The following is a 121,896-nucleotide window of genomic DNA, read 5'->3' on the forward strand; positions in this document are numbered from 1 at the left end:
ACTCTTGCTTGTATTGGGGTATTATTTTCTAACTGGTCGCCTCTGGTGGCTCCCTCCCCCTTTTGTTTATCTTCCGATATCAGTCCTCCGTTCCCACCCCGCTTTACCTGCGCCCTGGCGTCTTGTGCCCTTGTAGAGATCCAGACGTGTATAATTCTCATCTCAGGCTGATTTCATGGGTGATCGGAGTTCTTTGGTAGGTAATCAGCTCACTCTGGGGTACCGGCTGAAAAGGCGCCTCCTCCTACTTCCCCGCCATCTTGTCCCTATTCCTAGTATTTCAATTATTATCTCGAATCATATCTTTTTTTAATTTTTTTTATTTATTTTCTTTCTCCACATCCCCTCCTTTCTCCCCATCCTTTCTCCACATCCCCTCCAACACATGTTTCCATTCTTGTTAATTTTGGACATTCTAACTGGTGTAAGGTGGTATCTCAATGTGATTTTAATTTGAATCTCCCTAAGGGCTAGTGATGATGAACAGTTTTTCATGTGTCTGATAGCCCTTTGTATGTCTTCATTGGAGAAGTGTCTGTTCATATATACCGCCCATTTTTTGATATGACTGTCTGTTTTGTGTGTGTTGAGTTTGAGGAGTTCATTATAGATCCTGGATATCAACCTTTTGTCTGTACTGTCATTTGCAAATATCTTCTCCCATTCCGTGGGTTGCCTCTTTGTTTTCTTGACTGTTTCCTTTGCTGTGCAGAAGCTTTTGATTTTGATGAAGTCCCAAAAGTTTATTTTCTCTTTTGTTTCCTTTGGCTTTGGAGACATATCTTAAAAGAAGTTGCTGTGACTGATATCGAAGAGATTACTGCCTATGTTCTCCTCTAGGATTCTGATGGATTCCTGTCTCACGTTGAGGTCTTTTATCCTCAAATCATATCTGGAGCCCAAACAGCTGTGTTCCCATTTATTTTTTTTGTTCCCTTATTGGGATATATATTGCATTTATATGTATATATCCAACAATACAATTATGTATGTATTTTATACAATTGCTTTTTAAATTTGTTCAGATAGGAAAGATGAATAAATGTGCATTATCTTGTCTCTTATAATTACAAATTTATCTTTACTGATACTCCTTTTTTTTTATGTGCTTTCAAATTTCTGTCTTATGTCATTTACTTACAAACTGAACAAGTTCCTTTAGGATATAAGGTGACCAGCAACACAGAACAGTGTTTTAGCAAGAAAGTGTTTATTTTGCACTTGTTTTTCAGGTAGTTTGCTGGCAAAGGGCACTCTATTAAACTTTTCTGAAAGTGATAAACAAAAAAAAAAAAAAAAAAAAAGTTGAAGAAGAAAGTGAAAAGCTTCCAAGATAACAAACAATTCCAGATCCAAAATATCCACCTATGAGCCACAATATCCTAGTGTTGTAGATGATAAGAGATTAGACTGGAATACAGATGACAGGAATAAATTTAATATTAAACTGTAGAGGCGCCTCAGTGGCTCAGTGGGTTAAGCTTCTGCCTTTGGCTTGGGTCATGGTCTCAGGGTCCTGGGATCAAGCCCCGCATCGGGCTCTCTACTCAGTGGGGAGCCTGCTTCCTTCTATCTCTGTCTTCCTCTCTGCCTACTTGTGATTTCTCTCTCTGTCACATAAATAAATAAAATATTTTTAAAAATACTGTAAAAGTCCAGGTGGTGGGTATTAAGAGGGCACAGATTGCATGGAGAACTGGGTGTGGTGCAAAAACAATGAATACTGTTACACTGAAAATAAATTTTTTTAAAATGTGCTAAAAAAAAGACAAAAAAATACTGTAAAAGTCTGTGGAATAGGTGTTCCTTTCTGAGTACAAATGGAAAACTGGTTTGTTAGAGATTCATATATGACACATTAGAAGTCTGCAAGACTGAACCCAAACAGGCTGACAGTTGATGCTCTTGTTAACATTTGTAAGTTTTAATGGAGTAAAAAATGACCACTTTGGGACGCCTGGGTGGCTCAGTTGGTTAAGCAGCTGCCTTCGGCTCAGGTCATGATCCCAGCGTCCTGGGATCGAGTCCCATATCAGGCTCCTTGCTCAGCGGGGAGCCTGCTTCTCCCTCTGCCTCTGCCTGCCGTTCTGTCTGCCTGTGCTCGCTCTCTCCCTCTCTCTCTCTGATAAATAAATAAAATCTTAAAAAAAAATGACCACTTTAATAACAAATGTTGTTAGATTAATAAAGAGAACCACAAATATGGCAGTCGTAGTTAAGGTTATGGCTAAGACTGGGATATGTACAACAAAGATGGAGGTACTGGCTGTCACAGAAAAAATAAAGACAGTTTCTAAGAAGCAGATGCCCCAAGAAAGTGTGTGTGTGTGACATAAAAACATCCCTTTGACTACAAGCAACAGAGGGAACTGAGAGACATTGGAGGCAGAACACGCCCAGCACAGAAGACTGACACTTCAAAGTAAAATATATTAGGAAAGTCATTTCATAATAAAAAGTCAGTGCTTTTTGGGAAAGAGGTGTCCTTTCCACCCCCAGTGAATGCAACTGAAAAAGTTCATGGAGTAGTGAAAGACACCCTGCATTCTCCTCTCAATGATAGATGCCCCTCTGTGTCCTCTGGAGGACAAGCTATTCCCCTACATAGTTCAGACTGAAAGGGTGTTTTCCTAATTCCCACAAAGGAGCTTCTAGTCTTGTTATGAACCTGAAAATAAAGACTAGTGTGAAAGACATGTGAAGACTGAGAATCATATGTATCACGTGGGGTACACTGGGGAATATGACATGGTGTTCTACTTCTTCAACTTAGGGTGATATTCCAGCATCTTTTTTGTTAACAAGAATAGAGACAATACATCCTTCCAGGACAAGGCAACTTAGGAAAATGAGGTCACACATGGAAAAGTTTGGAACCCAGCTGCTCCTTGTCTTTTGTTTTCCAGGAGTCAGGTAAGTTAAGTTTTCCCATTGGTGGTTTCATGTCTAGCAATCCCAAGGCCAGGGATATTCCAGCTTCTGCAGGTGACATGACAATTATGGACCTGGAGGGAGATGACTCATGGCATCCCTTCTTTATAACAATATCTTGGGTGCTTTAAGCACAGAAACTCATTCCAAAGACTCATTTTGGTGAGTGTCTATTTTTTAGTTTCATTAACCAAGACAGCTCTAGAATCTGGTGAGTGGTAGGATGAGACAGAATTTACTTAAAGAAGTGTTAGAATTTTCAAATGAACCATCAGTATATACAGTACATGTGTCCAGATAAAAGAATCAATTTCATTAATCTTACGTGGCCATGCATTTATAGATTTTTTTAATTTATTTTTTTATTTTCAGCATAACAGTATTCATTATTTTTGCACCACACCCAGTGCTCTATGCAATCTGTGCCCTCCATAATACCCACCACCTGGTACCCCAACCTCCCACCCCACCCCCACTCCTTCAAAACCCTCAGATTGTTTTTCAGAGTCCATAGTCTCTCATGGTTCACCTCCGCTTCCAATTTCCCCCAACTCCCTTCTCCTCTCTAACTCCCCATGTCCTCCATGCTATTTGTTATGCACCACAAATAAGTGAAACATAGATTTTTGATGGAGGTCTTATAACTTTGTGATACACAAACTGGAATTGTGTTTGACTTTTCTGTTAGCAATTTTTCTCAATTTATTTTGGTATATGTGTTTAGGGAGAAATTTTATCTTTTAAAATATATGAAATCTTAAGTTCAAAATGACATAATTATACTTCTCTGATGTTTTAAGTGACACAGTAATAGTATTTTATGTTCTAGGACTGTTAAGATTAATGTGCCAAATTATGAAATATTTTCAAAATTTTTATATTTTTAGATACCAGCATATAAACATAAAGATCATTTTGTTTTACTTATTTATAGTATTTGCTAATATAGCAATGTTTCTGGTTACAAAAATCTGTCTGAAAAATCTGTTTCTGTCATTAATCAAATCTTTATAAAATTAATTAATAGCATGTAATATCATAATTATTCATACATATTATAAGAATGCTTATAATATCCTGCATGATATCAAGTTCAAACAAAGCCTTTCTAAAAATAAATTTGGCTTAGTTATTTCATCTTTTTTTTATTTAAACTAAAAAATAAAATTTCATGTATATTAGTTTGGGCAAGATAGTTTAGTGAGAACAGAGTAATAATTTGCCAAATTTGAAAGACATCACATCACCTTGTAATAAAAAAGATTCTCTAAATATTGTGTCCTCACCCTTTCTTCTGAAAGTTCAAAATTATCATATGGTTTCACTTATTTGTGGAGCATAACAAATAGCATGGAGGACATGGGGAGTTAGAGAGGAGAAGGGAGTTGGGGGAAATTGGAAGGGGAGGTGAATCATGAGAGACTATGGACTCTGAAAAACAATCTGAGGGGTTTGAAGTGGCGGGAGGGTGGGAGGTTGGGGTACCAGGTGGTGGGTATTAAAGAGGACATGGATTGCATGGAGCACTGGGTGTGGTGCAAAAATAATGAATACTGTTATGCTGAAAATACAAAAATTAATATAAACAAAAAAACAGTTACCTGGGTTTTTTTTTTCAGTGTTACCTGTTTATTAAGTCATGTAGTCACAAATGTGACAAGTAAATTGCAATTTTATCATTGAAATTCATAACAACATTATATGAATACATTTGGGATAACTTCTTCTACATGGTGTGTGTGCTCTTTAAAACAGAAGATAGAATGGAATCAGAATAGCTTGAACATAGAAAAGAAAATAAAATGGTGACAAGGATGATTTTCCATTCATGATCCATGAGAGCATCATTACTTTTGAAGTTGAAAAGTGGAAAACCATTAGAAACTTTTTAAATTTGAAAAATGAATTTATCTAAAATAAAATTTGATTTTCACACAGGATTATGGATTATGTCAGAAAAGAGGAACTTTGATTATGATAAGCATTTAAAAGAAGAGAGGCTGTTTCTCCAAATTCCACTGTTCAAATTTATAATATCCATCCATGTTAATATTTTACACAGTTGATGTGACTCCTGTTATTACTGTGATGAAGAGGGTCACAATCTTAAAATACTCCACATGACTTTAGAATAAAATGCTGTTATACTTTGCTGGCATCCTCTTAGTAGGGATGGTCAAAAACACACAGCACCAAAGGATTTTTAGGGTTTTTTCTAAAATTTTTTCTATGTGATTTTTGATCAAGCTTCTCCTATATTTTTTCTCTTACTTCTGCAGTGATTATTTTCCTTCTCACACTGTTTCCCATGAAAACTGAGAATTACATGTCTTAAAAGTATAGATATCAAGCATTGGCTTCTGCCTTCACTCAATCCTAAGATCAATTGCCAAAGAATACCAGATGCATTTAACTTACTCAATAATGACATGCTTATCATGTGTTTTTTGTTAGGAGTTTGTATTTCAGAAAGTGTTTTTCATGGAACTAGTATCAATGGAACAAGTATTTTCCTTTTCTGAGATTGCCAGATGTATTTCTCTTGTTGCCACCTATTGTCCCTGAACCACTTATCACTTTCTTGTCTCTTCACCTGCAATTCTCATAGTCACTTAATGTTGTTGATGTTTGATCATAGGCCTTATAGTGCTGTTCATATAATATGATGAGATTAATGAGAAAAGTGACACTTTTGATTGATATATTAATAAAACAATAAGCAGGACAATTTGTTACAGAAATAGTATACTCAAAACTACAGCAGGCAGTGTGCAAAGATTCTTACACAAATGATTTGTTCATAAAATAATACAAATCTAAAAGTCGGTATGTTTTAAAAGATGAGGATGTATATTTTTCAAACTCTATTATATCAAAAGAGAATATTCAACTTATACAAAAGACCACGTGACTTTTATATATGTGCATATATAATATTAATATATTCAGTTCTGCTGCATACATTTAATTTTTTATTAGATTAAAATTAGTTAACATACAATGTAATATTATTTCAGGTGTATAACATAATGATTCAGTACTTCTGTACAACATCCAATGTTCATCAAAAGTGCACTCCTTAATCCCCATCACCTGTTAAACCCAACCCACCACCTACCTCCCCTCTGGTTACCATCAGTGTGTTCTCTGTAGTTCAGATTCTGCTTCTTGCATAAATACCTTTAAGTGATGTTATGTCCATCACTGTTATGAATGCTACGTATAAGTGAGTAAATGTAGAATAGTAATAAATGCTTTCTGAAGAAGTGAGCCCAGGTGCAACAGGAGCATTGATAAAGGCATCTTATTCAGACAGGACTGTGGACGTGTTGGTGTTGCATGTACACATAACATACCTGTTTTACCAAATAATGCTGAGACAGCACTTGCAAAAAGTATGCGACATAGTGTTAATCAAAATGTATACAATAAAATAAAAATGATGATGGGTGATGATTCTGACTACTGAAGGAAGAATATCAATGCTGATGATGTCACATTTATTGTTTCATTTTTTCCCAGATATGCAAAATTTGTCTTCTCCATTCCATGAAGACCATCACTTATGTTATCATTAAAAACGGCCTTTCTTTTTCAAACCATCACTGGAATCTCAGCCAACTCCTTTCTCATTTTGTCCCACATCTTCACAATATTTTTGGAACATAGGCTTAAGCTCACTGACCTGATCACTTGCCACTTGGCCCTCAACCACATAGTGATGCTCCTCACTGTACTGCTGTTGTTGTCTCCACACCTGTTTGAGTCACTGGACTTTCAGAATGACTTCAGGTGCAAGGCATTTTTCTACCTCAACAGGGTCATGAGGGGTCTCTCTATCAGTACAACTTGCCTACTGAATGTGCTCCAGGCTGTCACCATCAGTCCCAGCACCTCCTGGTTGGCCAGGTTCAAACAGAAACTCACAAGTTACAGTATCCACATTTTGGTCTCCTCATGGTCCCTCAGCTTGTGCTCCAATACTTACCTGATCATCTATGCTGTGGCTTCTTCCAGCGTGAACCAGACCCAACTACTGGTTCTCACTGAACACTGTTCACTTTCCCCCATGAACTCCATCATCAGAGGAATGTTTCTCACTCTGATATTTTCCAGTGATGTCTTCTTCGTAGGAGTCATGCTGCTCTCAAGTGCATACATGGTGATTCTCTTGTGCAGGCATCAGAGGCTATGCCAGTACCTTCACAGCACCAGCCTTTCCTCAAGACTCTCCCCAGAGAGAAGGGCCATCCAGACCCTCCTGCTGCTGGTGAGTCTCTTTGTGGTCATGTACTGGATGAACCTTGCCATCTTGTCTTTCTCAGCCCTGTCATGGATCAACAACTTTGTCATCCTGGGAGTCCAGAAGCTTTTGGTCAATGTCTATGCCACTTTCAGTCCTTTGGTGTTAATCAGTTCTCATAAAAAGATCAGAAATATTCTGCAATATATGCAATGGAAATGCCATCAATTTTTTAATAGTTAATAATGAAAAAATCTGAACAAAATGAATTATTCTTCCATCCCTTAAAAAATATGTGGGAAAACATTTTTAATTGTATCTAAATACCCAGAAGCATGCTGCCAATAACAATGTGACTCCTTTAGCTTAGAATCCACTATGGTGTTTTATTTCAGTATCATAGATCTTACTCTTTTCGTTTTGATTCTCTTTGATTTTGGTGCAAAAAAATTGTCTATCTCCTTGAAGTATACTGTTAAGAAGCTTCTATTGTAATAAAAGTTCTCAGTGTTTTTACTTGAAAATCTATGATTATGATTATTTATCAAGTAATTTTAGTGGAGTATCCAATTTTACATTGAATAATTTCTCTGAGTACCCTTTCTATCCATGTCTCTTTTTTCAGGCACTAAGCTGGGTGAGCAGATTTTGCTCACATTTGTAGGTATTCTTCATACTCTCTTACTGCTTTTCCTCAATTTTTCACTTGAATTCCAATTTGTTAACACACAATGTAATATAAGGTACAGTTTCAGCTGTACAATATAAAGATTCAGCACTTCCATAAAATACCTAGTGGTCATCATGACAAGTGCATTCCTAAATCCCCATCATCTATTCCATCCATCTCCCCAGCCACCTCTGCTCCACTAACCATTAGTCTGTTCTCTAGACTTAAGTGTCTATTTCTTGGTTTGCCTCTCTCTTTTTTCCTCTCTGGTCATCTGTTTTGTTTCTTAAACTAAACATATGAGTGAAATCATAAGGTATTTGTCTTTCTCTGACTTATTTTGCTTAACATAATACCCTCTAATTCCATCCACACCATGGCAAATGTCAAAATTTCTTTCCTTTTTATAGCTGAGTAATATTCCATTGTATATTTGTACCACAGCTTCTTTATCTTCTTTATTCTTGTTGATGGGCATTTGGGCTCTCTCCATAGTTTGGCTATGGTTGATAATGTTGCTATAAAAATCTGGGTGCATGTACTCCTTGAATCTGTATTTCTAAATCCTTTGATTAAATGCCTAGGAGTGCAATTGCTGGGTTGTCGGGTAGTTTTATTTTTAACTTTTGAGGAAACCCCACTGTTTTCCAGAGTGGCTGTACCAATATGCATTCTCACCAATGCTGTGAGAGTGTTCCCTTTCTCCACATCCTCACCAGTACCTATTATTTGTTGTTGATTTTACCCATTCTGATGGCTGTGATGTGATATCTCCTTGCATTTGAGATTTGTATTTCCAAGATGATGAGTGATGTTAAGCATCTTTTCATTTCTCTGTTGGCCATCGTTATCTCTTCTGTGGAAAAATGTCTATTCCTGTCTTCTGCCCATCTTTAACTGGACTGTTTGTTTTGGGGTGTTGATTTGTATAAGTTCTTTATATATTTTGAATACTAAACCTTCATCAGGTATGCCAATTGCAAATATCTTCTCCCATTTTGAAGGTTTCCTTTTAGCTTTGTTGATTGTTTTCACTGTTGTGCAGAAGGTTTTGTCTTGATGAAGTCCCAATAGTTAATTTTTACTTTTGCTTCCCTTGCTTCAGGAGATATATCTAATAAGAATTTGCTATGGCCTATGTCAAAGAAGTTACTCTCTGTGTTGTCCTCTGGGATTTTCATGGTTTCCTGCCTCACATTTAGGCTTTTCATCCATTTTGTATTTATCTTTGCATATGGTATAAGAAAGTGGTCAAGTTTCATTCTTCAGCATGTTGCCTTCCAACTTTCCCAACAGCATTTGTTGCAGAGACCTTTTTCCATTGGATATTCTTTCCTGTTTTGTCGAAGATTAAATGACCATATAGTTGTGGGTCCATCTCTGGGTTTTCCATTCTGTTCCATTGATCTGCTTGTCTATTTTTATGTCAGTACCATACTGTTCTATTTATTTTATTTTATTTTATTATTTTTTCAGTGTTCCAAGATTCATTGTTTATGCAACACACTCAGTGCTCCATGCAATATGTGCCTTCCTTAATACCCACCAATAAGTTCACCTAAACCACTACCCCCCTCCTCTCCAAAACTCTCAGTTTGATTCTCAGAGTCCACAGTCTCTCATGGTTCATCTCCCCATCCAATTTCCCCCAATTCACTTTTCCTTTCCTTTTCCTAGTGTCCTCCATGTTATTCATTATGCTCCACAAGTAAGTGATACTATATGATAATTGACTTTCTCTGCTTGACTTATTTCACTCAGCATAATGTGTTCTTTTAAAAGATTTATTTATTTTAGAGAAAGAGCATGCACAAATTAGGGGAGGGGTTGTGGGAGAAAATCTCCAAGCAGACTCCCCACTAAGCATAGAGTCTGACTTGGGGTTCAATCTCATTACCCTTAAAATCAGGACCTGAGCTAAAACCAAGAGTCAGGCTCTCAACCTCTGAGCCACCAAGTGCCCCAGTACCATATGTTCTGATCACTACAACTTTGTAATATAACATGAAGTCCAGAATTGTGATGCACCTGGGTTGTTCCCTTTTTCAAGGTATCTTTGGTTACTCTGGGTCTTTTACCATTCCATACAAATTTTAGAATTGTTTGTTCTAGCTCTGTGAAAAATGTTGTTGGTGGGCTTTGGTTTTTGTTTTTGTTTTTGTTTTTGTTTTTGTTTTTGTTTTTTAGACAGAAAGAGAGAGAGCATGAGCAGAAAGTAGGGCAGAGGCGAAGGAGAGAGAGACTCTCAAGCAGGCTCCATGCTCGTGAAAAGCCCAATGTGGGACTCAATCTCATGATCTTGAGATCACAATCTGAGCTGAAATCAAGAGTCAGATGCGTAACTGGCTGAATCACCCAGATGCCCTTGTTGGTATCTTGACAGGAATTTCATTAAATGTATAGATTGCTTTGGATAGTATAGACATTTTAATGATATTTGTTTTTCCAACTCATGACCATAGAATGTATTTCCATTTCATTTTTTCATCTTCAATTTCTTTCATCTGTGTTTCATAGCTCTCAGAGTTCAGGACTTTCTCCTCTGGTTAGGTTTATTCCTATTCTTATTGTTTTTCATGCAGTGATAGGTTTATTCCTATTCTTATTGTTTTTTATGCAGTGATTGATTTTTTAATTTCTCTTTCTGCTGCTTAATTATTGGTGTACAGAAATGAAACAGATTTTTGTACATTGATTTTGCATGCTGCAACTTTACTGAATTCATGTGTCACATTTTTTTTTAGTGGAATCTTTCAGGTTCTCTGTATAGAGTATCACGTCATTTGGAAAAAGTGAAAGTTTGACTTCTTCCTTGCTGATTTGAATACCTTTTATTTCTTTCTGTTGTCTGATTGCTGTATCTAGGACTTCCAGTACTTTGTTGAACAACAGTGGTCAGAATAGACATCCTGTCATGTTTCCCTCAAGGGAAACATTTCCCCATTGAGGATGAGATTAGCTGTGGATTTTTCATATATGTCCTTTATTATGTAAGAGATGTTTCCTCTAAACTTACTTCATTGAGGGTTTTTATAATGAATGGATGTTGTCCTTTGTCAAATGTTTTTTCTACATCTATTGAAATGATCATATGACTCTTATCCTTTCTTTTATTAATGTGTATTTCACGTTGATTGATTTGCAAATATTGAAGCACACTTTCAACCCAGGAATAAATCCTGCTTGATCTCTCCTACTGCAATTAATTGTTTTTTCCACTCTAGATGTTATGAACTTTGGCTTTTATCGATTTTAATTTTTTAAAAATTATCTCTTCTTGACATATTGTATTGGAATTTATGAATTTAACAATTTATTTCTGTAGTCACCTGGGTCGCTTAGTCAGTTAGGCATCTGACTCTTAATTTCAGCTCAGGTCATGATCTCAGGGTTCTGAGATCAAACTCAATGTCATGCCCTGTGTCAGGTTCCATGCTGGGTGTGGAGCCTACTTAAGATTGTCCCTTTCCCTCCTCTTGCTCTTAAAAAGAATGAAAGAAGGAAAGAAAAAAGAAGAAAGAAAGAAAGAAAGAAAGAAAGAAAGAAAGAAAGAAAGAAAAAGAAAGAAATGAAAAGAAAAAAATAATTTATGTCTGGTTTTCCAATTTAGAAATTTATAAATTATAGTTTACTCTTTTACTTTCTTTCATTCTTTTTATTTATTCTAATGAAATATTTAGATGTCTTTTTTCCTCTCATTCTACTACTTGCGTATGTGTAACTACATTTATATATCACATCCCTTTGACCTTCTGTTGTGTTTTGCCATGTTCATTGTGCTTGATGTTCCAGTTCACTAGTCCTCTCATCAGCTCAGTGTAATGTAGTTTTTTCTTTAATTATAAATTATAATACCTTGAAAACTCAAAAGGTGAAGTATAACAGGTTTTTTTTATTTTTTTTGTTTCAGTTGTTTATTTAGTTTCTAGTTAATACATAGTATAATATTGGTTTCAGGAGCAGAATTTAGTGATTGACCACTTACATGTAACACGAGTGCTCATACCTCAGTCTAATTTAAAGTATAACATATATGTTAAGTATTAAGTTTATTTTCAGTTTTTTATTTTCCATTTTGCTCTTATCAAGCTTACATTCTAAATTGCCACTTCTGCCTCATTTTGATTTTCTATTTTTCCCACTGCATTAACCTAATATGTTAAATATTATTCCAATACATGAAGATTATGTGGCATCTAATTTCTTCTGACACATCGTCCTGGTAGTGCATTTCCTCGTGTGCTTTATAATTTTTCATTTGGAACTCATTCTTGGAGATTTCACATTGGGATGTTTGAAGTCATTTGATTTACTTTTTTATTTAATTCTCTGGGAACAAGGTGGACAATCAACATGGATTTAAAGTCCTTACAGTGGCCCATTATCTGAAGGGAGCCCTGGCTTATTTTGAGTCCTCTGATAATTTCCCTTGATGTGCTTCTCCTCCTGGAAAGTCCTTATATTTTTCTTTTAATTCTATTCATCATTTTAAGAACTATAGTAACTTCTCATGGATCTTTTAGTCATCCGTGGGTATTAGACAGGGCACGGATTGCATGGAGCACTGGGTGTGGTGCAAAAACAAGGAATTCTCTTATGCTGAAAATAAAATTTTTTTTTTTAAAAGGGAAAAAAATTTGCAATAAATAGTACTTTCCTTAAAAATACAAATATCCATTATGTGTATGAATACAATATTTCATATAAATTATTTTTCATATAGACAATATCTCATAAGAAATCTCAAATCTGTTTATTTGGAACAGTCTTCATCAATAAGCTTTATGGTAGTAATAATTTGAAGAATATAACTAATTATTTCATACTTGAAATTTTATATGTGTACACAAATTTCTGAAATAATATATTCCACTGTATAGTACTTGTATAAAGTTCAGAATTTGTAGTGCGGGGTTCTATAATAAAAAGTATTTATCAGTGGAGGACATGTATTGCATGGAGCACTGGGCGTGGTGCATAAACAATGAATTTTGGAATGTTGAAAAAAATAAAATAATTTTTAAAATAAATAAATAAAATACAAAAACCTTTTTTAAAAAAAAGTATTTATCAGGAAAATTATTTACCTGAATTTATGTCTTTTAGCTCTAATTGTCATGCTTCCTCCCAGCACTTCTTTGAGTCCTTAAAAATAATCTCAGTGTAGGTTTTTATTTAATCCACAATTTACCTAAGATGACCTTAAATGAAATGTGTGTGTTTTTAGATAGTAATTACTGGTTACATGACAATTGACCGTTCCTACTTCTATTTTACAGTGTCAAGACTAGGTAGTCTTTTGGTTTCTACTTTCATGAAGTTAGTTATAAGAGATAGACCTAAAAACTTTGCCCTCTGAAAAAAAAAATATTTTGAATTTGAAAATATTATGTATCCTCTCTTTACTGGTGTAAAATGCTCTCTTGTATCTTTTCCCAATAAACATTCTTTTTTTTTCCAGCATAACAGTATTCATTGTTTTTGCACCACCATTGTTTTGCACCCAGTGCTCCATGCAATCCGTGCCCTCCATAATACCCACCACCTGGTTCCCCCAACCTCCCCCCACCCCGCCCCTTCAAAACCCTCAAATTGTTTTTCAGAGTCCATAGTCTCTCATGGTTCACCTCCCCTTCCAATTTACCCCAACCCCCCTTCTCCTCTCTAATTCCCCTTGTCCTCCATGCTATTTGTTATGCTCCACAAATAAGTGAAACAATATGATAACTGCCTCTCTCTGCTTGACTTATTTCACTCAGCATAAACACTCTTTTTAATAAAGCTATCTGACATTCTTTATTTTCATTTATTTTTTGTATACCCGAACAATGTATTATCTCTGATTTTTTTTAAATGACCATACAATGATGCAAGTTATTTGCATCATATTTATATCATAAAGATTTATAAGATATTTATTTATATCATAAAGATTTATAAGATATTTACATCTTTACAATATCTTATATGATAATGCAAGTTAACTTTATATTTTCCATGAATCTTTTGTTGTATATTTTTTAAATGAATTTATTTATTTTCAGAAAAACAGTATTCATTATTTTTTCACCACACCCAGTGCTCCATGCAATCCGTGTCCTCTATAATACCCACCACCTGGTACCCCAACCTCCCACCCCACTGCCACTTCAAACTTGTTATACATTTTAAACTCAAGTATTAAGTCTATATGCATAAATGGCTGTGAATAGTGTCTCATACATTGTATTTGCTAAATTAGTATTATCCATTGATTCATCAAATTTTCTTTTGTTCATTCCATTTGTGACTTATTAGGTTATTTTACATTTTCTTTTACTGAAAAATTAGTTTTAGATCCTATCTAAACATGGATTTAAAAGGAGACAGCTGGAGTCAGCTGTTTTGATAAAACCCAAATTCAAACGGCATCTTTTTACAAATTCACTTTGTGTTCAGTATTTCATTTGTCCACACAATAGATATGAGTATTATTTTTTTATTTTATTTATTTTTTCAACCATATTACCATTTTATTTTATTATGTTATGTTAGTCACCATACAGTACATCATTATTTTTTGATGTAGTGTTCCATGATTCAGTGTTTGTATATAATACCCAGTGCTCCATGCAATACATGCCCTCCTTAATACCCATAACTGGGCTCACCCATCTCCCCACGCTTCTTCCTTCTAAAACCCTCAGTTTATTTCCCATAGTCCACAGTCTCTCATGGTTCATCTCCCCCTCCAATTTCTCCCCTTTCATTTTTCCCTTCCTTCTCCTAATGTACCTCCGTGTTATTCCTTATGTTCCACAAATAAGTGAAACCATATGGCAATTGACTCTCACTGTTTGACATTTCTCTCAGCATAATCTCCTCCAATCCCATCCATGTTGATCAAAAGTTTCATATTCATCCTTTCTGATGGCTGGATAATATTCTATTGTGTATAGTAAGTATTATTTATAACAGTATAATCATAATCTCTATTCTACAACAGAAGAATTAGTGGGTCTTTCATCTACTCTTCAAAAGTCTTATTTTCATGCATTATTTGCCCCAATTGTTCCATTTCAAATGACAGCTTGAAAATTTTCAAAACTCAAAATACCATACATTGGAAATAAATAACTTAATGTTAGTGTATAAATTATTGAGACAAAACTCAAGAATAAATAAAATATAGGATTAGACCTCTATAGAAAGAAATGTATAAAAATACAGATATATATATATATATATATACATAGGGAGAGAGAGACTTATAATAAAGAAATGTATTTATTGATATCTCCCCATGAATATAAACTGAGAGCCAAATGGTTTAATTGGGAATTTCTGCCAAACATGTAATGAAGAATTAATGCAAAGTTTTCACAAATATTTTCAAAAAATAGTGTAAGGAGGAATATTTTTCCAACCATTGTGAGGGTAACATTATCCTTATTTCAAATTCAGAGAAAGATAATAAGAAAAGAAAATGACACATCATTATTTTTCATGAATATATGTACACAGCCTCAAAAACAAATTGCCAACTTAATTCAGCACCAAATATAAAAACTATTATATTGCATTACTGAGATTGTCTCATAAATACAGTGTTGACCTAGCATCCAAAAATGAATCAATGCTCCAGACTGGAAAATAAGAACTAGAACTGTCTTTTTTCCACAGAGAATATTACCATATGTACTTTTTAAATTGTAAGTAGGTTATATTTATTCTTTTAAATATTTTTTAAAGTTTTATTTATTTATTTGACACACATTGAGAGAGATCACAAGTAGGCAGGCAGAGAGAGAGGAGGATGCAGGCTCAGAGAGCCTGATGTGGGGCTTGATCCCAGGATCCTGAGATCATGACCTGAGCAGAAGGCAGAGGTTTAACCCACTGAGTCACCCAGGCACCCCTCTTTTAAATATTTTTATTAAACCATTTGACACAAGTATTTCTATTCAAGCTCCCTTAATTAATTAATTAAAAGAGCAGATAGATAACATAGTTGACACACAATGTTACATTATTTCCACATGTATGATACTGTGATTCAGCTAAGTTAAACTACATTTAACACAAGCATACCTACCATCTATCATCTTACAACATTAATACAATATCATTGATTATATTCCTTATGACGTAACTTATATTCCTGTAGCTTAATCATTTTATATCTCAAGCCTGTACTTCCCACTCCAATCTACTTATTTTTCCATTCTTCCCACTCACTTCCCTTCTGAAAAACACTGGTTTTTTTCTTTGTTTGTCCATTTGAGTTTTTTTTTTGTTGTTAGATTCCACATATAAGTGAACTCATATTTGTCTTTCTTTGACTTCAGTCACTTAATGTAATACCCTCTAGGTATACCCATGGTAGTAAATAACAAGATCTAATTATTTTTAATGGCTGAGTAACATTCCATTATATAGATGATAGATAGATAATAGAAAGAGAAGAAAGAAAGAAAGAAAGAAAGAAAGAAAGAAAGAAAGAAAGAAAGAAAGAAAGAGAAAGAAAAGGGAGAGAAATCAGAGAAGAAGGTGAACCTATGACACACTGTGGACTATGAAAAAAATCTGCGGGTTTCATAGGGAAAGGGGGTGGGGGGAGGGGATAACATGGTGATGGGTGTTGAGGAGGGCCCATACTGTGATGAACCCTGGGTGTTATACTTAACTAGTGAATCACTGAAACTGTATCAAGAACACTATACAGTGGCTAAGTGAACATAATAAATACATACATACATAAATACATAATACATAAATAAATAAAAAGAGAAAGAAAGATGATAGATAAAGACATAGATGACATACATATAGAGATACAAATATGTTACATCTTTTTTTTTTTTTTTTTTTTTTTTTTTTTTTTTTTTTTTTTTTTTTATAAACATATATTTTTTATATACATATATTTTTATCCCCAGGTCTGTGAATCACCAGGTTTACACACTTCACAGCACTCACCAAATCACATACCCTCCCCAATGTCCATAATCCCACCCCCTTCTCCCCAACCCCCTCCCCCCGGCAACCCTCAGTTTGTTTTGTGAGATTAAGAGTCACTTATGGTTTGTCTCCCTCCCAATCCCATCTTGTTTCATTTATTCTTCTACCCACTTAAGCCTCCATGTTGCATCACCACTTCCTCATATCAGGGAGATCATATGATAGTTGTCTTTCTCTGCTTGACTTATTTCGCTAAGCATGATACGCTCTAGTTCCATCCATGTTGTTGCAAATGGCAAGATTTCATTTCTTTTGATGGCTGCATAGTATTCCATTGTGTATATATACCACATCTTCTTGATCCATTCATCTGTTGATGGACATCTAGGTTCTTTCCATAGTTTGGCTATTGTGGACATTGCTGCTATAAACATTCGGGTGCATGTGTCCCTTTGGATCACTACATTTGTATCTTTAGGGTAAATACCCAATAGTGCAATTGCTGGGTCATAGGGCAGTTCTATTTTCAACATTTTGAGGAACCTCCATGCTGTTTTCCAGAGTGGCTGCACCAGCTTGCATTCCCACCAACAGTGTAGGAGGGTTCCCCTTTCTCCGCATCCTCGCCAGCATCTGTCATTTCCTGACTTGTTGATTTTAGCCATTCTGACTGGTGTGAGGTGATATCTCATTGTGGTTTTGATTTGTATTTCCCTGATGCCAAGTGATATGGAGCACTTTTTCATGTGTCTGTTGGCCATCTGGATGTCTTCTTTGCAGAAATGTCTGTTCATGTCTTCTGCCCATTTCTTGATTGGATTATTTGTTCTTTGGGTGTTGAGTTTGCTAAGTTCTTTATAGATTCTGGACACTAGTCCTTTATCTGATATGTCGTTTGCAAATATCTTCTCCCATTCTGTCAGTTGTCTTTTGATTTTGTTAACTGTTTCCTTTGCTGTGCAAAAGCTTTTGATCTTGATGAAATCCCAGTAGTTCATTTTTTCCCTTGCTTCCCTTGCCTTTTGCGTTGTTCCTAGGAAGATGTTGCTGCGGCAGAGGTCGAAGAGGTTGCTGCCCGTGTTCTCCTCAAGGATTTTGATGGATTCCTTTCGTACATTGAGGTCCTTCATCCATTTTGAGTCTATTTTTGTGTGTGGTGTAAGGAAATGGTCCAATTTCATTTTTCTGCATGTGGCTGTCCAATTTTCCCAGCACCATTTATTGAAAAGGCTGTCTTTTTTCCATTGGACATTCTTTCCTGCTTTGTCGAAGATTAGTTGACCATAGAGTTGAGGGTCTATTTCTGGGCTCTCTATTCTGTTCCATTGATCTATGTGTCTGTTTTTGTGCCAGTACCATGCTGTCTTGATGATGACAGCTTTGTAATAGAGCTTGAAGTCCGGAATTGTGATGCCACCAACGTTGGCTTTCTTTTTCAATATCCCTTTGGCTATTCGAGGTCTTTTCTGGTTCCATATAAATTTTAGAATTATTTGTTCCATTTCTTTGAAAAAGATGGATGGTACTTTGATAGGAATTGCATTAAATGTGTAGATTGCTTTAGGTAGCATAGACATTTTCACAATATTTATTCTTCCAATCCAGGAGCATGGAACATTTTTCCATTTCTTTGTGTCTTCCTCAATTTCTTTCATGAGTACTTTATAGTTTTCTGAGTATAGATTCTGTGTCTCTTTGGTTAGGTTTATTCCTAGGTATCTTATGGTTTTGGATGCAATTGTAAATGGGATTGACTCCTTAATATCTCTTTCTTCTGTCTTGCTGTTGGTGTAGAGAAATGCAACTGATTTCTGTGCATTGATTTTATATCCTGACACTTTACTGAATTCCTGTATAAGTTCTAGCAGTTTTGGAGTGGAGTCTTTTGGGTTTTCCACATATAGTATCATATCATCTGCGAAGAGTGATAATTTGACTTCTTCTTTGCCGATTTGGATGCCTTTAATTTCCTTTTGTTGTCTGATTGCTGAGGCTAGGACCTCTAGTACGATGTTGAATAGCAGTGGTGATAATGGACATCCCTGCCGTGTTCCTGACCTTAGCGGAAAAGCTTTCAGTTTTTCTCCATTGAGAATGATATTTGCGGTGGGTTTTTCATAGATGGCTTTGATGATATTGAGGTATGTGCCCTCTATCCCTACACTTTGAAGAGTTTTGATCAGGAAGGGATGTTGTACTTTGTCAAATGCTTTTTCAGCATCTATTGAGAGTATCATATGGTTCTTGTTCTTACTTTTATTGATGTGTTGTATCACATTGACTGATTTGCGGATGTTGAACCAACCTTGCAGCCCTGGAATAAATCCCACTTGGTCGTGGTGAATAATCTTTTTAATGTACTGTTGAATCCGATTGGCTAGTATTTTGTTGAGTATTTTCGCATCTGTGTTCATCAAGGATATCGGTCTATAGCTCTCTTTTTTGGTGGGATCCTTGTCTGGTTTTGGGATCAAGGTGATGCTGGCCTCATAAAATGAGTTTGGAAGTTTTCCTTCCATTTCTATTTTTTGGAACAGTTTCAGGAGAATAGGAATTAGTTCTTCTTTAAATGTTTGGTAGAATTCCCCCGGGAAGCCGTCTGGCCCTGGGCTTTTGTTTGTTTGGAGATTTTTAATGACTGTTTCAATCTCCTTACTGGTTATGGGTCTGTTCAGGCTTTCTATTTCTTCATGGTTCAGTTGTGGTAGTTTATATGTTTCTAGGAATGCATCCATTTCTTCCAGATTGTCAAATTTATTGCCGTAGAGTTGCTCATAGTATGTTCTTATAATAGTTTGTATTTCCTTGGTGTTAGTTGTGATCTCTCCTCTTTCATTCATGATTTTATTTATTTGGGTCCTTTCTCTTTTCTTTTTGATAAGTCGGGCCAGGGGTTTATCAATTTTATTAATTCTTTCAAAGAACCAGCTCCTAGTTTCGTTGATTTGTTCTATTGTTTTTTTGGTTTCTATTTCATTGATTTCTGCTCTGATCTTTATGATTTCTCTTCTCCTGCTGGGCTTAGGGTTTCTTTCTTGTTCCTTCTCCAGCTCCTTTAGGTGTAGGGTTAGGTTGTGTACCTGAGACCTTTCTTGTTTCTTGAGAAAGGCTTGTACCGCTATATATTTTCCTCTCAGGACTGCCTTTGTTGTGTCCCACAGATTTTGAACCGTTGTATTTTCATTATCATTTGTTTCCATGATTTTTTTCAATTCTTCTTTAATTTCCCGGTTGACCCATTCATTCTTTAGAAGGATACTCTTTAGTCTCCATGTATTTGGGTTCTTTCCAAACTTCCTTTTGTGGTTGAGTTCTAGCTTTAGAGCATTGTGGTCTGAAAATATGCAGGGAATGATCCCAATCTTTTGATACCGGTTGAGTCCTGATTTAGGACCGAGGATGTGATCTATTCTGGAGAATGTACCATGTGCACTAGAGAAGAATGTGTATTCTGTTGCTTTGGGATGAAATATTCTGAATATATCTGTGATGTCCATCTGGTCCAGTGTGTCATTTAAGGCCTTTATTTCCTTGCTGATCTTTTGCTTGGATGACCTGTCCATTTCAGTGAGGGGAATATTAAAGTCCCCTACTATTATTGTATTGTTGTTTATGTGTTTCTTTGATTTTGTTATTAATTGGTTTATATAGTTGGCTGCTCCCACGTTGGGGGCATAGATATTTAAAATTGTTAAATCTTCTTGTTGGACAGACCCTTTGAGTATGATATAGTGTCCTTCCTCATCTCTTATTACAGTCTTTGGCTTAAAATCTAATTGATCTGATATAAGGATTGCCACTCCTGCTTTCTTCTGATGTCCATTAGCATGGTAAATTCTTTTCCACCCCCTCACTTTAAATCTGGAGGTGTCTTCGGGCTTAAAATGTGTTTCTTGGAGGCAACATATAGATGGGTTTTGTTTTTTTATCCATTCTGATACCCTGTGTCTTTTGACAGGGGCATTTAGCCCATTCACATTCAGGGTAACTATTGAGAGATATGAATTTAGTGCCATTGTATTGCCTGTAAGGTGACTGTTACTGTATATGGTCTCTGTTCCTTTCTGATCTACCACTTGTAGGCTCTCTCTTTGCTTAGAGGACCCCTTTCAATATTTCCTGTAGAGCTGGTTTGGTATTTGCAAATTCTTTCAGTTGTTGTTTGTCCTGGAAGCTTTTAATCTCTCCTTCTATTTTCAATGATAGCCTAGCTGGATATAGTATTCTTGGCTGCATGTTTTTCTCGTTTAGTGCTCTGAAAATATCATGCCAGCTCTTTCTGGCCTGCCAGGTCTCTGTGGATAAGTCAGCTGCCAATCTAATATTTTTACCATTGTATGTTACAGACTTCTTTTCCCGGGCTGCTTTCAGGATTTTCTCTTTGTCATTGAGACTTGTAAATTTTACTATTATGTGACGGGGTGTGGGCCTATTCTTATTTATTTTGAGGGGCATTCTCTGAACCTCCTGAATTTTGATGCTTGTTCCCTTTGCCATATTGGGGAAATTCTCCCCAATAATTCTCTCCAGTATACCTTCTGCTCCCCTCTCACTTTCTTCTTCTTCTGGAATCCCAATTATTCTAATGTTGTTTCGTCTTATGGTGTCACTTATTTCTCGAATTCTCCCCTCGTGGTCCAGTAGCTGTTTGTCCCTCTTTTGATCAGCTTCTTTATTCTCTGTCATTTGGTCTTCTATATCACTAATTCTTTCTTCTGCCTCATTTATCCTAGCAGTGAGAGCCTCCATTTTTGATTGCACCTCATTAATAGCTTTTTTGATTTCAACTTGGTTAGATTTTAGTTCTTTTATTTCTCCAGAAAGGGCTTTTATATCTCTCGAGAGGGTTTCTCTAATATCTTCCATGCCTTTTTCGAGCCCGGCTAGAACCTTGAGAATTGTCATTCTGAACTCTAGATCTGACATATTACCGATGTCTGTATTGATTAGGTCCCTAGCCTTCGGTACTGCCTCTTGTTCTTTTTTTTGTGGTGAATTTTTACGTCTTGTCATTTTGTCCAGATAAGAGTAAATGAAGGGGCAAGTAAAATACTAAAAGGGTGGCAACAACCCCAGGAAAATATGCTTTAGCCAAATTAGAAGAGATCCAAAATCGTGAGTGGGGAGAAAGGGGATAAAAAGAGGTTCAAAAAGGAAGAAAGAAAAAAGAAAAAAAAAAAAAAAAAAAAAAAAAAAAAAAGAATTTTTTTTAAAAAAAGAAAACACCTAAGAAAAATGTAAAAAAATATATATATATATTAGATAAACTAGTAAAAAATCGTTAAAAAAGAAAAAGGTAACAGTTAAAAAAAAAAAAAATTTACCCGAAGGCGAGAAAAAAAAAAAAAATGAAAAAGAAAAAATTAAATTAACTGCAAGACTAAAAAAAATCACAGGAAAAAAGCCATGAGTTCCGTGCTTGGCTTTCTCCTCCTCTGGAATTCTGCTGCTCTCCTTGGTATTGAAACCGCACTCCTTGGTAGGTGAGCTTGGTCTCGGCTGGATTTCTTGTTGATCTTCTGGGGGAGGGGCCTGTTGTAGTGATTTTCAAGTGTCTTTGCCCCAGGCGGAATTACACCGCCCTTACCCGGGGCCGGGGTGAGTAATCCGCTCGGGTTTGCTTTCAGGAGCTTTTGTTCCCTGAGCGCTTTCCGTAGAGTTCCAGAGGACGGGAATACAAATGGCGGCCTCCTGGTCTCCGGCCCGGAGGAGCCGAGAGCCCAGGGCCCCACTCCTCAGTGCGCCCTCAGAGAACAGCGCCCAGTTACTCCCGTCTGCCTGACCTCCGGCCGCGCTCCGAGCTCACCGAGCCTGCGACCGGTTCAAGGTAACACGGAGCTGCGAGCTTACTGTCGGCTCTGTCTCTGTAGCCGGCTTTCCCGTTCCAATACCCGCAAGCTCTGCGACACTCAGACACCCCCGATCCTTCTGTGACCCTGCGGGACCTGAGGCCACGCTGACCCCGCGTGGGCTTCGCTCCGGTTTAGCCTCTGGAGCGATGTCCCTCCGCGGAACAGACTTTTAAAAGTCCTGATTTTGTGCGCGGTTGCTCCGCCGCTTGCCGGGAGCCGGCCCCTCCCCCCGGGGTCTATCTTCCCGTCGCTTTGGATTCACTTCTCCGCCGGTCCTACCTTTCAGAAAGTGGTTGTTTTTCTGTTTCCAGAATTGCTGTTCTTCTTCTCTTCGATCTGCCGATGGATTTTCAGGTGTTTGCAATCTTTAGATAAGCTATCTAGCTGATCTCCGGCTAGCTGAAGCAGTCTCAGCTTGCTACTTCTCCGCCATCTTGACTCCTCCCCTCAATATGTTACATCTTTATCCATTCATCTATGGGTAGATATTTGGGTTTCTGCTATATCTTGGCTATTGTAAATAATGCTGCAATGAATGTAGGGATGAGTTTATCTTTTCAAATTATCTTTTCAAATTTGGATAAATACCCAGTAGTGTGATTACTGGATTGTATGGTACTTCTATTTTAATTTTTTAAGGAACATCCATATGGTCCTTCATGGTGGTTATACGAGTTTACATTCCAACCAACAGTGCATAAGGTTTCTTTTTTCTCCACATCCTTACCAGCACTCATTGTTTCTTGTCTTCTTAATTTTAGCCATTCTGACCAGTGTGAGGTGATATCTCCTTCTGGTTTTCATTTGCCTTTCTCTGGTGATTAATGTTGTTGAGGATCTTTTCATGTATCTGGTGGTCATCTGTATGTTTTCATTGGCAAAGTGCATTTTCAGGTCTTGCTCCCATTTATTTTTTTCCCAAATTTTTTTATAAGATTCTAGTAACATGTATGCATTTTACAACCAGCATGTCCACTCTCAGCAACCCCTGACCAGATGCAGTTCCACAGATCAGGAGTTTCATGACAACCAAGGAATTTATTATAGTCCACATCCATCTTCATTTTTTGTTTCCAGACAAACATTACTGGGAAAAGCAGACCCAGATATTATTGTCCCAGGTAGTTCTAGGTTGAGCCAAACTTGATGTCATTCTTTGAGTCTCAGATGTTATTTTCTCCAGATTTCAATTTTTCTTTGTAACCCTGCTATGGTGATGACATTGTTGTCATTTCCATGTAAATTTTGGTATGGAGTCCATCTTTCTGTTTCTTGTTCTAATTCATGGCTGCAGTATCCCCTTAAATCATGTTGAAAGCACACTTTTTTGCTAATAATTGTCCTTTTCCTTGTAAAAAAGAAAAAAATTTTAAGGACTTCTTTGCATTCATCCAAGTGATCACCCATTTTAAGTGGGTTTCTTTAATTTTTTGTTTTTTTAACATCTCAAATGTATATAGTTAATGGAAATGTAATTTCCATTTGAGCTTCAATTTAGCTTGCATTTTCATAAAACCTAACCTAATTTTGTAGACTTTGAATAAAACTCTCTTTCATATTTTTTTAATTATCTTAGGTTGGTCACCATACAGTACATCATTAGATTTTGATATAGTGTTCCTTGATTCATTGCCTGTGTGTAACACCAAGGGCTCCATGTAATCCGTGCCCTCTTTAATACCCAAACCAGGCAAAACCACGACCCCCACCCTCTCCTCTAAAACCCTACTGTTCCCAGAGTCCACAGTCTCTCATGGTTTGTCTTCCCCTATGATGCACCCCACCTTCATTTTTCCCTTCCTTCTCCTAATGTTCTCCATGCTCTACTTTATGTTCCACAAATAAGTGAAACCATATAATAATTGACTTTCCCTGCTTGACTTATTTCACTCAGCATAATCTCCCCCAGTCCCACTCATGTTGATGCAAAAGCTGGGTATTCATCATTTCTGATGGCTGAGTAATGTTCCATTGTATATATGGACCACATCCTCTTTATCCATTCATCTTTTGAAGGGCATTTCTGCTCTTTCCACAGTTTGGCTACTGTGACCATTGCTGCTATGAACATTGGGTGCATATGGTCCTTCTTTTCACTACTTCTGTATCTTTGGTGTAAATGCCCAGTACTTCCATTGCCAGCACATAGGGTAACTCTACTTTTAATATTTTGAGGAGTCTATGCAATGTTTTCCAAAGTGGCTGTACCAACTTCCATTCACACCAATAGTAAGAGGGTTCTCCCTTCTCCACAGCCTCTCTAACATTTGTTGTTTTTGTCTTATTAATTTTGGCCATTCTAACTGGTGGAAAGTGGTATCTCAATGAGGTTTTGATTTGAATTTCCCTGATGGGTAATGATGATGAACACTTTTTCGTGTGTCTGATAGCCATTTCTATGTCTTTGGAGAAGTATCTTCTGCCCATTTTCTGACGTGATTATTTGTTTTGGGGGTGTTGAGTTTGAGAAGTTCTTTATAGATCTTGGTATCAGCCCTTTGTCTATAGTGTCATTTGTGAATAACTTCTCCCATTCCGTGGGTTGCCTCTTTGTTTTGTTGACTGTTTCCTTTGCTGTGCAGAAGATTTTGATCTTAATGAGGTCCCAAAAGTTCATTTTTCTTTTGTTTCCTTTGCCTTTGGAGACATACCTTGAAAGAAGGTGCTGTGGCCAATGTCAAAAAGATTACTGCCTATATTTTCCTCTAGGATTTTTTTTATTAAAACTTTTTTTTTTTTTTTTTAGTGGTGGTGGATATTAAGGAGGGTACGTATTGCATGGAGCACTGGGTGTGATGCATAAACAATGAATCTCCTCTAGGATTTTAATGAATTCCTGTCTCACATTGAGATCTTTTATGCATTTTGAGTTTATCTTGTGCACGGTGTATGGGAATGGTCATTTCATCCTTCTGTATATAGCTGTCCAATTTTTCCAGCACCATTAATTGAAGAGACAGTCTTTTTTCCACTGGATATTTTTTCCTGCTTTGTCAAAGATTATTTGACCATAGAGTTGAGGGTCCATATCTGGGCCCTCTACTCTATTCCATTGATCTATGTGTCCATTTTTGTGCCAGAACCATGTTGTCCTGCTGATCACAGCTTTGTAATGTAGTGGAAATCAGTCAACATGATCGTCCCAACTTTTTTTTATTATTATTATTTCAGCATTTCCTTGGTGATCAAGGGCCTTTTCTGGTTCCATACAAATTTTAGGATTGTTTGTTCCAGCTATTGCACAATGTCAATGATATTTTGATTGGGATGGCATTGAAAGTGTAGATTGCTCTGGGCTGCATAGATATTTTAACAATGTTTATTCTTCCAAATCATGAGCATGGAATGTTTTTCCATCTTTTTGTATATTCTTTGATTTCTTTTATAAGTGTTCTGTAGTTTCTAGAGTATAGATCTTTTACCTCTTTGGTTAGGTTTATTCCAAGGTATCTTATGGCTTTTGGTACTATTGTAAATGGAATCAAGACTCTAATTCCTTTTTCTACAGTTTCAATGTTAGTGTATAGTAATGTAACTGATTTCTGTGCACTGATTTTGTATCCTGCCACATTACTGAATTGCTATGTGAGTTCTAATAGTTTGTGAGTGGAGTATTTTGGGTTTCCCACATAAAGTATCATGCCATCTGTTAAGAGGGAAAGAGCTTGACTTCTTCTTTGCCAATTTAAATACCTTTTTTTTTTCTTGTCTGATTGCTGTTGCTAGGACTTCTAGTACTATGTTGAGCAATAGTGAAGAAAGTAGACATCCTTGTCCTGGTCCTGATATTAAGGGAGGGCTCTCAACTTTTCCCCATTGAGAATGATATTCTCATCACTTCTTGGCCTGTTAGCTAAGATCAAGTGGAGAATGATATTTGTTGTGTGTTTTTCATAGACGGATTTATGAAGCTGGGGTATGTTCCATCTGTCCCTACCCTCTGAAGAGTTGTCATCAGGAAAGATGCTGTACTTTGTCAAATGTCTTTTCTGCAAGAATTTAGAGGACCATATTGTTCTCTCTCTCTTATTAATGTGTTCTATCACATTGACTGACTTGTAAATGTTGAACCACCCTTGCATCTCAGGGATATGTCCCAACTGGTAGTGGGAGATAACCTTATTCAGGTACTGTTGGATGCTATTAGCTAGGATCCTATTAGCAAGAGCTGAGAAATTTGGAATCCATATTCATCATATACTTATTCATATGGAATATTGACATCCATATTCATCCATATTCATCAGGGATATTGGTCTGAAATTCTCTTTTTTGATGAGGTCTTTTCCTGCTTTGGACATAAAGGTAATCCTGGCCTCATAGAATGATTCTGGAAGTTTTCCTTTGCTTCTATTTCTTGATACAGCTTTAAGAGAATAAGTCTTACTTCTTCTTTGAATATTTGGTAGAATTCCCAGGGAATCCCTGGGCTCTTGTTTTTGGGGGAGGTTTTTGATCACTGCTTCAATCTTGCTACTGGGTATTGGTCTATTCAGGTTGTTATTCAGTTTGTCAATTTTTTCCTGTTTCAGCTTGGCTGTTTACATATTTCCAGGAATACATCCATTTCTTCCAGGTTGCTAAATTTATTGACACATACTTATTGATAATAATTTCTGATAATTATTTCTATTTTCTTGGTGTTGGTCATGATCTCTCCCTTTTCATTCATAATTTTATTAATCTTTGTCCTTTTTGCTTGCTTTTGGTTAAGTCTGGCCAGTGGTTTATCGACCTTGTTAATTCTTTCAAAGAACCAGCTTCTAGATTTGTTGATGTGTTCTATTGTTCCTCTGGTTTCTAATTCTTTGACTTCAGCTCTAATCTTAATAATTTCCCTTCTTGTGTGTGCGGTTAGTTTAATTTGTTGTTGATTCTCCAGTTCCTTAAGGTGTAAAGATAGTTTGTGAATTCTGGATTTTCCTAGTTATTTTGGGTGAGGCTTGGATGCCTATGTAGTTCCCCTTAAGACCACCTTTGCTGTATCCCATAGATTTTGGACTGATGTGTCTTAATTCTCATTGGTGTCCATGAATTTAAGCTCTTCTTAAGAATGTGTTTGTTTAAGCTTGTTTAACTTCTTTGTTTAAGTCCTTCTTTGATTTCCTGTTGACCCAAACGTTTTTGAGCAGGATGGTCTTTAGCTTCAAAGTGTTTGAATTCCTTCCCACTTTTTCTTCTGGTTGAGTTTGTTTCAAAGCATTGTAGTCTGATTCTATGCAGGGATTATTATTATATTATAATATTATTATTATCAATATGTCTCCTTACTTTGATTAACAGTTGGCTTATGTAGTTGGTTGCTCCCATGTTGGGGGCATAGAGATTTACAGTTGTTAGATCCTTTTGTTGGATATACCCTTAAAGAATGATGTAGTGTTGCTTAGAGAAATAAGTCAAGCAGAGAAAGACAACTCTCATATGATCTCCCTGATATGAGGAAGTGGTGATGCAACATGGAGGCTTAAGTGGGTAGAAGAAGAATAAATGAAACAAGATGGGATTGGGAGGGAGACAAACCATAAGTGACTCTTAATCTCACAAAACAAACTGAGGGTTGCCGGGGGGAGGGGGTTTGGGAGAAGGGGGTGGGATTATGGACATTGGGGAGGGTATGTGATTTGGTGAGTGCTGTGAAGTGTGTAAACCTGGTGATTCACAGACCTGTACCCCTGGGGATAAAAATATATGTTTATAAAAATAAAAAATTAAAAAAAAAAGAATGATGTAGTGTCCTTCTGTATCTTTAACTACAGACTTTAGCTTAAAATCTAATTTGTCTGATATGAGAATTGCTACCCCAGCTTTCTTTTTCAGTCTATTGGCATGAAAGATGGTTCTTCATTCCCTCATGTTCAGTCTGGAAGTATCTTTAGCATCAAAATGAGTCTCTTGTTGACAGTATATGGATGAGTCCCGTCTTTGTATCTAAACTGCAACCCTTTGACATTTCATGGGAGCATTTAGGTCACTCACATTGAAAGCTATTACTGAAAGATACATGTTTATTTCCATCCTATTGTCTGTACACTACTTGTTTCTTTGGACTACAGAAGCCAGCTGTTAGCCAAACTAAAGGATCAGATCAACAATAACTCATTAATAATAGGAGATTTCAACACTCCACTCCCAGCATTGGACAGATCATCTAAATAGAAGATGAACAAAGAAAAAGAGCATTGAATGACACATTGGACCAGATGGGCTTCATAGATATATACAGAACATTTCACTCTAAAACAACAAAATATTCATTCTTCTCAAGCACACATGGAACTTTCTCCAGAATAGACCATATACTGGGTCACAAATCAGGTCGCAGTTGATACCAAAAGATTGAGATTACTCTATGTATATTCTCAGACCACAAGGCTTTAAAACTGGAGCTTAATCACAAGAAAAAATTGGGAAGGGCAAGAGAAGCCCAGAGCTTGGGGCCCCACACCTCAGTGCACCCTCAGAGAAAAGCAGTCAGTCCCTTCCTCCTCCCTGGTCTCCAGCCACACTCCATGCCCTCCCAGACTGTAACTGGGCATTTCTATCTCTGCTGCACATCCCCATTTGGAGTGTCCAAACCCAGAGATTCCCGCAGTGCTCTCCAGCACCACTACCCTGGGGGAGGAAGGTTTTTATTGAAGGTTTGGACATTATCCATTGTACAGCACTTGTAGTGACTTTCAATTGCTCAGAAGCATTCCAGGGTACACCTTGTCTGAATTGCTGTTGATATATTCAGCTATATATCCCCTCAAAATGTCTCAACAAAATGACTAGGAGGAGGAAAACCAAACAGGAAAAATTCAGAGACTGTGCCCTCTCCATCAGAACTATTGGATATGGACATAAACAGAATGTCTGAAAGGGAATTCAGGGTAACAATTATCCAGACAATGTCTAGGATGGAGAAAACCATTAGTGACAACATCGAATCTCTAAGGGAAAGAAGTAAAAGCCACCCAGGAAGAGTTGAAAATGCTATCATGAACTCCAATATAATCTAAATATTCTAACAACTAGGGTAACTGAGGCAGAAGATAGAATAAGTGATCTAGAGGACAAACTGATAGAGAAAAAGGATCAGGAGGAGGCATGGAAGAAATAACTTAGAATCCATGAAAACAGAGTTAGGGAAATAAGTAAAGCCATGAAACATTTCAACATCAGAATTACTGAAGTACCTGAGGGGGGTGGAGAAAGAGACAAGACTAGATGATATAGGGGAACAGATTTCTGGATGAAAATTTTCCCAATTTGGGGAATGGAACCAGGATTTGTTTCCTAGAGGTAGAAAGAACCTTCCCCCCAAGATCAATGAATCTAGAAAGACCTCAAGAACTTAATTATGAGACTGACAAATCATAATTTTAGACAAGAACTTCTGAGGGCAGCTGGGGGAAGAGATTCCTTACATACAGAGGAAGGTCCATCAGAACATCACACCTGTCCACAGAAACCTGGCAAGATGGAAAGGGCTGGCAAGACATATTCAGGGTACTAAATGAGAAGAACATACAGTCAAGAATACTTTATCCATCAAGGTTAACATTCAAAATGGATAGGAGATTAAAAAAAGAGCTTCAAAGACCAACAGGTTTAAAAGAGTATGTGATCACCAAACCGGCACTACAAGATATATCAAGGTGGTTCTATAAAAGAAGAAAGAACTTCACAGGCAACATGATGTCAATAAAAATGATTATTCAATAATCACTCTAAACATGAATAGCCTAAATGCTCTCATAAAAGAGCACAGGGTTGCAGATTGTATAAAACGACAGGACCCATCCATATGTTGTCTACAAGAGGCCCATTTGGTTCCATTTGGAACCAAAGGATATATACAAATTGAAATTGATGAGCTGGAGAAGTATCTTTCATGCCAATGGGCTTCAAAATAAAGCTAGGGTAATAATTTTCATATCAGATAAATTAGATTTTTTAAAAAAGATTTTATTTATTTATTTGACAGACAGATAGCACAAGTAGGCAGAGAGGTAGGCAGAGAGAGAAGAAGGAAAGCAGGCTCCCCGCCGAGCAGAGATCCCAATGCGGGGCTTGATCCCAGGACCCCGGGATCATGACCTGAGCTGAAGGCAGAGGCTTTAACCCACTGAGCCATCCAGGCGCCCCTAAATTAGATTTTTAAAACTAAAAACTGTAGTCAGAGATACAGAAGGACACTACTTCATTCATTTTTTAATTTATTTTCAGCATAGTAGAATTCATTGTTTTTGCACCACACTCAGTGCTCCATGCAATACGAGCCCTCCTTAATACCCACCACCTGCCCCCCCCCCAACCTCCCACTCCCTGCCTCTTCAAAACCCTCAGATTGTTTTTCACAGTCCATAGTCTCTCATGGTTCACCTCCCCTTCCAATTTCCCCCAAATCCCTTCTGCTCTCTATCTCCCCATGTCCTCCATGCTATTTGTTATGCTCCACAAATAAGTGAAACCATATGATAATTGACTCTCTCTGCTTGACTTATTTCACTCAGCATAATCTCTTCCAGTCCCATCCATGTTGCTACAAAAGTTGGGTATTCATCCTTTCTGATGGAGGCATAATACTCCATCCATATACATAAGGAAGATGTATATGGATCACATCTTCCTTATCCATTCATCCGTTGAAGGGCATCTTGGTTCTTTCCACAGTTTGGCGACCATGGCCATTGCTGCTATAAACATTGGGGTACAGATGGCCCTTCTTTTTACTACATCTGTATCTTTGGGGTAAATACCCAGGAGTGTAATTGCAGGGTCATAGGGAAGCTCTATTTTTAATGTCTTGAGGAATCTCCACACTGTTCTCTGAAGTGACTGCACCAAATTGCATTCCCACCAACAGGATAAGAGGGTTCCTCTTTCTCCACAGCCCCTCCAACACATGTAAGCAGTGACTTTTTAACTTCGAGGATTCCAGTTATATTTTCTTATATCTCAGGCTGAATTTTTGGGTGTTCAGAATGTTTTCATAGTTAGCCAGCTAAATTCAAGGGACCAGATGAAATGAGGTCCCTCTACTCTTCCACCAACTTGCCTTTTTCACTTATTTTCAGTTTTATTTCTACTTTTCTTTTAGTCACTGTTTTCCACTCTTATTTTTCCTATATTGATTTTTTAGCCCTTGCTCTTTTTCTTCCACTTTCCTTTTTTTCTGTTTGTTTGTTTGTTGTTGCTCTTGTTGTTGTTGTCTTTTCCAACTGGAGTGAAATTCACATACATAAAGTCAACCACATAAAAGTGAATGACTCAGTGACACAACACATTCACAACCCTATGCAGCAACCACCTCTGTCTCCTGCCAAATGAAACCCCAACCACTACACAGTTATCTTCCATTTCCCCCATCCTCACTGCCTGAACTCCACAAATCTGCTATCTATCTTTCTGGATTTACCTCCTCTGCACATTTCATGGCAATGGGATCCTAGTATGTGAACCCCTATCTCCGGCCTTCCACACTGTCTTCCCTTTGCACCTTGGGAGTTTGTCCCCAATCAAGTCTCCACCCTGCCATTCATGAATTTGGAAAATGTCCCCTGTAGTTCTCGCTACTTTGATAAAAGACTGTGGGCCATGGGGCGCCTGGGTGGCTCAGTGGGTTAAGCCGCTGCCTTCGGCTCAGGTCATGATCTCAGGGTCCTGGGATCGAGTCCCGCATAGGGCTCTCTGCTCAGCGGGGAGCCTGCTTCCCTCTCTCTCTCTCCTTGCCTCTCTGCCTACTTGTGATCTCTCTCTGTCAAATAAATAAATAAAATCTTAAAAAAAAAAAAAAAAAAAAAGACTGTGGGCCATGCATGAGCTCATGCCCAGGAAAGAACCTTCTCCAGGTGAGCCCACCTTCCAGATTCATTCTGTGAAACAGGCATCACCTGTTTCCACTGTGGTTGGTGAATCCTGTGTCCCCTTCCAGATGTTACATCCCCAGTCCTCCATCCTGACTTCGAAGTAAATAGGAGTTGGGTTTTAGTCAAGGACGTTATCTGCTTAAAGCAATGCACAGGGAGATGAAAAAGTGGCAGGCATAATTCTGAATGTTTATATAGAAGAGGGAAACAGAATCAGCCCTTGTGTGGGCACTGACTTTGGGAAGGGAGGCACAAATCTCCTTCCATAACCTTCTGCCAAATGAAATTAAACACCCCACCACCAAGAAGGCCATGCAGCTTTCCTTCTACGTCTGTTCCCACCAAAACTCTCCCAAAACATGTCTAGATTTGTGAGCCAAGAAGAGGGAAGAATGGGAAGGGTTTAGTCAAGTGTCTCACTCAGACTAAAGGTACACAAGGTGAGTGTTCCGAACCTGGCCAAAGGGGGCCCCCCAATGAGAACAGACTTCCATGGCCACAGAGATGAGGGGAAGGTTGCCTCAGTTCCCACACAGGAGTCTCCAGTGGCAATGCCAGAAACTGGCCAACTTCAACCTGATCGAGAAAATTTACCAAAGAAAACAGCCCAGCCTGTTGAGGACTGGAGGTCTTTTGATAATGGAGCAACTTTATCTGAATCCTCCAGTTTCTGCCCTTGGCCCAGATCCTACCACTCAAGAGACATGTCTCCTCTTTGAGGCTCTTGGCTTTGGACTGACAACCATCCTTCCATGGACTGCCTTGTGTAGTCTCCTCTCCCCTTATCTCCTGAGACAGGGCCTTGTTACTCCCAGTTAGTGTGTTCAGTTCTGTTGACCACACCCTGTAGGAAGCACTTGGCCTATATTTTTATTCCTGTTGCAACTGCTAAATAAGTGTGTTGCTATTTTGACAAAGAGCAATAGGAGAACTCCAGAAACTGGAAAACTCAGCTGCTCCTCTCTCCAAACACCACCAGAAGACTTTTTCTATGCCTCACTTGGGACTTACAGAGAATTAAATTGATTCCTAGGAAACCTAGAGCCAAACTTGGCCAGGTGAGTGTCTTCTATTTTAAGGGCTTTCATGTATATCTCTACTTTCTACACACTGTGCCTACTTGTCAGTGACAGGGAGACTCCAGGGACTTTCACCAAAGAAAGACAAGCATCCAATAGGATTAGAGTATCAACTAACACACCTCCCCATGCTTTACATAAATGCCAAATCTTCAAAGCTCTGCTGGATGAAACCCCCAGAGCGGCAGATGAGTCTCAGATTATGGGCACTTGAAATTTAATTCACCATAAAAAAGTTTTGGTATGTCTTTGGCTCAGGCTATCAGTCAAGGCACCCTGAGGCTCATCTCCCCCACTTCATCTGCAAAGGTTTCTTTGGGAACAATAGGGACAAGGGGCTTGAAGGGGTGGACATTTATAGTTCTGACCATGGATTCACTGACTCAAAGGTGTGGTTCCTTTCCCAGCATGCCTCATGTTAATGTTTGAACAGAGAGAAATCGGGAAATACTCGTACACCATTCAGTGGGGAGACAGAGCCCATTCACTGGAGGATGTGTCTGAGTCACTCTGTGGACAGATGAGGATAAGAGAAATTATATCTGAGAATAGATTCTAAACAGGGCAGGTGGAGGCCGCTGTCTCTCCATCAGTAGGATGAATACCTTATGTGTGGGTGACAGGGGCCAAGAGAGTTAAAAGTGAGACCTTTCCCTCCCCCAGCCAAGTTTCTTTAACTTCCATTAGCCTGCTGGTGCTGCCTGTCCTCCCACCAAGACAAACAGACAAACAGAGAACTAGAAAGACAGATAGAGAGACGGGCAGAGACAGAAATTACCTCAGCCTCTGATGTGTAGGGCTCAGGCCTCTCTTTTCCCACAGGCATGGCAAACACACACGGTCGAGTCATCTTTCCACCCAGCTGCTCCATCATCATAATCGTCCTGCAGCTCCTGTCCTGCAGCATCCCTGCAAACGGTAGGAGAGCTCCCCTCACCCCATGCTAGGAGGATGACCCCTTATGGAAAAGAATGCCAGAGGGAGCTGGCTGGCACCTACCCACAACAGCTGTCAGCCAGGGATCCAAGCAGTCCTTCCCAGAGAACCCTAAGTCTGGGTGGGAGGGCCCTTGTCTCCTCAGACCCAGCCTAACTAGGGCTCTCTGATCTAATCTCATAAGGGAAAGCTGATTTCTCCATCATTGGACCTAAAATACCTGTTCTGGCAGTGCTGGGCGAAAATGTGGAGCTACCATGTCGTCTGTCCCTCAATATCAGTGCCGAGGACATGGAGCTTCGGTGGTACAGGAATCAGCCATCCCAAGTCGTGCACCTGCACAAGAATGGGACAGACATGAAGGAAGAACAGATGAGAGAGTACCAGGGAAGGACCACTTTCCTGAGTGCTGGGCTGGACCAGGGAAAAGCCACAGTGAAGATCCACAACGTGACAGTTTTTGATAATGGAACATTCCACTGCAACTTCAAAGATGGCAACATGTCTGCAGAGACCAGGCTGTGGCTGATGGTGGCAGGTAAGGGTGAGCTACTGGGATTTATTGTCTCCCCAAGTCCCCTCCCCCAAACCTGATGCCCAATGCAGATCATCCCACTGTAGCTCAAGCCTGAGCACATCCCACAAAAGTACTAATATGTTTGCACCAGGGGCAGTGATTCCTGGGAAGTCCAGTTCAGGACACCCTTTTCTCTCCCTTTTCTAAGCCAATCCAGAAAGAGGGAAGCAGAGGTAGAGAGGGAAGGACAGAGGCAGAAGGAGGGACAGAGACACAGGGAGGAAAAGACACTAATTTTGCTGTATAGAAGGGTTTTTGACATTCTTGGTCCTTTTTTGTTTTGTCCTGTGCATTCTGGGAGCAAGGGTAACATACTGCATATAAATATTACACAGAGTAAGTAGTCTGTGAAAAAATCCCAATCTCTGCTGGAATTCTCAATATCTGTACTTTTCTGATGAAAGCACTGGTGGTTGTGTAGACTGCAAGAGGCATCTCTTCCCACAGGTCTGGGCGGGATGCCCAGAATCCAAGTGCAAGCTGTCCAAGGTGAAATTGTCTGGGCACAGTGTACCTCAGAAGGCTGGTTCCCAGAGCCCCAGGCAGAATGGAGAAATTTCAGAGGACAGCCCCTACCTTCCATGACCCACCTCTCAGCCTCGCCAACAACAGGTCTCTTCACGGTGGTGTCCAATGTGACCATCCAGGATGGGGATGTTCAGAACTTCTCCTGCTGCATCTCCAGTCCCCTCCTCCAGAAGAAGATGGTCAACTACCACTTGCTCCGTGAGTGTTCTGTTCTGTTCAGGCCTCAAAAGCTCTGAGCAGCCCAGACAATAAGTACTTAATATTGAAATCCTTGCACAGTAATGGGACATTTTTCTTATGAGGAGAACGTTTATGATCTACTGTCTTACAGTTTCCAAGTATACAACAATACAGTGCTATTAACTATAGTTTCCATGCTGTTCATCACCTCCCCAGAACTCATTCATCTCATAACTAGGAGTTCATATCCTTTGCCCCTCTTCATCTATTACACCCAGTCCCATCTCCATCCTCTGGAAACCACCAATCTGCTCTCTGCATCTATGAGCTGGGCTTTCTGGTTTTCTGGGGGTTTGTGGGTTTTTTTTCTTGTTTTGTTTCATTTTAGATTTCATATATACATGAGATCATACAGCATTTTTCCCTGATTACCTTCACTTACCAACATGTCCACAAGGTATCCATCCATCCATGTTTTTGAAAATAGTCTGATTTCCTTCTTGCTTATAGAAAATACTATCCATTGTATAAATATATTTTTTCTTTACCATTCATCCATCAATGGACACTTGAGCTGTTTCCATATCTTGGCTACTGTAAATAACATTGCAGTGACCATAAGGGGACATGTTATTTTTTGGAGCTAATATTTTTATATCTTACTTTTTGTATAAGTACCCAGAAGCTGGGATTGATGCATTGTGTGGTAGTTCTACTTTTAATTTTCTGAAGAACATTCACCCTACTCTTCACAGTGGCTGCACCAATAGCTCCTTTCTCATTAGTGCTAAATGGTATTCCATTGTCTGGATGGATCACAGACTATTTATGCCTTCATCTTCTGACAGACAGCTTGGAGGTTTTTAAGTTTCACTCTGCATATAATTTTCATTTCTAAACAACCTCAAGATTACAGAAAATTTACAAGAATGACATGCAGAATTTTGTACAGACCACCCAGTGTTTAACATTCTGCCATTTGTCCATCATCTCTCTCCTGTTCATCTGTCCTGATTTGTCTGTATAAACACCCACGTATGTTTTCTGAGTCATTTCAGGTTAGTTCCAAGGATCATGTCCCTGACCTACAAACCCTTTCATGTGTGTGTCCTCAGAACACAGGTGCTCTCTTTCCCTGATATTCTTGCCTCTCTGTACTCTCTTTCAGCTCAATTGTCCAGAAGTTCCCTGTCAAAGGAATGGAAGATAGTGCTGCCTCTGATCTTCACTCTGGCAGGGCTTATCACAGCTGGAGCCACCTGTCTCTACCAGAAATGTCAGAAAGACAGGAATGTGGGGCAACTGGAAGAAGAGAGACTGCATAGAGCAGAAGAGCAGCACTCTCAAGGTAAGCAGGTCCTGGTAGGACGGACATGTCCCTTTCCCCCAGGGCACAGGTGTGGAGCTCTGCATGAACTCTCCTGTGTGCACCCTCATGGTCAGGATAAATGGGAGAGACCAGCCCAGGACACACCTCAGGGACTCCCCACTTACCAAATGCTCAGTGAAATTCTCTGTCTCTGAGAGGTGTTCAGCTGCTCATCACTGGAGGACTTCTGGAAGGCTGGAGGATTTCCAACACAAAGACAGATCTGAGCTTGAACCTGGGAGTGTCTGTCAGTTGGGGATGAAGAGAGCATTCTGAGAAGTGCTCAAGTGACAAATGCAGCAGGGTACCTGGCACCTGCCAGGGTCTCATTGTGGGTGCAGGGACTATCATCAATAAGCATTGTTGCACTCACGAATCCACTCCCCTCCCTGCCCCCTGTGTCCTTACCCATAGTCATCAGGCATGAGCCTGGGAACAGAGCACAGATGTCCCCATGACACACATGGGAAAGCAGGGCTATCAGGATCTGCTCCACCAAAGCCTCCCCTAGGAAGAAAATGACCCAGATTATGGTTTTATTGGGCACTGAAGAATCTGTATTTCTTCATGCTTTCTAGATCACAGCTAGAACCCATTAAGTCCTCTTTTGACTTAGGTTCCCAGAAGCTGAGCTTTGGCCCCATTGAATCAGCACAGTCCCACAGTTTCACATCTTTCTCTCTCATTGCAGATTGGACAGAGGACAAGGTGATCTATGGTGAGGGCCATGTCGGGGGATGGAAACCTCTGCCCCCACATGTGTGTCTATGTGTGCATGTATGTGTGTGCTGTGTACACATGTACATTTACATGCACATATGTGTGTTGATCTGTGCACATATGCATGCATGCAGAGGCACTGCTGTGTGTGTGTGTGTGTGTGTGTGTGTGTGTGTGTGTTCCTTTTTATTCCAGAGTGCAGATATGTGGAGCCCAATGCTGGTGAGTGGCAGCCACATGGCTCTAAACATCAATTTTCTGCTACCCTGAGAGACCTTAGCTCCTGTTTACTACCTGGGGAAGAGACAGACACGCAGAGCCTAGGCAGCAAGAAAGACAACTCTCCTGAGGCTTGGCCACTTTTGGGGGGATTGGGGGACACCAATCTGTTACCACAGAGATAGCAAAAACAGGGATTTTCTGCCCCAGGATACCATCTAGGTGGGAGGTATGGATGGAGAGGAGAGAATCTTGCCCCAGGACTGGGAGGGGCATAAATGCAGACAATGAACCAGGAACCTGAGAGGTGTCAGAGTACCTGGGGACACAAGCCTTAGCACAGCCACTTGTTGAGGGTCTAGGAGGGGACAGATAGAAACTGATCATCCTTTCAGTCATTCAGTTATTCATTCATGTAAAATAGTAACCAGTTACCTCCTGTTCCAGCATCCAACCATCTATCAGTGATTGAAATGACTTCCTCCTGTCCTCAGGGGGCATAGAATTTATGTTGGGATGCAAGCCATCAGCCAGTGATGCTTCTTTAACCAAAACTGGAATAAAGCAGAGTAATATTATAGGAATGGACTAGAATACAATAATGAAGTTGGCCAGGAGAGCATTCATGTAGGATGTCCATGGCCCTGGGGATGGTAGGATGGTAACATCTAAATGAAGGGCTGGGAGACAGTGAGAACACAGCCCTGAGAGAATGAGCTGTGGACCCACAAACATGGCAGGGAGAATGTCATCTGTGGTGTGGGAAAGATGAACATGTGGAAGAGAATCCAATGGGGCAAGATTTGGGGATGCCCAGACCTGCAGAGTCTGGAAGGCTGAAGTAGGGTTCTGGGTGCAACGGGAGTGAGGGAGCTTAGACAGGGGAGAGGCATTGGTGGAGGAGAGGACAACCCTGAGATGTGCCCTGGAGCCACAACTAGCAGGGTCCAGCAGGGCAAGACAGAACAGGGAACCCAAGGTGACCTTTGGAGCCAATGTCCCTGGGCCCATGGTGGCTTCATCTAACAGAAGGCTAGGGGTCAAACAATACAGACTTGGGGTCAAACAATACTTTCACTTCAAAGAAGTGAAAATCATCTTGGACCCCTTAAGACTGAAACTTTATCAGACATCCAAATGGGGATGTCAGATAAATCTTTAGTTACACAAGTTTGGAACTCCCAGGAGAAATGTGGACTTGAGATAGGAATTTAAGGTCCTTGGCATATATCTGGCCTTGAAAACCAAGGTAGTGAACCAGAAAGTGCTCCATTTATCTGCACGTCCAAAATTATTCTTTAAATTTCTTTATTTGAAAAAGAAAGATTTTGAAAAGGAAAAAAGGATAAGAAAGGTACAGGGCAAAGAAGACAGATTCAAGTCTAGCCTTGGAGAACCTGGTACTTGAAGGTCTGTTTGAGCAGATGTCTGGGCAGAGTTGTGGGAAGTCCAGGGGAAGCTTTTTCACTGAAATCCATGGATACAGTGTAGTGAGTAAGCAGCTTGGGGCATACCATACAGTGAGGTGAGATCGGGAACACACTAGAAACATTGTCTAGTGTGGTGTGCAAGGAGAGGTGTCCCCTGTGGAGACAACTGGGACAAAAAATTCAAAGTTATAGTCTGTGCAGCTAAGCGATAAATTGCTAAGTGGGGAATCAAGCAGTGTGTTTTATTTCAGTTTGTTTTGGTTTTACTTTAAGGTCCTTTAAGGCAGCAGAACATGCCTGTTGTCTAAAAAGAATGATCTGGTATGAAGACACATGAAGCCAGCAGGGGGAACGAAAATGAACTAGAGAAAAATTTTTCAGGGAATATAGTCTGCAGCAGTGGATAGGATGGAACACAGATCTGCACTGGCAGCCAGGTGGGGTGGGGTGTTGTGTCAGAGGTCATTATTGAGTAGTTTTGTATCAATGATAATTTTCTGGCTTTGATACTTTTACTGTGGGTTTTCCAAGATGTTTTCATAGACATATTGTTTATGCTATTTTTCGGCTTCTTTGTTAGTCTGGAACTTTTATTTAATGTGATTAATTTTTATTTAATGAGGAAATTTGGAATACCAGGAGCCAGGCTTATTGTTCAGCTAGGAAGTCAATGTTTGACCATTATGGAGATGTAACATCGGTGATCTCCATCCCCACAGCCCAAACTCTACAGGGAAAGAATTTGGGTGGGACAGAAGGTGGAGAATTCAGAAAGCAGCAATGAGAATTCTGGGGGGAAACAGTCAGTCTTTGCTAGAAAGCGAAAGAGAACAGGGTTCTATCCAGAAAGAGGTAGAGACCAGAGAAGAAGCTGGGGTTCAAATAGGAGGAAAGCATGGGTCCTGTCCAGCTGATAGGGATGGAAGGTCAAGAAGCATGAGGGTCTGAGGCATCGAGGTATAGACTCAAGCAAACAATATAACTGGCTTTAGAATGAGTCAAGGTGGACACTGGCTAAGAGGTTTCTGTTATTGAGAAGATGCCTGCTGGGGCAGCCTGACACCCAGCTGGTCCCCACACACCCTCTCTGCCTCTAATATGGAGCCCAAGTGTAGACAGACCCTCCCCCAGGTCACATGCTGGGGTTCTGAGGGCTCTGAGAGGGATAGGAGGGCAGGAGAGAAGGACTCTGTTTTGGAAGGTGTTCATCTTAGCTGAGGGGCTCTTAAGATGCCTCTTGGGCTTTTCCTTATGTGACTCCTCTGTTCTTGACCCCAGAGCTGTCCAATGGCACTTGCATCAATGCACCTGTGGCACCTTCTCCTGTTCCCCTGTGTCCTCCATGTCCTCTTATGTCTCTATCTCTGTTTCTCTGTCTCTGTCTCACCATCATTCTCATTGTGTCTCTCTCTGTGTCTCTCTGTCTTTCTCTTTGTGTCTTTCTCTCTATCTCTCTGCCTCCCCATCTCTCTGTCTTTCTCTATCTCTATTTCTCTGCCTGTATCTCTATCTCTCTTTAGCTCTCCTTATCTATTTATCTCTCAGTCTCTGTATCTGTCTCTTTCTCTGTCTCTCTGTCTCTCTCTATTTCTCTCCATATGTCTCTGTATCTATCTATCTTTGTGTCTGTCTCTCTGTCTCTGTATCTCTCTGTATCTCTCTCCCCGTGTCTACCTGGGTTATTCTGTTTCTCTTTGTTCTCCTTGTCTCTCTATCTCTTTCTGTCTCCCTGTTTCTCTGTGTCTCTTCTATGTCTCTCTCTTCCTTTCTCTACCTCTGTCTCTGTTTTTCCCTATATTTCTAGGATACTGTCTCTATCTCTATCTCTCCCTTATGTCTCTCCGGCCTTTTCTCTGTCTCTCCTTGCTTCTGTCTCTCTCTCTCTCTCTCTCTCTCTCTCCCTGTCTACCTCTTTCTCTCTCTTTCTCACACACACACACACACACACACACACACACACGTGTGTTGAGGGACTGTGAACAGGGGGACAAGCAGACCTCACAGGGTACCAGTCATGTCCCCTCATCGATAGCAATCTACCCCCTGGCTCCCACCTGGAGCTGCATCAGCTGTGCTAGGATAACCCGTTGCTCAGGGTCCTGGACAGAAGATGGGGGAGCCAAGGGACTCTCAGGGAGGCTGTGGTTTTGCCTCACTCAGAGGCCCTGTGGTGCCCTTCTTACAGGAGGGCAGGTTGGGGACACAAACCTCCAAGCCTAAACCTCTCCTCTTCCCACAGTGAGCCCATCCCTGGACCCTGACACCGCAAGCCCAAAACTCGCTCTGTCTGAGGATGGGAAGAGTGTGAGGCGGCTGTTCTTTGACCAGGAGCTGCCAGATGTCCCCAGCAGATTTGACCAGGACCCCTGTGTATTGGCACGGGAACAGTTCTCTGCTGGGAGGTATTATTGGGAGGTCCAGGTAGGACAGAGGAAGGCTTGGAATGTGGGTGTCTGTCTGGAGAGCTTGAATCGGAAGGGAAGGATCCCAAAGGCTCCCCAACATGGACTCTGGGCCCTGGAGCTCTACAAGAAGACATTCTGGGCCCTCGCTTTCCCAAGGGTCCGCCTGCACCCTTCAGGGCCCCTACATCAGGTGGGTATTCTCCTGGACTATGACACTGGCAGAGTCTCATTCTACAACGTTGGCAATGGATCCCTCATCTACTCATTCTCTGGACTCTCCTTCTCAGAGCCCCTGAGGCCATTCTTCTGCCTCTGGACACACGACCCTAACCCTCTTATCATCTACTCAGAATGCCAGCCCCCTGAGGCCACGGGCCCTCCTCAGAGCCAAGGACAGGAGAGGGTGGGGACCCTCCTTCAACAAGACCCATGATCTCTTTGCTCTAGCCTGTCATAGACTTGGGGGAGACATGTCCATTCTACATGCCAGCTAGACCTATATAAAGGTACATCTTTCTGAGTTATATTGTCTTATCTTCATTTTCCTTCCCTGTGGAATACTGACAATATATTATGAGCTGAATCATACACTCTCAAATTACATTCTGAATCCCCAACCCCCCCCCAATCTCCAGATGGAGCTGTATTTGGAGATGGAGTCTTTACAGAAGTGGCTAAGGTAAAAACTGGCACTAGGGTGGGCCCTGATCCTGAATGACTGGAATCCTTATCAGAAGAGGGGGTCAGAGGTGCTTGGGTGGCTCAGCCAGTTAAGCACCTGCCTTCACCTCGGGTCATGATCCCAAAGAAGTCTCACATCAAGCTCCTTGCTAAGCAGGAATGCCCCTTCTCCCTATGCTCTTGTCCCTGCTTTCTTTGTGTCTCTGTCAAATAAATAAACAAAAATCTAAAAAAAGAAGAAGAAGAAGAAGAAGAAGAAGAAGAAGAAGAAGAAGAAGAAGAAGAAGAAGAGGAGGAGGATATCAAGGCACAGACACACACAGGTAGACAACTACATGAAGACGCAGTGGCGAGACTGCATGTACATGTCAGGGAGAGACATATCAGGAGGAACCAGCCCCACCCACACCTGGATCTGGGACCTCCAATCCCCAGGACTGGGACACAATAAACGTGTGTTGTTTAAACTCCCAGCCTGTTATTTGTTACAGAGCCCAAGCTGACCAGGACACTATATCGTTATACACAGTGGGGTGCTTTTCTGAAATGTACTTGGGGTCAATTATAAAGCATTGAGCCCAGTACCAGACACAAAATATTTGCTCAGTAAATGCCGGCCTTTATTATCCTCTCCTCCCCTCTCTTTCCCATCCTTCTGCCCTTCCCTTTCTTCCCCTTTCCCTCACCATTGCTCCTTCCCCTCCTCCAATCCCTCCTTACTCTCCTCCTTCTTTCCCCATCCTCTCTGTCTCTCCCTCCTTCTCTCTCGACCTTGGCCTCTTCCCCTCTACCCTCCCCCATGCACTTTCCCCTCCTCCAACCCTTCCTTACCCTCCTACTTCTCTCCCCCATTCTCTCCTTACTCATGTCCCCTCCACCTACCTTCCCTTCCTACTCCCTTTATCCTCTCCCCTCTCCTGCCTTCCCACTCCTACCTAGTCACTCCTCCTTCTCCCTCCCCATCCCCCTTGCAACAGCCTGGAAATCTGATCTACCTTGGTACCCCTCTCCATCTCCCCCCGCCCCTGACCATGGCAAGTCAGTGCAGAGCTACATGGAAACCAATCCAAAGATTCCAGGATTTCCCTGGTCAGTCATGGAAGCAAATTAAAGTGAAAATATGACAGTCCAAACCCTCTGGAATGAGGGACCTAAGAAAAGTCCTAGAAGCAGCTCAAAACAAGAAGTCCTTAACCTACAAGGGCTGGAACATTAAACTGGCAGCAGACCAAACCAGGGAAAACTGGCAGGCCAGAAATGGTATGATATATTCAGGGCAATAAATGAAAAAAAAAAAAATGCAGCAAATATACTTTATCCAAGAGCTGTCATTCGGAATGGAAGGAGAGATAAAGAGCTTCTAGGACAAACAAAAACTAAAAGAATTTGTGATCACTAAACCATCCCTGCAATATTATTAAAGGGGATCCTGTAAGCAGAGAGCCCAAAAGTAACTCAGACCAGAAAGAAACAATCTACAGAAACAGGGATTTTACAGATAATACTAAGGCACTAAACTCATCTTTCAATAGTTTCTCTGAATGTAAATGGGCTAAATAATGCTCCTGTGAAAAGATGCAGGGTTTCAGATTGGAATTAAAAAAGAAAAAAAAAAAAAAAGCAAGAACCATCAACATGCTGAAACTCATTTTAGACCCCAAACACCTCTAGATTTAAAGTGAGGGGGTGGGAGCGCCTGGGTGGCTCAGTGGGTTAAAGCCTCTGCCTTTGGCTCAGGTCATGATCCCAGGGTCCTGGGATAGAGCCTTACATCAGACTCTCTGCTCAGCAGGGAGCCTGCTTCCTCCTCTCTCTGCCTGCCTCTCTGCCTACTTGTGATCTCCATCTATCAAATAAATAAATAAAATATTTTTTTAAGTGAGGGGGTGAACAATTTATCATGCTAATGAACATCGAAGAAAACTGAGGTAGCAGTCCTTATATGAGAAAAATTAGACTTTAAGCCAAAGACTATAGTAAGAGATGAAGAGGGACACTATATCATACATAAAGAGTCTATCCTAGGGACGCCTGGGTGGCTCAGCGGGTTAAGCCGCTGCCTTTGGCTCAGGTCATGATCTCAGGGTCCTGGGATCGAGTCACACATTGGACTCTTTGCTCAGCAGGGAGCCTGCTTCCCTCTTTCTCTCTCTCTCTCTGCCAGCCTCTCTGACTACTTGTGATCTCTCTCTCTGTAAAATAAATAAATAAAATATTTTTTAAAAAAGAGTCTATCCTATAGAAGATCTGACAATTGTAAATATTTATGCCCCTAACTTGGGACCAACCAATTATATAAACTAATTAATAACAGAAATAAAGAAACACATTCATAATAATACAATAATAATAGAGGACTTTAACACTCCACTCACAGCAATAGACAGATAATCTAAGCAGATCAACAAGGAAACAAGGGCTTTGAATGGCACATTGGACCAGATGAACTTCACAGGTATATGCAGAATACCCCATCCTAAAGCAACAGAATACAGATACTTCTGGAGTACATATGGAATATTCTTCAGAAGAGATCACATACTGGGTCACAAATCAGATCTCAACCAGTACAAAAACAGATTGGAATTATTGCCTGCATATTTTCAGATCATAATGCTTTGAAACTTGAACTCAATCACAGAAGGAAATTTAGAAGGAACTCAAATACTTGGAGGTTAAAGAGCATCCTGCTAAAGAATGAATGGATCAACGAGGAAATTAAAGATGAATTGAAAAAATTCATGGAAACAATGAAAATGAAAACACAGCTCTTCAAACCCTTTGAGATGCAGCAAAAGCGGTCCTAAGAGGAAAAACATGGCAATACAAAACTTCAAGAAATTAGAAAGGTCTTAAATACACAAGGTAACCTTACACCTAAAGGATCTGGAGAAAGAACAGTAAATAAATCCTAAACCAAGGAGGAGAAGAGAAATAATAAAGATTAGAGCAGAAATCAATGAAAGAGAAACTGGGAGAACAGTAGAACAGATCAGTGAAACTAGGAGATGGTTTTTTGAAAGAATTAATAACATTGATAAACCAGTAACCAGACTTAATCAAAAAGAAAAGAGAAAGGATCCAAATTAATAAAAACATGAATGAAAGAGGAGAGATCATGACCAACACCAAGGAAATGTAAATAATTTTAAGAACATATATTGAGCAAGATATGCCAAGAAATTCGGCAATCTGGAAGAAATGGATGCCTTCCTGGAAACTTATAAACTTCCAAGACTGAAACCAGAAGAAATGGAACCTGGACAGACCAAAACCAGCAAGGAAATTGAAACAGTAATCCAAAACCTCCAAAAAAACAAGAGTCCAGGGCCAGATGGAAGAAGAAAGAAGAAATGGAAGGGAAACTTCCAAACTCATTGTATGAGACCAGCATTACCTTGATCCCAAAACTAAAGACCCCACCAAAAAGGAGAATGACAGATCAATATCCCTGATGAACATGGATGCCTAGTTACTTACCAAGATCTTAGCCAATAGGATCCAACAGTACTTTAAAATGATTATTCACCATGACCAACTGGGATTTATTCCTGGGATACAAGAGTGGTTCAACACCCACAAATCAATCAATGTAGTAGATCACATTAATAAAAGGAAGGACAAGAACCATATGATCCTCTCAATTGATGCATAAAAAGCATTTGACAAAATACAGCATCCTTTCTCAATTAAAATTCTCCACCATGTAGGGATAGAGGGGACATACCTCAATATCATAAAGGCCATCTACAAAAAGCCCACAGCAAACATCCTTCTCAATGAGGAAAAAACTGGGAGCTTTTTTTCCCCTTTTTTAAAGATTTTATTTATTTACTTGACAGAGAGAGATCACAAGTAGGCAGAGAGGCAGACAGAAAGAGGAGGAAGCAGGCTCCCCACTGAGCAGAGAGCCCGATGCGGGACTCGATCCCAGGACCCTGAGATCATGACCCGAGACGAAAGCAGCAGCCTAACCCACTGAGAAACCCAGGTGTCCTGGGAGATTTTTCCTTAAGGTCAGGACCATGACAGGGATGCCCTCTCTTGCCACTATTGTTCAACATAGTATTAAAAGTCCTAGCCTCATTAAACAGAAAACAAAAAAGAAATAAAAGGCATTTGAATTGGCAATGAAGAAGTCAAACTCTCTCTCTTCACAGATGACATGATACTTTATGTGGAAAACCCAAAAGACTCCACCCAAAAATTGCTAGAACTCATGCAGCAAAATCAGCAATATGGCAGGATACAAGATCAATGAACAGAAATCAGTTGCTTTTCTATACACTAACAATGTAACTGAAGAAAGAGAAATTATGGAAACAAACCCATTTACAATTGCACCAAAAACCATAAGATACCTAGGAAAATAAACCTGATCAATGATGTAAAAGATCTGTACTCTATAAACTACAGAACACTTACAAGAGAAATTGAGGAAGACACAAAGAGATGGAAAAATATTCCATGATCAATGATTGGAAGAAGAAATATTGTCTATGCTACTCAAAGCAATCTACACTTTCAATTAAATCCCTATAAAAATACCACTGACATTTTCACAGAGCTGGAACAATCATAAAATATGTATGGAACCAGGAAGACCCCAAATTTCCCAGGCAATGTTGAAAAAGAAAACCAAAGAGGATGGCATCACAATTCCAGACTTCAAGCTGTATTATTAAGGTGTAATCACCAAAACAACATGGTCCTGGCACAAAAAAAAGTACATAGATGGAACAGAATAAAGATGCCAGAAATGGACCCTCAACTCTATGCTCAACTAATCTTCAACAAAGCAGGGAAGAATATCCAATTCTATATATAAAAAAAAAAAAAAGATAGTCTCTTCAATAAATAGTGTCAGGGAAATTGGATAGTCAGAAGCAAAGGATGCAACAGGACCATTCTCTTAAACCATACACAAAGATAAACTCAAAATGGATGAAAGACTTCAATGTGAGACAGGAATCTACCAAAATCCTAGAGTGGAGGGTTGCCACCCCGGAGGGTGGCTCAGTTGTTAAGCGTCTGCCTTCAACTCAGGCCATGATCCCGGTGTCCTGTGATCAAGACCCACATCAGGATCCCTGCTCAGCAGGAAGCCTGTTTCTCTCTTCCCCACTCCTCCTTCTTGTGTTCCCACTCTCGCTGTCTCTCTCTTCCAAATAAATAAAGAAAACCTTTTTAAGAAAATCCTAGAGGGGAACACAGGAAATAACCTCTTTGACCTTGGCCACAGCAACTTCTTGCTAGACTTGTCTCCAAAGGCAAGGGAAACAAAGCAAAAACATGAACTATTGGGACTTCTTCAAGATAAAAAGCTTCTGCACAGCCGTCAGCTAAACTAAAAGGCAGCCATGGAATGGAAGAAGATATTTGAAAATGACATTTCAGATAAAGGGCTGATATCCAAGATCTATAAAGAACTTCTCAAACCAGCACCCAGAAAACAAATAATCCAGTCAAGAAATGGGCAGAAGACATGAACAGACATTTCTCCAAAGAAGACATCCAAATGACCAACAGACACATGAAAAACTGCTCCAGATCCCTTGTCATCAGGGAAATACAAATCAAAACCACATTGAGATACCAGCATACACAGATTAGAATAGCCAACATCAACAAGACAGGAAACAACAAGTGTTGGAGAGGATGTGAAGAAAAGGGAACCCTCTTACACTGTTGGTGGGAATGCAAGTGGGTACAGCCACTCTGGAAGACAGTAAAGAGGTTCCTCAAGTTAACAGTAGAGCTACCCAGTGACCCAGAAATTGCACTAATGGGTATCTACCCCAAAAATACATATATAGTGAAAAGAAGGGACATATGCACCCCAGTGTCCATAGTGGCAATGGCCACAATCACCAAACAGTGGAAGGAGCCAAGATGCCCTTCAATAGATGAATGGATAAAGAAGATGTGGTCCATATATACAACAGAGTATTACCCAGCCATCAGAAAAGATTAATACCCAACTTTTGTATCAACATGGATGGGACTAGATGAGATTATGCTGAGTGAAATAAGTCAAGCAGAGTTAGTTATCGTATGGTTTCACTCATGTGTGGAATGAGAGGAACACGGGGGAAGGGAGGGAAAACTGAATGGGAAGAAATCCGAGAGGGAGACAAACCATAAGAGACTCTGGACTCAGGAAACAAACTGAGGGTTTTAGAAGGGAGGGGTGGGGGATGGAGTAGCCAGGTGATGGGTCTTAAGGAGGGCCTGTGTTGTGATGAGCTCTGGGTGTGATATGCAACTGATGAATTGTTGAACTCTGTGTCAAAATCTAATAATGTACTGTATGGTGACTAACATAACATAATGAAAAGAAAGTTCTACTTTAAAAAAAAAAGAATTTAATTCCAAAAGAGATAAAAAGGAATATTGTATAAAAAGGTCTGCAGTTACTGGTTATATTACAAGTTCAATTTTAAAAAGAAATAGTTTTTTTATGACTACACTGCTGATTTTTAGAAGCTATCATTATCCCTGTGCTTTAACTCTCTAAGCCAAAAAAGTTAAATCCTGTTGGCCAAAAAAAAAAAAGGGGAAAAAAGATAGTGATTTCATTTCCTTGGGACATATACTCAGAAATAGCATTGCTGAATCATATTCTCAACCTTCTGAGGACAATCCAAACTGTTTTCCACAGTGGCCACACCAAGTTGCATCCCCACTGACAGTGTAGGAGGGTTCCCCTTTCTCCACAGCTCACCAACACTTGTTTCTCATGTTATTAATTTTAGTCATTTTGGCAGGTGTGAGGTGGTATCTCATCATGGTTTTGACTTGCATTTCCCCACTGACGAGTGACTTTGAGCATCTACTCACGTGTCTATTGGCCACATGGATGTCTTCTTTGGAGAAATGCCACGTCATGTCTTCTGCCCATTTTTTTAAAATTGTCTCCTTAGTTTTATGCTATTGGTTTGTTATGCAGCCCTTAAAAAGAAGGAAAATTCTAACATTTGTGGTAACAAAGATGGTCCTGGAGGACATTAGGCTAAGTGACGTAAGGCAGACACAGAAGGGCAAAGAGTGCATGATTCTTTTTAAATGAGGCCTCTGACAGTGGAACATGCAGACGCACACAACAGAATAGTGGTTACTGGAGGGTGAGAGGAAGGTGAGGAGTCATTGTTTGAGGGCCGAAAAGTTTTAGCTACTCCAGATGAGCCCCAGCTTCCCAAGGACTGGGGTCCAATGGCCACAGCTAATGATATAATTAACACAGTTGATTGTTCACTTAAAAAATCTGTTAGGGGCACCTGGGTGGCTCAGTCAGTTAAGACTCTGCTCTCGATTTTGGCTCAGGTCATGATCTCAGGGTCTTGGGATCAAGTCCCACATCAGGCTCTGAACTAAGCATGGAACTTGCTTGAGATTCTCTCTCTCCCTCTCCCTCTGCCCCTACCCATCCATCCCTCTCTCTCTCTCTCTCTCTCTCTCTCTCTCACATTATGGGGGGGGGGGGGAAGTGCTCTTAATTAAGGTACATATCCTTTTTTAAAGATAATGCAGTAGGTTTTTTGAAAGAATCAATAAGATCAATAAACCATTGGTGACACTAATCCAAAAGAAAAAAAAGCTCAAATACATAAAATTATGAATGAAAAGGGAGAGATAACAACTAACACCAAGGAAGTAGAAACAATCATCAGAAGTTATTATCAACAGTTATACGCCAAAAAGCTAAGCAACCAAGATGAAATGGGTGCATTCCTGGAAAACTATAAACTCCCAAAATTGAACCAGGAAGAAATCGACAACCTGAACAGACCAATATCTAGTAACGAGACTGAAGCAGTGATCAAAAACTTCTGAAAAAACAAGAGCACAGGACCTGACGGATTCCCTGGGGAATTCTACCAAACTTTCAAAGAAGAAATAACACCTATTCTCCTGAAGCCGTTTCAAAAAATTGAAGCAGAAGGAAAACTTCCAGACTCTTTCTATGAATCCAGCATTACCCTGATCCCCAAACCAGACAGAGACCCTACTAAAAAGGAGAATTTCAGATCAATATCACTGATGAATATGGATGCTAAAATTCTCAACAAGATCCTAGCAAACAGGATCCAACAGCTCATTAAAAATATCATCCACCATGACCAGGTGGGATTCATCCCTGGGCTACAAGGATGGTTCAACATTCGCAAATCAGTCAAAGTAATAGAACAAATTAATAAGAGAAGAGAGAAGAATCACATGGTCCTCTCAATTGATGCAGAAAAAGCATTTGACAAAATCCAGCATCCGTTCCTGATTAAAATACTTCAAAGTATAGGGATAGAGGGAACATTCCTGAACCTCATCAAATCTATCTATGAAAGACCCACAGCAAATATCATCCTCAGTGGGAAAAAGCTTGGGGCCTTCCCGTTGAGATCAGGAACAAGACAAGGATGCCCACTTTCACCACTCTTGTTCAACATAGTATTAGAAGTCCTAGCAGCAGCAATCAGACAACAAAGAGAAAGAAAAGGTATCCAAATTGGGAATGAAGAAGTCAAACTCTCTCTATTCAAAGATGACATGATTCTTTATATGGAAAACCCAAAAGACTCCACCCCCAAACTACTAGAACTCATACAGCAATTCAGCAACGTGGCAGGATACAAAGTCAATGTGCAGAAATCAGTGGCTTTCTTATACACTAACAATGAAAATACAGAAAGGGAAATTAGAGAATCGATTCTATTTACTATAGCACCAAGAACCATAAGCTACCTGGGAATAAACCTAGCCAAAGAGGTAAAGGATCTGTACTCGAGGAACTACAGAACAGTCATGAAAGAAATTGAAGAAGACACAAAAAGATGGAAGACCATTCCATGCTCTTGGATCGGAAGAATAAACATTGTTAAAACGTCTATATTGCCTAGAGAAATCTATACTTTTAATTCTATTCCACTCAAAATTACACCAGTATTCTTCAAAGAGCTGGAGCAAGTAATCCAAAAATTTGTATGGAATCAGAAGAGACCCCGAATTGCTAAGGAAATGTTGAAAAACAAAAATAAAGCTGGGGGCATCACGTTACCTGATTTCAAGCTTTATTACAAAGCTGTGATCACCAAGACAGCATGGTACTGGCATAAAAACAGACACATAGACCAGTGGAACAGAGTAGAGAGCCCAGATATGGACCCTCAACTCTATGGTCAATTAATCTTCGACAAAACAAGAAAAAATCTACAGTGGAAAAAAGACGGTCTCTTCAATAAATGGTGTTGGGAAAACTGGGCAGCTATATGTAGAAGAATGAAACTCTACCATTCTCTTACACCATACCCAAAGATAAATTCAAAATGGATAAAAGACCTCAACGTGAGACAGTAATCCATCAGAATCCTAGAGGAGAACATAGGCAGTAATCTCTTCGATATCAGCCACAGCAACTTCTTTCAAGATATGTCTCCAAAGGCAAAGGAAACAAAAGCGAAAATAAATTTTTGAGACTTCATCAAAATCAAAAGCTTCTGCACAGCAAAGGAAACAATCAAAAACACAAAGAGGCAACCCACGGAATGGGAGAAGATATTTGCAAATGACAGTACAGACAAAAGGTTGATATCCAGGATCTATAATGAACTCCTCAAACTCAACACACACAAAACAGACAAGCTTATCAAAAAATGGGCAGAAGATATGGACAGACACTTCTCCAATAAAGACATACAAATGGCTATCAGACACATGAAAAAATGTTCATCATCACTAGCCGTCAGGGAGATTCAAATTAAAACCACATTGAGATATCACCTTACACCAGTTAGAATGGCCAAAATTAGCAAGACAGGAAACAACTTGTGTTGGAGAGGATGTGGAGAAAGGGGAACCCTCTTACACTGTTGGTGGGAATGCAAATTGGTGCAGCCTCTTTGGAGAACAGTGTGGCGATTCCTCAAGAAATTAAAAATAGAACTTCCCTCTGACCCTGTCATTGCACTCTTGGGTATTTATCCCAAAGATACAGATGTCGTGAAAAGAAGGGCCATCTGTACCCCAATGTTTATAGCAGTAATGGCCACGGTTGCCAAACTGTGGAAAGAACCAAGATGCCCTTCAACACACGAATGCATAAGGAAGATGTGGTCCCTATATACTACGGAGCATTATGCCTCCATCAGAAAGGATGAATACCCAACTTCTGTATCAGCATGGACGGGACTGGAAGAGATGATGCTGAGTGAAATAAGTCAAGCAGAGAGAGTCACTTATCATATGGTTTCACTTATTTGTGGAGCATAACAAATATCATGAAGGACAAGGGGTGTTAGAGAGGAGAAGGGAGTTGGGGTAAATTAGAAGGGGAGGTGAATCATGAGAGACTATGGACTCTGCAAAACAATCTGAGGGGTTTGAAGTGGCAGGGGGGTGGGAGGTTGGGGTACCAGGTGGTGGGTATTATAGAGGGCACGGATTGCACGGAGCACTGGGTGTGGTGAAAAAATAATGAATAGTGTTATGCTGAAAGTAAATTAATTAATATAAAAAAGATAATGCAGTAGCATTCAATATACAATATTCAATATACAATATTCACTCAATATACAATAGTATATTGTAAACATAATTTTTACATGTGCATGGAACAGAATAATTTATACCATAAACCATAGACTTATTTGACTCTCTTTATTGCAATATTTGCTTTATTGTGGTGGTCTGAAACCAAATCTTCAATATCTTCAAGGAAGGTCTTATCGTATTACAAAATGTTTTAAAGTATATTGCCAGTGAGAGTGTATCTCAGTACAATTGATTCCTTTCAATATATTACAAATTGTACTTTGGGCATTTAAACATGCTTTTTCAGCATGGAGTCTACAGGCACCTGCTGAATGCTGAAGGGTCCATCACAGAGAGGGATGGGTATCCTGCACAATGCCCCTTTCTGAGCCAGAATCCTGTACCCTGGTTCACCTGGATCTGTCAAGAAAGGGGTGTCTGTTTACTAGAGAGTGTTCCTGGACTCTTATCCCTACCTCTACTCCCATGACATCCTGTCTCAGCCCTGCGGCTGCACGGAAAACAAAGTCTTCAACCTTGCCTTTAACATAGGAGACCAGACCACCCTGTGTGTCCACCTTTTTTGTCCTAAGTGATATAGACAAGCTATTTTCATGAAAGTCACAGACTGACCACTGAAATTTACCAAACTTCCAAAGAGAAGTAAGCATGGTGCTACCAGTGGTGACCTCAAAAAGATTTAAGGTCCCCGGTCAGCTTCCTCTAAAAGACCAACCATGGCAAGCCATTCAGGATCCCTCTTACTCCAGAGAGCTTTTTATCTCTTTGCTTTCTGTTCTTGCCTTCCCTTAATAAACGTTCACTTCACTCCACCCTTTTGTGTCTGTGAGATTCATTCTTCCACTCTGTGAGACAAGAACCCTGCACCAGAACCACCTGACCTCTCTTTTTCTTTGCACCTCTGATGCCCAGACCCAGGCTGTCATATCACAGGTGTTGGGTGTTTGATGGGAGGCGGAGAAAGGGTGCAGCCTCCTGCAGGCATCCAGTGCCAAGCACTCAGGAGGTTCCTGGACATGCATGAGTCACTAACCATAGTGAAAGAAACTGCAAGTCTGATTCAGGGCAAAAAGGAGGGCCTGGCTGAGTCAGAAACTTTGAGTCACTTTGGGGGATTGTCTTAGCCTATTCATGCTGCTACAATGAGATATAATGAAAATACAGACTGCTTACTCATAAACAACAGAAGCTTATTTCCTGCAGTTCTGGAAGCTGGGAATGCAAGGTCAGCTCCCTGCACAGTCAGGCTCTGGTGAAGCCCTCTTGCATGGAGCAGATGGCCGTCTGCCTGTTGTGTCCACACACGGAAGGGAAAAGGGATCTGTCTGGGTTCTCTAATAAAAGAATGCCAACGCCATTCATGAGGCCTTCACTTTCATGTCCTGGTCTGCTCTCAAAGACCCCTCCACCTAATACCATTCCCTGGGGGTTAGGATTTCAACTTATGAACTTGGAGGACCCAGACATTCAGACCACAGCAAAAATGATTAGAAAGGTGTCACCCAGGCACAAAATGCAGTGTGTGAATCAGGACAAGAGGACATGAGAGGGAGGCACGTGCATCCCAGTTGTGGCCAGAGATTCAACCCACAGCCTCAGAAGCAAGCTGTACAGAGAGGGCTCTCCACCAAAGGGATTGTCTTCATTCTCTAAGAAAACCCCTTCCCTGCTGTGTGAATTAATTGGATGGAGCTAAACCAAGGACGGGAAAGTTGGAGGGATGTCACCATGATGCGGCCTGGGCCCGAGGTCCCCAAGGGAAATGATGCCAGAGGGATGGCAAGCCAAGAGGGAGCAAAGAGGAGGTCACTGCATGGAAAACGGCTGTGCTCTAGGACACGTGTGTGGCAGCTGACTGCTGTCACTTAGTCTGGGCCACGGTGCCAGACATTTGGTCAAATATGGCTGTGCGTGCTTCAGTGTGTGTGTTTATTTTTTTATTATGTTCAATTAGCCAACATATCGCCCGTCATTAGTTTTTGGTGTAGTGTTCCACGATTCATTAGTTGTGTGTAACACCCATGAGTGTGTTTTTAAATGAGATTACCCTTTAAATCATTGGACACCACTCCTCCTCCACATTTTGACCAAGTGCAGGCGCACTGGCTCCGCCTCTTGCTGTGCTTTGCAGACCCTGCGTTCTGTACAAGCAAGGTCTGCAGCAACCCTGCGTAGAACAAGTCTCTCGGGCCATTTTTCCAACCGCATTTGCTCACTTCAGGTATCGGTGTCACATTTTGGTCCTTCTCGCCCATATTTCAAACCTTTCCACGATCAGTAGATCTGTTAGGGTGAGCTATAATGTCTGATTACCCGTCCCTGAAAGTTCAGGTGATACTTCTTAGCATTTTTAACAATCAAGTGTTTTTTGTGCTTTTTATTTTGTTTTTCAGTGTTCCGAAATTCATTGTTTGTGCACCAGACCCAGAGCTCCGTGCAACACGTGTCCCCTTGGTGTGTGTGTGTGTGTGTGTGTGTGTGTGTGTGTGTGTGTTTTCTCTTTTAACAAGTAGACAGAGAGGCAGGCAGAGAGAGAGAGGGAAGCAGGTTCCCTGCTGAGCAGAGAGCCCGATGCGGGACTTGATCCCAGGACCCTGAGATCATGACCTGAGTCGAAGGCAGCGGCTTAACCCACTGAGCCACCCAGGCGCCCCCCTTGGTGTGTTTTTTAAGCGGGGTAGGCGCCCTGGTGCGCCCCACCCCCGCCCCAGCCCGCAGGCTGGTTCACACCTACCAGGACAGCGAAGCCTGCATCCCACTGGGGGACCGCGGCGTCGGGTCCGTGCAGCGGCCTGGAGACGACCCCCGGGCACTTCAGGGGCTGCCCCACGGGGCGCCCCCGGGAAGAGTTTTCCGGGGCGGCTCCTGCGCGTGGGAGTCGGGGGTGGCCAGACCTGCATCTGCAGCCTGCACCCTCCACCTGCGTGGGGCCGCGCCTCCCCTGCAGCCTGGACCGACTCCCGCGCAAAGGGCCGCACGGGCTCCCAGGGACGCTCAGAGCAAGGCGGGAGGTGTCCCTAAGTGACCTCATCCCCCAAACGCGGCTGAGCCCTAGCAGTGGGTTCGGTAAGAAGAGATGCCCCACGGCGGAAAAAAACAAAACAGAAAACTATTTTATGTTTTTATTTAAAATGCAGCTCTGAGGTCGGAGCACAACCCGACGTGTCTCGCAGCCTCTCGCTGCCCTAGGGAGCTCTGGGGACCAGCCGCGCGAGCAAGCTGCCAACGCCGGGCTGCAGGACCGCAGTCCTCCGCAAGGGGTGCTGGACTCTACTGCGGCCGCCGGCCGGGCGCGGACCTGGGGGCGGGGTTTTCAATCTGGTCCGACGGCTGCCTAAAAGAGGAGGAGGGCGCAGGCGCGCGGATTCGCCAGCTCTGCGCGGGTCTTTCTCTGTGGGCGGGGCTGCGGTGCGGGGAGGGGACACGCCAGGTCCGGGTCGCTAGACCGCCGCCTCAGAGCCTGTTGCGGCGCGGTTGCTCAGACCGGCGGGACGTGGAGCTGAGCTGTCCCCGGTCGCTTTCCCCCCTCCTCAAGGGTCGTCCCCGGGGGCGGCTGGCCAGAGAAGCGAAGAGGTCCCCAGTGGTGCTGCCGCCTCAGGGACTGTCCCCGGGTCGGCTGCTCCGAGAAGGTGAGAGGCCACCGACCGCGGCCGCTCCCCGTCAGGGACCGGCCCCCGCCGCGGTCACCGCATTCCGCCAGGGGTCCTCGCGGGGCTCGGCGACCAGGCGGTGCTAGAAACCCAGAGCGGTCCCCGCCGGAGGCCGCGGTCCCCGCCGGAGGCCGCGGTCCCCGGGGGCATCCGTCCCCGCGGGACTGGCTGGGTCCCCGGCCCGCGCGCCGCCGGAGAAGGCCGCGCTGCGAGGCCCGCGGCTCCGGGGACGTTGGCAGGAGGCGCTCCCTGGTGCGAAGCGGGCACAGATACCCATCCCGAGCCCGTCGGTGCCGCGGCCGGTGGCTGTCGGCGGACCCGTCCAGCGGCGGGTATGGAGCGGCCCCCGGGGTCGCCCTGCGGACACGGCGAGGGGCCGAGCGGACTGGGGACGCGGAGACGGGTCTGCACCCGGGCCTGTGCGCCCACGCTGGGGCCTGAATGCACGAAGCCTAACGAGAGGCCCGCGCTGCGGCGGGTCGTGGGCCCTGGTGGCCGCGGGGTCCAGGCCAGGGCGCTGCTCGGTGCCCGAAACCCACGAGAAGCAAAACTGGACTGCTGTGTATTTGGGGGCGATTCTAGTGTTTTTATTTACGTCTGAATGACGTGACAGAGTGTATGACTCTTTCCAAGACACGGAGTGCTGCGTCCGTTGCCTGCGACACCCAGCGCTCGCGTCGGTGCCTCCGGGGCCCGTCCCCCCGCGACCCCGTCCCCTACCCCCTCTTGCACGCCCCGGTGTTTCCCTGGAGTCGAGAGCCTCGCAGGAGGTGTCCCGCTCTTGGATATCGTCGGCCTTCTTCCCGCCTCCTGCGATGTTGTGTTTCATTTCCCGAGGGCCCCAGAGGGTCGGCGTCTTTCTCGGACTGTCCCGCAGCAGATCACCCGCCCCCCCCCAGAGGGTCCGCGTCTTTCTCGGACTGTCCCGCAGCAGATCACCCTCCCCCAGCCCAGAGGGTCCACGTCTTTCTCGGACTTTCCCGCAGCAGATCACCCTCCCCCGCCCCAGAGGGTCCGCGTCTTTCTCGGACTGTCCCGCAGCAGATCACCCTCCCCCAGCCCAGAGGGTCCGCGTCTTTCTCGGACTGTCCCGCAGCAGATCACCCTCCCCCGCCGCAAATCACCGACGAGCCAGTGCACGGGCTCGGGAGCAACACGGTGACCGCGTTCCCGGCCGCAAGTCCGGAAAGTCAACCCACCTGATTGGCAAACGGACGTGCGGGTGTGCTGGCAAACAAAAGTCACAATGACTCGGGACCTGTCGCAGACTTTGGAGTACAGAACTCAAAGGAATTCTGGATGGGAAGGAACGACGCCTGGGCCTCCCGGAGTCCCCTGCACACAGGCTTCCTTCTTGAGGTTCCATTAGGTCCTACATTAGGTTCCATTAGGTCCTACAAACAGGTAGCAAGGTCCAGCGGGGCCAGGCGTGGGACTGGTCCATCAAAGCAAAGCTGCAGTTTGTCCAACTGCCAGCAAGCTGGAGGGGAAGTCTGGGGCGCGTTCTGACTGCATCCATCCTGAACCAGGTGCGGAGAGACAAGGGAGTCCGAGCCACCGCTATCTCTGCCAGGACATCTGTGTCATCTCTGTGGTTTCAAGGGGTCTGTCTTAGACTAGGATAGCTGGCTCACAGGGTCAAGGGGTGGTGGGGCATGGCTGTGTGTACTAACCAGCCCACGCATGCTTGAGGACCTGTGAGTTCCAATGACCCGCAGCAGGGAGTCTGGCAGACATTCCTTGGTAACCAGGAATGGGGATGATGGGAGGGCTTGCATCACCAGAGGGAGAGTCTCAGCTGATGTAGGGTTCCCCTGGTGCCTGGATGGTGGGACCCCAGTGTGTTGCTATTTATGAAGCAAATACTTGGACACATGCCCATGCTGGTCTTTTTTGCTGGAACACCCTTCCCTTTCCCTTCTGTCAACAAGTAGCTATTTTTATTCTACACCAAAACCCTTCCGGATATTTCTGTACCTGCAGCCTCTTCTGGACACAGGTGCATGCTTCATTGGAGGCCATGTGGTGGAGGGTCACTCTGCTTGTCCAGTGCCTGCTGCTGGCTGACTTCACACACCCCGCTCTCTCAGCCCCCACTGCCTGGGAGATGAGCAGGAGGCAGATTATGATTTATGCCTCTGTACTTCCCACCCCAAAGGTCTTCAGGGAAAACCCAGGCAAGGATGGCTGAGGGAACTTAGACCTTTCCTGGCTTGAGAACTTCCGCTCCATTTCACTGCCCTGTGCACAATCCCATCCAGCAGCCCCCAGGGTCTTGTCAGGAATTAAAAACCCCCTCCCTGGACACTCAGTGTAGGGTTTTCCTGTTCAGTTAGTTATGAGACCTGATTTGCATAATTCCCTTCTCTAGGCAGGAAATGAAAAGCTGCCTTCTGGTTTCCAGTTATTTAGAACAGAGCCCTGAAACTAATATCTATATTGATAAGGTATTTCTAGCTTCCTACCACGTCCTGATTCCTCAAACACCTACTATGTACATTTGTCCCGCTTTAATGTCACTGTTGGCATCATCATAATGTAAATTGTACAGCCACGGTAATAATGTTCATGTCATGTTCAATCATATTGTATTTCCTACGAGCACATGGCTAGTATTAAAAACAAAACTGTTTAGACAAATCAACCTTGGGTCCCAGAGAAGGGAGCACCATGCTGAGTGTGTGTGTGTGTTTGTGTGTGTGTGTGTGTGTGTGTGTGTGTGTATCATTGGGTGGCCTCTGAGGCGGTCAACCTGCCCTCTGCTGGTTTTCAGCTGGATGAGCCTGGGAGAATTTATTCAGGCAGGAGCAGCTGAGCAGATAGGCACCGGCCTGGGTTCCAAAAAGTGGCTGACCAAGGCACAAAAGATGGTTTGTCCAGTTGATCCTTTAGGAATAATTTTGTTCTCCCTGACAGAAAGTTAGCTCATCTACCCCAATACAAGTCTATTATCTATGGGTAGCTTGTCTTTTTATCCTTAGCCAGAAAACCGAGCAATGGCATAGTTTTCCTTCGCCAGCCCCTCCTATGAATGTGAGATGCAGGATTTCCAATCCAGATGGTTCCAGCCTCTGAGTGTTATGATGCCCCCTGCCCGGGAACCTGGCCCAAAGCCACACCCTGTGAACATCATCCCAGAGTCCTCACAAAGCAGCTTCGAGTACAACTCAGAAAAGATGCTGGCATTGTCCCCACTTTTCCAAGACCTGGAAGGGTGGTGGATGGGGGCTGGGCTTGGGGTTGGCTCTGGGCAGAGATAACCCCATCTTGAAGGTCTGTGTCCACACCCTGTGTGTGGCCAAAGGGATGAAGCTGGGTCTTTTCCTGCAGAGGGTCCATTAATCGTAAGTCCTGAGCTGACCTTGAGAATGTGACTTCAGGAAAACCCCTTGGTCTTTCTGGGTCTTCATCTGTAAACTAGGTGGATGTGACCAATATCACCTAAGGCTCTGACGTCTTACTCATTCATGCATTAAGCCTCTTCAAGGCAGCACGCTGCTCTTCAAGGACAGAGCAGCAAACAAAACAGGACAAAATATTTTAAGCCCTACCCTTAGTCTGTAAGTGGGAATTTCAATAACTGAGTTAAATTTGTTATTTATTAGTCGTGTTAAATGCTATAAAAATGCAGAGTGGACGCGGGAGTAGGTGATTTTCAGGGTGGAGGTCAGGGAAGGCCTTGCTGCTGGCACCTGGGCACACACCTAAAGGAGAGGACCCCAAAGTCAGCCAGGAGGGGGTAGAGCATAAGAGAGCTTTGCAAGAGCTTAGGTGGGCCAGTAGGAGCTCTGACAAAAGCTGTCTTGTTGCCACTGCTTGGGCAAGTCATCAGCTATAAATAACCCTTCCTGAATCTTGCAGCCTCCCCTGACCATGTCCGTGCTCCTGGCAAATCAGACAGGCTCTATGCATGAAGGAACCAAATGCCCCACCCTCATCCTAACTGACCATAAGCCTGAGGGCTCCTCTGCGCAGGTGGGTGTGTGAGGGGGACCCAGACCCCAGAGAAACCTGAGCACCTGTATCCCATCCTCTGAGTCTTCCTATCCTCCCTCTCCCTCCCTGGGAAGTTCGAGGGCAGATGGCCAGGCACACCAGGACTGCGATGGCCCCAGTCTGGCTCTCAGAGGCCCTCACCTGGGACAGTGCTAAGGATGAAGCCAGGGTAGGGAGTGGCCACTTGTTGGGAGCCAGGTCCTCAGTGGCTGCTCTGCGGAGTGGCATGGGGGAGGGTTGCTGGGTGCAGATGGGTCTCCAGGAGACCACCAGGGTGGGGCAGGGTGGAGCTCAGGACGGCAGGATGGGGTTTGGGGGCTGGGACAGAAAACCTTGCATTCCACTAAGCTCTGCATACACACACACACACACACACACACAGTGGAGAATGACCCCATAGGGGCTACCAGAGAAGGGGAAGGAAGGGCAGTGCCCCCTCCAGGACAAAGCTCCTCCAGACAAATGGCAGACCTGGGCTCCTGCCAGGAATACTTGCCCCCCATTTGCCATGCCAGGTTGGGTCTGGCCCTCCCTCCCAGTGAGCACAGCAGGGTCTGGTGGGCCTGGGCACGCGGGAGGAGGTCCTGGAAGCGACTTGGGCACCTCTGTCCTTGGAGCAGCAACAGCCCCTGCAGGGACACGCCAGAGACCTCTGCTTCATTTCTGGGCTCCTGGTCCATCCTGACCGAGGCCCGTCGAGGCTCATCTCTCCAATTCTAGGTCTTTCCTTCTGCATTTTTTTTTAATTTACTTGTTTGCTTTGTTTTAATGGAGAAACAATGGAAGCCTGGGCAGAGACCTTGGTTGAGGCCCCTTCTGTCCTCTTTCCGACCTTCTGACAACTGAGGTCATTTAACCTCCCGACCCCTTGTGATGGTTAATCTTATGTGTCAGCTTGGCCAAGACATGGTGTCTGGATATTTAGCCCAATACCAGTCTAGATATTGCTGCTAAATTCATTAATATATATTTTTTTAGACTAACAACAAAATCAGTAGATTCTGAGTCAAGCAGATTACCCTCCATAATGTGGGTGGGCCTCACCCAATCGGTTGAAGGTCGTGAGAACAAAAACTTGGGTTTCCTGAGAAAGACGGAACTCTGCCTCCAGGTGGCCTTTGGATTGAAGTCATAACATCAGCTCCTCCGTGGGGCTCGAGCCAATGAGTCTGCACTGAAGACTTCAGCCAGCCCGTCCCCAACTGCATTGCCAATCCTTAAAATAAATCTGTCTATTTATATATAGATTTCTTATATTTTATATACATTTATAGTATATATATTTATTTTTAAGTATATATAAACATAATGTTTCTATATTTATATTTACGATACACACACACACACACACATCCTATGGGCTCTGTTTCTTAGAACCCTGACCAATACAGTCTTCTAGACAAAAGGCATGTCCCACACCAGACTAAGTATTAATGTGTTACAGTCTCTGGGGCCCTTGGGCAATGGCCCCCTCTGCCTGTGTGGTCCCACGGGACCTGGGACAGCACAGACCTGCCTGGGACAGGCTGAGACTGCTGTGCCCAGGGCTCTATTTCCAAGCCCCATGAGGCCTGGGGAACCCTTGGCACAGTGACCACAAGTAATAGAAAAATAAAATCACACACTAGCCATGAAGGAGCTACATGGGTCTGCTGCATGGGGCAGTGGGGGCACCGAGCTCCTACATGCCCAGGAATTTCCTGGTCATGGCAGCGACCCTTGTTTTAAGCCAGTGACTCTGGGCAGGCTCCTGGGTGAGTGCTGGTCACACGGAAGATGGAGCCCGGACCAGAAGCCGGGAACTTGCCATCCTGCCCCCACCCCCTGGGGCCCCCATAGGAACTCCAGTAGTGGGGGGTTCGAGCAGTTCCCCGTGTGGGGAGGGAGTGCCCCCTGAGGCCGCAGACCATGCTCCCAGACGCAGTCCATGGGCCTATCGAACTGGCTGTTCTTGTGTGTCCTGTCACATATTTTCTTATCTAAGAAATTGATAACTGTTCACAAGTGTCCTCCTGGAATCTGGGGAGCCACTCCAGCAAAGGATGGAGGCCCAGACAGGGATCTGGGCACCTCCAATTTGCAGTCAGACAAGAGTTGTGGTCCCCTGAAGACCTGCTCCCCGAGACAGGTGTCCAGAGTGGAGCTGTGCTCCGGAGCAGGGAGGGGGCTGAAGCCAAGTCTGGATCATGCAGAATGGAGGTGACCTGTGGGACACCTAGCCCGTGTCAGAGCGCTGACTGTGGCAGCCATGGGGTGGTGAGGCACAGACCCACAGGGTCTCCTGCCCCTTCACCCATCATTCCTGGGGGCTCCCTGTCTGGAGCTCTGAATCAGCTCTGGGTACCAGGGTGTCGGGGGCTGGCTCACCCTTCGGCCATCTCTGTCACAGGAGATTTTCAATGCCCTCGTGCCCTGTCCCCTGTGCCATGCTCCTGGCCACCTCCTTGGGTTCCATGAGTAGCACTTAGTGGCATCCATCTGACCACTTAGAAATACATACATGCATATATATCACATATATATATATATATATCATATGTGCATATATATCACAATTTTTGTCTCCCAAAACCCCCCTGTGGAATCCTAACCCCCCTTGGATGGTGTTGGCCAGTGAGGGCTGCAGGAGGCAACTGGGTCACAAGGGCCAAGCCCCATGCAAGGGCCCCAGAGAGCTCCCTCCACGTTCCTGCCATGTGAGACCCGGTGAGAAGATGCCAGGAAGCAGGTTCTCCCCAGACCCCGAGTCTGCCCGCACCTTCATGTTGGACTTCCAGCGTCCAGAACCGTGAGGAAGAAATGTCAGTCTGCTGTGGACAAGCCCACGTGACAAAATCACACACATTCCTAAACTGACAGACTCATGGACTCAATATTCTAGTTCTCCCACATGCGTGCATGTCATGTGGGCATCCACACCACTGCTTTGTTCACGGTTATGCCAAATGGGCTGACAGACTTGAAAGCAAACACATGAGGGGCCTCCAGCTGCTGTCCCTGCAGATGGGCTGGCTTGTCCCACAAAAGGCGGGATACTGGAGTCTGGCCCCTAGCGAGGGCTTTGAAGGATTTCTCCAGACAGGGAGTAAAAGGAGCTGTGTCCCACACGGAGGCTGACCTCCCTCCCTCAGGCCAGGAGACAGCAAATTCCCTTCCCACAAATTCCAGGCAGACTTCCGGCATCACACGGGCCAGGAGCAATCTGGGGACCCCACAGTGACCCAGTCAGCAGGTCTCATGTCTCTGACCCCTTAATCTCAGGGAAAACGTTAGCTCGAGACCCTCAGTGAAGAGGTTGAGCCCAAGTCCAAGCCAGGATCTCAACCAAGTAGGACAACACCAGAAGGGGAACAACACGACCCCCAGCAGACCGCACACTGAGCCCCAAGTCCTTGGCCATTGTTGTTGTACCCAACCTTGCAAGTGGGCATCAGGGTACTGCTGGGGCCCATTGGCACTGACGGCTCAGCCATGGGCCAGAAAGCCACCCCATCCTGAAGGAGAACACAGCTGAGCGGGATGGAAATCGTGGTCGGGGACCCCCCGGGATCCAATGGGACCCCTGGGTTTTCTGTGTACTACTCTGCCTTCCCTGGCAGCTCGGGCTCCTAGGAAGGTCTCCGGGAAGGGGACTGCCCCCAAGGCCCAGCCTCTCCACATGTCTTGGTCTCAGAAGCAGCTGCTGGAGGAGACAGCATTCCACCTGGGGTTTCCTCTGCAGGACACTGGGCTGTAGATTTCAAGGACCCAGACTTCCAAGTAGCCATGGGGGCCTGACAGACGGTTTCGCATGGGGAGGCTCACAGACGGTACCAAGCATGCAGTCTTCAGAGGGATTCTACAGAGCAGAGCAGAGCCGGAACCAGACCATCAGCTTCTTGGAGTTTGAAATGTGTGGGCCTCCTGAAAAGGCTCCAGGGGGCTGAGCCAAGATGCTGTGAGGGACAGCCATCCCCAGGACCCCTGCATGGCCAGTCTGCAGCCTCCTTCCTGGGCCCAGAATATGAGGCCACGTGGTGCTGCTTCCATGCCCAGAATTCTTTATAACAACATGCAAGGACATGGAAGGCCAGGGAGGTCACAAGGAAGGTCTGCAAGGTTGTTTCAGAACCTCCTGGCCAGCAAGGTCTGTGGGTTCCGGTGTCCACCCATCCCCTAAGTGCTTACTCTTCTTCTTTTGTGACACCTCATTATTTTAATATTTCCTCCAGTTTTGCTGAAAGATCCATCCCTGTGCAGGTTGAAGACTCACGGCACGGTGGCTTGATTTCAGTACCTACAGCCACACACACCTTCTCCTACAGATCCAGCCAAAAAAGTCATAATAAAGGGAAAATGTTCCTCCTGGTGAGCAGCCCTATTAGCCACTAACTTGCCTCTATATTCCCACACTGGCGTTAGCTACACTTATCACATGGCACGTCCCATCCCTAGTGCTGATTTGTGTCCTAACTCTAAGTCTGTCCCTTTTGACTGCCTTCCCCTCCCCCCAACCCCCCTACTCCTTGCCGCCAACCCCCCGGGAGCCACAGGTCCATCCCTTTCTCTCTGAGCTGGGGCCTTTGCTTTCCTGTTGTTCCATCCATACAGTCTTTATCTTTGTCTGACTTCTCTCTCTCACTTAGCACGATGCCCCCAAGGTCCACCCCTGCTGGGGATGGTGGGACTTCCAAGGGTTTTATGGTGAAACACTATTCCACCGTGTATGTGTAAAGATACACACTGTCTTTATCCATTCATCTGTCCACGGATACTTGGCTGCTTCCATGTCTCGGCTATTCTCGGTAACACTACTATGAATGCGGGGTGCCGATATCCTTTCCAGTTTGTTTTCCTTGCCTTTGGATCTATTCCCAGAAGTGTAATTCCTGGGTCATAGGGTAGCTCAGTTTTCAACGTCTTGAGGAATTTCCATAGTGTTTTCCAGAGTGGCTGCACCAGCTTGCGTTCCCACCAACAGAGTAAGATGTTTCCCCTTTCTTGCATCCTCGCCAATACCTGTCATTTCCTGCTTTGTTAATTTTAGCCATTCTGACTGGTGCGAGGTGGTATCTCGTGTTGGGTTTGTATTTCCCTGACGCCGAGTGATGTGGAGAACTTTTCAAGTGTCTGTTGGCCATTTGGATGTCTTCTGTTGAAAAACATCGATTTGGGTTCTCTGTCCATTTTTTAATTGGGTTATTAGGGGGGTTTGTTTACTGGTTTCTGTTTGTTTACTGGTTTCTGTTTCCACTACTGAGTTGTATGTTTTTTGTATGTTTTGGATATTTAACTCCTTATCAGTATGGTTTGCAAATATTTTTCCCATTCCATAGGTTGTCTTTAAATTCTTCAAAAGAGACATGATTAACTTTGTGTCATATAAATTCTTCAAAAGTGACATGATTAACTTTGGTCATATGAATTTCATCCCAACTAAAGCACGTGTGCACACACGCACGCGCACACACACACACACACACACACACACACACACACACACAATAGCAATCCCTTACTCCAGAGTTTAACTCAGGGAGGTTTACCGGATGGTCAGCTGGCCATAAATTCTCCTTCTGTCCAGGTATATGCCTTCAGGCTCTGAGCTCACACATGTTCTGCTTTTCCACATGCTATGACTGGGTATCTGCATCCCCCATGTGGCACATTTCTGCATGTTGCACTAGCAGGAGCTGTCTCTCTCAGCACTCTCCTGGCCTGTGTCTGCCTGCCCTGGGCCTTTCCAACCCACCTGACCTCTTAGAGCCTTGCCCACCAAGTAGAGGGACTTGGAACGCATCACAGGTCTGACTGCCTCTGTGACTCCAAACTGACGAGGGCCTGAAGCGTCAGAAGCCGTGATGCTCTGGAATTCTGTGCATGTGGGTGTGTACCAGGGACTCCTGGTGTCTCACATCCAGACCAGATTCCTTCCCAAAGAGCCTCCCACACGGATTCGAGTCCATTTCCGATTAACGAGAGTCCCTGGTCCCAAGACCCTAGTGTGGAAGGCAGCTGGAGGACCCAGTGGGATCACCACTGGTGAGGAGCACACGGCCCTGCCCAGAACTCTCGGCGCTGCACCCACCATGCAAACAGGTTCCGTTTATGTGTGGTGCCACTACCACTGCTTTCACGTGTCCCCACGACAGCCTCGTCTACCACACGTGGAAGAGTCACCCCAGAGTGCCTCGGCAAAGCATAAACACTCACACAAGTGTTCTGGCGGCAACGAACTACAGTTCATTACACCGCCACGAGGCACAAAGGCAAAATCCAGCACAAGCCAGACCAGTGGCAGCTGGGGAACAAACACCAAGAATGGAGCCACTGCTGCAAGAAAACAGTCAAGTAGCCGTCTGGCCAGGGGCTGAGACACACACTGGTCTGCAGAAAGGCTTCAGGAAGTCTTGGGTCCAGGATCTGCCTGCAGAGTGCAGAAGGGTCCAGAGAAGCCAGAGCGAAAGGGACTCAGGAGACCACAGGAGGAGGCAGGTGCAAGGCCCCACAACTATTTGGGTTTTGTTTGTTTTTTAAACCGTTTTTTTGCAGGCTGGCAGGTGACCTGTTGCTGATATTTCTCAGCGAACTCCGCTAACAGGCACCTATGGACTTCTCAGACTTTGTTCTAATCAAGAACTGGTCAGTACCAGGCCCACGTGACTGGGAGATTCTGGAAGGGCTCAGACCTGTGCGACTGGGGCTGGAGGTCAGCAGTCCAGAGGTAGGTCGCCCGCAGTTTCTGTGTCCTGCTAAGAACAGTTGTGGCCCCTGTGCACCAGGAACCATACAGGAAACCCACACATTTTCCGGCCTTACCTTTCCCGGCGCTCACGCGCCCATCTTCTCCCAGCCAGGCACACGGCGGACCCCACCGGCGGTACTGGGCCGCGCGCCCGAGACTGGAGTAAGTGCCCGCTCCGGAATCACTTGTGCCAAGCCATTCCCGGCCACAGGCACCTGGAAGGACCAAGATGCCACCAGCTGAGGGCTCCTGGCTGTTAAGCCTCCAACGCAAGGTGGGAACAAAGGGAGTGAGCGAGGGGGGAGATGTTTTCCTTGGCCTTCTTGGCCACCCCTGGCTCGGGTACTTCAGGTGGACAAAGACAAGGAAGGGCAAGGACGGACGAGAGCCGAGAGACCCACCCGCAGCAGGGCCTGGACATCGGTCGGGCAGGACGCCCCCACACTGCTGCCGGCCGGCTGCAGGCGCTGCAGGACGACGCACGCCGTCTTCCCGGCTTGCACCTTCCCTCCCCGCTCTCCAATACCGCACGACCGCGAGCCCGGGCGGGCTGGAGGCCTTATATAGTGGGAGCTTGCCGCGGCATGCAGCGCTCACCAATGAGGTGCGGGCACCGTGCCGTCCGGGAGCCCCATTGGCCGCTCCGCGACGACGGGCCCGCAGCTTGTCCAGCCAGACGAGACCTAGGAAGTAGCTTCATTTGCATACAGCCCGAGAACCTCTCCTCCGGGCGCTCCCGGCGCGCGTGCGCAGGAGAAGTGTGCGTCTCTGGGAGTCAGGTGCCTCCGGCTTCCTCAGTTACAGGCGGAGCGTGCGGCGACCTCGCGGGCCGCTGGTGGGGAGGAGCCGCGGGCCGGCTAGCCTTGTGGGCGCGCATGGATTGGTCGCCCTCGGTTCCGGGAAGCCTTGGTTTGTGTGGGGCCTCCGCTGAGGACGCGTGGGCGTGCACCGGGCAGGGCTGCGAGTGCCCCGGGAACTGTGTCTAGATTCCCGCCGTTTCCGAGAGCCGCAGGGGGCCCGGGCCCAGGGCTTCCGGAACCGGCGGCCCGGCCTCGGGTCTGAAAGGCAGTTCTGAAAGGCGGCCTAGCACAGCCGCCGAGGCAGCGTCAAAGTGGGGAGTTCAGAGGGGGTCCCCGTAATTGGAACGAGGTGGTGGCTGCACGACGTGGTGCCGCGGAGGCTGCAGGCCTGAGCCGGCGTCCTTGCACGGGGGCATCAGTGTTCTGTGCTCGTGTATGGAAGACCCCAGCCTTCTCTAGGGTCATACCGCCTTCCAGAGGCTCCCTGCGCGTGCACGCACACGCACTACACACACGTGCACAGGTGTACACAAGCGGATAAGGCGGTACGTGCATAGGTGTACACACACACATGGATAGGGCGCTCCTTGCAGCGATAGTACTGGGTACAGAAATCCCAAACTGGCCTTAAGTGACCTGAACTATTCTGAACGACCCCTTCTTTCTGAGCTGGGGACGTGCCTTTTCCCCTCCACATGCCATCCCTACTCTGTCACCTTCCTTCCTTTTCCTTTATAAAGAAAAAAAGAGAGCACAAGCAGGGGGAGCAGCAGCCAGGGAGGGAGAAGCAGGGACCCCAACGCGGCCTCAATCCCAAGACCCCGGGACCACGACCTGAGCCAAAGGCAGGGTCTTCAGCGAAGCCACCCAGGGTCCCCACCTTGGCTCCTTTTCTACTCTTCTGAGATCCCGCCTTCCCCTCTGCACAGGCACCACGTGCCACCGATGAGTTCTGAGTGTCTTTGCAACCTTGAATTGTTCTGTGTGCTTGCATTTGAAACTTAGGTAAATCACACTTGGTCTTGTACTCCACTTATTTTTTCTTCATGACTCAGCACGGTGCCCGAAGCCACTGCAGGTCATCCCGTGTCCAGCTCCCATGTGTCCCCAGGGCTGTGGAACTCCCACCTGCCCAGTGAGGGGCAATGGAGTCTGCCCTGCACGCTCCCACCTCCCCCGCAACAAGGACAGTGCACCCAATGTCTGCCTGTGCCTAACCCTGAGGGCCTGGAGAGGACATCTGTGGAACGTAGCATCTGCAAGTGGGGTCACTAGGCCCTCGGTCATCCTGCCCTAAATCTCACAATATGTGGCAGCTAGTGGTTGAGAAGCCAGCAGCAGTGCCGGGGCAGCAGTGGGGACACCATGGACAGACTGGCCTCTCCCTGGACATCTCTGCTGGTCTTAGGCATCCACATTGGGTCAGGACACCCTGCGTGAGTGTCTCAGCAGAACGAGCTACACTGCTCAGCCCCCATGCTGACAACCAGCCCTGCCTGACTTTCAGCTGCCTCAGTCACCCGGACAGGGTCTCATCCAGCCTCTCAACCTTGCACACAGAATTCGATCATTCAAAACCATGCCTGCCCCAGGGCTGAGGTGGTGTCACAGGGTAGCACATGGCCCACTGTGTAGTCGCTGCTTGGAGGGGACCTCTAAACTGGACCCCTGGGGTGCCCTACCGGAACCAGGGGCCACCCCAGGTGGTCTGCCCAAGTCACGTGGGGTGGGGGCTTTCTTTGGTCCTCAGCTTGATCTCCTGAGGTCAGTGTGGTGTCAGCATGCCCTCTCAAAGTCCCAATCAGAAATCTCCCAGTGGGCCACGGTCCACAGGGGTGGTCACACACTGTCCTGATGCCCTGGCATGTCCGTGTTTGGCACCTGTCCTGAACTCTGTCCTGGCTCTTCGTTTGGTTCAGGGTAACCCATCTCCTCTCCCTGATATGCCGTCCGGGTGAGCACGATGGCCTTCAGTGAGCTCTGGGAGTGCTCTGGCACATTCCTGAGCCACAGGGGCTGGGTCTTGGGCTCAGAGTCCCCCTGACCTCCCAGCTGGCCTGACACTCCTGTGTCCTGACACTCAGGCCCAGCTCCCAAACGGTGGCTCCAGCCCACCACCCCTCACCACATTCTGACTCCTGTCCTCTGGGGTTCTCACTTCCAGGCCGGGTGCTGGGGCCTCACCTCACTGCCCTTCCCCAGGGATGTCCTGGAGCACCACAAGATGCAGGGATCCTTCCCTATGCTGCTGCACTCCACCTCATGTCCTCCACACAGTGCGTCTCCCTGCTCCCCTGGATCCTGAGCAAACACGCTAGACATCCCCACTGCACCTGGATGGGTAACGGGAAGTGGAGGGAAACGCCCCAGTGCTCGGAATGAAGGAACCGGAGGCGCGCCCCCCCCCCCCCCATTGGTGCAGCAAACCTCTACTGCTCCCAGTCCACGCAGAGCCCAGCCCAGCTTCCCTCCCCTTGTGCCGCTGGGTCCTGGGACCAGCGTCCTGGGACCAGCCAGGAGCAGGGACTGCGGAGCGCTCACCAGGCCCCTGCACAGCTGCGTCCCCGGGCAGGAGCTAGTAAAGACAATCCACTGTCTGTAACTCATTCTTTTGCTCAGGCTGGCAGACATCTGGAGGAACAACACTATTCCACAGGGACCGGGGGCTCACGCCGGAGTCGTCCAGGGCAGCCAGCGGGGAGCGTTCACCCAGGCGCATGAAGGAGCTAACAAGGGGGCAGCGCGTCTGGCTGGAATCAACAGCAGGCCACACTGGGATGTTCCTGGCCTGCTGGACACAGACAGGTGGCTTCCTCCAGTGCCTGCCCCTCCCAGTCCCCATACTCCTCTAGGACAGGGACACCCCTAGCACTGCCCAGGATGACAAGTGTCCCCAATGCCACTCAGTAGAGGCATGGGTCCCATCAGGACAAGTCCCATCTACAGTAGCCCCCTTTATTATGCAGGGTGGACACAGGGTCTCTCTGGAGACTGGCCAGGCAGCGGAGCAGACAGGAGGAGGGACGCCAGGCAAAGCGGCTGAAGCAAGATGTCTTGGGGGAGGGGTGAAGGGGCTCCGGGAGGCAGGCCATGTGCCAGGCACACCATCCCCACACCCACAGAACCAGGGTTGGGAGACCTCTGGAAATGCACCTGTTGATTTTGCACCACACAGCGTGCTCCAACTCTCAGCCTCAAGCATCCTTAATGGCCCCATGTGTTCACACTGTGGGACCCAAGTCCCCATGGCCTTCCTTGCCATCATTTGCACAAACTGACAACGGGACCACAAGTCATGGTCTTGGAACGCTTGTCTAGTGGAGGAAATGTGAAGCAAAGGGAGCCAGGAGCAGAACAAGAGAAAACACTGTGTTCCAGCCTGAGAATGACCCACACCCACATGGTTCCTCTGCTTCCCCAGGAAAAACACTCAGGTCAGCAGCCATTGGTGCACATGCAGAAGGGGTAGACAGAGGCCAACACTAAGGCAGGTCCCTGGGAAAAACCACAGCACCGGAGGGGCAGATGGTGCAGACAGAAAGCAGCACAGCTGAGCAAAGACACCGGGAAACAGACAGGGGCACAGAGCTTCAAGGGCATGGACCCCTGAACACAGACCCCACAAAGACCCTGAAGACAGAGCTGGTGCTGGATGTGCAGGCTGTGGGGGGGGCTACTGCCCACAACCGGTCTGACCTACCTACCCGCCTCACCCCACCCAGATGTTGTGAGCATCCCTTTGTCTCCATGGACACCGCAAATGTACCCTTAGTGGGCATGCCCGATGCACACACGGTCTGCACAACCCCTGGAGCAGCCCCTTTGTGGGTGGCATTTCCAGGGGGTGAGTACCAGGTCTGGAAGATCCAGGCTGCCCAGGGACAACCATGGGCCCCGGAGACACCAGGCCAATCAGACTCAGTGGCAGCAACAAGAGCTTTATGCAGAATCGTGACACATTGGGGCTGAGCACACCCCTGTTACAGGTCTCTATGGTAAAACGTTTACAGCCTGGGGGACATGGACTCCCAGAGAAGGGGACAGGGACACTGCTGAAGGACATGGTCTTGAACCCGAGGCGGGCACTGGTGGTCCGTGTCCCACGTGGGCACCTAGGTGCAGACCCTCATGGATGGAGCACACTGTGTGTCCAGAAGGCGGAGATGGAGGAGCTGCTGGGGGCCAGGCCAGGGTGGACGCAGCTTCTAGGGCCTGGAGCCAGCACGGGGAGGCAGGACATCACTGCAGGGGGAAGGGTGGAGGTGGAGAGAGAGGCAGCTGCTGTGCCAGGACCCAGGCCATGAGAGGGGACCCAGCCCCTGCCAGGCCCCCCAGCCCCACACATCTCCCCACAGCCAGAGCCTTATCATGGCCATTACACTCCCTTGGCCTCTGAAGAATCAGAATGGCACCTGGGGGACCAGAGGAGGGAGGGACAGGTGCTGCCAGACCTGCCCTCAGGTGAGAGGGTGTGTGGAGGCCAGGGTCTCCCAGGTCCATTATACCTACAGTGCAGCCCCTAGCAGGAGCCAGGCAGCTGGGGTGAGGCCATCCCCCTCCCGGGCTGCCCACCTGCAGCAGCATGCTGAGACCCAGGCTGCGGTGCCTCCTCTCCAGCTCGGACACCACCTGCAGCAGCGACCCGAAGCGGTCTGCAGGGTCAGCATCCCCGTCCTCCAGGGACCCATCCTCTTTCTCGGCCTCCTGCAGAAAGCGCTCCTCCTCCTCAGCAAAGAAGGCCCGCAGCTTCCTGTAGTCAGTCAGGGCCTTCTTCCTGCGGTCCATCACGTGTCCCTGCAGGCCAGGAAGGGAGCTCACCTGTGTCCCCGCCAGACACCTGGGGCCTCCCGCCCCCACCGCTGCCCACCTCGGGGGAAAAGCTGCATCCCTGCCTGGCGGGGTCAGGGGCCCCTCCTTGGGCTGACCGCAGGCAGGCCTTCTGCCACTTGCCTTCCACACGGCGGCAGCAGACTCCGCCTGGCCGTGCAGGTCCCGTGCGTCCTTCAGGTCCTTTCTCATGATCTCCACAGACCCCTTGTTCTCCTGGAAAGACACGCTGGTTACTGGGGGTGTGGTCAGAGGCCCCAAGGGTCCCACGAGCAGTATCCAGGGGCAGACCGGTCAGGGTCTGCACAAGAAAACTCAGCAGCTCTGCGAAGCTCTCTCCAGAAGAAACTCGGGTGGGGAAACACCTGCTAAGACTGCAACCAGGCAACTGGACGAGGACTATGTTCTGGGGTCCCCAGTGTTACAGTCACCAAGGGAGCAATGCTGAGTGGCCTCTCAAGGGGGCATGGACCCCAGGCCTAGGGTCCCCCAACAGCAGAGCCCAGCTCCAGCCCACCTGTCCACCGGCTGCAGCCCCAGTGCAGCCCCTGCCCGCCACCCGCCAGGGCCACCCCCAGTGCTCACAGGGACCCCAGGACCCACCACCTGTCCTCCCCGGGGTGGGCGGGACCACACACACTGTCTCTGTGCGTATGGACATTCCGGCTGTCTTTACTCTGAAATAATGTTGTGACCCACCTCCATGGGGGTTGTCCAGGGCCCCAGCTACAACCCCCCTCTCCAACAGCCGGTTTCTCCCCAGTGTCGACAGCACAGCAAAGGTTTCCAGACTTGGGGGCGGGAGGGGGGGGTCGCTGAGAGCAAGGGAGAACGCGATCTGAGTGAGGGGAGGTGTGTGCCCTGGACCCCAGCAGCTGACAGCCAGGCTCACTGCCTGGTCCACCAGACAGAATCTCAAGGGGCACAGGGAGAGGGGTGGGGGGGGTGGGAACCCTGCGGCAGAGTGACGTCACACCCGGAGGCAGGGCAAGGAGGTGCTGGGGGGCGAGGTATGGGGGCAGGGCCGGCAGAGAGACGCTTTCTTCCGATGGGGGGAGGGGTACAACAATCCGAAGATGGTACATGAGGATGACTGTGGGTAGCTGACAGGACACCAGCTCAGAGTAGGGAAGGGGGAAACCGTCACCGTCTGGAGGGAGGGGGTGACAGGGCACCGTCCGGGGATGGGACAGCCCCTAAGAGCGGGGGAAGGGGTACAGAGCACCGTCTGGGGGCGGGGACTCGAGTTGGGGAAGGGAGACAGGACCCCAGCTTGGCGGGGAGTGGGGCGGGAGAGGGGAGGGGTGGGAGAGGGCACCATCCTGGGGCCGGGAAGGGGGACAGGGCACCGCCCGGGGATCGGGGACCCGAGTTGGAGGTGGGGGACCGGACACCAGCGGAGGGTGGGGAAGAGGCACAGGGCCGCGTCCGGGACGGGGACCCGCGCTGGGGATGGGGACGCGGACGCGCCGCGCACAGGTCGCCCGCCGCGCGCACCTTGCCGCGCAGCGCCTTCCTCCAGCGCGGCTCCCACTCGGGCGGCTCGGGGCCTGCGGCCATGCGGCAGGCGGCGCACAGCGGACCCCCGTCGGCGCGGCACAGCAGCTGCAGTGCCGCCTCGGACGCCGGGCCGTCGCGCGCGGGCGCCGCGGCCGCCTCCTCCAGCGCCAGCAGCCGGCGGCTGAGCGGCGGGCGGCCTGGCTCCACGGCGCGCTGCCAGCAGTCGTCCGCGCACTCGGGGCACGGGAAGGGCCCGTCGTCCTCGGCCCAGAAGCGCACCACGCACGCCCGGCAGAAGCGGTGGCCGCAGTCGGCGCGCACCGGCTCTCGGGGCGCGCGCTGGCACAGGGCGCAGGAGGCCTCGGCGGGGCCCGCGGGGAGCGCCAGGGCTGCGGCGGCGGGGGCCCTCGGGGAGGGCGCGGCCGGAGGGCGGGCGAGGCCGGGGACGCGGCGGACTGCAGGGACGGGGACGGAGACCGCGGCCGGAGAGCCGAGGGCCGGCACTAGGATGGCGACGGGGCCGCGCGGGGCGGGGACGGCGGGGCGCCGCGCGCCGGGTCCTGGCAGCGGTGTACTCGGCGCTCGGAGTTCCCGGCCGCGGCGCTCCCGGCCCCAGGTCCTGGCAGGGGTACGCGCCGCCTATCCCGGGTCCTGGCAGGGAAGCGCTTCTCGTATGGTCCTGGCGGCAGAGCACTCCACACCCCGTCGCGGCCGGCCCACAGCTTCGCGTCCTGAAACCTTACCAGGATCTCCACTTACCCCGTCCGTGACTCGCGGACGAAAGGGAAACTGGCTTACTAGTGTATGAAGGCTCCGTTGAAAGAGTCTTTTGTAAGCTGCTAGGACCTGAGCTGAGGAGCCCCCCCGCCCACGCGGGGTTGGGGCGGAGCTGGGGCGGAGCTGGAGACGGGGAGGGGGGCTCCTCCCGTGCAACCGCTGTGCACGCGCCGCCACGCGAGGCTTCTTTCCCCGTGCACGTGCGTCCTCGCGTGGGCTCTTTCCCCGTACACCCGCCGTGCACACGCCTCCTCGCGGGAACCCGCCCGCTCGGCCCACCGCCCTGTCCCCGGGGCAACGGGCCTCCCGTCCAGCGCCTCGCGCAGGTTTTGGTGGAAGAGTCTAGAGGCGGGGACTGAAGAGGTCCAGTGAGACCCGGAGCTACCGCCCCGGGACTTTTATTAGCATTTCTTTAGAGAGAAAAAAAAAAAAAAATGGAGCTCTATTTCGCTTTTATTTCGAAAACAACAAAGCACACAGTTAAAATTAAAAACTCACTGTGATTTAGCACTACATAATTTTTAAATTTTAAAAAGATTCACTCGTTACTCCATTTGAATGCAAAATCTTCTGAGTTTCATTGCTTCCAGTTTAATATGTTCTTAAGATTTTGACACAGAACTAAGAAGGCAGCCAATGAGAAGTGTAATTAGTAAACTAAGGTTGGTTCTGTGCAGTAATGGTCAGAAGAGGGTTTCAAGCCCAGCATACCCAATCTGCTCGGTAAATTAAGAACGTAGGGGAGAGAAAAACTAAGAGGGCTTTTGATAAAATTGAAATTTGGTACAGAAAAATATAATGGAGAAACAGCACACACCCACCCTTCCCACCATCCCCCTAGGATCTGTCAGTTCACAGAAAAAAGCAGTTGCTGGGTAGATTGTTCTGTGTAGCTAGATGTTTCTGGGATGTGTCCCACCACAGGTAGTGGGAAGTGAGCCAGCCACAGGGACATGCACACACAGTCACGCTAAGGAATGTTGCTTGTGAGACTGTGTGAATAACCTTAGAAGCCTGGTTATTTACATACATCATCCTGGCTGCCCTAAAGGAAAACCAAATAGTTACAGAGCTCACAATCCTACAAGACCTAAGTCTCCCTCAGCTTACAAAGGCCTTAGCAATCTACAAGAACAAAGCATTTCAATCAATAACCTAGCTTCCAGAAGAGAATGTAGACACAATTAAATGTCTTTATAGTGTAGCCCATGGACAGATACTTGAAGCGGATGGACAAAATGTAGTGTCCCTCCAGAAGCTCCCAACGGTCTTACCGTTCATGCCTTGCTAGAGTGGAAAACGGCCTTAACTTGACAATAACAAGGCCTCTGGTATCCTGTGAGTCTTCTTTAATATACAAAAATCCTCATGAAGCCTCCCTTTTCCTTACCTCCCCCAACTCCCAAGCATATAGTCAGCCATTCCTCAAGACCCCTGGGCAGCAGCTCTTTCTGCCCATGGGTCCTGTCCCATGCTTTTGTAAACCACCATTTTGCCCCAAAGACATCTCAAGAATTCTTTCTTGGGTCATCAGCTCCAGATCTCACCCCACCGAACCTCATTTATGTTCTAAAACCCCAGCAGAAACATGAACACATGGAAATGCAGCTCACTCCTCCTAGGCGAACAGATGTTTGACTTCAGACCCAGTCATCTGCCCTATTAATAGGGCCCTTATGGGGATGGTCAGCTGGAAGTCTCCCCTGAGAGGAGAACTCTGGGTCCAGGCCTCTCAGTTGAGATACCAGCCTGTCTGTCTCTATAGGGCACCCCCAGCTGATGAGGTTGGATGTTGGAAATGTCTCATCTTGCCTAATTCTCATTTGTTGCCTACTATTACATCAATCTACATCAATAGATTCTTTTCTTCTATTACGTTTCTATTACAACAGAGTTTTCTTTCCTTTTTGAAGTCAAAACACAGCTGTTTAGAATCTTCTGTTCAGAACACAGATGTGAGGGGGAAGAAAACACTCTGACTAGTTACTAAGAACTAGAAACATAAAAGAAGACCTTTCTTCACTGTTAATTTAGCAGACTCCCAAAACCTGGATTTTGCAAGTATTGTTTCTGGGAGACCATTAGGCAATGTAAGGACCTTCAGATTTCTCAAAACCTTTGGAAATCCTTTTTAAAAAATATGTTCTATTAAAATAAGTCAAAATGGAAATAAAGCTTTTCCTGATTTGTCTTGGTTTGGTTTGGAGAAATTTTGTCACATCACTATTTTGGGGGGGGGACCTCCAAATTTCCACTCATAGAGAATGAGGAAGTTGTAGCCATCCATTTGAAAATGTGTGCATGAGTTAAACACCAAAGTTTATAGCAGCAATGTCCACAGTAGCCAAACTATGGGAAGAGTCCAGATGTCCATCAACAGATGAATGGATAGAGATGTGGCCCATATATATAATGGAATATTACTCAGAAATCAGAAAGGATGAAGTCTTGCCATTTACAACGACATGGATGGAACCAGAGGGTATTATGCTAAGCCAAATAAGTCAGTCAGAGAAAGATAATAATCATACGACTTCACTTATATGTGGAATTTAAGAAACAAAACAGATGAACATAGGGGAAGGGATAGAAAAAAATAAGATGAAAGCATAGAGGGAGACACATCAAAAGAGACTCTTAACTGTAGGAAACCTGAGGGTTGTTGAAGGGGAGTGGCTTGGAGGGATGGGGTAGCTAGGGGATAGGCATGAAGGCAGGCATGTGATGGAATGAGTACTGGGTGTTAAATGCAACTGATGCATGGCTAAATTCTACCCCTGAAACTAGTAAAATTTTTTTAATGATTTTATTTATTTGACAGACAGAGATCACAAGTAGGCAGAGAGACAGGCAGAGAGAAGAGGGAGGAAGCAGGCTCCCTGCTGAGCAGAGAGCCCGATTCGGGACTCGATCCCAGGACCCTGAGATCATGAACTGAGCCAAAGGCAGAGGCTTAACCCACTGAGCCACCCAGGCACCCAAAACTAGTAAATTTTTAAAAAGGGAAAGAAAATGTGTGTGAGAGAGATTTCTGGGAATAAGGACTAGCAAATATTGTCTCATAGTCCCTAGATCTGTGCCAAATGCTAATGTGGACTTTCCCCACCGTCAAGCCATTCTCTGTGATACCAGGTGCTTTGTACAATTTCAGTGAATTCTACCCAAGGATCGTGTTAGCCCCTGCGGGTTAAAGACCCCACAGTAGCCCATCACCCTTTAGGACCATCAGAATCCAAATTGCATTGTATGGCTTCCTCACTTCCCAAGACAGGCTTAAAGGGATCCCCTGGCATTTCTCCAACCCCACCCCGGCCCTCTGCACCCTCTAGGTGAGAGATTTCCCGGTTGCTATTTCAGGACACGCGTTGGGTGGACAGGGCAGAGAAGCTGAATAGGCTCTCCCTCTAAACCACCCAGAAAACGGAAAAGTCCCTTCTAGATTTGAAGCAGAATCAGAGTGGGTGGTGATATGGATTACTGCTCAGAATTACATTGCATGAACACCCACAAGACAGCAGGACTGTCCGGGCTCTGGCTGTCTTGAATTCCCACCACACTGATCCCAAAGCACTAACTAAGAGAATGCCTCCCCACAAATGGGCGGTACTCCTGACTCAGCTGGCTGCATTCTGACCCACTTCCCTTTCTCTCAAGATCCTATTCTAAATGGATTCATAAAAAATGTTTCGGGATTACACTGGCAATGATGAAAAACTCTTGAGTATTGTCCGTAAGACTGTGACAAAGGAGTTTGATTTTGACCCAAAAGTAGACCAAGAGGACATAAGGAAAGGATTCTGAAGGGTGTAAATAGAACAGGCCCCCAGTGGGGGCCACTTTGGCATGAAGAGGATTTTGAGCTACAGAAGCAGCAGGAAGAGGCCTGCCCATAGCTTCCTCCTTGGCCTAGAGGCAGACACTCATGAGGAATGAGCAAGCAGTTCCAGGGCCTGAAGAACACAGGGGGTGGGTCCCCCAGACGGACCTACACTATTGGGCCTTATATGGTGTCCCCAGATCAGATGTCCGCTTGGCCCCAGCTCGCCGGCCTTCCTTTTCTCCTGTCACTTCTCTGCAAAGGCGTTGTTCCAACCCACGCCCCGGTCCTAACAATCCCTTGGGATTGGGGATTAACCAATCCCCAGTTCGTCATCACCCGGGTCTCCTTCAAGGGATGTGCCCCACGGGTACGGATCCTTAGGGTGTTTACTTTGTTGGGCTCATTCTGGGGTCCCAGCCAACGACCTTCAGAAGGGTAGAGGAAACAGGTTCTTCCTCACCCACGCTGTTCACGCCGGTAAGAGTTCTCCCGCCTTCCCCGCGCGTGTTTGATGTGTTATATGGCCTTTGGGGTCGCCCTCCTTTAAGTTCTGTTCTCGCCAACCAGGCGGCGCAGAGGGAGGGCACAGGCCCTGCCAGCTCTGCTGCAGAGGACAGTAGGGAGTTTATGGACTGCTGGCTGGGGACGCAGGGCTCTTGATCTTGGGGGCGTCAGTTCGACCCCACGTCTACGGGAGACGTCCCTTCAGAAAAAAAAACCGGACTCGGTGCAAAGGTCCCATTTGGCCCACGGAAAATGAATCAGAATAGTTAACTTTCATTGCCACGACAGGAGCGGGACGCAGAGGGCCACCAGCCAGGAGGGCGCCACAAGCGAGACCGCCCGCCCCCCCAGGCCGCGCATGCGCTCTCCCAGTCACCGCCAATGCGACCTCATTATCATACATTTGCATGGCGGGTTCCCGGTGCTTGATGGGAAGGTCCGACCTGGCTGCGGGCAGGTCGAGACCCCCGGGAGTAGGACCCGCGGAGAGGCAGGACGGGAGCTGGGCGGGAAAGTGGAAGCACAGAGGCAGAAGTGCGGGTGTAGGGGCTCGCCCTCTGTCCTAAGTAGCCCGCTCCACCCTTGTGCCCTGTGAGCTTGCGCTGTGACTAGCACGAAACGTCTGACTGCTTTTGCGAGAGGTTGGCTTTTAGGGTTCCTGGGACCGAGCGGGCTTGGCAGGGTCGCGGGGCCGTGCCGTGTGTCCTGGCCTTCACTGTTTCTCTGCTCCTACCTCTACCTCCGCTGTTCCCCTACTTTTTTGTTGTTGTTGTTCTTCAGGAAAACAGTATCATTATTTTTTCACCACACCCAGTGGTCCATGCAATCCGTGCCCTCTGTAATACCCACCACCTGGTACCCCGACTTCCCACCCCCCTGCCACTTCAAAACCCTCCGATTGTTTTTCAGAGTCCATAGTCTCTCATGGTTCACCTCCCCTTCCAATTTACTCCAACTCCCTTCTCCTCTCTAACTCCCCATGTCCTCCATGATATTTGTTATGCTCCACAAATAAGTGAAACCATATGATAATTGACTCTCTCTGCCTGACTTATTTCTTTATAATAGACCTGGACTTTGGGGTGCAGTACCGGAGAAGGCACATGATTTAAAAAGAGTCCTTGGGGGCACCCGGGTGTGTCAGTGGGTTAAAGCCTCTGCCTTCCGCTCAGGTCAAGATTCCAGGCTCCTAGGATTGAGCCCCACATCGGGTTTTCTGCTCAGGAGGAAGCCTGCTTCCCTTCCTCTCTCTCTCTCTCTCTGCCTCTCTGCCTACCTGTGATCTCTTTCTGTCAAATAAATAAATAAAATCTTAAAAAAAAAAAAAAAGACCTTCCACCCATCCTTAATTTTCTATGCTCTCCAGAGATAGGCATCTGTTGCCTGTATCTATCCGCCCTCCTGGTCCCTGCCCCACTTCTCCTGTGCCTCCTATGCTTTCTTCCCAAGCCATCTGCAAGGAGACCCCATAATTTTCAAATACCCTCCACTCCTCCTCTCACCACTGAGACATGGGAGAGGGATGGCCCCTTTGTCCCTTTGATGTCCCATCTTTGATGGGATCATTGGCTTAGTGGGAAAGATTGGGAAGGAGAAAGTAATAGGAAACATTGATTTTCCAGACTCCATATGATCTTAGAACAGGGAAGACAGTTCCCCATCTTGCGAGACAACACACATCTGTGAAGGGGGAGGGTGGTTGGGGGTCCCTCTTGGGGAGGCTCACCAGGCCGAAGAGGTTCATGGGTCAGGGATGCTTTTCTGCAGCGGAAACAGCAGTGGGGAGTTTCATAGGATATATCTGGGTCCCAGGCTCTCCAGGGTGATTTGGGGTTCGGCAGGGACGCCTATAGCTCCAAAGGATTGTCAGTCTGTCTTTCCTCTAGATGGGCAAAAGATCACAATTCCATCTCACTATTGGAAGGCTTGAAGCAGAGTAGAGCTCAATCCATATAATTCAATATATGGGTTATAATTTATAGCAAAATGGCCACAGTAAATAAGGACCGCAGGAAAGGCTCAGGGAAGCTCTAAGTGCCCATCCCAGCTTGGACCCTGAATCGGAGGCTGGCCGACTTTCAATACCTTGAAAGGACCAACTGATTCCTCACCCAATTAGCCCTGGCAACATCCAAAGGCAGCTTCAGAAGCTCTCCTGCCTGAACTTCTGAAGGTAGCCTCTTCCGTGGTCCGTAACACAGGTTTAGTGGACAAAAGGGCTAGAGGGAAGGGAGCGAAGGAAGGGCCAGAGACCAGCATAGTCGCCGGCTGCCCTACAGCCTGCCGCTTTAGCCTCCATGGCCCAGGTCCTCTGGGAGGATGATCCCTACTGGGAGCTGCTCACAACTTCAGGAAACCCAGATGCTGGAAAAAAGAGTGTCCCCAAGGTGAGAAGCCATCTACTCCCTGCCCAATGGGCAAAGAGATGGGACACTGGAGGGGGGGCTGCCCTTGGGGCCAAGGGCACCTGGGGTTGCCCCTTCTCCACTGCCTACCCCTGGAGCAAGGAGATCCAGGCACATCACAGCTCCCTCATACAGCTTTACTGTCTCGGGGATGGAGCCCAGGGTGAGCACGGAAGGGACGGCTGAGACCTAACTGTCCACGGATACGGAGCCGCTCACTCTGTCCCACCTTTTTTCTGGGGCTTCATCTTACTTGCCTGCATCCCTGAAGTCGGTGTCACCCGCCTGTCAGTGCCTGGGTTATATCCTCTCTGCAGAAGAGCTCAGTGCAGGGAGCTGCCGCCTGTGTGGCTGGGCTGTCATTCCCTGTGGCTTTGCTCTCTCGGGATTATAGCTCCATATCCTTCTCTGCTTGTCGTCACAGGGTCTAAGGTATATCAGGTGCCCCGAGTAAGTGGGTAAAATCTCTTTTCCTGCATGTTTCTTCCATCTAGCTGTCCCTGAGTTCTATTCTTTTATATTAAATTGGTAAGTAAGTAAAAGGTTTCCCTGGGTTCATAAGAGATGCACAAAATCACAGCCATCAGGATGATTCCCTCCACAAAACCAGGAGACCACCTTAAATAAAGACGGCCTTATTTCCCTTTTGTGTTTTCCCGCTTCAAGAAAAATTGTCTCACTTTGGGATCAGAGAGGGAGAAAATAGAAGAATATTGGTGATTAAACAAATTGCAAGTACTGAGAAAAGAAAAAGGTGGGTAGCAAACATACATTGTAATCACATAGTCGTTCCATGGGAGTTAGGCTCCCGAATTTTCTAGGTGTTCACAACCATGCGCTGGTAAAATCATTTCTCAGCCTGTTTGCATTTGTGTGTGTGTTTAAAGCTGTATTCACTTGTAAGTTCAGATAAGTCAACCATGTACATTCTCGTAGGTAATATTTGTTTTTATTAGAATCTGAATATTTTTAATTTCTTGTAAGATCTCCTTTTTAACTGATGTATCATCTAGTCATACATTACTGAGTGTCCCAATATATAGAATTTGCCGCCAGACTTTGGGTCATGACTTGTGCCTTTGCCACCAAAGGGACACAGAAGAGGACAGTCTGGAATTTACTGAGCTGTCTTAACATGACTGAACATGGTAAATGCCCCATGTGCTCAAACGCAGCGAGTTCTCGGCCTGCTGGTCACCATCCTAAAAGCTGCAGGCTCTTGGCTGTGTTGCCCCTCTCTTCCATCTGCCTCTTTGTTTGCACTTGATTACCTAGTGTCTGAGCAAAAGGTATCAAAATCTGCAGGGATATGTATTTACCCACTTGCGTGTGAATTTTGAGCCGCTTGTGTATTTCACGATGGAATGGGGTGCCTTTGTGCTAACCATTACATTGATCTAGCATTGCTCGTGCTAGAGCATAATGTCCTGCTTTGACATTTTTAATCAGTTTTACCTTAAATTCTTCGCTAGAGCTTAAGATAAAAACATGGTAGATAATGCGAGCACCTGGAAATACCTAGCAGTGATTTGCACAGTGGTTACAGCACACTAAAATGTGCAGGACCCAGATACGCTCTCCTTGAAAGGAAATGTGTCTTTAAACTCCCATGGGGGTAGGGGGTGGAACTACCCCTTTGTTATGGGTTGATGGCATCCAACAAAAAGGTAACCTGGAACCTGCCAGCCTGAACTTGTTTGGAGAGAAGATCTTTGTGGACGCGGTCCAGTTAAGAAGAGGTCATACTGAACGGAGGTGTCGCTAAGCGCATGCCCAGTGTCCTTATAAGAGGAGAACTCAGACCACATGCCCAGAGAGAAGGCTACATGATGATGGGGGCAGAGATCGCTGGGATGCATCTACAAGCCAAGAAGTGTCCGGGAGTGCCGGTGACCAGGAGAGCTCTCCACACCTTGCAGGGAACCCACAGTGCCACCTTGATCTCAGACTTGGGGCCGCCAGAACACTGACTCAAAAAGTGTGCTATTTCAGGTGCCCACGCTGTGGGAATTTCTTGCGGACGCTGAAGACCCCATTGAACTCAATCTGTTGAAGAGTAAATTGAAGTGAACCTGAAGAAAAAACACAAACATAAAAGCAGAAATCATGAAGCAGAAAAAAAAGTAGAGAAATATGTTACCAGGCAAACTTTTAAGTCTGTGATTATTCACCCAACACAGGAGGAAAAGTTCTATAAAGTTCTGCACCAGCTGTGCTTACCCACCAAGGATGGAGCCAGCCCTTCGATCCAGAAGGACACGGTGTTGTAAAGGCCTTGTACTTGAGTGGGAGTCACTCAAGAGGAGGTAGTCACCAGTCTCAGAGTCTGGGATCAAGTACCACGAGGTTCACAGACAGAAATATGGGGCCACACATCTGTCGCCCAGAGGCCCCAAAGAGCATCAGCAAAACTCGAGCAGCACGGTATTTAAGGCAGAAGCAGTGAAACAAACTGCAGCAGAATTAAGAACGCCCATCCTCTCCATGATAGTATATTGCATATCTGGAAGTCACTGAGAGAACAGACTTTGAAAGTTCTCATTGTCACAAGGAACAAAATCTGCCGCCATCTGGAGAGATGGATGTTAGATTTACTGGGGTCCTCCTTTTGCACCATATACAAATACGGAGCCACAATGCCGTACCCCTCAGACTAACAGTGTTGCCTTTCAGTTATGCCACAATGACAAAAAGGTGTGAAGCCCATCCAGTGGAGGGTAGTTTGGACCACGTTGACAAGCTGAAGACAGATTAAAGGCACAATGCAAACTGTCTAAAACCAAGAAAAGAGTAACATGGAGAAAATGCCAGAAACTTGCTACTTAACAAGACAGGAAGAACAGCAGAAGGGTAAGTCAAGGGTATGACCTGAATGGACAACTGGAAAACCCTAAAGGAAGTGGGCGTAGGTGGTTACGCATGCTCAGCAGAGAAATGAAGATTTCTGTGACATTGTGAGGCCAGTCGGCACCTCCATTAGACCAGAAAAGAGAGAGCTGTCTGATGTCAAAACAGATGAGGCACGGAGGGTGGCCTGGGACAGGGCTTCCCCTGGGGTCTCTTCCTTAGTCTCACACGACTGTGACACTCAAACACTTTGACAAGCGTGTGTGGTTTCCCACATGCCCAGCGAGTCTGCAACACCAGCTGGGGGTCTGACTGTACAACTCAATTGTGATGCACTTTACGTGGACCCCATAGGTTTAGGGCTCAGTCCCACAAGACCACCCCCACTTCCCACTGCAAGTGCAGGGATCACCCATGCTCTGACCCACCGGCTACAGACCCGAGGTTCCATTCACTTGTTGGAGTGGCTCACAGAGCTCAGAGAAACCTTCCCTTCCCTAGATGACCGGTTTCTTAAAAAAGGTTGTGACTCAGGGACTTCCAGGTGGGGAAACACACAGGACAAGGTGGGAGGGCAGGGCTGCCACGCTTCCATGCCCCCTCTGGGCACGTCACTCCCTGCTCTAAACTGGGCGTTGAGGAGTATATAGACCTAACCTCTACAGGGGCTGCTTTGCTTCCCTATGACCCTGCAATTGCACTCCTGGTATTTACCCCAAAGATACAGAAGTAGTGAAAAGAAGGGCCATCTGTACCCCAGTGTTTATAGCAGCAATGGCCACAGTCGCCAAACTGTGGAAAGAACCAAGATGCCCTTCAACGGAAGAATGGATAAGGAAGATGTGGTCCATATACACTATGGAGTATTATGCCTCCATCAGAAAGGATGAATACCCAACTTTTGTAGCAACGTGGACAGGACTGGAAGAGATTATGCTGAGTGAAATAACTCAAGCAGAGAGAGTCAGTTATCATATGGTTTCACTTATTTGTGGAGCATAACAAATAGCATGGAGGACAAGGGGAGATGGAGAGGAGAAGGGAGTTAGGGTAAATTGGAAGGGGAGGTGAACCATGAGAGACTATGGACTCTGAAAAACAATCTGAGGGTTTTGAAGGGGCAGGGCGGGAAGGTTGGGGGAGCCAGGTGGTGGGTATTATGGAGGGCACGTATTGCATGGATCACTGGGTGTGGTGCATAAACAATGAATTCTGTTACACTGAAAAGAAATAAATAATAAAAAAATAATAATAAATTTTAAAAAATAAAGGGGCTGCTTTGGACCCTGTTCATCCTTCAGACTCAAGATTCCCCTTTGGATTTCCCTCAGGCTCTTAAAATCCCATCTCCAATGCCAATACCACAGCCCATGTAGGAGGAAGACAGACTCGAGTGTCGGCCATCCTAGAGACTGGAAGTCTGAGGTCCACGCCTGGGCAGGACTGGTTCCTCTTAAAGCCTCCTCCCCCATGTCCTCATGTGGTTGTCCTCTCATGAGGACACGGGTCCTACCAGATTAGGACCTGCCTTGGGACCTTGTCTTACCTGAATCACATGTTTCAAGATCCTGTTACCAAATACAGTCACACGCCAAGGTCCTGGCGGTGGGGCCCCAAAGTGAGTTTTCGGGAAAGCAAAATCAGCCCATGACACTCTTCAGCCCTGATGGTGGGTGAGAACACCAACGTACTTCCTTTCCGGATTCAGTTTGGGACATTTGGATTCCTGCCCACTCCAAGGAGCACGTGCCGAGCCATGAGGATGTCAGCCATCTCTCCAGCACACTTGAGGGCCAGGCAGGGTGCCAGCTCAGCACAAGACAAAGAGACCCGAGGAGCAGGGCATCAGCAGTGTGTCTGGGCGCAGGGCTCCGATCCTGACCTCTGTCAAGGTTCCTGAGGAGCCAGGCCCTGGGCTTCATGCCCCAGACCATTTAGTTCCTTCCCCACCCCTATGGTCCAGCACAGGCTTTGACTTCCCAGGGCATGGAGACATCTGGACGGACATGAAGAAGAGGAGAGGGAGACTCAAGACCCAGGAACCCAAAGAAGCAGCCCCCTAAGGAAGCTAGGAGGAGACGGGAGTTCTGGAAGGAAGTACTAGTAGTTACTGTACTTCGCCATTTCTGGAACCTGTTGCCCAGATGTCTGCCACTTGTTGGCCCCAGCAAGAACTGCCCCATCTTAGGGCTAGACAGCCCTATGGACAGGAAACGGATCCACCCAGGAGTACACCTTTCCTGTGCAAACTGACTAACCCAGAGCCCACATGCCCCTGCCCGCCTCATCCCACACTCTCTGCCCTCTTGGTCCCAGGCAGGTGACAGACAGCTGGGACAGCCCCTGCACCCCACCACCCACAAAGATATGCAAAGGGGCCAAGCTTGAGCCTGCTAGCTCTGCCCTATCTCCCCCTGCCCTGCAGAAACCACAGTAAAGGCCTTAATAACCACATTTCCCTGGCTCTGCCTCTTGACAGACTTGGTGCTTGGCCACAGGGCTATCTGTGGTTCCCTGTGCCCTTCCTCTGGGGAACGGAGTGTAACAGCTCTGTCTGTGATGCCGGTCAGATCAGAAAGGCCCACAGTAAGAGGCAACAGGCCACGACCAGGCCGCCTGCTCCGAATTATGGTTGGACGTCAGTGGCCATGTGGATAGCCCAGCTTTGCCCAGGAGGGAGGTGTGGCTGAAACCCAGAAGGTTCCAGTACCCAGATGCAAGGCTGTATGGAGGCCAAAGGAGGGTTTTTCCTACTTTTCTGGGAGCAGCAACACCCAGACCTTTCTATAAACCCTGGAAATTGGGAAAGGCATTACAACCGCTTATTTGTGAAAGCAGTTATTGGTTGTGCAGAAAAAACAAGCCCTGGAAAGAAGGTGAACTGAAGCTCATCCCAGGGAGGGAAGCTGAATTCAACGGAGTGTGGGCTGGTTTCCTTGGGAGAGACCTGGAGCTTTCCCTGAAGGGAGGCCCAGGAAAAACTGGATAAATCTGTATTCCAGAATCGCCAACCAACCGACTAAACATCTGTACACTGAATAGGGAAGAATTGGTGGGAATTCCAGAGGGGGAAAGGCCAGCCGTGGGGGGACAGTGTGCCAGAAGCTGGGGTACAGGCAGGTGTGGGATCAGGAACAAGGACTCAGAGAGTTATCACACCCACTGCCGCTGCACTCCCGGCCCCCTGGAAGGCTGCTGCCTGAGCCCTCCTCTCCGTTGGGGAAATTCCTGGGGGCCATTAGCAGTCTGCCAGGTGTTAGAATGAGGGGGCGCTCAGCAGAGGGCTCGCCAGGGCAGTGGGACTCTGCCTGAGATTGCAAACAACAGCAGAGGGAGCCAGGCAGGGGCCTTCGAGGGTCACCCGTCCAGGTCCACAAGGGACGGACACGTGCAAAATTCCAGACGCGAACCCATCATCCCCACCCCACCGCTGCTCCCAGATGTGTCCGAAAAGCTCTATCTCTCCCAAGATGGCGAAAGAAGAGCCAGGCGCATCAGGAAAACCACACAAGTCCCGTGATTGGCCCCACTGGTGGCTCTCAGAAGAGCACGCCCCGGCCCCAGGAGCCATACGCGGGTCGCACCTGGTGGGGACCATGCAGAGCCACTGCCGGCCAGCTGACCCCGTGGGGTTGCGAGCACTGGGAAGGCCAGACGCGAGCTGACACAGGGCTGGGGCCGCACCTGCTAAGTTATAAGGGCTGCAGGGGTACCCGGCGACACTGGGGCGCAGAACCGTAGAGGTGCGGGAGGGGCTGAGAACTAAAGATGATGCCAGATGTTCAGAGCTGGGAGGAGCACCTCAGAACTGCAGCCCAAAGGGAGCTGGAGAAGTGGGATGCTGCCGGTGGCTAGGGGGCTCAGAACCACAGGACGTGCTGGCTACAGAGGGGGCGGCTGGAGGGGTGGAGAACTTCCCCCTCAGGGTCCCCCTCAGGTGCAAAGCCCCAGGAAGCCTCCACTGAGCAGGGAGAGCAGTAGCCTGTGGTGTTTATACCAACAGCCCACCCTCAGTGGTGCAGACTTAATCCTATGCAATGGGAAAGGCACCTTCTGGAACTTTCCAAACCTTGCCTTGATGCCATGCCTTTGCTGCACCTCTTCAGTCTGGTTTCTGACCTTGCAATCTCTTGTATTGTATTCACATTTGTGCCTTAATGCTTTCACCCCTGTCTTTGGATATCCCAGTGATTTCCTGGCGTGCAGGTTGAGGAAAACAAAGGCAGAAGGACAATTACTGAGTTTCCTTACTACCTACAGCCCATTGAAAAGTCCTTCATACAGGCAGAGTGACCTTCGTCTCAGGACTCAATGGCTTCAGTGTTGGCACTGTTATGCCCGAGTTTTCGTGTCTGAGAGACCACCAAGGAGCCAACACCGATGTAATCACACGAGGGTTTATTTGACAAGCTTAAGCTTGGGCCCAAGTATACCTGACACAACGGAGTAGAGACTTGGACTCCGAACCAGATTACAGTCAGAGTTTTTAAAGGCAGAGTAGGGGTGGACTCGGTGGTGGGCGAGGACAAAGGGAGTGTTCAGAAGGGCTAAAGAAGACTGTCAGGATATTGGAGTCCTGGTTATTATCAAGCCAAGGCAGTTTTTCCCTCTAATGCAGCACTAACATGAAGACAGTTGGGAGTTTCCTGGTGGAATGTCATATTCCTCCTATCAAGCATCCTTGTTAGTGAGATTTAGCACTGAGATTTAGCACTTGGTTTACATTTGTAAACTAAGGGAGACTCCTGTCTTACAGGATTATGATCTCTGCAAGTTAACTATTTGTTCACACATACTGTCGAGGGTGGGGAGCGGGTGGAGAGGGGGTGCAAGGTGCCAGCTTTTGCTTTGTCAAAATGGCTGTACTTATGTCAGGTCTAGACTCGAGGTGGGTACAGCCTTGTTTTTCTTGGCCTCCACAGGCACTTTGCTAAGGACAAAAGGCAGTTCTAGCCCAGACACTGCCCCCAGCAAAAGAAGTCTACTGTAATGTATAAGCATTGCTTTAGAAACTTCTTTATCTCTAACCCCCCTCCCAAGATAACTGTTGGCCATCATTCCCCAAGCATATGGCCCACTGAAGGGTCTCTTGACTCAGGTCTTATTAGACAGTAGGTAATAAATGACGTTTTCCCAATAATAGCTAGTCCCCTCAAGGTCCTGGAAACCTTGCTTCCAGGGTTCCTTAGAGACTCATGCTATCCGTAACCCCCTCCCAACCTGGGGGTATACAGTGGGCCACTCCTCATGACCTCAGGGCAGCTCTTTCTGCTGACTGGTCCTGTCCCCACACTCTAACAAAACCACCTTTTTTGCACCAAAGGTGTCTCAAGAAGTCTTTCTTAGCCATTGACTTTGAACACTGATGTCATCTTTCCTACATCACAGGTGACTTAGGAAATAAGGCTGCTCTCTCCGGGAAGACAGGGAACCTTGGACTAAGGCCCATGGTAGGTCCAGGGTGTCCCCAAGGCATGGTTCTGTGTGTGAGGCGGCTGTCAGCCCAGCTCAGCCCCCTCCCTACACCCTCCTGACTTCTCCCACCTTCCCTCTGAGACTCCTCTTACTTGCCCTCCAAGACCCCCCTCCCACCCCATCTCCCTTCCTAACCCCTCCCACCCCACCTCCTTTCTACCCCTCCCACTCACTCCCCTCCCCTCCCCAATCCCTCCTCCCCATCCCCCAGCTATCCTCCCCACACTGCTCCCACAGGTCTCCTCCCCACCCCTCCCTTCTCCCATCCCCCATCTCCCTTCTCAAACCCTTCCTGCTCATTTCTCCACAGTTCTCCCTTCCCAGATCCAGACCACCTCTCCTGAAAACTTAAGACACATAAAATATGAAGTATAGAAAAATTATCCTCTTAAAAATCTCAAGTTTTGTTTTTTCTGATACATATGTGTTCTGTTTTCCATATGTCCTCTGTCAAAAGATAAACCGAGGCCTACTGAAAACATGTAGAATTTACTGGTGATGAAGTCCCAGAACCTAAGTCAGGTTCGGTGGGGTGAGGTTCGGAGCTGACGACTAAAGAAAGAATTCTTAAGACGTCGTTGGTGCAAAATGGTGGTTTATTAAAGCACGGGGACAGGACCCGTGGGCAGGAAGAGCTGCTGCCGCCCCGGGTTGTGAGGGGTGGTTGGTTATATACACAGGAGTTGGGTAGGTGAGGACAAAGGGGTGTTCAGAAGGGCTATTGGGGCAAAGAATACTATCAGGATATTGAAGGCTTAGTTGCTATCAAGTAAAGACAATTGGAAGTCTGGTGGAATGTTACATTCCTGCTATCAAGCATCCTTGTTAATGAGATTTAGGTTTTGAAGAAATTTAACTTTATTTACTTTTCCTTCTACCTCCACCTCCTTCGGTTTTTTATGGAGGGGAGGGTGACATTAGGCTTGAGAAACTGAGTTCTGTGTCTTTGGAAATTGGGCTATTGATAAGGTAACTTCTTTGTTGTAATCTCAAGGACATTTGCAAACCAAGGGAGACTCCTGTCTTGTAGGATTGTGATCTCAGCAAGTTAACTATTTATCATTTTATGGCAGTCAGGGGTGCCTGAGGAACGCTACACCTATGGAGGGGAGCGGATGAAAGGGGGGGTGCAAGGCGCCAGCTTATGCTCTGTCGTCAGCCAGCCTCCTGCTCCCTCATCACTGGCACCAAGACTGATTGGAATCGGGTAGCCTCCAGGATGACAGAGAGCAGGCCTTCCAGGGAGCTGTGGAGGATGAAGGACTTAGAGGCAGACAGGAGAGGAACAAGGAAGATATTCTGGGCAAGAAAGCAGGTGTTTGCAAGGGCATGTTCCTCTGGGGAGGGGACAGCTGGGGCCTGCCAGGCAGATTTCCTCACTAGAGCTGAGCCAGGGGGATCCTGTTGACTGGTTTAAGTTTCGACTCTTAGAGAGCCGACACTGGCATTAGGTCTGGGTTCAGTGGCCGGGGGCTGGGACCTGCTGTCTTGGTTTAATCCCCTTCCCAGCCCCCAAGCCTGACTGAGAGACACGATCAGGATTTAAAGGTCTCAACCACTCTGGAGCTCAGGACGGTGCTTTGTGTTTCCATTCTGTTTGTTTCTCTGATCCTAGGTGATGTTCACAGACCACTGTTCCGGACTCCCATTCTTTTAACTGGTCACCCTTTTTCTTCCTTTTCTGACATTCTGACCTGAGAGGGACCCTTTACTTTGTGGTAAAATATTTTGCATTTACAGTGTTTGAGGGTGTACTGTGCACCTGGAAGATGATTCTAATGATGATACACAGAAGAATTCCCAGTGCGTGACGTGCATGTTGGGGCCATGGTCCCCAAGACCTGAAGGAATCAGAACCAAGAAAGATCCCTTCAGAGACTTTCTTGCACCAAGAGATCTGCTAGCTGAGTCTCACCTTCCCCAGAGTGTGGGTCCCAGTGAGCGGTAGTGGTGGCCACAATGCAGACCCCTCCTTGCTCAGCTGAAAGAGAATCAAGGGCTCTCCTATTATCAGGAAGAAGTTTGGCCAGAGAGTCAAGGGATCTTTGTTGGGCAGCTCCTGGTTCAGTAGCAGATTCTACATGTTCAAGAGCTAAGGGGACAACCCCAGTCATCACCTCCTTTGTGCCTGCTCTAAGCCAGGGGAGAAGGGATCTGCCAGAGGAAGCAAATGTTGAATGCTGAATGCCTCCTCCTGATTGCCTTTTGGGTCTGTGGCTCAGGACTCCCTCCCCGGTCAGCTCTAGGGAGGAAAGGTGATAGCCCTGGAGGTCAGTAGAGCACACAGGTGGCTTGATTCTGGTCATCCTTGCCTTGTGTCCCTTTCTCCAGATCCTGGAGGGAAGGTTCCCCAGGTTTGGGGTTGTTACCTAGAGGCAGCTAGATGGACCCCCAGGTGAGCCTGGCCCATTAGAGATGGGGCTGAGTCTGTTCAGAGAAACCGAGGCACTGGAAATCAAGGAGGAAGTTTGCGATGGGCAGAACTTCAGGATTGCCAACATGGTGGCCAACCCTACAGACGTCAGAGGTTGGATTACCTCCCCCCTGTGCAGTGGCCTAAGACACATGGCCAGTGGTGGTACCCAGCATTTCCATAGGACCAGACGTCAGGTAGAGCCTTCCTTGGCTTCCACACCTGCTGGTTTGGCAGTGGGGTCTGTGGTCAAGAAGACTGGGTAAGAGCCTGTTGGTGAATCTTGCTTTTGCAAGAGCATTAGAGTAAAATAGTGTCTGTTTCCAATGCCATGGGAGAAGGTGGGGTGAGTGTTCCTTCGACAAGGAAAGGAAACTATCATGCAATTATTTCCATGTCATGTAACAATATAGGGTGACAGTTGGACAATGAGGTTATCGATGGTTCTCTGAATGGAAACAATTCTTGGAATACCTGTATCTGCCATATATATATATATATATATATATATATATATATATATATACAGAGGCTGTCTAAGGGTTACCATCATGTTTGGACCATGGATCCTCTGTAACATAGCACACCAAAGAAGCACCATTCATCTGATATCTGCCTTGTGTAAGGGGACAGACACATCCTTTGAGATACCCCAGGATCCCACTGGGAAATGTCAAAGCTAGTTTGAGGTCAAAAGGCTCCATTCAACATTTGATTTGGGGGAAATGCTAAAAGCGTTGGACATTTGAAAACATAGGATCATGGATTATTATGAAATAATACCTCATCTATTTAGCCAAAGTGGCAATCGAGGATGTTAGAGGCAAAGATGAAAGGTTGTAGATGTGTGGGCAGAACCTAGCTCTCCAAATATGGAGAGAACCAGAGGTCCGTAAGGAATCAAAGACCAGACCATGTAAAGGTAAGTTATGCTGGTAGGACACAATGTCTTGGCTGTCTATGCAGATTACCTAATCTTTAAAAAACATCATGGCTGTAATTTCTTGTTAAAAGCAGACCAATCGTCTAAGAGAACTTGGTCCTTCTGACGGAGAAAACAAAATTCTCATTTTGTACTTTGGATATCAAAATGCACTAACAGGGGCTCCTGGGTGGCTCAGTGGGTTAAAGCCTCTGCCTTCAGCTCAGGTCATGATCCTAGAGTCCTGGGATCGAGCCCCGCATCAGGCTCTCTGCCTTAGCAGGGAGCCTGCTTCCTCCTCTCTCTCTCTCTCTCTGCCTGCTTCTCTGCCTACTTGTGATCTCTCTCTGTCAAATAAATAAATAAAATCTTTTTTAAAAAATGCACTAACGGCTTTAGGAAGTCCGTTCCAGTCCTGACCACAATGTTTTTGTTTGTTTGTTTGTTTTTTCAATCACCCGTTAATACCACCCTATTTTTTTTCCGCTTTCTCATTTCGAGGCAACCCGTCGCTTTACTTTACCCACATACATACTTTTCATATTATTTTCTTTCTCCCTTCTTATTTCTAAGTGGCTTTATTACATATTTTTAAGGTTTTATCTATTTAAGTAATCTCTACACCACAGTGGGGCTTGAACTCATGACCCTGAAGTCGAGTGTCACACGGTCTTCCAACTGAGCCAGCCAGGCATCCTGTTATCAGGTGGATTACTGTTAGCCCTCAGAATTCTCGGTTTCCAGTGAAAATGACAGTGCTGTGCCCTGGAACATTTATAAATATGTTTCATAGTTTCTCCAAGTATGTTCTTCTTCCTACCAGCTTTCCAATGCGACAGCAAACGTATTTACTTAGAGACCCAAATACTCTTTATTTCCATAAAGAGAGGCCAGAAGTGGGTTAATCTATGTTCAGGAATTCATGAATCTCATTCATGACTCTCAATATGTTTCTCATATTTAGAAAAGATCTGGATAGTCTGTGAGTGCCCATCACTGGACTTATCTCAGTATGACTGTAAGTTTTCAGGCAGACAAAAAGAGTTTGGAAGGTATTCTTTTTTTTTTTTTTTTAAGATTTTATTCATTTATTTGACAGAGAGAGAGGGAACACAGCAGGGGGAGCAGCAGAGGGAGAAACAGACTCTGCACTAAGCAGGGAGCCCAATGTGGGGCTCGATCTCAGGACCCTGGGATCATGACCTGAGCTGCAGGCAGACTCTTAACTGACTGAGTCACCCAGGCGTCCCAGTCTGGAAGCTGTTCTTAAGTAGACATACCATAAAGTATAATAATTGTCGAAAACTTCACTTATAAACCTTTATGTTATTTGCATTTATTTAATTCACTTGGTCTCAAGAATTGTGGTTGGATTAGCCAGGAAAATCTTACAAGATATTCAGCAGGTACCCATCATCTAAATTCTGTAAAAGAAGTAAATGAGCTTGTTTAGGAAACCCAGGCAGAGTGAAAGTAGTATATTTAATACTGTCAGCTCTGAAGATAGGCCCCTTTTAGTTAAACCCACAATGTAAGCTAGCTTGTACTTACCAGTGATGACCCAAAATTGCATGAACTTGAAAAATGGGTTTCTGAGAGTATCATTGATCTTTATAAATGCTTGTTTGCCTTTTCAGCCAGTTAAATAGTGTGGCTTATAGACTGACTTTGGCCCTACCACCCAGAGGTAGAAAATATCACACATTTACACATGCGGACACAGAACTACGGAAGCACACAGGCAGAGGCCAAGAGATCTACCGTTTCCACTTTAAAATTTTAACCATGAGATGCGTAGGATAACGGAAGCTCCCTCATTTATGAAAGAACAGGTGGGTCTAGACTATGTTTCTGGAGGATGCTTGGTGCCCGTGCTCAGATGGCAGACTGCCAGAGCTTTGCACTGACACATGTGCGAGAAGCTTTTAGGATTTGTATTTGCTCTCGACACATCATCTCAGGGATCTGTGGACTGTGTTTTGGTCATGTCCTGAGTGTTCCCCTTTCGAAACCACAGTGAGATTGTTGTCTCTGAGGGGCAGAGAAAGAATGCAAGCTTTCCCCTAGGAGTTTTGGGTGCACCTGTCCATTATCAGAACTCCAGGGTACTGACTATTTAAATTTTTCCTTACAGCAGGACAGTTCTGTTTCCAAAGCCCTAATCTTGTACAGTGTCTACAAGCATTCTGAGATGAACAGCAGACATCTGGGGAACCGTGAAGAGAGGTAGACACTGAATTTCTGGTTTTGCAAAGATTTGCCAGATAAGAGCAGTGGCTTTTAATTCTTCCAAAGAGCGGTGTTACATCCTGAGAGACATCAGGTGCTGACCATTACCCTCCTTTGGTTCTTGATATCGGGGAGATTCCCAACCACAGTGGAAAACAGAAGATTCTGATGTTCTAGATTTACCACCTTGTGTCTCTGGAATATTTCAGCAGATCCTTCCACAGGAGGCTTCAGCATCATTTTCTTTCTCTCTGGGTACGTAGTTGTGTTTTAACTCAGGAGAGAAGGCCTAAAACCAAGTCCTGACCAGACCCTGAATATCAGCTTCCAGTTGGCTCATTCTGTGACCCTAGAGCCACATTTCAAAAAATCCCTTTTTGGAAAGGGATTTGTAAAAGAGGAATATCTTGTCAGGTTGCAGGTGGGGCAAACAGTAGCTATTCTTGGCAATATGAAACAACGTCTTGGATGCAAAGCGGGGGGTCCCCAAAGAGCATGCAAGAAAGGCTACCCTCCCAAGAGGCACAGCCACTCCCGAAGGAAGGAAGGTTTGAACAATTCTCCCTAAAGCTGGTGACAGTGGGCAGGATGCTGGCTGTCCATGGAACACAGCCTACATTTCTGCCCAGCCATATTTTGGGGCCCCCAACCTGACAGCTGCCAAACCAAGTTCCCAGGACATAAAACAAAGCAAACCTAAGACAGTAGCTGTTCCTGGGAAAGAAAGTACTGACAACCCACGGGTTCCCTGGCCGCAGCTCCACAAGTTGCCATTCCAAGATCTCATTTTTACATGCATGTTTTCCCCACCAGTCCGACTCTGGAAAGAAAGGGGACAACGTAAGGTGTTACCTTCCTTTCGAGAGCAGGCATGGCAGGTGGAGATCTGGTAAGATTTCCCAGCCTGTGCTGGCTTCTACCTTTTCTCCTAATACCTTGCCTGTCAGCAGGTTCTGGAGTGAGCAAGGTGTCCCAGCGAGTCTCAACCTGGTCACCAGAAACTGTAAAGGAGGAAACATAACTTTCTGTTTAGCCGTTCTGGTGAGGACTTGGCTGAGACCCCTTTGGCTCTGGGACCCCTCATCATGGACAAGATCTCCACTGTGGCCACTGTGCATCAGGATTATCTCCAGACACCCAGGTGCTCCACAGACCCAGGGAAAGATGTTCCACATCCCTCGGCATGAGGGAGATGCAAATCCAAACCACACTGAGACACCACCTTACAGCAGTTAGAATGGCCAAAATTAACAAGACAGGAAACAACGTGTGTTGGAGAGGATGTGGAGAAAGGGGAACCCTCTTCCACTGTTGGTGGGAATGCAAGTTGGTGCAGCCACTTTGGAGAACAGTGTGGAGATTCCTTAAGAAATGAAAAATAGAGCTTCCCTATGACCCTGCCATTGCACTCTTGAGTATTTACCCCAAAGATACAGATGTAGTGAAAAGAAGGGCCATCTGTACCCCAGAGTTTATAGCAGCAATGGCCACAGTCGCCACACTGTGGAAAGAACCAAGATGCCCTTCAACGGACGAATGGATAGGGAAGATGTGGTCCATATACACTATGGAGTATTATGCCTCCATCAGAAAGGATGAATACCCAACTTTTGTAGCAACATGGATGGGACTGGAAGAGATTCTGCTGAGTGAAATAAGTCAAGCAGAGAGAGTCAATTATCATATGGTTTTACACAAATGTGGAAATTAAACAAAGCAAAGTTGCAAAGGGAAAATAAGAGAGACAAACCCAGAAACAGATTTATCTACACAGAACAAGCTGCTGGTGTCCGGCAGGGAGGTGGGGGTGGTTGGGGGCAACAGGAGACAGGGATGGAGAAGGGCACTCAGGATGAGCACTGGTTGTAGTATGGAAATGATGAATCCCTGTATTGTGTCCCAAAACTCGAAACTCATGCGACACTGTGTGGTAACTAACTGGAATTAAAATAAAAACTTTAAAAAAGAAAAAGGATGGCCTTCAGTAAGGCTCACCTGCAAGTTCAGCCTTTCTGCAAACTCTGATTCGCCTGATGCCCCACCGAGGACACAGCCCAGCTTCCATCGGACAGATTCCCACCCCAGGCCTAGGCAGGTCTGTAAGCTGGACCCAGTCTGACCTCAGCCATTTCCGGGTCTGGAAGCTCACTGTACCCTAGCTCAGCCCAGAACATGAGTGGGGCCATGGCCAGACTGTGGTGGGATCGAAGGGGCTCTGGGGGCAACCTTGCCTGGCTGCTGGCTGCTCTGGGGATTCCCCTCCTGACAACAGCCCTGGGAACAGGGAAACCTAGACACAGTAAACAATGTTAAAGTGTGTCTGAGCACAACCTGATTCATATCTGATCTTGCCGACCAGATGGCATTTGAGGAGCTGGACAAAAGGAAGGACTTCCGTAGGCAGAACGGAGTCATGCAGGGAAAAGCGGCTGGTTATTGCAAGGTCATTTTCCTTCAGGGAGAGGATGGCAGGGGTCTGCCAGGCCAATTTGCTCACCAGGGCTGAGCAGCTAATTCCTGACCAATTAGTGTAAGATTTCATTTCTGGCAGAGCTGAAACTGTCATGAACATGTCGGGTTTGGGGACCTGGGGGGATCCCCCCACTCCTGGCACCTCCACTAATGCTGCAAGCCACTCAACACACCATCGACACACTGCAAGATTTTTCCATTTTCATAGGTACAGAGGATGTCGTAGAAATACACGGTATCCACATGAGGAGGGGAGCTCAGGCCCATGGAAGAACCAGGGAAGCCAAAGGCTGGTAGGAGAAGGCGTGTCTGTGTTCCCTGACCCCAGCCTGGGGCCACCCATGGGTCTGCCCAGGGGGTGGCTGTGCCTGTGAGGGCACTGGGATGGGAAGAGTACCTCCCTGGAGTAGGGCCACCTGCTGCTCCCTCTCAGATTCAGCTCCCGGATCCCATGCCCCTCAGCTGCCCACCATGGTCTGCTGTCTGTCACCCACACCTGAAGCTGGGATCCCACGGCAGACCCACTCCCCTCTGCCTGCGGAAATAACGTGAAATGTGCACAGAAGAAACCGTGGCCTGCATGAGCTCAAAACCCTGTCTCCTTGCACAGAAAGCAGGGCAGCCCCTGTCGCATCCAGGGTCCTGCACATGTCGACCCAGGAGCCCCAGTGCCCCATGCAGAGGAGGCCAGGACCTTGGAGGGAAGGGTCCCCAGCCTCCTGCCCCGGGAGAGGCAGGAGAAGAGCCTTAGTCTGCAGATGCACGGAAGACACTGCCTCCAGGAGAAAGCCGGCTAGCTGAGCTTCTTCCCCCCTCACAAGCCTGTATGCATGTTGCATGGTTTACCTTTGCTGTGCCAGGCTCCAGCCCAGGCTCTGTCCTGGCAGCCCCCCACCTGCCTCAGCCCCAACCCTTAACCCGCCTGCTGGGGGCATTTGCCTCTGCAGGGCACTGGCTGGGACAGATCCTTCCCTCCCTGAAGCCTCCAGAAGCAGCAAGAAGAGCCTGAGCTCCTCCAGGATGGACAGAGTCCCCTTTACCACCAGAGGCAGGGATCTGCCATCGCAATGTTCCACGCACAGTAGCGTTCTTGACTGGGCTGGCGGAAAGCTCCCCACAGGTCATCCTTCTCCTGGAAAGGACGGGGTCGCGTGCATAAGAACACGGGGTGCAGGGCACCTGGGTGGCTCAGTGGGTTGGGCCTCTGCTTTCGGCTCAGGTCATGGTCCCAGAGTCCTGGGATCGAGTCCCGCATCGGGCTCTCTGCTCGGCTGGGAACCTGCTTCCTCCGCTCTCTCTCTGCCTGCCTCTCTGCCTCCTTGTGATCTCTGTCTGTCAAATAAATAAGTAAAATCTATTAAAAAAAAAAAAAAAAGAAAGAAAAAAAAAGAACACAGGGTGCTCAGGCCACCAGGACGGGCCAGACTCCAGATTCTGGCTCAGGTCATGGTCTCAGGGCCGTAAGATCGAGCCCTGCATCAGGCTCTGAGCTGGTTTGGAGCCTGCTTGGGATTCGTTCTCGCCCTCTCCCTCTGTCCCTCCAGCTGTCTTCCCCCCTCTGTCTCCTCCTCAAAAAATAATAGTAGTAACGTTAATAATAATAACAACACACAAAGGTAAAAGGGGCTTCTTTCCTTCAACGATTCATGCCACAGGTTGGAATTGCTCCCAGCGCCAGGTGCTATGAACTAGAACCGTTATGGAAAGAAAATTTTTGATTTTTTATCATCCCAACCCCTTTATGTTTTATTTTAAAGATTTTATTTATTTATCTGAGAGGTGGGGAGAGACAAAGACAGGGAGGGAGAGGAACACACAGACTGTGCCCTGAGCACGGAAGTGGACACGAGCTTGATCCCACAACCCCAAGATCATGGCCCGAGCCAAAGCCAAGAATCAGACATTGAACCGACCAAGCTGCCCAGGCACCCCCAAACCCCTTTATAATGACTCTGGTGACCCAACTCCCATGCACTGTTACCTGGTTTTCTTTCTCTGTCTGTGCTCCTGTTGGCCTTTCTCTCTGCCAGGAAATAGAGAATGTCATGACACCCAAGTCAGGACAGCTGCTGGACACCCACAGGGACGGAGGGGCTCCGGGAACCCACAGCCTTCATGGGGGAACACAGCTTCTCTGCAAAGAGCCATGAATCAGCAGGCCGGAAGTATGTCTGTGTAAATCCTCAGGGACATTAATGTGCAAAAGCAATCGCAAGTGTTAGTGCCAAAGAACGCTGGTCCTGGGGGCACTGGTCTCTCCTAAGGAGAAAGCAAAGATCCCCATTAGGCTGTGCATTCATGAAGCAGGTACACCATATATGCTCGGTGTGAACAAAGTCAGGCTGCCTTAGGGAGAAATCCAAACTGGACTGATATGTGGGGGCTGGAGAGAGTCTTTTCCCTTGTGCCTCTGCCTTCCCCACCTCCCTCCGCCTCCCTCTTCCTGTTTCCTCCCCCTCCCTCTTCCTCCTTCCCTCCCCCATCCCTCCATTCCTTCTTAGAAAAGCTCAGCTTGCCCTACAGTGTTCCATCAGTCAATACACCATGTTGCCCTTGACCCCAGGACAAGCGTCTCCGTCAGCTCAGGTTGCTGGGATAAATGCCACTGACCAGGCCACTTGAAGAGCAGACATTCACTCCTCAAGGTTCCAGGGGCCGGGAGTCCAAGATCAGGGTGCCAGACATTGGGTTCCTGGTGATGTCTCTCTTCAAGTCTTGCAGAGGGCTCCTTCTCACCAGGCCCTCCCATGGAACAGAGTGAGAAGCAAGTGCTGTCCTGCCTCTTCTTACAGGGACACTAATCCCACCCCAGCACCATGACTTCCTGTAACCCTACTCTCCTCTTAAAGGCCCCACATCCCGACACCAAACCCCTGGGGATGACATTTCAGCATGTGAATCTGGGGGAGACCCCCACAGTAGCAACCAGGAGAGTCTGGTCCTGACCTTCTGGCACTCACCAGCCTCTACGTGTGGGTAGAGGGACTCACAAATCTTAGCAGCTACACAGAAACCCAGCCTCCTACACAAGGCCCCTCCCAGAAATGCTCCCCTCCTACCCCACACCCCAGGGATGCCAGAAACCCCAGCAGGACCTGGTGGAGGACCAATGTTCAGAAGGCTGGCAGCCCCAGGGTGGGTGAGGGGACTGTGGGGGCAAATGGCTAGGATCACCCCCCCACAAGCACCGCATAGAGCCTGGGGCACCCAGGACAAGCTTCTCGGACCTGTAAGCTTGGTCCACATCGGGGCCAGCCCAAGAAGCACCCTGAGCTGGCTTCAGTGCCCTGCTTGGTCATCCAGCAAGTCTCAGTAGTCTTGGGATGAGATGCCAGGATGCTCATTTTACATGAGTTCCTGTACATGGTGTCCCTGGCTTTGCACCCTACCCATATCACGACCTCCCCAAACCAGGTTGTTGGTCGCACAAACTCTCTCCTCCCAGACATCACAAATGTGCTGACTGCCTCAGTGTCCACTGAGACGGAAGGACAGCTTCTGAATGGTAAGTTGTGAGAAGATGTCTGAGAAGTGTGAGCCAAAGGCACAGTCCCAAGGAAAACCCTTCTTGCTGGGAGCACACCTCCTGTGGAAGGTCAGGCCTCTGGCCTCTTCCAGTGGTGCTGGGAGGTGAGACCCATCGCATATGTGCATTACCCAGCAACTCTCCCAGAGGACACAGTATCTGCCAAAGTGGTTTGCATAAAGCTCTCTCTATTTTCTTAAGTGCCTTGTATTCAAAGACTTTATCTTTTTAACAGAATCAGTGACTGTGGAAGTCGGTGCAATTTCATCTATAATGTCATCTTTCTATAGCAGCAGAAATTATACAACCTCTGACTCTTTTTTTGATCAGAGACATAAACACAGAGCAAAGCATTTGTGTTTTAAGATTTTTCTTCTACTCACCCCATCATGAGTGGCGTTCCTTCCTTCTTCAAATTGAAATGAAGTTCACTATTCAAACTATTTAAAATCCGAGGTTGCACTTAGCTTGGTGCTTGGCCCCAGTCAACCTAATTTCCAGGGTCAGCTCTCGCCTCAGGGGCTTTTTAACTTGGGACATATTTTCTTCAGCCTTCTGCTACCCATCTGTAAAATGGAGTTGATGACAGTGCACTCCTGGAAAGCTTGTTATGGGCACCACATTGAATTAAGTATTTAATAAATGGTTACCTAGCTCATCATGAGCTCTATAAAAATGCTTGCTAAATCAACTACATATTTTTAAGGTAAACAGATGAAATGGTTAATGCTCAGTATGTCCAAAGCAGCTCAGGCACCCACAAGTCAAGAGGCCCATGGACCTCAGAGGACATATTTGCATGTGGAAGGTTTTTGTGTTGGTATCTTGAAGGAATCTTGCTAACTGCCCTGAAGCTGTGAGCCATTGCATCTTGGGGGGCACCATTAGGTTTCCTGGCCTACTTGAAGAATGCCCTGGGTGATTAAAGTGGCCAGGAAAGTGACACCACCCCCCAGATCTGAGCTGTTTGAAATACAGATTCTGAGTCAATACCTTTGATGTGGGGCCCAAGATTCTGCATTTCTGACTAATAAGGTGGAAGTAAGTGAGAAACGTGAAATTCCTAACAGCTTTTGTTTTTCTCTTGGCATTTAACATATAGGGAAACTTAACTCAGGGTTATAGTGTGGAGGCCGAGAAAATTAAGGCCATCCCACCTCAACTTTAGCTAATGAGGGAAACAGAGGCAGAAGAAAATCATTAAAATTCCTTACTTACTGACAAGCCCCTGAAACAGACAGAGTGGGTCTCCCCTGGGGACTTAAGTGTCCTCACCTTGAGGTTTTGCTAAGGACAATCCTAGCCTGACCAACCCCCTACCCCAACAGGTCCAACCAGGATCCCATAAGTCTACTTTAACAATTCCTTTATCTCTAAACCTCCAAGATAGTGTCAAGAATCATGCCCAAGCATATGGCCCACTGATAGACATCTAAAGGGTCTCACAAGAAGATTTTTATTATTGGTAATAAATAATCTTTCTCCCAACAATGCTAGCCCCTCAAGGTCCTGGAGACCTTGCTTCCAAAATTCCTTAGAGACTTAATCCACTTTGTCCTCACCTACCCCCAGTCCACCCCTACTCTGCCTTTAAAAACTCTGACTGTAATCTGGTTTGGGGTCCAAGTCCCTACTCCGTTGTGTCAGGTATACTTGGGCCCAAGCTTAAGCTTGTCAAATAAACCCTCGTGTGATTGCATCGGTGCTTGGCTCCTTGATGGTCTCTCAGATGTGAAAACATATAGGTGTCGGATCGGTGGCTCCTGGAATGCAGGCGGAACAATAGAAATGACTAGAAATGACGGCAGGGATCGCCAACTTCCAGCAACCCCCTTCCTTAACCGTTGACTCTCCCACCAGAAGAATGTCTGCCCAGGTCAAGGCTCCATAGGTAACCCGATACCTATGCATGAAACAGAAGTATCAGGAGCCCCCCCCCCATACCCTCTGATTACCAAATACCTTACCGTGTATGGATGTGAACCCATGCCCTGCCTTAGCCAGATAGAAGACCCTGGGCGACTCCCTCCCAGCGCAACTTCGCTGACTCACTGACTCCCCACTCTGGAGTCACCGAACCTCAAACGTCGCCAGAGAGTGCCCACCTCCTCCCAGTGTGACTTTCCTGTCTCCCCTTCTTCTGAGCCCTGAAACTTCGCCTTCGCAGGAGAGTGCCTTTAATAAATCTTGCCTTGTTCCTACCTTGCCTGGTGTTGTGTTTACCTCGCCTGCAAAACTTTACAATAGGAATTAATTAAATGAGGAGACAACTCAAGAACTGGTAACTTCTGATAAAAAAACAAGACAATAGTGCTCTAATTAATTCCTATTGTAAAGTTTTGCAGGCGAGGTAAACACAACACCATGCGAGGTAGGCGAGGGTATGTGCTTTGGTGAGTGCTGTGAAGTGTGTAAACCTGGTGATTCACAGACCTGTACCCCCCCTGGGTATAAAAATATATGTTTATAAACAATAAAAAATTAAAAAAAAAAAAAGACAATAGGTCCAAAATGGAGTGCCTTATGCTAAGGGCCACAACACCTAAGCAAGACTCAGTGTTTTGAAAGTGTCAGATCTCCCAGGATGGAGCCTGTCAGGAATCCCATGATCAGCCCCAGTGAGATGATAGGCCCCTGCTGTCCTATAAAAGGAAATTGACCTTGCAATAATGCTTTCTTTGCTTTATGTGACTTCTTGTTCACGTTCAGTTCTGTCTATACATGTTTTTCATTTTGTACTGCTCCTTAGAACTCCTTTATATCTGTTCAATTGGATTCTGCCTGGTTCTCTCCCATTTTTGCTCAAACAAATTATTAACATTTTTAATAGGCCTCAGCTTATCTTTTAACAGTTCCATAAGCCTGTGTTCTAGTGAGAAGCCTAGTTAGAGAACACTAGCATTTGACCGTGGGATTTTTTAAAGATTTATTTCTTTGAGAGAGAGAGAGTGGACCCCCGACGTGTGGACGTGTGCCCACGAGTGGGGGCCAGGGAGAAAGAATCTTCAAGCAGACAACCCCTTGAGCATCCAGTTGAGGGCCTGGATCCCACCACCCAGAGATCACGACCCTAAATCACGACCCTAAATCACGACCCTAGATCACGACCCCAGATCCCCACCTGAGCCAAAACCAAGAATGCAGCTCAACCCACTGCGCCCGGCAGGTGCCCCTAAGCATAGCATATTTTAGCAGACTTGAAGAGATCCTATGTATCAAGCACTTACCGCGTACCTGTCACTGCAGAGGGGATTAGTCAGCCTTGAAAGAAGCAACTGGAAGGAGGGCTATTTCCCTTGACACAGATTCATTTCCTCCCTCCAGCTGAAAGTCGCCCTGCAGCTGCACTTCCAAGAGAAGTACCTTACTGTATTTTAAGTGTTTCCTAAGAATACCTTTGGATTTGCTCATGAGCCCTTAAACTGGCCTCGCGGAGGGGGTGGGGGAGGAAACGGTGGGAAGTAAATAGTTGAGTTATTCCCGTTCCCCTCGGCTCAGTAAGGATCAGCTTCTCCTCCCCAGCCTTTGGCCTCAGAAGTGCGCTTGCCCCTTGACTGGAGGTGATGGAGACGCAGGGTTAGACCGGGTTTTACTTCTTTATTTTACTATTCGTATACCCTTCCTTTTCGGTCCCATCGAGAACCTACGACTAAACAAAGAAGTCCCTCTGGCCGGGAACAAAGAAGCTCAACCTGACAGCCCGCGCGCGGCGCCCCGTCTCCGGATTGGCTGGATTGCCGTCCAGTAGAAAAGAAGAGCCGGCATCTTCTATTTGTAAACCTTCTCGGCGGGCGCTGCCAGCGGCCCAATCTGATTCCAGCGATTTGGAGCCTTCATTTGAATATGGGACGGTCAATAGCGCTGCCTGCCCAGCCTACGCATGTGGGGGCCTCCACGTCGTCCCGCCGGCTTGAGCGCATCTCCGGGCCCGGCCGCCCCTCCTCGGCCTCCGTTGTCCCCGCCCTGGCCGCAGTCGCCCGTAGTCCTGCTTTCGCCCCTGCCCTGAAGCCGCCCCCATCTGCCTCGGTGGCCGCCCCGGCCGTCCCGCCGCCATCCCCATCCGTACCCTACCCCGCTGCCGTCCCCATCCGCCGGGCCCGCCACCCCTACCCCCCACGCCAGGCCAGAACCCTCTTGTTCGGCGCTCGCGCCCAAGAAGGGCTCCAAGAAGGCCGTCACCAAGGCGCAGAAGAAGGACGGCAAGAAGCGCAAGCGCAGCCGCAAGGAGAGCTACTCCATCTACGTGTACAAGGTGTTCAAGCAGGTGCACCCCGACACTGGCATCTCGTCCAAGGCCATGGGCATCATGAACTCCTTCGTCAACGACATCTTCGAGCGCATCGCCAGCGAGGCCTCCCGCCTGGCGCACTACAACAAGCGCTCGACCATCACGTCCCGCGAGGTGCAGACGGCCGTGCGCCTGCTGCTGCCCGGCGAGCTGGCCAAGCATGCCGTGTCCGAGGGCACCAAGTACACCAGCTCCAAGTGAGGCGCGCCGGCCACCTCAGAACCCAAAGGCTCTTTTCAGAGCGGCCTCTGGGCGCAGAAGGGAGCGTGCCATCCGGTCTGACTGTGAGGGGCTGTTCCATGGGGGAACTGGGGCACAAGACCCGGCCAGAGCCAAGCTCCTTCAAAGGCGCGTACCCTGCAAAAGCCTCTTGGGTCTGTCTCCAGCGAGCCAGCAACTGAAGAGGGAGGGCGCCTTGGCTTTAGGCGGGGACCCGGTGGGGTGAGGGTGAGCATCACCTCCAGGAAGTCCTCGGACCATCCTCCCCACCAGCGACCCCCCTGTCTCTGAATGGGTGAGATCAGGTACGCTGGGCGCGACGTGAGTGAGGCCCTGGGTGTTGTGGCGCAGCCTTGGCGGTGGCGCCTGTTCCTGTTGCCTCACTAGACCCAGAAGCTTCTGGCCAAAACCAAGAGTCTTGGGTTTAAGTAGTTTTTTATGCGGACTACGCGTTTCTGCTGGGAAAAAGGAAAATGGCAGATTGTGCCCTCCGCCCTCTTAGTCCGCTAAAAATCCTCCTAGTAGGAGGATTTTTTGCTCATTCTTTTTTCGAAAAACGTGCATACTTTTAACAGAAGCCCAGTAAACCGTGAAAGAGCATTTTTATTTTTTTTTTAATTCAGTTAGCCAACTTATATGTAGTATATCATCAGTGTCAGATGAAGATTTTAATAACTTACCAGTTTCATGTAACACCCAGTGGAAAGAGCCTTTTTAAGAAAACGAAAGGAAGGCATTTAAGAACAAAACAAAACAAGGTGAACCATATGCAAAGGAGGTATAATTTGCCTCCTTCATAACCAAAGCACTAGGCCTGACAGGTCAAGCTGCCCTCACCCTAAAAAACATCCCGCTGTTCTAATGACTCCCAAACTACAAAGAACACCTCCAAGAGCATTCTGTCTCTGAAAGCCAGCAGGCCTCCCAGGATTTGGATTCGACACTTGATTCCCTCAGGTGGGCGCTGCCCCCTTTCTTCTCCCCCAGGGGACTCTGGCCATCTCCAGTGACTACCACGCTCCCATCAGCATTTAACCTTTTATACAGTAGATTGATTGCTTTTGTAGATTTTATTAAAGGGATAGCCCCTGCCACTCCATCTCTGGTTTACTCCATACTAATTAGCAAATATGACTTGGAATTTTTAGCTGAGATGGGGGTAGGGGAGTGGTCTTAAATGCGCCTCAGACAGGAAACTTGCGAAATTCCTCCAGTGCCTTCCAGATCTGAGCGTTTATTTCATGATCTCAAACCCAGAGGATTCCACCACTGTTGGGCCCTCCCTCTCCAAGCCTATGCACTGTCAGTACCCCGCATTGTCAGCATTTCCTCCAACCTCCAGCTTAATGTAAATAACATTTCTGTTTCTCTTCTGTAGCCCTATTACAAATGTGGGCTCTGTACTCAATTTCCCTCCATTTCTTGATTATAAATTCTCAACACCCTGCATCTTCCTTTATAGATGCGCTGGGAGGAGAGGCTCAACCAGGCCCATTCTCTGTCTGGGGCTGCTGCTGGCTTTCTCTGTAGCCTCCACCCTACTGTTGAGCACACAGATGCAGTCTTTTTTTTTTTTCTTTGTTTTTTTCATGATAATGAAGTGTGCGTACTAGAGCAGTGAAAAGACAGAAATTAATCTGCATTTTGCATTATCCAGAACAAGACACTTTCATACCATTGTATTTGAGAATTGTTTCTTCAGCTTCTATTTTATTTTTATTGCCTACTGCTAGCCCAATCACACACTGCTGGAGACAAGTTTCATTTTATTGAACCTATGTCTTGGGCTCATAAGTCAGGCAGAGAATCGTGGATCTGGGAGACTAGTTTCCTGTTACCAGAAGTGCTCGAGATAGACTCCTAGTCCACCTGAGTAGAGGGCTGAGGGCACAGACCCCCCCCCCCCCAGGACACCCCTGCTTCACAGTGGAGGGCTGGATTCTGTAGTGCTCATTATGAATCAGATATCTCTTAACAAGTGTTGATGTTGATGACAAACGACCGTTTTCAAATTTTGGAATTATAACTAGGAGGGAGAGATTTGAGTAAAATAGCCATGACAAAATTTCTGTATGTATGGGTTTGTTTGGGTGTTTTTGTTTTGTTTTGTTTGTAAATATTGTTTCAGAGCATGTAGCTTAAAAAAAAAAAAGGGAAAGGGAAAGCGAGGAGGCACATCACTGTCACTGTAACCACTGTCACTGTAACCACGACAATACTGTATGTGCCCATGGATGCATAAAGGGAGCCCACAAGGTAGGGAAAACCCATCAATCTCACTGAATGACATAGGTGTCACTAATATTCTGATTATTACTTATAATTATATTTAATGTCTATGTACCAAAACATGTTTTCAGCAATTACATACTGTCCAGATGATTTTTTAAACACTTTTTGTCACCTACAAAAATTTTTAAGTTACAATTTACATATCTCTTATTTATTTATTATTTTTTGGATAAAGAAAGGTCATGGATAAAACACTTAAAAATAAATCTTACATTTGGATGAAATTCCGAGAAGTGCAATGGGAATGAGTTCAGGGAGAAAAAAAGATCATCTAGACTATCTCAGCGTTAACCAAGAATTTGATCATGTGTTTTATGAATTATGGTATCTAATTGCTATTTCAATAGATACCTTGAAAAGATCGTGTGTCCTCAATAAAAAAGATTTTGAAAACGTATAAAAGCTCAAGAACTTTACAAATATTCAGACATTTCTTTACAATTTTTGGTTGTGACCATTTTGCTTTTTAAAACGTCCTGTGTTGGGATTTGCGTCCTTGTTAACTATTAGAACTAAGGAAAAAAATATTTTAGATGCCAACCGAAAAACGCGTGAGGTTTCCAATCCCTTTAGCCTGGACCCACGCAGAAGGAGTGGGTGGGTGGGCTTCAGCGCTGGGGCCGGGTGACGTTCCCTCCTCAGACACCCCCTACCCCCACCCCCCAGGCGGTACCCAACCGGCTTCCTTTGGAGAGATGATTTGGAAAAACACGATTGTTCTCTTTCATTGTGTATTATGTGTTCCCTGCCTGAGCTGAAGACACTACCTTTCTATCCATCTAAGACTCAAAACGGCTCAAAGAAAGCGATTGTTGGGCATCTCTTATTTGCAAATAAGAAAAGCCAAGCGAAGCAAAAGGAAAAGCGACGTCTTTTCCCAAGTGAAGACTCTTTGTGCTGAAGCGCTTTCTCTGAGCCAAGATGACACTTTCCAAATTAAATGCCCTAAATTCAAAGGGGAATTGTGTCACTGACGCTTCCCAGAAAATAAAAGTGTAACTGAGAGGGAAAGGAGCTAATTTGTTCATAAAAGGTGGAATTACAGAGGATTACAGACATCTTGAGCTGATGCCCCCCCATCCCCGCATAGGTTACAGCTACCCGCAGGTTTCGTCTTATTACATCTGGCTCCCGCGCAGAGACGCTTCCATTTCCCTTTCGGTTCCAAATATTCTGCCGCTGCAAGATCCAGCCACGCAAACACCCTCCCAGAACCGTTCACCGCTCCAGGATGACGACGCCTGGTCCAGGCAGGGATGACGAGGTCTGGTCCGGTGGGGGGGCGGGGGGGGGGGGAGATGACGAGATCTGGTCTGGGTAAGGAAGCAGCTCCAGGCGCTACCGCCCGGGCCAGGCAACCACAGAGTCCTCACCTCCGGGGTTCATTCATCAGGGACACTGGGGAGGGACGGTAGACACAAGGGCCTCCTGGAGGTGCCCCGCGCCCCTCACCCACAGGCGCACTCCACGCGCGCAAAGGCCGGGATACACTCTGCAGCCACCAGAGGATGCAGAAGCTCAAGGCTCCGACTTCGACTGGTGACGCATGAATAGCCCCAAGAAAAGGGGAGGGTGGACATGGGATCCTTGAACGCCTGGCCAGGATTCCCGTCCCAGAACTCTGCACAGAATAGCTCCATATTCTTGCTCACACTCACACACTAACGTACGCACGCACACATCCCCAACCACCAGGAAACCGCTAGGACGCACAATACGTAATTGGTTCACATAACAATCCTTGACCGTGTTCGAAACCCTTTTTCGATTGTGTGGGTGGCTCTGAAAAGAGCCTTTGGGTTCCGGGGCGGCCGGTGCGCCTCACTTGGAGCTGGTGTACTTGGTGACAGCCTTGGTGCCCTCGGACACGGCATGCTTGGCCAGCTCGCCGGGCAGCAGCAGGCGCACGGCCGTCTGCACCTCGCGGGACGTGATGGTCGAGCGCTTGTTGTAGTGCGCCAGGCGGGAGGCCTCGCTGGCGATGCGCTCGAAGATGTCGTTGACGAAGGAGTTCATGATGCCCATGGCCTTGGACGAGATGCCAGTGTCGGGGTGCACCTGCTTGAGCACCTTGTACACGTAGATGGAGTAGCTCTCCTTGCGGCTGCGCTTGCGCTTCTTGCCGTCCTTCTTCTGCGCCTTGGTGACGGCCTTCTTGGAGCCCTTCTTGGGCGCGGGCGCCGATTTGGACGGATCAGGCATGGCTGCAGATCTCTCCAAACAAAAAGAAGAGAGAGCCGGAGCAACTCTATTTATACGTCCCGTATGCAAATGAAGGATCCAGAGTTCCTCGTTCCTGATAGGCTCAAGTGCTACGTCACGTCACCACTGGAAAAATGCGCATGCAAATTAGGGGATGGCGGTCTCCTCTTCTGATTGGTGGATGTCCTATCCAATCGGAAAAGGCCAGCTCGGCTACCTCTGGACCATATATAAGGGCTCACCGGGCCTAGCGGCGTCGTTGCTACTGGCGTCTTTTTTCAGGTTTTTACTCTCCCCGCGCCCGACTTGGAGATGTCTGGCCGAGGCAAGCAGGGCGGCAAGGCGCGTGCCAAGGCCAAGTCTCGCTCTTCGCGGGCCGGCCTGCAGTTCCCGGTGGGCCGCGTGCACCGCCTGCTCCGCAAGGGCAACTATTCGGAGCGGGTTGGGGCGGGCGCGCCCGTGTACCTGGCGGCCGTGCTCGAGTACCTGACGGCCGAGATCCTGGAGCTGGCGGGCAACGCGGCGCGCGACAACAAGAAGACGCGCATCATCCCGCGCCACCTGCAGCTGGCCATCCGCAACGACGAGGAGCTCAACAAGCTGCTGGGCCGCGTCACCATCGCGCAGGGCGGCGTGCTGCCCAACATCCAGGCCGTGCTGCTCCCCAAGAAGACCGAGAGCCACCACAAGGCCAAGGGCAAGTGAGGCCGCGGAGGCGGGCCGATAACGGCCGCGCGCCCCAGGGGCCCCGTGACACCAAAGGCTCTTTTCAGAGCCACCCCCAGCCTCAAGAAAAGAGCCGCACTGAGCACAATTCCGTTCCTTGTCTTAAGGCTGCGACCTCCCGGGCGCACGGGGAACCGGGCACGAGGCACGATCCGTGCTGGTGTGCCGCCGCGGGTGCGCACGTACGCGTGGCTGCCCTCCCCCCAGGCTACCGCTCGCCGGGAAGGTGCCTGTCCCTGTGCTACTGGGCCACGTTGAGCCGCCAGGAAGAGGCCGTTTGCCCACTCCGGGCCTGCAGAACCCGGTGGGTTCACTGGGTACTGGAGAAGCGTCCTTCGTGGAGAGAAGGGGCCCCATAAACCTTAGGATTTACATTTAAAAATGGGAAGGTGCTTGAGCGGGACGATGTTTCGAAGTTTTTGGAAACCATCCGAGTTCCGATCTGATCTGAACACGAGGGTCTCGGAAAGGGTTCCTGTTCTAGAGGCGTTTGCAATCTTTTCTAAGAAACCAATTTTAAGGTGAGTTAACTTTTTAAAGAAAATGTTACTGTAAATAGAATGTTTAAAAGAATTTAAATTGTTCAGTCTGAGTTGGTGAAACATGAATCCGAGTCCTTTAGGCTGATAGCTAAAATGAGAGAATAAGACAATTTGTCCACTGAGTTTCGTCAGGAAAACTAGGTTTGTGACTTCAGTCTGCGTAAAGTATTATCAGATCATGTAATATGGGTGTGGCTATTTCGGAAGGGGACTGTCCACGAGCTCCATGTGGTGTAATAAAGGAGTTGGACAATCCCAAGGGTCCTGGCCAAGTCGTGGAGGCAGAGGGATTCACTGGTTGATTCGTAATAATTTCTTTTAAGACAGCATCTGGCACAGTTTGATCACTTGTTATTTCTACTATCTTTGTCTTTATTGTTTTCATTAATTTTTTACAGCAGTAAAGACAGGCTGGTGAGACAGTTCAGGAGTATTATGTAATTTGCACTTCCTAAAATTAGGTCTACTCAACCAGGGCTCCCTAGACACCATCTGGAGCTCAGCACACATCTGCTGGTCTTAGGAAAACAGCCTCCTGCTGTGAAAGAAATAAACACCCAGGGAGTACAAGGCTGACCTATCCACGTGGACCAGAACATAGGACTCCACTGCAGCAGAGGAACCTAGCAGAGCACGTGTCTCAGCAGGCCCCATGTCAGGGACCCAAGCTGCAAGGATGTCCAAGACCCTAGAGAGCCTTCTGGAAATCGAGCTGGCCATTGTGTGTCCAGTGACCGTCTTCAGCTCTAGCAGAAATTTGTGTTTATGCATTGATACTGATATAGGTCATTGTATGTCGTCAAATCCCTCCGTGGATTTAAGAAATGATGAATTTTCAGGGGCAGGGGGCTGAGGTTTGCCGAGTCTTTCTGGGGAGCTCCCGATTTTTTATTCCAGAAGTGGGACACGAAGTGGGAGGCTGTGCAGTGGTGGGGGGCGGACACTGTTCTTAGAGGCAGCCCTTCGTCCGTCATCTCCAAGGCTGAGCTGTCCCCTGTAAAGACCAAGAAGCCACCAGAGCTGTTCGGGGGTCAGTGATTTAAAATTGAACACAAGGGTGCAGTTTCTCAGGTGTCCTGGCCGCCTGTGGCCAGCAGCCTCACATTGGACAGCAGGGGAACAGAACAGCACCGTCCTCATGGAAAATTCAACTGCACAGCTCTGGTCTAGTGTCTGATGGATCCTCTCTGTCAGGGCTTACCTGGCTCAGATATGTGATAATATGCTCAGAGCTGCCCACCTGGGCAACAGGAAGCCCCTCGGACCCTCGCTTCCATAAGAAAGCAGCACATGGCCCTGCAGTCCCACGCCCAGGTACCCACAATGACTTAGTGACTTGTATGTTCCCAAAGCCAGAAACAGCCCAAACGTCCCCACAGACAAATGTGTAAGTGAACTGTGGAACGCCATTCAACCACACTGTGGCACTGGCCTGCGCTACCATGAGAATGAGCCTCAAAAACATGTCTACCAGGGAAGCCAGACAAAAGGGCCACATGGGGTGTGATCCCATGTCTAAACAATAGCCAGAATGGATGGGGCCATACAGGTGGGGAGGAGATCCATGCTTGCCAGTCGCTGGGGAAGGAGGGGAGATGGGGCAGACCGCTAGCCTCTACAGAGCCTGGAGATCGGAGGCCTGTTCCCAGCTCACTATGGCAAGTCCCATGTACCCTATCCCCCGGCCTGGGATTACCTCTGCCATGCTCTCCACGTCCCTGTGGGGTGAGTAGTTTATTGAGAAAGGTGAGCCCGGGAGGTACAAAGTCCCACAGGAAGAATGCAGTAACATTCACAACCACAGCCAGGTAAGTACTCCCAGCTTCTGGAATTCTCTACTCCCTTGGGCCAGGTTCCATCACACAAACTGCCCTTCTCCTGGGCCTGGATGGGTTTGTCCTAGCCCCTGCCCCACATTGGGTAGCTCCTCCCTGCTCTGTCCACTTCCAATGTGGTCAACAATCTCTCAAGGGGGGCGGGGGTGGGGGCTCATTCAGTGAAATGTCTGCCTTTGGCGCAGATCATGATCCCGGGGTCCTGGGAAGCAGTCCCACATTGGGGTCCCTGCTGGGGAGGCTGCTGCTTCTCCTCCCAGATTCTGCCTCTCCCCACCAAATGTGATCTCTCTCTCTCTCTCTCTCTCTCTCAAGTGGATGAATAAATTCTTTAAAAAATGAAAAATTGTTTTTAAAAATGAAAATTTTCTAAAATTTAAAAAAGACTCTCAAGTGAACAAGCGTAAAGGACCCCCTCAATTTACGTATTCACTTGGACCATGAACTAGAGTGTTAGGGGACATGCCCTGAGGAGGTCCTGGTAGAGAGCTAGAGAGCTGTCAGGTCTGGGCGGAGCCCAGCTGCTCCACCCCCATGCTGCTCTCCTGCGCATGGAGGTCCCAGGCCTGGTCACCAGAACTGACCTCTTGCTCCCAGGAGGGTCTGTTTCCATGCACTGGTCACCAAGCTTCACCAAGACTTTGCTCTTCTCTCCGTTCTCACCCAGCAAAACCTTTAGAATTGCATCCGCCGCTCTGCCCACTCCCCTCCGTGTGGGTGGCTGGATCCCAGGCAGCTCTCTGGGGAGACCACATCCTGGCGCCCCCCCTCCTCCCCTGAGACCATGGGGCCCATGACCACCTCTCCTGCCAGCACTGCCCTCAGGCCTCGAAGACACCTTTCCTTACCCACTGCCCTGTCCGCAGCTCACCCCAGCCACGGACAGCCCTACTTGGATCCTGTCTTGCCAGTTTTCTCCTGCAGCATGATGGAACAGCCCCAAGTGTTTCAGCCGTGAAGGGTCTGGGGTTTGGGGGGAGGCGGAGGGGTGTTTATCTGGTAGGTCAGTGGTTGATGTGAAGTCTCCTAGGAAAGCTCTGCTCCAAAGAGCCCCCGTTGCAACCCTGGGGGCCTTGTGTCTTCCTGTATCTAGGCTCTCTCCAAGGATAGTTCAACTTCCTCATGCTGTCCCCTGAGGACAGAGTCCCCTGAGGCCCAGCCTGCACAATGGGACTCATGGCCCATGCTGAGGTTCACAAAAAGTCTTGAGGCTTGCTGAGTACCCAGTTTGAAGAAATTTCCACCATCCATGAGAGCCATGCTGTCGTACACCACAGGTCCTGGGGTTCAACGAGAGGTGTCCTCTCTCCTCCTGCTCTCATTCCAGCCAGGGCAGAGGTGCGGCCCAAATGCCACCCCTGGCAGCTGCCTTCCTGGAGATGCAGGCTCCTACCCTGCTACCAGGGAGTGCTCCCCTCTCCTGGCGGCCAGCCTGCACCCTCCACCGGAGGCACACCCCCATGGCTGCACCTCTTCATGGTCCCCCCAGCCAGCTTCGCCCACGTGGAAATCATCAGCACATGGGGAATGTCGGAAAGCAGGTCCTGTCCGTGGAGAGTCCGGAAGTACACCTGTAGTGCCCTCACCACCAAAATACATATGACCCCATTCTAATGTCCAGAACTTGTTAGTGTGATCTTATTTGGGGACAGGGTCTCTGCAGGTGTCATGAAAAGATCTCGAGATGAGAAGGTCATCCTGGATCAGGCAGTAGATACAAACATGCACTCCATGGTTAAGAAGCACTCTTGGCTTCTGGGCAGGCCAGGCCTCCCTTCGGCCATGCATTCCGCTCTCTGCAATCCCATTTCCTCAGCCTGGCTGCAGCCTCCCAGGGAGAGCACCTGTTCTATGACGTTAGAATGTTCCATTCTACTGGGAAAGACAAGGAAATAAAAGTGGGCAGCTGGGGTGCAGGAGGGGAATGGATAAATGTCCTAAGATGGGAGTGTAGATAAAGGTGAGGAGAGTGAGTGGGGCTTAAAGATACAAGAGAACCAAGACACAAAGTAGTCCAATGTGGGGCATCTGGGCACTAAGTATTCGTGAGTGTAAAGTTTACAGAAGGCACTAAATAGGATAAGTAAGTATGCAGTAGGCATGAAGCAATCACCCTGGAGACACTCAGTTTCCATTAGGTCTTAGTCAGCCACCTCTGGGACTCTCCACAGGTGAGCCTGTCCAGGGTGGCAGAGACACCACACCTGTGTGCACGGGCCCAGCATCCGGTGGTGGCCCCAGCATCAACGGGAAGGCTGAGGCAGTGGGGAGCGATGGGACATGGGACAGGCGTGCCTGGGGTCGGAAGGGACACGGTCAGGTGTACCTGGGGTTGGGAGGGACACGGGACAGGTGTGCCTGGGGTTGGGAGGGACACAGGGACACGGGATAGGTGTGCCTGGGGTTGGGAGGGGCAGCCTTCCTCCCCACTGACACCATCTCTTGCTCGTGGTTCTGCTGGGAGTTTTCAATGGATTTAATAATCCACCTGTTTGAGTGCTCTGATGGGCCTGCAAGCCTTTCCGTGCCAATATCTGCAGTGAACTGGAAAGCACATTAGCCTCCAGCTACCCCCAGGCAGGTGAGCCCGACTACCCCTCACCATGGACTCTCACAGCTCCGCCATGGCAGGACAAAGCCTGGGTGCCCTGATTCCCAAGGACACCTGTGCACGTGGAGAGGCGCGGCGTGACGAGCGCCCCTATAGGTGTGCCATTCACAGGGTGCACATCTGCGTGGGATGCCCGGCCATCTGCGCAAGCCTGGTGCTGTCCGGCTGGAAGAGCCCTAGCTGCCTGGTTCCAAAGCCCTTGAAGGTACCGCTGCCCCAAAACGGTCCGGGGGCTGCACGCAGGCCGGATTTCCTTGGGATGAAGTCACCCAGAAAAGAAAACGAGGGACTCAAGAAAGAGGGCCATCCTCCCGCAGGCTCCGAGATGCGAGGGAGCGCTGGCGAAGGGCGCGGCCTCAACCAAGACAGTCGCGGACAGCGTGCATGGCTGTTTTTGCTGAAATGGAAAAAGGGACGAGGGCTTGCTGAGCCGGGTCGCCATCTCTGGGCCGCTCCCCGACGATGCGGCGCATGCGCTGGGCGTCCCCGGGCTGGTCGGGGTCGCGCGGGATAGGGGGGCCGCACTGGCTGGCCGGCCTAGTGCCTCCGCCCGGCGGCGCATCGCGGCGATGCTCGGTCTTAGGGTTCTAGGTCCGGGAAGGCAGCGCGCGATGTGGAGGTTTGGCAAATCCCTGAGAGCGGCGGAGCTCTGGGGACAGCGCTGGGGGTGCCAGGTGGCAGGGAAGCAGGAGTGACGGGATACTGGAGGGGGGGGGGCGGGAATACGAGGGCGCAAAGGATGCAGGGATACCAGGATGCGGGGGTGCAGAGATTGAGGCATGCGGGGGTGCGGGGGCTCAGGGATAAGTAGGCGCACGAGAACGCGGGGCGCAGAGAGGCCGGGATGCGGGGACGCGGGGGCGCAGGGCAAGGTCGCCGGCGGCTGGTGGCGCGCGCGCCGAGGCTGACTGAGGGCTCGGAGGCTCCGGCTCCCGCGGGCTGTGCGGGACTCTCGCGGTGAAGCCCTGAAGCCTTTGCAGCCTGACGGAGGCGAATTCATGCCCCGGTGGCCTTGGGATGCTGACCGCCCCGCCTGGCCGCTGCTCCCCTGGGCTCGCAGTGGCGGATGCTGACCGGCGTCTGTACACTGGACATCACGGATTTCTCTCAGGGACGCGCATTCCTTTGCTGTAAGCGCCCCGTGCGCCCGCCGTTCCTGAAAGGGATCGTTCTGTCTGTCCGGTGACGGCTCCTCAAGCCTCTGCTCCAGTGCGCGCAGGGATGGAGCACGGCCAGCACCCTGAGCTCCCAGCCGGCCAGCTGCGTCTCTCCCCTCCTCCCCCCTGCTCGGAGTGCACCGTTTCTCTGTGCACGCTTTGTTTCCCTCTTTGCTGCCGACAGGCATACGCACATGTCCACATCCGAGCGTTCAGATAAACACGGGCTTGAGAACCCAATACCCACGTATGTCAGCACTTTCCTGTTTACCGAAATCGGTTAGAATACAACACTATCTCATTTACATCCTTCTGCGGTCTTATGGCTGTAATCTTCGTGTAGGCTGAACATTCTAGCTAACCGTGGACATGGACTTGCCACTGGCGTGGGATCCCGGGGGTGGGGTGGTCCTGTGGGACTGAGCCCTGCTCTGTGGGATCTGACTCTGTCTCCAGATAGACAGGGGCACAACTGAGGTAAATTAGTGGAACGTGCAATATCTTCGGAGGCCGGGAGACTTAGTGATGATGACCAACACAGATTGGATTTAGGTGGTGTTTCTTGCTGTTGTTGTTGTTTGTTTGTTTGTTTGTTTACCCAAAACATGAATTCGGCTATTTTGTTTTACGTTTTTGCACTCAGGGTGTGCAGAAACCACAGTCCAAGGGGTTTTGGTCCTGATGAAAATTAATATTGCAGACGCAGTGAAGAGCGGGGTAAGCCCCTCCCAGTGGCCGCGGGGTGGGGGGAAGTAGTCACTGATGTTCTCCTATGCCTGTTTCTCTTGGCTACTGTTCTCTCCTCGTGGTGACATCTGTGTCCCTCCTGCAAAGACAGATTGATCTTCCAGAGTCCTGGGATCACTGGGGGGTCCTCGACAGTTTCCCACAACCAACACTGGGTAAAACTGGTTCTTGGGAGGCACTAGCAAAGATGAGAGCATTCCTTTCCTCCACGTGACTCTCACCAGGCCTTTCCCTTTGGCAGAGCCAGCTGGGATATCTGTATATTTTTTCCATCAGAGTTACTCCATGTAGCAATGCGAATTTGAGAGGTCACCAGTGTGCTGTGCCCTCGTCTCTTCCTAGCTGCGTCTCTCTCCTGCGTCTTTGCTTAGTTTCTGTTCCTGATCTGAGGTGGGCTTGCCCTGCACTAACCCTCCCTGTGCTGCTTGGAGTTCAGCAAATGTCTCCCCATCTCAAGCCACACACTTCACCCCAGGGGCCAGCTCCCCTGCTCCACTGACCTTGGGTGTAGCCTCTACCTTGAGTGGGAACTGGGAGGAAATCAAGGATCTTGGCAGGAGGAGCTTCTCCTGGATCTTTCTGGCCCTCAATGCAACTATATGTCTCTTGATGGAAGAAAGGCAGAGGGAGGTGGACACATGGTGGGGGAAAGGTGAACATGGATCCAGAGATTGGAGTAGCCACAGGCCGAGGGACATCTGGAGCCCCCAGGAGCTGGAAGAAGCAGGAGGGATTTGCCCCTAGAGCCTCTGGAGAAAGCATGGCCCCATGAATCTCTGATCTGGGAATTCTGGCCTCCAGTTCAGGCATGGAGTGGGGGGAGTGGGGGGTTGCTTACATCCTGTTGTAAGCCCCCCAATTTGTGGTATTTGTTAGGGCAGCTCCAGGAAGCTAACACACCAGGAAAGACTTGGCCTATTACAACCAGGGATGAAAGACAAATGAGAGTGGTAATTCCATTGTCCAAGAAGCTGAAGCAATAGGATAACAGAGAGAGATGTGTTTTAAGGAATGGGCTCCCGTGATTGTGGGTGAGTCTGACATCCACAGGCAGGCTGGCGACAGAAATAGAGCCCGTGCTCTAAGGTTTTACCAAATCGTTTTCACCTTGGCAAATTTTTTTTTTAAGATTTTATTTATTTATTTGACAGAGATCACAAGTAGGCAGAGAGACAGGCGGAGAGAGAGGAAGGGAAGCAGGCTCCTGGCCAAGCAGAGAGTCTTATGCAGGGCTTGATCCCAGGACCATGGGATCATGACCTGAGCCGAAGGCAGTGGCTTTAACCCACTAAGCCACCCAGGCATCCCTCACCTTAGTAAATGTTAACGTATAGCTTCCCTGGTATCCCAGGAGCGGGGCCCACCCAGAGCAGAAGCTGAAAATTTTCCTTTATTAGTACTTATAAGTTCTGTATAGTCTACTGTTGAGAAGATTTGTAACTGACAAAACACCTGGAAGACAGGATCTGCCATTTGTTGAGAAGCGTCATTAATTATGACCCTGAAATATTAAACAAACGTGTTTTAGTCAACTGCAGTGCCCTAGGAACTCAGGAAAATATGTATGCATGAATTGAGACAATATTTCAGATTTTATTTTTCCAAATAACCTGAGGCAGTGGAAGGTAAAAATATAAAAGAGCAAAAATTGGTCTTTGATAATTGCGGAAATCTAGTCTATTTTACTATTTTGTCTACTTTTGCATGCATTTGAAATTTCCCAGGTTTTAAAGGAAACCCAGTTATTTAACAAATTACAGTGGACCCTTGAACAACACGGGTTTGAACAGTGCAGATTTTTTTATAAATATATTACAATACTGTGAATGTATTTTCTCTTCCTTATGATTTTCTCTTTTTATAATTTTTTAAAGATTTTATTTATTTGACAGAGATCACAAGTAGGCAGGGTTGGGGGTGGGGGAAGCAGGCTCCCTGCAGAGAGCCCGATGCCTGGCTCAATCCCAGGACCCTGAGATCATGACCCAGGCCGGAGGCAGAGGCTTAATCACTGAGCCACCCAGGTGCCCCTCTTCCTTAGGATTTTCTTAATGACATTTTCTTTTCTCTAGTTTGCTATAAGAATCCTGCATATAATACATATAACATACAAAATATATGTTCACCGACCATTGATGTTATCAGTAAAGACTTCCCATCAACAATGGGCTATTAACAGTAATGTCTTAGGGGAATCCGAAGTTACACATGGATTTTCAAGGGCTCATGGGATCAGCACCCTAACCCCTGCATTGTTCCAGGGTTAACTATGTTTTTGTTCTTCTGGAGTCTGAGCCACAAAGACTTTGAGGTCATCTTGTTTAGCATGACCCTGGTCATATGGTCCTCACCAAAGACATGGCCATTTATGTGTGTAGAATAGATCCCAGGAGGCTGACACTTATGATTCCTCTCATTTCTTTCTACTGAGAGCAGACGAATTCTTCTGTGAACACATTTTGGATTTTTGTTGTTGTCTATTTGACACAGAGAGAGCACAAGTAGGCAGAGCAGTAGATAGAGGGAGAGGAAGAAGCAGCAGGCTCCCCTCTGAGCAGAGATCCCAATGCAGGGCTCAATCCCAGGACCTTGGGATCATGACCTGAGCCTGAGCCGAAGGCAGATACTTCACCGACTGAACGACCCAGGCGTCCCTGTGAACAAATACATTTTGTATCCATGCAACCATAACATCTGCTCACTCTAACTTCCCATGCATCCCCCATGATTGTATATTCAATCATTCAGGCAAGCAAATATTCCCGCCCTGGAGAGCCTCAGACATAACACCTCTTCTGTGTTAGGACTGTCCAACACACCCCGGTGTTACCAGGTCACTTTTTTTTTTTTTTTTTTAAGATTTTAGTTATTTATTTGATGGAGATCACAAATAGGCAGAGAAGCAGGCAGAGAGAGAGGAGGAAGCAGGCTCCCCGCTGAGCAGACAGCCCAATGCAGAGCTCAATCCCAGGACCCTGGGATCATGACCTGAGCCGAAGGCAGAGGCTTTAACCCACTGAGCCACCCAGGCACCCCACCAGGTCACTTTTCTAACACAAAATCAACACACATCCCAGCTTTGTTACATCCCGTTTGGTTGAGCCATCTGTGGCTATCTACGTGAGCATGTGAACCTTGCTTACATGCCCAGGTCCACAAACGGAGGAAGGAGCCTCGTGTTTACTACAGAACCTCACTGGTTTGAATAATGGACAACTCCACATGTCCTAA

At 47.0% G+C, this 121,896-nt stretch overlaps 7 protein-coding genes across 9 annotated transcripts in view; 4 read left to right on the top strand and 3 right to left on the bottom strand.

The window, feature by feature from the left end:
* LOC131831283 (vomeronasal type-1 receptor 90-like) overlaps positions 1-7,417 on the top strand; it is a 7,896-nt gene extending 479 nt beyond the window's left edge. The window contains exon 2 of the mRNA XM_059173426.1: positions 6,601-7,417. Within this exon, the coding sequence (XP_059029409.1) occupies positions 6,601-7,417 (817 nt within the window). The remainder of the gene's footprint in view (positions 1-6,600) is intronic.
* A 25,937-nt stretch (positions 7,418-33,354) lies between these two features.
* LOC131832713 (butyrophilin-like protein 10) lies at positions 33,355-42,453 on the top strand. 3 transcript variants are annotated; one of them, XM_059176077.1, is made up of 7 exons: positions 33,355-33,548; positions 34,392-34,487; positions 34,690-35,043; positions 35,530-35,808; positions 36,959-37,138; positions 37,851-37,867; positions 41,768-41,853. In XM_059176077.1, exons 2-7 carry the CDS (start codon positions 34,394-34,396, stop codon positions 41,768-41,770), a joined length of 927 nt encoding a protein of 308 aa, XP_059032060.1. In that variant the 5' UTR covers positions 33,355-33,548; positions 34,392-34,393; the 3' UTR covers positions 41,771-41,853. The 3 variants fall into 3 exon arrangements, with proteins under 3 accessions (XP_059032060.1, XP_059032058.1, XP_059032059.1); XM_059176075.1 differs by having other exon boundaries at positions 33,356-33,548; positions 37,851-37,877; positions 41,768-42,453; XM_059176076.1 differs by having other exon boundaries at positions 33,356-33,548; positions 34,738-35,043; positions 37,851-37,877; positions 41,768-42,453.
* Positions 42,454-67,004: 24,551 nt separating this feature from the next.
* On the bottom strand, positions 67,005-71,171 carry LOC131831284 (uncharacterized). Its single transcript, XM_059173427.1, has 4 exons — positions 71,001-71,171; positions 68,332-68,612; positions 67,604-68,223; positions 67,005-67,211 (listed from the first exon to the last, which is right to left on the bottom strand). Exons 1-4 carry the CDS (start codon positions 71,169-71,171, stop codon positions 67,132-67,134), a joined length of 1,152 nt encoding a protein of 383 aa, XP_059029410.1. The 3' UTR covers positions 67,005-67,131.
* Positions 71,172-72,251: 1,080 nt separating this feature from the next.
* On the bottom strand, positions 72,252-92,598 carry RNF187 (ring finger protein 187). Its single transcript, XM_059173429.1, has 7 exons — positions 92,400-92,598; positions 88,594-88,771; positions 75,529-75,775; positions 74,654-75,295; positions 73,280-73,372; positions 72,902-73,123; positions 72,252-72,571 (listed from the first exon to the last, which is right to left on the bottom strand). Exons 1-7 carry the CDS (start codon positions 92,596-92,598, stop codon positions 72,569-72,571), a joined length of 1,584 nt encoding a protein of 527 aa, XP_059029412.1. The 3' UTR covers positions 72,252-72,568.
* Positions 92,599-106,052: 13,454 nt separating this feature from the next.
* Positions 106,053-106,603, top strand: LOC131831286 (histone H2B type 1-F/J/L-like; the record flags this gene model as incomplete). The annotated part of the gene is made up of 1 exon (XM_059173430.1): positions 106,053-106,603. A coding segment is annotated over one exon (483 nt), but the record flags the coding sequence as incomplete, so codon positions are not given.
* Positions 106,604-110,567: 3,964 nt separating this feature from the next.
* On the bottom strand, positions 110,568-111,099 carry LOC131832715 (histone H2B type 3-B). Its single transcript, XM_059176079.1, has one exon. The coding sequence runs from the start codon at positions 111,045-111,047 to the stop codon at positions 110,667-110,669; it is 381 nt and encodes a 126-aa protein (XP_059032062.1). The 5' UTR covers positions 111,048-111,099; the 3' UTR covers positions 110,568-110,666.
* A 197-nt stretch (positions 111,100-111,296) lies between these two features.
* Positions 111,297-111,889, top strand: LOC131832714 (histone H2A type 3). Its single transcript, XM_059176078.1, has one exon. The coding sequence runs from the start codon at positions 111,360-111,362 to the stop codon at positions 111,750-111,752; it is 393 nt and encodes a 130-aa protein (XP_059032061.1). The 5' UTR covers positions 111,297-111,359; the 3' UTR covers positions 111,753-111,889.
* The last annotated feature ends 10,007 nt before the right edge of the window (positions 111,890-121,896 follow it).

The sequence above is a fragment of the Mustela lutreola genome, chromosome 5 (assembly GCF_030435805.1).
Source record: "Mustela lutreola isolate mMusLut2 chromosome 5, mMusLut2.pri, whole genome shotgun sequence".
Classification (NCBI taxonomy): Eukaryota; Metazoa; Chordata; class Mammalia; order Carnivora; family Mustelidae; genus Mustela; species Mustela lutreola.

Bases quoted from the DNA above. Each gene is read 5' to 3' on its own strand.
- LOC131832714 (XM_059176078.1), top strand. From the start codon at position 111,360: ATGTCTGGCCGAGGCAAGCAGGGCGGCAAGGCGCGTGCCAAGGCCAAG.
- RNF187 (XM_059173429.1), bottom strand. From the start codon at position 92,598: ATGACTGGGGTTGTCCCCTTAGCTCTTGAACATGTAGAATCTGCTACT. The intron at 88,772-92,399 runs GTGAGACTCAGC...CATCATCTTTAG, and splicing joins GGACCCACACTCTGGGGAAG to TTCTCAGCCCCTCCCGCACC. The intron at 75,776-88,593 runs GTGCGACCCGCG...CCCCGCCTCTAG, and splicing joins CTCTGCATGGTCCCCACCAG to ACTCTTCCACCAAAACCTGC.
- LOC131832713 (XM_059176075.1), top strand. From the start codon at position 34,394: ATGGCAAACACACACGGTCGAGTCATCTTTCCACCCAGCTGCTCCATC. The intron at 37,139-37,850 runs GTAAGCAGGTCC...CTCTCATTGCAG, and splicing joins AGAAGAGCAGCACTCTCAAG to ATTGGACAGAGGACAAGGTG. The intron at 37,878-41,767 runs GTGAGGGCCATG...CTCTTCCCACAG, and splicing joins AGAGGACAAGGTGATCTATG to TGAGCCCATCCCTGGACCCT.
- LOC131832715 (XM_059176079.1), bottom strand. From the start codon at position 111,047: ATGCCTGATCCGTCCAAATCGGCGCCCGCGCCCAAGAAGGGCTCCAAG.
- LOC131831284 (XM_059173427.1), bottom strand. From the start codon at position 71,171: ATGGGGACTGGGAGGGGCAGGCACTGGAGGAAGCCACCTGTCTGTGTC. The intron at 68,224-68,331 runs GTAACTGAGGAA...ATGCAAATGAAG, and splicing joins GGTCGCCGCACGCTCCGCCT to CTACTTCCTAGGTCTCGTCT. The intron at 67,212-67,603 runs GTAAGGCCGGAA...TGCACTCTGCAG, and splicing joins GCGCGTGAGCGCCGGGAAAG to GCAGATCCTGGACCCAAGAC.